This window comes from Oncorhynchus clarkii, chromosome 2 (genome assembly GCF_045791955.1).
Source record: "Oncorhynchus clarkii lewisi isolate Uvic-CL-2024 chromosome 2, UVic_Ocla_1.0, whole genome shotgun sequence".
Taxonomy (NCBI): domain Eukaryota; kingdom Metazoa; phylum Chordata; class Actinopteri; order Salmoniformes; family Salmonidae; genus Oncorhynchus; species Oncorhynchus clarkii.
In genome coordinates, this window is record NC_092148.1 from 92501 (window position 1) to 230000 (window position 137500).

At 47.9% G+C, this 137500-nt stretch overlaps 3 protein-coding genes across 4 annotated transcripts in view; 1 reads left to right on the forward strand and 2 right to left on the reverse strand.

The window, feature by feature from the left end:
- Positions 1 to 12422: 12422 nt before the first annotated feature.
- Positions 12423 to 96070, reverse strand: LOC139418893 (centrosomal protein of 192 kDa-like). Its single transcript, XM_071168677.1, has 46 exons — positions 95798 to 96070; positions 95114 to 95333; positions 94829 to 94939; positions 93969 to 94123; positions 88982 to 89043; positions 87775 to 87916; positions 84261 to 84376; positions 84005 to 84094; positions 76695 to 76847; positions 76302 to 76443; positions 75178 to 75470; positions 74726 to 74875; positions 73475 to 73727; positions 71337 to 71480; positions 65062 to 65351; positions 64478 to 64619; positions 62991 to 63353; positions 61927 to 62847; positions 60919 to 61045; positions 60621 to 60795; positions 52224 to 53133; positions 51903 to 52051; positions 51282 to 51512; positions 48246 to 48371; positions 45174 to 45314; positions 45010 to 45073; positions 44405 to 44544; positions 44139 to 44231; positions 43522 to 43640; positions 42530 to 42730; positions 42063 to 42153; positions 41455 to 41634; positions 38352 to 38612; positions 38109 to 38230; positions 37772 to 37881; positions 34085 to 34250; positions 32818 to 32999; positions 32538 to 32661; positions 27281 to 27386; positions 24607 to 24826; positions 22695 to 22867; positions 19231 to 19350; positions 18131 to 18246; positions 16770 to 16896; positions 16597 to 16655; positions 12423 to 13291 (listed from the first exon to the last, which is right to left on the reverse strand). Exons 2-46 carry the CDS (start codon positions 95278 to 95280, stop codon positions 13159 to 13161), a joined length of 8460 nt encoding a protein of 2819 aa, XP_071024778.1. The 5' UTR covers positions 95281 to 95333; positions 95798 to 96070; the 3' UTR covers positions 12423 to 13158.
- Positions 96071 to 104334: 8264 nt separating this feature from the next.
- LOC139419308 (nucleoporin SEH1-like) lies at positions 104335 to 122897 on the reverse strand. 2 transcript variants are annotated; one of them, XM_071169256.1, is made up of 11 exons: positions 122704 to 122897; positions 122312 to 122362; positions 122005 to 122151; positions 121612 to 121823; positions 120908 to 121006; positions 120055 to 120195; positions 119665 to 119819; positions 117968 to 118121; positions 106706 to 107138; positions 105871 to 106187; positions 104335 to 105504 (listed from the first exon to the last, which is right to left on the reverse strand). In XM_071169256.1, exons 1-9 carry the CDS (start codon positions 122812 to 122814, stop codon positions 106949 to 106951), a joined length of 1260 nt encoding a protein of 419 aa, XP_071025357.1. In that variant the 5' UTR covers positions 122815 to 122897; the 3' UTR covers positions 104335 to 105504; positions 105871 to 106187; positions 106706 to 106948. The 2 variants fall into 2 exon arrangements, with proteins under 2 accessions (XP_071025357.1, XP_071025363.1); XM_071169262.1 differs by lacking the exons at positions 104335 to 105504; positions 105871 to 106187; positions 106706 to 107138 and adding an exon at positions 115374 to 115638 and having other exon boundaries at positions 122704 to 122895.
- Positions 122898 to 126832: 3935 nt separating this feature from the next.
- Positions 126833 to 137500, forward strand: part of LOC139378646 (tyrosine-protein phosphatase non-receptor type 2-like) — a 10747-nt gene continuing 79 nt past the window's right edge. The window contains exons 1-10 of the mRNA XM_071121004.1: positions 126833 to 127020; positions 130415 to 130505; positions 130636 to 130736; positions 131298 to 131396; positions 133788 to 133925; positions 134015 to 134224; positions 134938 to 135099; positions 135911 to 136047; positions 136240 to 136377; positions 137290 to 137500. The exon at positions 137290 to 137500 is cut by the window's right edge and continues 79 nt beyond it. Coding sequence (XP_070977105.1) covers positions 126964 to 127020; positions 130415 to 130505; positions 130636 to 130736; positions 131298 to 131396; positions 133788 to 133925; positions 134015 to 134224; positions 134938 to 135099; positions 135911 to 136047; positions 136240 to 136377; positions 137290 to 137479 — 1323 coding nt within the window. The 5' untranslated portion in view covers positions 126833 to 126963 and the 3' untranslated portion in view covers positions 137480 to 137500. The remainder of the gene's footprint in view (positions 127021 to 130414; positions 130506 to 130635; positions 130737 to 131297; positions 131397 to 133787; positions 133926 to 134014; positions 134225 to 134937; positions 135100 to 135910; positions 136048 to 136239; positions 136378 to 137289) is intronic.

Consider the following 137500-nt stretch of genomic DNA (forward strand, 5'->3'; position numbering starts at 1 on the left):
TTGCTGTTTGGGGTTTAGGCTGGGATTCTGTATAGCAGTTTGTGACATCGGCTGATGTAAAAAGGACTTTATAAATGATTGATTGAATACCAAAATGTAAAACTAAAATGTCCTGGACGGGTGGGAGCAGGATGACAGGATGTGACTGTAGACAGGATGTGACTGTAGACAGGATGTGACTGTAGACAGGCAGGATGTGATTGTAGACAGACACACTGAATGGTTCTCAGACAGGCAGGGTGTGACTGTGGACGGGCAGGGTGTGACTGTAGACGGGCAGGGTGTGACTGTAGACGGGCAGGGTGTGACTGTAGACGGGCAGGGTGTGACTGTAGACGGGCAGGGTGTGACTGTAGACGGGCAGGGTGTGACTGTAGACGGGCAGGGTGTGACTGTAGACGGGCAGGGTGTGACTGTAGACGGGCAGGGTGTGACTGTAGACGGGCAGGGTGTGACTGTAGACGGGCAGGGTGTGACTGTAGACGGGCAGGGTGTGACTGTAGACGGGCAGGGTGTGACTGTAGACGGGCAGGGTGTGACTGTAGACGGGCAGGGTGTGACTGTAGACGGGCAGGGTGTGACTGTAGACGGGCAGGGTGTGACTGTAGACGGGCAGGGTGTGACTGTAGACGGGCAGGGTGTGACTGTAGACGGGCAGGGTGTGACTGTAGACGGGCAGGATGTGACTGTAGACGGGCAGGATGTGACTGTAGACGGGCAGGATGTGACTGTAGACGGGCAGGATGTGACTGTAGACGGGCAGGATGTGACTGTAGACGGGCAGGATGTGACTGTAGACGGGCAGGATGTGACTGTAGACGGGCAGGATGTGACTGTAGACGGGCAGGATGTGACTGTAGACGGGCAGGATGTGACTGTAGACGGGCAGGATGTGACTGTAGACGGACAGGATGTGACTGTAGACGGACAGGATGTGACTGTAGACGGACAGGATGTGACTGTAGACGGACAGGATGTGACTGTAGACGGACAGGATGTGACTGTAGACAGACAGGATGTGACTGTAGACAGACAGGATGTGACTGTAGACAGACAGGATGTGACTGTAGACAGACAGGATGTGACTGTAGACAGACAGGATGTGACTGTAGACAGACAGGATGTGACTGTAGACAGACAGGATGTGACTGTAGACAGACTGCATCATTGTTCAATGTGAGGAGGGAGACAGACCTTCCACCGGAGACTCACATTGAAGTGGAGAGTTTCACAGCCCCCGCCTCTCCTCCCACCCCACGGCTGTTTGTACATTTCTGCCTAGCGTCTCCCATGGCGATGGTGGAGTGTGAGACTGGATGTCTGAGCTCACCTTCCAACCAATCAATGAGCAGAGCAGCAGGGTAACCGTCGTTGCCTGTCTAATACAGCTCCTGAGAGTGGGGGACACCTCACCAGCCTGAGACAGGACTCACTGCAGCTGCAGAGTGGAACAGTGTCCTGCTCCGACTCCGCATAACCAGCACAGGGCCAGCTGCAGAGTGGAACAGTGTCCTGCTCCGACTCCGCATAACCAGCACAGGGCCAGCTGCAGAGTGGAACAGTGTCCTGCTCCGACTCCGCATAACCAGCACAGGGCCAGCTGCAGAGTGGAACAGTGTCCTGCTCCGACTCCGCCTAACCAGCACAGGGCCAGCTGCAGAGTGGAACAGTGTCCTGCTCTGACTCCTGATGTGGTCAGGGTGATGTGGTCAGGGTGATGTGACATGTGGTCAGGGTGACATGTGGTCAGGGTGACATGTGGTCAGGGTGACATGTGGTCAGGGTGACATGTGGTCAGGGTGACATGTGGTCAGGGTGACATGTGGTCAGGGTGACATGTGGTCAGGGTGACATGTGGTCAGGGTGATGTGACATGTGGTCAGGGTGATGTGACATGTGGTCAGGGTGATGTGGTCAGGGTGATGTGGTCAGGGTGATGTGACATGTGGTCAGGGTGATGTGGTCAGGGAGATGTGACATGTGGTCAGGGTGATGTGGCATGTGGTCAGGGTGATGTGGCATGTGGTCAGGGTGATGTGACATGTGGTCAGGTTGATGTGGTCAGGGTGATGTGACATGTGGTCAGGGTGATGCGGTCAGGGTGATGCGGTCAGGGTGATGCAGTCAGGTTGATGTGGTCAGGGTGATGTGGCATGTGGTCAGGGTGATGTGGCATGTGGTCAGGGTGATGAGGTCAGGTTGATGTGGTCAGGTTGATGTGGTCAGGGTGATGTGGCATGTGGTCAGGGTGATGTGACGTGGTCAGGGTGATGTGGTCAGGGTGATGTGACATGTGGTCAGGGTGATGCGGTCAGGGTGATGTGGCATGTGGTCAGGTTGATACGGTCAGGTTGATACGGTCAGGTTGATGCGACATGTGGTCAGGGTGATGTGGTCAGGGTGATGTGACATGTGGTCAGGGTGATGTGGTCAGGGTGATGTGACATGTGGTCAGGGTGATGTGGTCAGGGTGATGTGACATGTGGTCAGGGTGATGTGGTCAGGGTGATGTGACATGCGGTCAGGGTGATGTGGTCAGGGTGATGTGACATGTGGTCAGGGTGATGTGGTCAGGGTGATGTGACATGTGGTCAGGGTGATGTGGTCAGGGTGATGTGACATGTGGTCAGGGTGATGTGGTCAGGGTGATGTGGCATGTGGTCAGGGTGATGTGACGTGGTCAGGGTGATGTGGTCAGGGTGATGTGACATGTGGTCAGGGTGATGCGGTCAGGGTGATGTGGTCAGGGTGATGCGGTCAGGGTGATGCGGTCAGGGTGATGTGGCATGTGGTCAGGTTGATGCGGTCAGGTTGATGCGGTCAGGGTGATGTGGCATGTGGTGAGGGTGATGTGACATGTGGTCAGGGTGATGTGGTCAGGGTGATGTGACATGTGGTCAAGGTGATGTGGTCGGGGTGATGTGACATGTGGTCAGGGTGATGTGGTCGGGGTGATGTGACATGTGGTCAGGGTGATGTGGCCGGGGTGATGTGACATGTGGTCGGGGTGATGTGACATGTTGTCAGGGTGATGTGACATGTGGTCAGGGTGATGTGGTCAGGGTGATGTGACATGTGGTCAGGTTGATGTGGTCAGGGTGATGTGACATGTGGTCAGGGTGATGTGGTCAGGGTGATGTGACATGTGGTCAGGGTGATGTGGTCAGGGTGATGTGACATGTGGTCAGGGTGATGTGGTCAGGGTGATGTGACATGTGGTCAGGGTGATGTGGTCAGGTTGATGTGGTCAGGGTGATGTGACATGTGGTCAGGTTGATGTGGTCAGGGTGATGTGACATGTGGTCAGGGTGATGTGACATGCGGTCAGGGTGATGTGATGCGGTCGGGGTGATGCGGTCGGGGTGATGCGGTCGGGGTGATGTTACCGACCTTTAAACCCTCACAACGTGTTGACACCAGCTATAAAACAAGGCTTGTGATAGACAAGGAAGTCTCATGCAGATGAAGATGGCTGACTGTTGTGTTCAGTACAAGCTGAGTCCCGGTACGGGGGGCGGGGTGATGTAACAGCCCAGTCAGCCAAGCAGAGTCCTGGTACTGGGAGGGATGATGTAAAATACAGGCAGAAGAGAGACTGTTCACACTACATTTCATCTGCCAAAGCAGAGAGAACAAAACAGCACTCAAAATGGTAATGAATGTGGAGCTGCTTACAAACAGGGGAACAAGGTAGTGTAGCAGACTGGGCTGAGGGGTAGTCTAGCAGACTGGGCTGTGGGGTAGTCTAGCAGACTGGGCTGAGGGGTAGTCTAGCAGACTGGGGGTAGTCTAGCAGACTGGGCTGTGGGGTAGTCTAGCAGACTGGGCTGAGGGGTAGTGTAGCAGACTGGGCTGAGGGGTAGTCTAGCAGACTGGGCTGTGGGGTAGTCTAGCAGACTGGGCTGAGGGGTAGTCTAGCAGACTGGGCTGTGGGGTAGTCTAGCAGACTGGGCTGTGGGGTAGTCTAGCAGACTGGGCTGTGGGGTAGTCTAGCAGACTGGGCTGTGGGGTAGTCTAGCAGACTGGGCTGAGGGGTAGTCTAGCAGACTGGGCTGTGGGGTAGTCTAGCAGACTGGGCTGTGGGGTAGTCTAGCAGACTGGGCTGAGGGGTAGTCTAGCAGACTGGGCTGAGGGGTAGTCTAGCAGACTGGGCTGAGGGGTAGTCTAGCAGACTGGGCTGTGGGGTAGTCTAGCAGACTGGGCTGTGGGGTAGTCTAGCAGACTGGGCTGTGGGGTAGTCTAGCAGACTGGGCTGTGGGGTAGTCTAGCAGACTGGGCTGTGGGGTAGTCTAGCAGACTGGGCTGAGGGGTAGTCTAGCAGACTGGGCTGAGGGGTGGTCTAGCAGACTGGGCTGAGGGGTGGTCTAGCAGACTGGGCTGAGGGGTAGTCTAGCAGACTGGGCTGTGGGGTAGTCTAGCAGACTGGGCTGTGGGGTAGTCTAGCAGACTGGGCTGTGGGGTAGTCTAGCAGACTGGGCTGTGGGGTAGTCTAGCAGACTGGGCTGAGGGGTAGTCTAGCAGACTGGGCTGAGGGGTGGTCTAGCAGACTGGGTAGTCTAGCAGACTGGGCTGTGGGGTAGTCTAGCAGACTGGGCTGTGGGGTAGTCTAGCAGACTGGGCTGTGGGGTAGTCTAGCAGACTGGGCTGTGGGGTAGTCTAGCAGACTGGGCTGTGGGGTAGTCTAGCAGACTGGGCTGTGGGGTAGTCTAGCAGACTGGGCTGTGGGGTAGTCTAGCAGACTGGGCTGTGGGGTAGTCTAGCAGACTGGGCTGAGGAGTAGTCTAGCAGACTGGGCTGAGGGGTAGTCTAGCAGACTGGGCTGAGGGGTAGTCTAGCAGACTGGGCTGAGGGGTGGTCTTGGCCCCAGAGCGGGGGCTGGTCTTGGCCCCAGCCAGATCACGACAGCCAAAGGCTAGGAGCTCTGCCTGAACAGTGTTGGACCGAGTTCCCTGTCTGATATCACATGGAAACAGCCATATGGGCACAGGTCTAAAGTAGTGCACTATATAGGGAATAGGGTTCCATTTGGGCCTGGTCTAAACTAGTGCACTATATAGGGGATTGGGTGGGTTCTGGTCTATAGTAGTGCACTATATAGGGAATAGCGTGAGTCCTGGTCTAATGTAGTGCACTATATAGGGAATAGGGTGAGTCCTGGTCTATAGTAGTGCACTATATAGGGAATAGGGTTCCATTGGGTCCTGGTATAAAGTAGTGCACTAAATTGGGAATAGCGTGAGTCCTGGTCTAAAGTAGTGCACTAAATTGGGAAGAGGGTTCTGGGTTCCATTTGGGACACTACCTGTCCTCTCCCCGTAGAGGGCTCAGCGCTGGTCACGGTGCCGCCTGGCGTGGCAGTAAGTCTGGCTGTTGCATTAAATATCAGCAGCCGTCCAGCTGACTAGACTACAGGAGCAGACTGGTGATTAACTGTACTGTTCACAGCTATAGTCAGAGAGAAGACTGGCGGGATGATTGTTTGAGTCTATTGAACCAAATGTACCAATCTGAATGATGTACCAATGACAGGGCTCCTGACTGTGGTGGGTCCATAAAGAAAGGAACATTCCCACAACACAACCCTATTTAATAGCTGTGGGCCTCATGTGTGAAGGGAGGTGATGGACACAGCGCGACAAGTTCATGGTTGAATCAGACACGTCACGCAACATCCAGTGTAAGACGTCACATGACAGAGGTACTCAACTCACAAGGTCAATCAATAATAATAAATATTTAGGTTTCATAGAAATTGAATTTATATTTTCAAACTGACGCTACAGACATGGACAATGTGCATTATTATTATTCAATGGAGCGTTGCTATTTGCACGAGATCGCTGAGCTCGCTGGCTGTATATCATCACCCTCCATACTGGCCAATGGCCTGCTACAGTAGTTCCACACAATCCCACAGAGGCTATCCGGTGCATCTGGAACAGTTGTTCAAGTACTATGTGAATTTAACCAGGTTCATGTATTAATTTTTGTATTCGAAAATCATTTTGATGCACTGAGAGAGAAAGAGGCGACGATTCTCAGAACATATGTGGCTCTACAAATGTTTTATTTCCTTTTGGATGCAGAGAGTGAGTTCTGCTTGATTAAAACGACCTGATCTCCAAAGTCCACGTCTATAGTCTCTATCAACCACACACAACGCAGTTACAGCGGTGCAGTACAGCACCGGTTACAAATCAATCACATCGGCCTAGTAGCAGGATAAATTATTATAAACATATTTACAAACGTCGATTAAATCTGGCCAACCGATAGCGATGAAGAGAAAAGGCGTCTCTTAATTGACCCTGCAGCCTCCGCAGCTGAGCAGATCTAGTGCGCTGATCAGATCTAGGGCATCAGATCTAGTGCGCTGATCAGATCTAGTGCACTAGTATCCTTGGAGACGCACTTTCCAACTTTCCAACAGTGGTGAGACCACCCCCATCTAGCTATTAAACCCTAACAGTAAAAACGGTAGCTACCCGTCCCCAAAGCAACGTAAACTACAAATGTTATAGTAAAATACAGCCATCAGTCTTACCTGTAAATGTAGCCAAATAAGTACGCTCGTGCACGGCGACTGTACGCTGCTCTTCACCATCAGAGGAACACACCAAGATGAGAAACTGGAGCTGTAGCGCCCCCTGCTGAGAAGTAGCGGTAGTTGCTCTGAGTACTTTTACATGCGCAGTAATAATTAGTAGTGATGGACCGGTATGACATTTTTTGTCTGATACCATATCCAATATTTAGCTTGCCCAACAAAAAAAAAAAACGATACTGAAAACCGATATTTAACATTTCTGCGGCCTTCAGCATTCTAGTACAGTTAAATAGTTAACACGGACGCAGTGTTAACTAACGGACCCAGTGTTAATTAAGGCACGGCATCTCAGTGCAAGAGGCGTCACTGCAGTCCCTGGTTCGAATCCAGGCTGTATCACATCTGGCCGTGATTGGGAGTCCCATAGGGCGGCGTACAGTTGGCCCAGCGTCGTCCAAGTTTGGCCGGGGTAGGCCATCATTATAAATAATAATTTGTTCTTAACTGACTTGCCTAGTTACATAAAGGTTACACACAGACCAAAAAGTTATTATTTTGTTGCCATTTACGTCCCCAATACAAGTAAAAAATAATCAAAACCAATTTCCTTCATTTGCTAGACATTAGCCGATACCGATGTTGCCATTTTTAGCTAATATCGCCCGATACGTTGACCCATATATCGTACATCCCTAATAATTAGATCCTGAACTGATTATGGCAAGAGGCAGATGATGCAATAGTCATGCATATCTTAAAATCAGCCTAATGTCAAAATCTAAGTATGTTTCAAATACACCGATTAAAACACCTGGTTTTCTGAGTAAATCTGTGGAATTATAAAGGACATTTAAAACTCAAATTGGCATCCCAGCTGTGTATTTGACCTGCGCATGTGCACCAGCCAGCCAAGTTATTTATTTACTTAACTAGGCAAGTCAGTTAAGAACAAATTCTTATTTACAATGACGGCCTAAACCTGGACGACACTGGGCCAATTGTGTGCCGCCCTATGGGACTCCCAATCAGTCAGTTGTGATACAGCCTCGAGTGAAGTGAGTGTATGTGGGTTTAATCACATCGTCCTCTTTAAAGTCTACTCTGGGATAAAAACAAAGTAAGCAAAATACCCGTTCTCTGTGTTCATACCGTCCTTGAATGAGGACTCAACTCTTGCCAGTTCACTGCACCTGTTGTGGTTCGAGTCCTCGTTGCGTTCACATTGCTATGTTTAGAAAGGAACCAAGATCCTTTTCCAACATTCACTCAATGCACTGTGGGTTTTCCCCCAAGTGCAGGACTAGTCATTCTATCAGACAGCTAGATATAATACCTACTTACATTTTATATATAAACTCAGCAAAAAAAGAAAACAGCCCTTTTTTCAGGACCCTGTCTTTAAAAGATAATCTGTAAAAAATCCAAATAACTTCACAGATCTTCATTGTAAAGGGTTTTAACACTGTTTCCCATGCGTGTTCAATGAACCATAAACAATTAATGAACATGCACCTGTGGAACGGTCATTAAGACACTAACAGCTTACAGATGGTAGGCAATTAAGGTCACAGTTATGAAATCTTAGGACACTAAAGAGACCTTTCTTCTGACTCTGGAAAACATCAAAAGAAAGATGCCCAGGGTCCCTGCTCATCTGTGTGAACGTGCCTTAGGCATGCTGCAAGGAGGCATGAGGACTGCAGATGTGGCCAGGGCAATTAATCGCAATGTCCGTACTGTGAGACGCCTAAGACAGCGCTACAGGGAGACAGGACGGACAGCTGATCATACTCGCAGTGGCAGACCACGTGTAACAACACCTGCACAGGATCGGTACATCCGAACAGCACACCTGCGGGACAGGTGCTTCTACACCTGCATTGCTTGCTGTTTGGGGTTTTAGGCTGGGTATCTGTATAGCACTTTGAGACATCAGCGGATGTAAAAAGGGCTTTATAAATACATTTGATATGAGGTACAGGATGGCAACAACTGCCCGAGTTACACCAGGAACATACAATCCCTCCATCAGTGCTCAGACTGTCTGCAATAGGCTGAGAGAGGCTGGACTAAGAACTTGTAGGCCTGTTGTAAAGGGCAGGTCCTCACCAGACATCACCTACGGGCACAAACCCACCATCGCTGGACCAGACAGGACTGGCAAAAAGTGCTCTTCACTGACGAGTCGCGGTTGTGTCTCACCAGGGGTGATGGTCGGATTCGCATTTATCGTCGAAGGAATGAGCGTTACACCGAGGCCTGTACTCTGGATCGGGATCGATTTGGAGGTGAAGGGTCCGTCATGGTCTGGGGCGGCGTGTCACAGCATCATCTGACTGAGCTTGTTGTCATTGTAGGGAATCTCAACGCTGTGTGTTACAAGGAAGACATCCTCCTCCCTCATGTGGTACCCTTCCTGCAGGCTCATCCTGACATGACCCTCCAGCATGACAATGCCACCAGCCATACTGCTTGTTCTGTGCGTGATTTCCCGCAAGACTGGAATGTCAGTGTTCTGCCATGGCCAGCGAAGAGCCCGGATCTCAATCCCATTGAGCACGTCTGGGACCTGTTGGATCGGAGGGTGAGGGCTAGGGCCATTTCCCCCAGAAATGTCCAGGAACTTGCAGGTGCCTTGGTGGAAGAGCAGGGTAACATCTCACAGCAAGAACTGGCAAATCCGGTGCAGTCCCTGAGGAGGAGAGGCACTGCAGTACTTAATGCAGCTGGTGGCCACACCAGATACTGACTGTTACTTTTGATTTTGACAGGGACACATTATTCAATTTCTGTTAGTCACATGTCTGTAGAACTTGTTCAGTTTATGTCTCAGTTGTTGAATCTTGTTCATACAAATATTTACACATGTTAAGTTTGCTGAAAATAAACGCAGTTGACAGTTTCTTTTTTTTGCTGAGTTTATAATACCTACTTACATTTTGGAAGCTAATAGATTGTCTCCTCTTTGAACTAAAAAGCAATCACTAATCAGAAGATACTATTAACATGTAAATAATATTAACAGAATAAATAGCAGAATAATAACTGTATATTTGTAAAGTGTCCACCCAATGTGGGCTACTGGCCCTTTAATAAGATCTGGGACTGATGCCGTACCTCTGTGGTGTGATTCTTACCAAATATGTCTTCCCACAATGGAATAAACAGTTTACGAAGCTCTCTCTGCCTTTAGATCACAAATTACAAACATCATCTGAACCAAAAACTCCCCACATTTTTGAATTTCTGTACATCCTTGACAACCACTAATCAATATCAACACATCTCTCTATCGCGGCCGTCGGTCTCCCGCGAGGGGTGTAGTGTGTGGTGGGGGAACCTGGGGAGCTTTGTGTTCACATTGTCCTAAAAAGGGAACCTGAACGCGGAATTCAAGCAAACCAAACTCAGACCCCCTCTTGAGATGGTCTCAGTTGGGTTCACTTTTGGCGTTCGAGGGGTCGAAGTTCCTTCGGAGTGTTCAGACTGCACCAAAAAAACAAGCGAACCACAATGAGTTCACAGAAATAGTCTGAAAGGGACCAATCAGAAGCACTTGGTCCTGTAAAGAACCAATCAGAAGCACTTGGTCCTGTAAGTGGCTCTGGATAAGAGTCTGCTAACTGCCAGACATGTAGAGACCAATCAGAAGCACTTGGTCCTGTAAAGGACCAATCAGAAGCACTTGGTCCTGTAAGTGGCTCTGGATAAGAGTCTGCTAACTGCCAGACATGTAGGGACCAATCAGAAGCACTTGGTCCTGTAAGGGACCAATCAGAAGCACTTGGTCCTGTAAGGGACCAATCAGAAGCACTTGGTCCTGTAAGGGACCAATCAGAAGCACTTGGTCCTGTAAGGGACCAATCAGAAGCACTTGGTCCTGTAAGTGGCTCTGGATAAGAGTCTGCTAACTGACATGTAGGAGTCTCTGCATTTTGTTTGAAGTTTTAGCTAAAAGTCTCAGAATACATATACAATAGAAATAGGCATCTCTGTCCAGTTATTTAACATTAACATTGCAAAAACATAAAAAGCGAGCAAAATGTTTGACAAATCTTTATTTTATCAAGTTCATTTAAAATCACAATAACATAAAATTTAAACCATGTGCTTTTTTTTAAAGCGTGTGCCATTTCTAATAGAAAACCAAAGTAGGGAACAATGATTGAGTTGATGGTGGAAAACCTCCTCCTGGCCCAGCACTGAGGTTACTCTGAGTTCATCAGTAGGTCCACTGACCAAAACCCCATGTAAACCCTGTCACATGACATCAGCCATGCCAACTCTCTTCAAGTTGTACTGGGCATCAAATTCAGTCAAATGTTTCTAGTCTGCTAGCTCTACGCAGACCCCCAGAGGATAGGATATAGAGCTGTAGTCTGCTCTATGCAGACCCCCAGAGGATAGGATATAGAGCTGTATGTAGTCTGCTCTATGCAGACCCCCAGAGGATAGGATATAGAGCTGTAGTCTGCTCTATGCAGACCCCCAGAGGATAGGATAGAGAGCTGTAGTCTGCTCTATGCAGACACCCAGAGGATAGGATATAGAGCTGTAGTCTGCTCTATGCAGACCCCCAGAGGATAGGATATAGAGCTGTAGTCTGCTAGCTCCATGCAGACCCCCAGAGGATAGGCTATAGAGCTGTAGTCTGCTAGCTCCATGCAGACCCCCAGAGGATAGGCTATAGAGCTGTAGTCTGCTCTACGCAGACCTCCAGAGGATAGGCTATAGAGCTGTAGTCTGCTAGCTCTATGCAGACCCCCAGAGGATAGGTTATAGAGCTGTAGTCTGCTAGCTCTATGCAGACCTCCAGAGGATAGGATATAGAGCTGTAGTCTGCTAGCTCTTTGCAGACCTCCAGAGGATAGGATATAGAGCTGTAGTCTGCTAGCTCCATGCAGACCCCCAGAGGATAGGCTATAGAGCTGTAGTTTGCTAGCTCCATGCAGACCCCCAGAGAATAGGATATAGAGCTGTAGTCTGCTCTATGCAGACCCCCAGAGAATAGGATATAGAGCTGTAGTCTGCTCTATGCAGACCACCAGAGGATAGGCTATAGAGCTGTAGTCTGCTCTACGCAGACCTCCAGAGGATAGGCTATAGAGCTGTAGTCTGCTAGCTCTATGCAGACCCCCAGAGGATAGGATATAGAGCTGTAGTCTGCTAGCTCTATGCAGACCTCCAGAGGATAGGATATAGAGCTGTAGTCTGCTAGCTCCATGCAGACCCCCAGAGGATAGGCTATAGAGCTGTAGTCTGCTAGCTCCATGCAGACCCCCAGAGGATAGGATATAGAGCTGTAGTCTACTAGCTCTACGCAGACCTCCAGAGGATAGGATATATAGCTGTAGTCTGCTAGCTCTACGCAGACCACAAGAGGATATGATATAGAGCTGTAGTCTGCTCCATGCAGACCCCAAGAGGATATGGTATAGAGCTGTAGTCTGCTCTACGCAGATGCCCAGAGGATAGGATATAGAGCTGTAGTCTGCTCTACGCAGACCCCCAGAGGATAGGATATATGAATGAGACGTTGGGACGTTGCCAGGAGTGGAACCAATGAGACGTTGGGACGTTGCCAGGAGTGGAACCAATGAGACGTTGCCAGGAGTGGAACCAATGAGACGTTGGGACGTTGCCAGGAGTGGAACCAATGAGACGTTGGGACGTTGCCAGGAGTGGAACCAATGAGACGTTGGGACGTTGCCAGGAGTGGAACCAATGAGACGTTGGGACGTTGCCAGGAGTGGAACCAATGAGACGTTGGGACGTTGCCAGGAGTGGAACCAATGAAACGTTGGGACGTTGCCAGGAGTGGAACCAATGAGACGTTGGGACGTTGCCAGGAGTGGAACCAATGAGACGTTGAGACGTTGGGACGTTGCCAGGAGTGGAACCAATGAGACGTTGGGACGTTGCCGGGCCTGAAGCTGCCTGAAGCAGTGCACTATCTAGGGATTAGGGTGCCATATTGGACAAAGGCTTCATAGTTCATTCTTCCATATGACCTTCAGCAGTGTTCCAGTACGGGCCACACTACAGATGCAGTGCTCCAGTACGGGCCACACTACAGATGCAGTGACCCAGCAGTCCTCCATGACCCAGACCAGCAGTCCTCACTGACCCAGACCAGCAGTCCTCACTGACCCAGACCAGCAGTCCTCACTGACCCAGAACAGCAGTCCTCCCTGACCCAGACCAGCAGTCCTCACTGACCCAGACCAGCAGTCCTCACTGACCCAGAACAGCAGTCCTCCCTGACCCAGACCAGCAGTCCTCCCTGACCCAGACCAGCAGTCCTCACTGACCCAGACCAGCAGTCCTCACTGACCCAGACCAGCAGTCCTCCCTGACCCAGACCAGCAGTCCTCCTTGACCCAGACCAGCAGTCCTCACTGACCCAGACCAGCAGTCCTCCCTGACCCAGACCAGCAGTCCTCCCTGACCCAGACCAGCAGTCCTCCCTGACCCAGACCAGCAGTCCTCCCTGACCCAGAGCAGCAGTCCTCACTGACCCAGACCAGCAGTCCTCCCTGACCCAGAGCAGCAGTCCTCACTGACCCAGACCAGCAGTCCTCACTGACCCAGACCAGCAGTCCTCAGGCCAGTCAGGGCAGGGCCTCACCAGTCAGCTGGATAGCGATGTTTCCACTGGTATCCGTCTGAACCAACAGCAGGCTGGAGTGGTTGCCAGTTACAACCGGTTTGAACTGGACTGGCAGGTGGATGTAGCGTTGGGATCTGGAGGGCAGGGAGAAACGGGAAGAAATCAAAACATGGACTAAGTATGTACGAGTTCGCAGAAACACGGACAGAGAGGCAGACGACACGGACAGAGAAGCAGACGCAACGGACAGAGAAGCAGACGCAACGGACAGAGAAGCAGACGCAACGGACAGAGAAGCAGACGCAACGGACAGAGAAGCAGACGCAACGGACAGAGAGGCAGACGCAACGGACAGAGAGGCAGACGACACGGACAGAGAGGCAGACGACACGGACAGAGAGGCAGACGACACGGACAGAGAGGCAGACGACACGGACAGAGAGGCAGACGACACGGACAGAGAGGCAGACGACACGGACTGAGAGGCAGACGACACGGACTGAGAGGCAGACGACACGGACTGAGAGGCAGACAAGACGGACAGAGAGGCAGACAAGACGGACAGAGAGGCAGACAAGACGGACAGAGAGGCAGACAACACGGACTGAGAGGCAGACTTTGAACTGTGATTGTTGTTAGAATAGAACAGTGTCACTTGACAGGTGCAGTACAGGAAGCACCAAATCTCACATTGAAGAAAATACTGTGATAGAAATGTAGTAACAAACGTTAATTCCACATGGCGATGACGTGTGAATGACAACGCTATGCACCATGGGAGGAGTCCGGACATGCAGCAAGGTGCCATTCGCCACACAGCACCACCACACCTACTTCAGTAGATAACACAGTGACCTGCTGTCCAGACGCTCTCAGACCCAGAGCCTGACCAACACAGTGGCCTGCTGTCCAGACGCTCTCAGACCCAGAGCCTGACCAACACAGTGGCCTGCTGTCCAGACGCTCTCAGACCCAGAGCCTGACCAACACAGTGGCCTGCTGTCCAGACACTCACAGACCCAGAGCCTGACCAACACAGTGACCTGCTGTCCAGACACTCTCAGGCCCATAGCCTGACCAACACAGTGGCCTGCTGTCCAGACACTCACAGACCCAGAGCCTGACCAACACAGTGACCTGCTGTCCAGACGCTCTCAGAGCCTGACCAACACAGTGACCTGCTGTCCACACGCTCTCAGGCCCAGAGCCTGACCAGCACAGTGACCTGCTGTCCAGACACTCTCAGGCCCAGAGCCTGACCAACACAGTGACCTGCTGTACAGACGCTCTCAGGCCCAGAGCCTGACCAACACAGTGACCTGCTGTCCAGACGCTCTCAGGTCCAGAGCCTGACCAACACAGTGACCTGCTGTCCAGACGCTCTCAGGCCCAGAGCCTGGCCAACACAGTGACCTGCTGTCCAGACACTCTCGGGTCCAGAGCCTGACCAACACAGTGACCTGCTGTCCAGACGCTCTCAGACCCAGAGCCTGACCAACACAGTGACCTGCTGTCCAGACGCACTCAGGCCCAGAGCCTGGCCAACACAGTGACCTGCTGTCCAGACGCTCTCAGGCCCAGAGCCTGGCCAACACAGTGACCTGCTGTCCAGACACTCTCGGGTCCAGAGCCTGACCAACACAGTGACCTGCTGTCCAGACGCTCTCAGGCCCAGAGCCTGACCAAGACAGTGACCTGCTGTCCAGACACTCTCAGGCCCAGAGCCTGACCAACACAGTGACCTGCTGTCCAGACGCTCTCAGGCCCAGAGCCTGACCAACACAGTGACCTGCTGTCCAGACACTCTCGCGCCCAGAGCCTGGCCAACACAGTGGCCTGCTGTCCAGACGCTCTCAGGCCCAGAGCCTGGCCAACACAGTGACCTGCTGTCCAGACACTCTCGGGTCCAGAGCCTGACCAACACAGTGACCTGCTGTCCAGACGCTCTCAGGCCCAGAGCCTGACCAACACAGTGACCTGCTGTCCAGACACTCTCAGGCCCAGAGCCTGACCAACACAGTGACCTGCTGTCCAGACACTCTCAGGCCCAGAGCCTGACCAACACAGTGACCTGCTGTCCAGACGCTCTCAGGCCCAGAGCCTGGCCAACACAGTGACCTGCTGTCCAGACGCTCTCAGACCCAGAGCCTGACCAACACAGTGACCTGCTGTCCAGACACTCTCAGGCCCATAGCCTGACCAACACAGTGACCTGCTGTCCAGACGCTCTCAGGCCCAGAGCCTGACCAACACAGTGACCTGCTGTCCAGACGCTCTCAGGCCCAGAGCCTGACCAACACAGTGGCCTGCTGTCCAGACGCTCTCAGGCCCAGAGCCTGGCCAACACAGTGACCTGCTGTCCAGACGCTCTCAGGCCCAGAGCCTGGCCAACACAGTGACCTGCTGTCCAGACACTCTCGGGTCCAGAGCCTGACCAACACAGTGACCTGCTGTCCAGACGCTCTCAGGCCCAGAGCCTGACCAACACAGTGACCTGCTGTCCAGACACTCTCAGGCCCAGAGCCTGACCAACACAGTGACCTGCTGTCCAGACGCTCTCAGGCCCATAGCCTGACCAACACAGTGACCTGCTGTCCAGACGCTCTCAGGCCCAGAGCCTGACCAACACAGTGACCTGCTGTCCAGACACTCTCGCGCCCAGAGCCTGGCCAACACAGTGGCCTGCTGTCCAGACGCTCTCAGGCCCAGAGCCTGGCCAACACAGTGACCTGCTGTCCAGACACTCTCGGGTCCAGAGCCTGACCAACACAGTGACCTGCTGTCCAGACACTCTCAGGCCCAGAGCCTGACCAACACAGTGACCTGCTGTCCAGACGCTCTCAGGCCCAGAGCCTGGCCAACACAGTGACCTGCTGTCCAGACGCTCTCAGACCCAGAGCCTGACCAACACAGTGACCTGCTGTCCAGACACTCTCAGGCCCATAGCCTGACCAACACAGTGACCTGCTGTCCAGACGCTCTCAGGCCCAGAGCCTGACCAACACAGTGACCTGCTGTCCAGACGCTCTCAGGCCCAGAGCCTGACCAACACAGTGGCCTGCTGTCCAGACGCTCTCAGGCCCAGAGCCTGGCCAACACAGTGACCTGCTGTCCAGACGCTCTCAGGCCCAGAGCCTGACCAACACAGTGGCCTGCTGTCCAGACGCTCTCAGGCCCAGAGCATGACCAACACAGTGGCCTGCTGTCCAGACGCTCTCAGACAAACCCCTCTGAGTTTCCACAGCATTAGGAGCAGGAAGTCACACTCAGGTTACACACACAGCATCAATCACAGCCTTTCAGTACATCATAGCCTGGTCCCAGGCCTGGTTGTGCCGTCTTGGTCAACTTCTATAGTCATGGTCTAGCTCTGTGGCCAGGCTAACCAGGACACTGATTACAGAAGAGGAATGACAGTCACCAAGCGGCGTGGACTCACCTTAGGGAATATTTGGAATGCTTGATGTGGAAGGGCTCTTTAGGGGTTAGGAACATCAGCTGCAACATCAGACAAGCTCAACATCAAATCCATGCAACGCAAAGCATTCTGGGTAGTTATCACATCCATCACAGTTCATGCAATTATTCTGTGTGTGTGTGTGTGTTGCTCACCGCATGCGTTTCCAAGGAGTTGTTTCTCATGTTGACCTTCAGTGTGCTGGTCTCCCCTACCCTGGTAGGGGGGAATGAGTAGTGGTCCTGGGGGGCGTATACCCCCCTACACAGAGCCTCCTCCTGACTGGAACACACAACATCATCCACACATTTAACATCGACCTGAACCTTCCTCCTCCCTGGGGCTCTGAGCTTCCTGAACCTTCCTCCTCCATGGGGCTCTGAGCTTCCTGAACCTTCCTCCTCCATGGGGCTCTGAGCTTCCTGACCATCTACCTGAACCTTCCTCCTCCATGGGGCTCTGAGCTTCCTGACCATCTACCTGAACCTTCCTCCTCCACGGGGCTCTGAGCTTCCTGAACATCTACCTGAACCTTCCTCCACCCTGGGGCTCTGAGCTTCCTGAACCTTCCTCCTCCATGGGGCTCTGAGCTTCCTGAACATCTACCTGAACCTTCCTCCTCCACGGGGCTCTGAGCTTCCTGAACATCTACCTGAACCTTCCTCCACCCTGTGGCTCTGAGCTTCCTGAACCTTCCTCCTCCATGGGGCTCTGAGCTTCCTGAACCTTCCTCCTCCATGGGGCTCTTAGCTTCCTGAACATCTACCTGAACCTTCCTCCTACATGGGGCTCTGAGCTTCCTGACCATCTACCTAAACCTTCCTCCTCCATGGGGCTCTGAGCTTCCTGACCATCTACCTGAACCTTCCTCCTCCATGGGGCTCTGAGCTTCCTGACCATCTACCTGAACCTTCCTCCTTCATGGGGCTCTGAGCTTCCTGAACATCTACCTGAACCTTCCTCCTCCATGGGGCTCTGAGCTTCCTGAACATCGACCTGAACCTTCCTCCTCCATGGGGCTCTGAGCTTCCTGAACATCTACCTGAACCTTCCTCCTCCATGGGGCTCTGAGCTTCCTGAACATCTACCTGAACCTTCCGCCATGGGGCTCGGAGCTTCGTGACCAGTTATCCTTCAGATCAAATCAAGAGCTATATCTGAACGTTAACCAGCTAGTTAGCCAGCAGACCAACTAACTAGCTGGTTAACTAGCTGACTAACTAGTGCTCCCTGTTTTGTGAGTCATCCTCCACTGTGCTCTGGACTGTGGAGGATCGACCTTGTTTTTCTAGTCATCACTAGTGAGAGATGACTACCAGTCCTTACCCAGTCATCACTAGTGAGACCTGACTGCCAGTCCTTACCCAGTCATCACTAGTGAAACCTGACTGCCAGTCCTTACCCAGTCATCACTAGTGAGACCTGACTGCCAGTCCTTACCCAGTCATCACTAGTGAAACCTGACTGCCAGTCCTTACCCAGTCATCACTAGTGAGACCTGACTGCCAGTCCTTACCCAGTCATGCCCCCATCAGCAACCGGGTCAGGTCTTCTCCTGGTCTTAAAGGCTTCAGTCTTCACCAGAGAACAGTCTGCTTCCTGAGGAGCCACCGCTGGACCAACCTTCACACCCTGAAACACATCATCATCATCATGGCCACCATCACCCTCCACGCCACCGTCACCCTCCACGCCACCACCACCCTCCACGTTCCCCTCCACGCCATCGCCACCCTCCACCGCCACCCTCCACCTCACCCTCCACCGGTAAAGCAGAAGGGTCGTATTCATTAGGGGACACCATATCCAGAAGGGTAGTATAATGATGTCCTATAACAGTCTCCTGGCAGTATAATGATGTCCTATAACAGTCTCCTGGCAGTATAATGATGTCCTATAACAGTCTCCTGGCAGTATAATGATGTCCTATAACAGTCTCCTGGCAGTATAATGATGTCCTATAACAGTCTCCTGGCAGTATAATGATGTCCTATAACAGTCTCCTGGCAGTATAATGATGTCCTATAACAGTCTCCTGGCAGTATAATGATGTCCTATAACAGTCTCCTGGCAGTATAATGATGTCCTATAACAGTCTCCTAGCAGTATAATGATGTCCTATAACAGTCTCCTGGCAGTATAATGATGTCCTATAACAGTCTCCTGGCAGTATAATGATGTCCTATAACAGTCTCCTGGCAGTATAATGATGTCCTATAACAGTCTCCTAGCAGTATAATGATGTCCTATAACAGTCTCCTGGCAGTATAATGATGTCCTGTAACAGTCTCCTGGCAGTATAATGATGTCCTATAACAGTCTCCTGGCAGTAAAATGATGTCCTATAACAGTCTCCTGGCAGTATAATGATGTCCTATAACAGTCTCCTGGCAGTATAATGATGTCCTATAACAGTCTCCTGGCAGTATAATGATGTCCTATAACAGTCTCCTGGCAGTATAATGATGTCCTATAACAGTCTCCTAGCAGTATAATGATGTCCTATAACAGTCTCCTGGCAGTATAATGATGTCCTATAACAGTCTCCTGGCAGTATAATGATGTCCTATAACAGTCTCCTGGCAGTATAATGATGTCCTATAACAGTCTACCCACAGTGCCACAGAGCTGGAAGCGTATCCTGGTCTTGTGCTGAGGCTCAGCCACAGGGTGACACTCCAGGTCCCAGAACTGAGCATAGTCCCCTCGGTCCCTCGGCAGAAAGGTGATGGGCACCTGGAGGAGAGGAGGAGACACCAACAGGAGGAGATCAACAGGAGGAGAGGAGACATCAACAACACCATCATGGTCAAAGCCCTACAGGACATCCTATTGACCAAAGACACATTGTTCTGGGACCAGGGGTGTGACTGGGTAAAGCTGGGTGGTCAGTAACCCCCCCTAATAAAGATATGTTCTGGGGACCAGGGGTGTGACTGGGTAAAGCTGGGTGGTCAGTAACCCCCCTAATAAAGATATGTTCTGGGGACCAGGGGTGTGACTGGGTAAAGCTGGGTGGTCAGTAACCCCCCTAATAAAGATATGTTCTGGGGACCAGGGGTGTGACTGGGTAAAGCTGGGTGGTCAGTAACCCCCCTAATAAAGATATGTTCTGGGGACCAGGGGTGTGACTGGGTAAAGCTGGGTGGTCAGTAACCCCCCTAATAAAGATATGTTCTGGGGACCAGGGGTGTGACTGGGTAAAGCTGGGTGGTCAGTAACCCCCCTAATAAAGATATGTTCTGGGAACAGGGGTGTGACTGGGTAAAGCTGGGTGGTCAGTAACCCTAATAAAGATATGTTCTGGGGACCAGGGGTGTGACTGGGTAAAGCTGGGTGGTCAGTAACCCTAATAAAGATATGTTCTGGGGACCAGGGGTGTGACTGGGTAAAGCTGGGTGGTCAGTAACCCCCCTAATAAAGATATGTTCTGGGGACCAGGGGTGTGACTGGGTAAAGCTGGGTGGTCAGTAACCCTAATAAAGATATGTTCTGGGGACCAGGGGTGTGACTGGGTAAAGCTGGGTGGTCAGTAACCCCCCTAATAAAGATATGTTCTGGGACCAGGGGTGTGACTGGGTAAAGCTGGGTGGTCAGTAACCCCCCTAATAAAGATATGTTCTGGGGACCAGGGGTGTGACTGGGTAAAGCTGGGTGGTCAGTAACCCCCCCTAATAAAGATATGTTCTGGGGACCAGGGGTGTGACTGGGTAAAGCTGGGTGGTCAGTAACCCCCCCCCCCCCCTAATAAAGATATGTTCTGGGACCAGGGGTGTGACTGGGTAAAGCTGGGTGGTCAGTAACCCCCCTAATAAAGATATGTTCTGGGGACCAGGGGTGTGACTGGGTAAAGCTGGGTGGTCAGTAACCCTAATAAAGATATGTTCTGGGACCAGGGGTGTGACTGGGTAAAGCTGGGTGGTCAGTAACCCCCCCTAATAAAGATATGTTCTGGGGACCAGGGGTGTGACTGGGTAAAGCTGGGTGGTCAGTAACCCCCCTAATAAAGATATGTTCTGGGACCAGGGGTGTGACTGGGTAAAGCTGGGTGGTCAGTAACCCCCCTAATAAAGATATGTTCTGGGACCAGGGGTGTGACTGGGTAAAGCTGGGTGGTCAGTAACCCTCCTAATAAAGATATGTTCTGGGGACCAGGGGTGTGACTGGGTAAAGCTGGGTGGTCAGTAACCCTAATAAAGATATGTTCTGGGGACCAGGGGTGTGACTGGGTAAAGCTGGGTGGTCAGTAACCCCCCTAATAAAGATATGTTCTGGGGACCAGGGGTGTGACTGGGTAAAGCTGGGTGGTCAGTAACCCCCCTAATAAAGATATGTTCTGGGGACCAGGGGTGTGACTGGGTAAAGCTGGGTGGTCAGTAACCCCCCTAATAAAGATATGTTCTGGGGACCAGGGGTGTGACTGGGTAAAGCTGGGTGGTCAGTAACCCTAATAAAGATATGTTCTGGGACCAGGGGTGTGACTGGGTAAAGCTGGGTGGTCAGTAACCCCCCTAATAAAGATATGTTCTGGGACCAGGGGTGTGACTGGGTAAAGCTGGGTGGTCAGTAACCCCCCTAATAAAGATATGTTCTGGGGACCAGGGGTGTGACTGGGTAAAGCTGGGTGATCAGTAACCCTAATAAAGATATGTTCTGGGGACCAGGGGTGTGACTGGGTAAAGCTGGGTGGTCAGTAACCCTAATAAAGATATGTTCTGGGACCAGGGGTGTGACTGGGTAAAGCTGGGTGGTCAGTAACCCCCCTAATAAAGATATGTTCTGGGGACCAGGGGTGTGACTGGGTAAAGCTGGGTGATCAGTAACCCTAATAAAGATATGTTCTGGGGACCAGGGGTGTGACTGGGTAAAGCTGGGTGGTCAGTAACCCCCTCTAATAAAGATATGTTCTGGGGACCAGGGGTGTGACTGGGTAAAGCTGGGTGGTCAGTAACCCTAATAAAGATATGTTCTGGGGACCAGGGGTGTGACTGGGTAAAGCTGGGTGGTCAGTAACCCTAATAAAGATATGTTCTGGGACCAGGGGTGTGACTGGGTAAAGCTGGGTGGTCAGTAACCCCCCTAATAAAGATATGTTCTGGGGACCAGGGGTGTGACTGGGTAAAGCTGGGTGGTCAGTAACCCCCCTAATAAAGATATGTTCTGGGGACCAGGGGTGTGACTGGGTAAAGCTGGGTGGTCAGTAACCCCCCTAATAAAGATATGTTCTGGGGACCAGGGGTGTGACTGGGTAAAGCTGGGTGGTCAGTAACCCTAATAAAGATATGTTCTGGGACCAGGGGTGTGACTGGGTAAAGCTGGGTGGTCAGTAACCCCCCCTAATAAAGATATGTTCTGGGGACCAGGGGTGTGACTGGGTAAAGCTGGGTGGTCAGTAACCCCCCCTAATGAAGATATGTTCTGGGACCAGGGGTGTGACTGGGTAAAGCTGGGTGGTCAGTAACCCTCCCCCCTAATAAAGATATGTTCTGGGACCAGGGGTGTGACTGGGTAAAGCTGGGTGGTCAGTAACCCTAATAAAGATATGTTCTGGGACCAGGGGTGTGACTGGGTAAAGCTGGGTGGTCAGTAACCCCCCCTAATAAAGATATGTTCTGGGGACCAGGGGTGTGACTGGGTAAAGCTGGGTGGTCAGTAACCCCCCTAATAAAGATATGTTCTGGGACCAGGGGTGTGACTGGGTAAAGCTGGGTGGTCAGTAACCCTAATAAAGATATGTTCTGGGGACCAGGGGTGTGACTGGGTAAAGCTGGGTGGTCAGTAACCCCCCTAATAAAGATATGTTCTGGGGACCAGGGGTGTGACTGGGTAAAGCTGGGTGGTCAGTAACCCCCCCTAATAAAGATATGTTCTGGGGACCAGGGGTGTGACTGGGTAAAGCTGGGTGGTCAGTAACCCTAATAAAGATATGTTCTGGGACCAGGGGTGTGACTGGGTAAAGCTGGGTGGTCAGTAACCCCCCCTAATAAAGATATGTTCTGGGGACCAGGGGTGTGACTGGGTAAAGCTGGGTGGTCAGTAACCCTAATAAAGCCATAGGTAGGGGTAGAGAGAGTAATCACCTGCATCTTGTGGTATGCTCCCAGGGTTCCAGAGACTCTGGGACATCTGAAGGCTGTGTAGGTGGCCCGGTACACGTCCCCACTGCTGTCCACCCCCTTTACATAGGGAGGGGCGAAGGAAGACAGGTACCACCTCACCTGTTCTCCTCTGTTCTCCACCTTCACAGAGGACTCTGACGAAGGAAGAGACGGCTTTAGATCAAAACACTGGAAACAGGAACATTCTTCAAGAACATACACATCATTTTGGTATTATCTAGAGGGGAAATAGGGCTATTGACTGGCAACTGCAAACTCCAGAGGTTATAGATATGTCCCAACGCAGAGATTATAGATATCCTTATGTAATACATGTATCACTAGCCACTTTAACTATGCCACTTTGTTTACATACTCATCTCATATGTATATACTGTACTCGATACCATCTACTGTATCTTGCCTATGCTGCTCTGTACCATCACTCATTCATATATCCTTATGTACATATTCTTTATCCCCTCACACTGTGTACAAGACAGTAGTTTTGGAATTGTTAGTTAGATTACTTGTTGGTTATTACTGCATTGTCGGAACTAGAAGCACAAGCATTTCGCTACACTCGCATTAACATCTGCTAACCATGTGTATGTGACAAATAAAATTTTATTTGATTTGAAATGTCCCAACGCAGAGATTATAGATATGTCCCAACGCAGAGATTATAGATATGTCCCAACGCTGAGATTATAGATATGTCCCAACGCAGAGATTATAGATATGTCCCAACGCTGAGATTATAGATATGTCCCAATGCTGAGATTATAGATATGTCCCAATGCAGAGATTATAGTTATTTCCCAATGCTGAATAACGCTGGGAGTCAGAGATTATAGGTATGCCCCAATGCTGAGATTATAGGTATGTCCCAATGCTGAGATTATAGATATGTCCCAACGCTGAGTGTCAGATATTATAGATATGTCCCAATGCTGAGATTATAGATATGTCCCAATGCTGAGATTATAGATATGTCCCAATGCTGAGAATATAGATATGTCCCAATGCTGAGATTATAGATATGTCCCAATGCTGAGATTATAGATATGTCCCAATGCTGAGATTATAGATATGTCGCAATGCTGAGATTATAGATATGTCGCAATGCTGAGATTATAGATATGTCCCAACGCTGAGATTATAGATATGTCCCAACGCTGAGATTATAGATATGTCCCAACGCTGAGATTATAGATATGTCCCAATGCTGAGATTATAGATATGTCCCAATGCTGAGATTATAGATATGTCCCAACGCTGAGTGTCAGATATTATAGATATGTCCCAATGCTGAGATTATAGATATGTCCCAATGCTGAGATTATAGATATGTCCCAATGCTGAGAATATAGATATGTCCCAATGCTGAGATTATAGATATGTCCCAATGCTGAGATTATAGATATGTCCCAATGCTGAGATTATAGATATGTCGCAATGCTGAGATTATAGATATGTCGCAATGCTGAGATTATAGATATGTCCCAACGCTGAGATTATAGATATGTCCCAACGCTGAGATTATAGATATGTCCCAATGCTGAGATTATAGATATGTCCCAATGCTGAGATTATAGATATGTCCCAATGCTGAGATTATAGATATGTCCCAATGCTGAGATTATAGATATGTCCCAATGCTGAGATTATAGATATGTCCCAATGCTGAGATTATAGATATGTCCCAACGCTGAGATTATAGATATGTCCCAACGCTGAGATTATAGATATGTCCCAATGCTGAGATTATAGATATGTCCCAATGCTGAGATTATAGATATGTCCCAATGCTGAGATTATAGATATGTCGCAATGCTGAGATTATAGATATGTCCCAACGCTGAGTAAGGCTGGGAGCCAGAGTGTCTCCTACCTGAGGTTTCTCCTGAGGGCGTGGCAGGAAACATGATGGTACGGTTACTGATCTCTACCGTGGCTGGAGCTGTCCCGGTCAGGGGGGGTTGGCCTGCAGGGGGCAGCATGGCGGTGGGCATGGGGCTAGCAGTCTGAGGAGGAAGGGGGGCTAGGCTCCGGTCTGCTGGGGCCGTTGATACATCCAGAGCCAGGTCCTGACGGATCTGGACTTTGATGAACTGGACAGCAGGAGGAGAGAAAATAACATCATTAAGGGGGAGGGCCACCACATCAAGACAATGAGGGGGGGGGGGCCACCACATCAAGACAATGAGGGGGGGGGGGGGCACCACATCAAGACAATGAGGGGGGGGGGGGGGGCACCACATCAAGACAATGAGGGGGGGCACCACATCAAGACATTGAGGGGGGAGGGGAGGGCCACCACATCAAGACAATGAGGGGGGGGGGCACCACATCAAGACAATGAGGGGGGGGGGGGGGGGCACCACATCAAGACAATGAGGGGGGGCACCACATCAAGACATTGAGGGGGGAGGGGAGGGCCACCACATCAAGACAATGAGGGGGGGGGGGGGGGGGGGGCACCACATCAAGACATTGAGGGGCCCCACCACATCAAGACAATGAGGGGGGGGGGGGGGGGGGGCACCACATCAAGACATTGAGGGAGGGCCACCACATCAAGACAATGAGGGAGGGGGGGCACCACATCAAGACAATGAGGGGGGGGGGGGGGGGGGGGCACCACATCAAGATAGAGGGGCCCCACCACATCAAGAAAATGAGGGGGGGGGGCACCACATCAAGACATTGAGGGAGAGCCACCACATCAAGACAATGTGGGAGGGGGGGCACCACATCAAGACATTGGGGGGGGGCACCACATCAAGACATTGAGGGGGGGGGGGGGCACCACATCAAGACAATGAGGGGGGCACCACATCAAGACATTGAGGGAGGGGGGGGCACCACATCAAGACATTGAGGGGGGGGGGCACCACATCAAGACAATGAGGGGGGGGCACCACATCAAGACAATGAGGGGGGGGGCACCACATCAAGACAATGAGGGGGTGGCACCACATCAAGACAATGAGGGGGGGGGAACCACATCAAGACATTGAGGGGGGGCACCACATCAAGACAATGAGGGGGGGCACCACATCAAGACATTGAGGGGTGGCACCACATCAAGACAATGAGGGGGGGAACCACATCAAGACAATGGGGGGGGGGGGGGCACCACATCAAGACATTGAGGGGGGGCACCACATCAAGACAATGAGGGGGGGGGGGGGGGGGGTGCACCACATCAAGACATTGAGGGGGGGGCACCACATCAAGACAATGAGGGAGGGCCACCACATCAAGACATTGAGGGGGGGCACCACATCAAGACAATGAGGGGGGGGGCATCACATCAAGACATTGAGGGGGGGCACCACATCAAGACATTGAGGGGGGGGGGCACCACATCAAGACATTGAGGGGGGGGGCACCACATCAAGACATTGAGGGGGGGCACCACATCAAGACATTGAGGGGGGGCACCACATCAAGACATTGAGGGGGGGCACCACATCAAGACATTGAGGGGGGGCATCACATCAAGACATTGAGGGGGGGCATCACATCAAGACATTGAGGGGGGGGGGCACCACATCAAGACATTGAGGGAGGGGGGGCACCACATCAAGACATTGAGGGGGGGGGGGGGGGGCACCACATCAAGACAATGAGGGGGGGGGGGGGGGCACCACATCAAGAAAATGAGGGGGGGGGGGGGCACCACATCAAGACATTGAGGGGGGGCACCACATCAAGACAATGAGGGGGGGGGGGGGGGTGCACCACATCAAGACATTGAGGGGGGGGGGCACCACATCAAGACAATGAGGGGGGGGGCACCACATCAAGACATTGAGGGGGGGCCACCACATCAAGACAATGAGGGGGGGGGCACCACATCAAGACATTGAGGGGGGGGGCACCACATCAAGACATTGAGGGGGGGGGCACCACATCAAGACAATGAGGGGGGGCACCACATCAAGACAATGAGGGGGGGCACCACATCAAGACAATGAGGGGGGGGGCACCACATCAAGACATTGAGGGAGGGCCACCACATCAAGACAATGAGGGGGGGGGGGGCACCACATCAAGACATTGAGGGGGGGCACCACATCAAGACAATGAGGGGGGGGCACCACATCAAGACAATGAGGGGGGGGGGGGGGGGGGGCACCACATCAAGACATTGAGGGAGGGCCACCACATCAAGACATTGAGGGGGGGCACCACATCAAGACAATGAGGGGGGGGCACCACATCAAGACATTGAGGGGGGGGGGCACCACATCAAGACATTGAGGGGGGGGCACCACATCAAGACATTGAGGGGGGGGCATCACATCAAGACATTGAGGGGGGGCATCACATCAAGACATTGAGGGGGGGCACCACATCAAGACATTGAGGGGGGGGGGGGCACCACATCAAGACATTGAGGGGGGGGCACCACATCAAGACATTGAGGGGGGGGGGCACCACATCAAGACATTGAGGGGGGGGAACCACATCAAGACATTGAGGGGGGGGGGGCACCACATCGAGGGGCCCCACCACATCATATCAAGATATTGAGGGGCCCACAACATTATCACTACCTTCTGTTGATCGTCACACTGGACATAGATTTGGCCAATCCATGGAAACATGGATGTCCTGGTTGCTAGGGACGGATTAGGACTGATGAGGATCTGGAGGTGGCACCTGGGAACAAAAAACTATGGTGAAACACCCCTAGTACTACAGTCACCTGGTAAAACGCCCCTAGTACTACAGTCACCTGGTAAAACGCCCCTAGTAATACAGTCACCTGGTAAAACGCCCCTAGTAATACAGTCACCTGGTAAAACGCCCCTAGTAATACAGTCACCTGGTAAAACGCCCCTAGTAATACAGTCACCTGGTAAAACGCCCCTAGTAATACAGTCACCTGGTAAAACGCCCCTAGTACCATAGTCACCTGGTAAAACGCCCCTAGTACTATAGTCACCTGGTAAAACACCCCTAGTAATATAGTCACCTGGTAAAACGCCCCTAGTACTAGAGTCACCTGGTAAAACTCCCCTAGTACTACAGTCACCTGGTAAAACGCCCCTAGTACTACAGTCACCTGGTAAAACGCCCCTAGTACTACAGTCACCTGGTAAAACGCCCCTAGTACTACAGTCACCTGGTAAAACGCCCCTAGTAATACAGTCACCTGGTAAAACGCCCCTAGTAATACAGTCACCTGGTAAAACGCCCCTAGTAATACAGTCACCTGGTAAAACGCCCCTAGTAATACAGTCACCTGGTAAAACGCCCCTAGTAATACAGTCACCTGGTAAAACGCCCCTAGTAATACAGTCACCTGGTAAAACGCCCCTAGTACTACAGTCACCTGGTAAAACGCCCCTAGTAATACAGTCACCTGGTAAAACGCCCCTAGTAATACAGTCACCTGGTAAAACGCCCCTAGTAATACAGTCACCTGGTAAAACGCCCCTAGTACTACAGTCACCTGGTAAAACGCCCCTAGTAATACAGTCACCTGGTAAAACGCCCCTAGTAATACAGTCACCTGGTAAAACGCCCCTAGTAATACAGTCACCTGGTAAAACGCCCCATGTAATACAGTCACCTGGTAAAACGCCCCTAGTACTACAGTCACCTGGTAAAACGCCCCTAGTAATACAGTCACCTGGTAAAATGCCCCTAGTAATACAGTCACCTGGTAAAATGCCCCTAGTAATACAGTCACCTGGTAAAACACCCCTAGTACTATAGTCACCTGGTAAAACGCCCCTAGTAATAGAGTCACCTGGTAAAACTCCCCTAGTACTACAGTCACCTGGTAAAACGCCCCTAGTAATACAGTCACCTGGTAAAACGCCCCTAGTAATACAGTCACCTGGTAAAACGCCCCTAGTAATACAGTCACCTGGTAAAACGCCCCTAGTAATACAGTCACCTGGTAAAACGCCCCTAGTAATACAGTCACCTGGTAAAACGCCCCTAGTAATACAGTCACCTGGTAAAACGCCCCTAGTACTACAGTCACCTGGTAAAACGCCCCTAGTAATACAGTCACCTGGTAAAACGCCCCTAGTAATACAGTCACCTGGTAAAACACCCCTAGTACTATAGTCACCTGGTAAAACGCCCCTAGTAATAGAGTCACCTGGTAAAACTCCCCTAGTACTACAGTCACCTGGTAAAACGCCCCTAGTAATACAGTCACCTGGTAAAACGCCCCTAGTAATACAGTCACCTGGTAAAACGCCCCTAGTAATACAGTCACCTGGTAAAACGCCCCTAGTAATACAGTCACCTGGTAAAACGCCCCTAGTAATACAGTCACCTGGTAAAACGCCCCTAGTAATACAGTCACCTGGTAAAACGCCCCTAGTAATACAGTCACCTGGTAAAACGCCCCTAGTAATACAGTCACCTGGTAAAACGCCCCTAGTAATACAGTCACCTGGTAAAACGCCCCTAGTACTATAGTCACCTGGTAAAACGCCCCTAGTAATAGAGTCACCTGGTAAAACTCCCCTAGTACTACAGTCACCTGGTAAAACGCCCCTAGTAATACAGTCACCTGGTAAAACGCCCCTAGTAATACAGTCACCTGGTAAAACGCCCCTAGTAATACAGTCACCTGGTAAAACGCCCCTAGTAATACAGTCACCTGGTAAAACGCCCCTAGTAATACAGTCACCTGGTAAAACGCCCCTAGTAATACAGTCACCTGGTAAAACGCCCCTAGTAATACAGTCACCTGGTAAAACGCCCCTAGTAATACAGTCACCTGGTAAAACGCCCCTAGTAATACAGTCACCTGGTAAAACGCCCCTAGTACTACAGTCACCTGGTAAAACGCCCCTAGTACTACAGTCACCTGGTAAAACGCCCCTAGTAATATAGTCACCTGGTAAAACGCCCCTAGTACTACAGTCACCTGGTAAAACGCCCCTAGTACTACAGTCACCTGGTAAAACGCCCCTAGTACTAGAGTCACCTGGTAAAACTCCCCTAGTACTACAGTCACCTGGTAAAACGCCCCTAGTACTACAGTCACCTGGTAAAACGCCCCTAGTACTACAGTCACCTGGTAAAACGCCCCTAGTACTACAGTCACCTGGTAAAACGCCCCTAGTAATACAGTCACCTGGTAAAACGCCCCTAGTACTATAGTCACCTGGTAAAACGCCCCTAGTAATACAGTCACCTGGTAAAACGCCCCTAGTAATAGAGTCACCTGGTAAAACGCCCCTAGTAATACAGTCACCTGGTAAAACGCCCCTAGTAATACAGTCACCTGGTAAAACGCCCCTAGTAATACAGTCACCTGGTAAAACGCCCCTAGTAATACAGTCACCTGGTAAAACGCCCCTAGTAATACAGTCACCTGGTAAAACGCCCCTAGTAATACAGTCACCTGGTAAAACGCCCCTAGTACTACAGTCACCTGGTAAAACGCCCCTAGTACTACAGTCACCTGGTAAAACGCCCCTAGTACTACAGTCACCTGGTAAAACGCCCCTAGTAATACAGTCACCTGGTAAAACGCCCCTAGTAATACAGTCACCTGGTAAAACGCCCCTAGTATTACAGTCACCTGGTAAAACGCCCCTAGTACTACAGTCACCTGGTAAAACGCCCCTAGTAATACAGTCACCTGGTAAAACGCCCCTAGTACTACAGTCACCTGGTAAAACGCCCCTAGTAATACAGTCACCTGGTAAAACGCCCCTAGTAATACAGTCACCTGGTAAAACGCCCCTAGTAATACAGTCACCTGGTAAAACACCCCTAGTACTATAGTCACCTGGTAAAACGCCCCTAGTAATAGAGTCACCTGGTAAAACTCCACTAGTACTACAGTCACCTGGTAAAACGCCCCTAGTAATACAGTCACCTGGTAAAACGCCCCTAGTAATACAGTCACCTGGTAAAACGCCCCTAGTAATACAGTCACCTGGTAAAACGCCCCTAGTAATACAGTCACCTGGTAAAACGCCCCTAGTAATACAGTCACCTGGTAAAACGCCCCTAGTAATACAGTCACCTGGTAAAACGCCCCTAGTACTATAGTCACCTGGTAAAACACCCCTAGTACTATAGTCACCTGGTAAAACACCCCTAGTAATATAGTCACCTGGTAAAACGCCCCTAGTACTACAGTCACCTGGTAAAACGCCCCTAGTACTAGAGTCACCTGGTAAAACTCCCCTAGTACTACAGTCACCTGGTAAAACGCCCCTAGTACTACAGTCACCTGGTAAAACGCCCCTAGTACTACAGTCACCTGGTAAAACGCCCCTAGTACTACAGTCACCTGGTAAAACGCCCCTAGTACTACAGTCACCTGGTAAACGCCCCTAGTACTACAGTCACCTGGTAAAACGCCCCTAGTACTACAGTCACCTGGTAAAACGCCCCTAGTACTACAGTCACCTGGTAAAACGCCCCTAGTACTACAGTCACCTGGTAAAACACCCCTAGTACTACAGTCACCTGGTAAAACGCCCCTAGTAATACAGTCACCTGGTAAAACGCCCCTAGTACTACAGTCACCTGGTAAAACGCCCCTAGTAATACAGTCACCTGGTAAAACGCCCCTAGTAATACAGTCACCTGGTAAAACGCCCCTAGTAATACAGTCACCTGGTAAAACACCCCTAGTACTATAGTCACCTGGTAAAACACCCCTAGTAATAGAGTCACCTGGTAAAACTCCCCTAGTACTACAGTCACCTGGTAAAACGCCCCTAGTAATAGAGTCACCTGGTAAAACGCCCCTAGTAATAGAGTCACCTGGTAAAACGCCCCTAGTAATACAGTCACCTGGTAAAACGCCCCTAGTACTATAGTCACCTGGTAAAACACCCCTAGTAATATAGTCACCTGGTAAAACTAACTATGGTGAAAGAAGGCCATGTTGAGGTGTACTGGTTACCGTCCAAGGCTTCCTACTGCGGTTCTATCTAGAAGGCCATGTTGAGGTGTACTGGTTACCGTCCGAGGCTTCCTACTGCGGTTCTATCTAGAAGGCCATGTTGAGGTGTACTGGTTACCGTCCGAGGCTTCCTACTGCGGTTCTATCTAGAAGGCCATGTTGAGGTGTACTGGTTACCGTCCGAGGCTTCCTACTGCGGTTCTATCTAGAGGGCCATGTTGAGGTGTACTGGTTACCGTCCGAGGCTTCCTACTGCGGTTCTATCTAGAAGGCCATGTTGAGGTGTACTGGTTACCGTCCGAGGCTTCCTACTGCGGTTCTATCTAGAAGGCCATGTTGAGGTGTACTGGTTACCGTCCGAGGATTCCTACTGCGGTTCTATCTATCTAGAAGGCCATGTTGAGGTGTACTGGTTACCGTCCGAGGATTCCTACTGCGGTTCTATCTAGAAGGCCATGTTGAGGTGTACTGGTTGGCTGGCCAGGACAACACAAAGCTGTGTGTGTGTGTGTGTGTGTGCGTGTACATACTGTGGTTCTATAACTCCATGTTGAGGGGTAACAGTGAGACAGTGGGCTGGCCAGGACAACACAAAGCTGTGTGTGTGTGTGTGTGTGTGTGTATACTGTGGTTCTATAACTCCATGTTGAGGGGTAACAGTGAGACAGTGGGCTGGCCAGGACAACTCAAAGCTGTGTGTGTGTGTGTGTGTGTACATACTGTGGTTCTATAACTCCATGTTGAGGGGTAACAGTGAGACAGTGGGCTGGCCAGGACAACTCAAAGCTGTGTGTGTGTGTGTGTGTGTACATACTGTGGTTCTATAACTCCATGTTGAGGGGTAACAGTGAGACAGTGGGCTGGCCAGGACAACTCAAAGCTGTGTGTGTGTGTGTGTGTGTGTGTGTACATACTGTGGTTCTATAACTCCATGTTGAGGGGTAACAGTGAGACAGTGGGCTGGCCAGGACAACTCAAAGCTCAGCTCTCTGGATGAGTGGTTCTGGATCAGGACATGTCTGGTGTTGGGGGCTCCGTCTGGACAACACACATTATAAACCAAAGGAAAAGGTTTAATTATATTCTATTAAAAACTACAAAAAAAAACGTTTTATGAACAGAAAATCTGAGAGACCTTGCTCAGGCTTCAAAGAGCACAGAGTTAGTCTCAAACAGTGAGATGATAATACTGACTGATAGTGGGAGAGGTGAGGACCAGCTGCTCAGGCTGGAGGCTCCAGGAGTCCCTGTGGTCCCCTGGTTCTGTCCCTGTCCCAGAGGCCTCTGTCCTGGGTAAGGCGGGGCCTTGAGGACCCTTCACAGGCAGTACATCCAGAGACACGTTGCTGATGTGACGGTCTGAGTTCCCAAAACCACTACAACATGATAATAGAACATTATATAACCATTAACACCATAATGTTAGTATAACACCACCACTACAACGTTATATAACCATTAACACCCCTACTACAACATTATATAACCATTAACACCATAATGTTAGAATAACACCACTACAACATTACAACCATTAACACCACTACAACATTACAACCATTAACACCACTACAACAACATTATATAACCATTAACACCCCTACTACAACGTAATATAACCATTAACACCTCTACTACAATGTAATATAACCATTACCACCACCACTACAATGTTATATAACCATTAACACCACTACAACGTTACATAACCATTAACACCACTACTACAACGTTATATAACCATTAACAACCCTACTACAACGTTATATAACCATTAACACCACCACTACAACGTTATATAACCATTAACACCACCACTACAACGTAATATAACCATTAACACCACTACAACAACGTAATATAACCATTAACACCACTACTACAACGTTATATAACCATTAACACCATAATGTTAGTATAACACCACTACTACAATGTTACATAACCATTAACACCACTACTACAACGTTATATAACCATTAACACCACCACTACAACGTTATATAACCATTAACACCACCACTACAACGTAATATAACCATTAACACCACCACTACAACGTAATATAACCATTAACACCACTACAACAACGTAATATAACCATTAACACCACTACTACAACGTAATATAACAATTAACACACCACTACAACGTTATATAACCATTAACACCACTACTACAACGTTATATAACCATTAACACCACTACAACGTTATATAACCATTAACACCACCACTACAACGTTATATAACCATTAACACCACCACTACAACGTTATATAACCATTAACACCACCACTACAACGTTATATAACCATTAACACCACTACAACGTTATATAACCATTAACAGCCTGTATGTTCTAAGCAGAGAGAAACACTCTAGAAACCAAATGAGGTGTGAGATGAAAACATTCGTATGATTACGTTCTTTCCTAAAGGTATGATATTCAGTCCCAGTACCTGTCAGCCTCCGAGCCTCTCCTGGTGACAGCTAGGGGGGGCTGGACATGGGGGTCAGTCCTTCCAGACTCCAGGGTCTCTGTGCTGCCCAGCACTGACAACACCACCTTACTCAGGTTCCCATAGAACAACTGGGCCTGGTTGGGGCTCTGGGGCAGGTCGTAGGCTGGAGACAACAGCATGGGAAATCATGAGCTAAACATAGTGGGTCAAGTCAACACATACATTAAGTGCCTTGCGAAAGTATTCGGCCCCCTTGAACTTTGCGACCTTTTGCCACATTTCAGGCTTCAAACATAAAGATATAAAACTGTATTTTTTTGTGAAGAATCAACAACAAGTGGGACACAAATCATGAAGTAGAACGACATTTATTGGAGATTTCAAACTTTTTTAACAAATCAAAAACTGAAAAATTGGGAGTGCAAAATTATTCAGCCCCTTTCCTTTCAGTGCAGCATACTCTCTCCAGAAGTTCAATGAGGATCTCTGAATGATCCAATGTTGACCTAAATGACTAATGATGATAAATACAATCCACCTGTGTGTAATCAAGTCTCCGTATAAATGCACCTGCACTGTGATAGTCTCAGAGGTCCGTTAAAAGCGCAGAGAGCATCATGAAGAACAAGGAACACACCAGGCAGGTCCGAGATACTGTTGTGAAGAAGTTTAAAGCCGGATTTGGATACAAAAAGATTTCCCAAGCTTTAAACATCCCAAGGAGCACTGTGCAAGCGATAATATTGAAATGGAAGGAGTATCAGACCACTGCAAATCTACCAAGACCTGGCCGTCCCTCTAAACTTTCAGCTCATACAAGGAGAAGACTGATCAGAGATGCAGCCAAGAGGCCCATGATCACTCTGGATGAACTGCAGAGATCTACAGCTGAGGTGGGAGACTCTGTCCATAGGACAACAAACAGTCGTATATTGCACAAATCTGGCCTTTATGGAAGAGTGGCAAGAAGAAAGCCAATTCTTAAAGATATCCATAAAAAGTGTCGTTTAAAGTTTGCCACAAGCCACCTGGGAGACACACCAAACATGTGGAAGAAAGTGCTCTGGTCATATGAAACCAAAATTGAACTTTTTGGCAACAATGCAAAACGTTATATGTTTGGCGTAAAAGCAACACAGCTCATCACCCTGAACCCACCATCCCCACTGTCAAACATGGTGGTGGCAGCATCATGGTTTGGGCCTGCTTTTCTTCAGCAGGGACAGGGAAGATGGTTATAATTGATGGGAAGATGGATGGAGCCAAATACAGGACCATTCTGGAAGAAAACCTGATGGAGTCTGCAAAAGACCTGAGACTGGGACGGAGATTTGTCTTCCAACAAGACAATGATCCAAAACATAAAGCAAAATCTACAATGGAATGGTTCAAAAATAAACATATCCAGGTGTTAGAATGGCCAAGTCAAAGTCCAGACCTGAATCCAATCAAGAATCTGTGGAAAGAACTGAAAACTGCTGTTCACAAATGCTCTCCATCCAACCTCACAGAGCTCGAGCTGTTTTGCAAGGAGGAATGGGAAAAAATGTCAGTCTCTCGATGTGCAAAACTGATAGAGACATACCCCAAGCGACTTACAGCTGTAATCGCAGCAAAAGGTGGCGCTACAAAGTATTAACTTAAGGGGGCTGAATAATTTTGCACGCCCAATTTTTCAGTTTTTGATTTGTTAAAAAAGTGAAATATCCAATAAATGTCGTTCCACTTCATGATTGTGTCCCACTTGTTGATTCTTCACAAAAAAATACAGTTTTATATCTTTATGTTTGAAGCCTGAAATGTGGCAAAAGGTCGCAAAGTTCAAGGGGGCCGAATACTTTCGCAAGGCACTGTATATACACACACACATACAGTTGATGTCAGAAGTTTACATACACCTTAGCCAAATATATTTAAACTCAGTTTTTCCATAATTCCTGACATTTAATCTTAGCAAAAAAAATCCCTGTTTTAGGTCAGTTAGGATCACCACTATTTTAAGAATGTGAAATGTCAGAATAATAGTAGAGAAAATGATTTATTTCAGTTTTTATTTCTTTCATCACATTCCCAGTGGGTCAGAAGTTTACATACACTCAATTAGTATTTGGTAGCATTGCCTTAAATTGTTTAACTTGGGTCAAACGTTTCTGGTAGCCTTCCACAAGCTTCCCACAATAAGTTGGGTGATTTTTGCACATTCCTCCTGACAGAGCTGGTGTAACTGAGTCAGGTTTGTAGGCCTCCTGGCTCGCACACACTTTTTTCAGTTCTGCCAACAAATATTCTATCCGATTGAGGTCAGGACTTTGTGATGGCCACTCCAATACCTTGACTTTGTTGTCCTTAAGCCATTTTGCCACAACTTTGGAAGTATGCTTGGGGTCATTGTCCATTTGGAAGACCCATTTGTGACCAAGCTTTAACTTCCTGACTGATGTCTTGAGCTGTTGTTTCAATAAATACACATTTTACTTCTCATGATGCCATCTATTTTGTAAAGTGCATCAGTCCCTCCTGCAGAAAAGCACCCCCACACCATGATGCTGCCACCCCCATGCTTCACGGTTGGGATGGTGTTCTTCGGCTTGCAAGCCCACCACTTTTTCCAAAAACATAGCGATGGTCATTATGGCCAAACAGTTCTATTTTTGTTTCATCAGACCAGAGGACATTTCTCCAAAAAGTATGATCTTTGTCCCCATGTGCAGTTGCAAACTGTAGTCTGGCTTTTTATGGCGGTTTTGGAGCAGTGGCTTCTTCCTTGCTGAGCGGCCTCTCAGGTTATGTCGATATAGGACTAGTTTTACTGTGGATATAGATACTTTTATACCAATTTCCTCCAGCATCTTCACAAGGTCCTTTGCTGTTGTTCTGAGATCGATGTGCACTTTTCGCACCAAAGAACGTTCATCTCCACTATTGTTTGTACAGATGATCGTGGTACCTTCAGGCGTTTGGAAATTGCTCCCAAGGATGAACCAGACTTGTGTTGGTCCACATGTTTTTTCTGGTCTTGGCTGATTTCTTTTGATTTTCCCATTATGTCAAGCAAAGAGGCACTGCGTTTGAAGGTAGGCCTTGATATACATCCACAGGTGCACCTCCAATTGACTCAAATGATGTTAATTAGCCTATCAGAAGCTTCTAAAGCCATGACATCATTTTCTGGAATTTTCCAAGCTGTTTAAAGGCACAGTAATCTTAGTGTATGTAAACGTCTGACCCACTGGAATTGTGATAAGTGAAATATAAGTGAAATAATCTGTCTGTAAACAATTGATGGTGAAATTACGTGTGTCATGCACAAATGACGCTAATCTAAGTGTATGTAAACTTCCGACTTCAACTGTGTGTGTGTGTGTGTGTGCGCGCGCATGTGTATGTATATAATATATATATATATATATAAACATTTCCACAACAAACAAGTTTTTGCAGATAATTATGAATAACAAGTTGCCCAGAGTAGGACATCCTCACTGGTACAGTGTATAGAACAGGGGTCTCCAACAGGTTGATCTACCAGTAACTCACAGACCACCTCGCCAAAAAGTAGCTTGCCAAACAATTCTGACCGCAAAATGTCACTAACAAATCCTGCAAGTATCAGACACCGCAAGCTCCCATCTCATCAAAGCAACATTACCCTACCCTTGTTCTAGAAAGACCCATGACCCTTACCCTCCAGGACCTGCTCCTCCCCCAGGAACCTCTCGTTGAAGTTGAGTCCTTTCAGCAGACTGTTCTCTGACAGAATCTTCCTGCCTGCATCAGGCTTCGACAGCAGCAACCTGGGGGACAGGAGATGAGAGGGTGGTGAAATCAGTCTCCTTACAGTGTTGTAAATCAAACTAGAGGGCCTGGAGAACAGAAACAGACAGTAGTGGACCAAACGGTTCTGTCTGACAGCCCGAAACAACCTCCTCAAAGCCTCTTTAATGCTATTGCTTCACAAGATGGCTGTTTAAAAGTCAGGTTAATGACAGCCCATGTAAGAAACAGAGGGACAGGTCCTCACCTCCTGAACTGTTGTCGTGAGACCTCGTCTCCACAGAAGAGACAGACTGTGGCCAGGACGGCATTAGCTGTCTGACACAGAGTCTGCTCTCTCTGGGTCACCTTCATCAGAACCGTGATCACCTGGAGAAAGAATCAGTTCAAACCAACTATTAATGATAGAAACATCTCTCCATCTCTCTAGTCAGGAAGTCCAGATAAAACCAGAACCTCCTTTCTGACCACAACAAGTCATGTGACCTACCTCCTGTGTCCTCTCCTTCAGGACGAACTGAGACGGAGAGAGGCTGATGTCCGAGGAGTCCATGACAGAGCGTGTGTGTAGGTCAGAGTAGGGAACAGCCTTAATGAAGGCAGCCCTGCACCCAGTGTTTCTCACACAGACACACAGCTTGGAGACCTGGCCTGCTGCCACCCCCATTAGCATAGCCACGTAGCCGTCTGAACGCTTCCTGTGGTCTTCCAGAATAATGTTGCTTGTCCCTCCATAGCCTGATAGGGGGATCTGGGGGGGTGAGAGAGAGACAGAGGGCTGTTTGTATATCTCTATTTATTAAGATGTGAGGCATATAGCCAGAGCTACATAACCCATACGTCGCGTCAGACTCACAACCCATACGTCGCCACAGACTCCCAACCCATACGTCGCCACAGACTCCCAACCCATACGTCGCCACAGACTCCCAACCCATACGTCGCCACAGACTCACAACCCATACGTCGCCACAGACTCACAACCCATACGTCGCCACAGACTCACAACCCATACGTCGCCACAGACTCACAACCCATACGTCGCCACAGACTCACAACCCATACGTCGCCACAGACTCACAACCCATACGTCGCCACAGACTCACAACCCATACGTCGCCACAGACTCACAACCCATACGTCGCCACAGACTCACAACCCATACGTCGCCACAGACTCACAACCCATACGTCGCCACAGACTCACAACCCATACGTCGCCACAGACTCACAACCCATACATCATCACAGACTCATTGTGAAGTCTGAAAACATTAGACAAACTTTAAAAAGTGTAATGTCCCTTTAAGATCAGAAACCACCACTGAAAACCAGTCACTTCAATAAGTAGCTAGATCCTCGGAACCCGTAGATTTTCACGTTTCTGTTGTTGGCCTTGCACTACACACCGGACTCAAATAACCACGTCATCATCAAGCCTTTGATTCGTGGAATCAGGAGTGTAGTGCTAGGGCAACAACTACGGCCCAGGGCAACAACTACGGCCCAGGAGGAAGAAACATAGGATGGTTAGGGTAGAGTGGGCCAGACAGTAAACCAGGATGGTTAGGGTAGGGAGGACCTCACAGTAAACCAGGATGGTTAGGGTAGAGAGGACCTCACAGTAAACCAGGATGGTTAGGGTAGAGAGGACCTCACAGTAAACCAGGATGGTTAGGGTAGAGAGGACCTCACAGTAAACCAGGATGGTTAGGGTAGAGAGGACCTCACAGTAAACCAGGATGGTTAGGGTAGAGGACCTCACAGTAAACCAGGATGGTTAGGGTAGAGAGGACCTCACAGTAAACCAGGATGGTTAGGGTAGAGAGGGCCCAGGATGGTTAGGGTAGAGAAGGCCCAGGATGGTTAGGGTAGAGAGGGCCAGACAGTAAACCAGGATGGTTAGGGTAGAGAGGACCTCACAGTAAACCAGGATGGTTAGGGTAGAGAGGGCCTCACAGTAAACCAGGATGGTTAGGGTAGAGAGGACCTCACAGTAAACCAGGATGGTTAGGGTAGAGAGGACCTCACAGTAAACCAGGATGGTTAGGGTAGAGAGGGCCTCACAGTGAACCAGGATGGTTAGGGTAGAGAGGACCTCACAGTAAACCAGGATGGTTAGGGTAGAGAGGGCCTCACAGTAAACCAGGATGGTTAGGGTAGAGAGGGCCTCACAGTAAACCAGGATAGTTAGGGTAGAGAGGGCCTCACAGTAAACCAGGATGGTTAGGGTAGAGAGGGCCTCACAGTAAACCAGGATGGTTAGGGTAGAGAGGACCTCACAGTAAACCAGGATGGTTAGGGTAGAGAGGGCCCAGGATGGTTAGGGTAGAGAGGGCCCAGGATGGTTAGGGTAGAGAGGGCCAGACAGTAAACCAGGATGGTTAGGGTAGAGAGGACCTCACAGTAAACCAGGATGGTTAGGGTAGAGAGGGCCAGACAGTAAACCAGGATGGTTAGGGTAGAGAGGACCTCACAGTAAACCAGGATGGTTAGGGTAGAGAGGGCCCAGGATGGTTAGGGTAGAGAGGACCTCACAGTAAACCAGGATGGTTAGGGTAGAGGACCTCACAGTAAACCAGGATGGTTAGGGTAGAGGACCTCACAGTAAACCAGGATGGTTAGGGTAGAGAGGGCCTCACAGTAAACCAGGATAGTTAGGGTAGAGAGGGCCTCACAGTGAACCAGGATGGTTAGGGTAGAGAGGACCTCACAGTAAACCAGGATGGTTAGGGTAGAGAGGGCCCAGGATGGTTAGGGTAGAGAGGGCCTCACAGTGAACCAGGATGGTTAAGGTAGAGAGGGCCTCACAGTAAACCAGGATGGTTAGGGTAGAGAGGACCTCACAGTAAACCAGGATAGTTAGGGTAGAGAGGACCTCACAGTAAACCAGGATGGTTAGGGTAGAGAGGGCCTCACAGTAAACCAGGATGGTTAGGGTAGAGAGGGCCTCACAGTGAACCAGGATGGTTAGGGTAGAGAGGGCCTCACAGTGAACTTGATGCCAGGCTGTGAGGGCCTCACAGTGAACTTGATGCCAGGCTGTGAGGGCCTCACAGTGAACTTGATGCCAGGCTGTGAGGGCCTCACAGTGAACTTGATGCCAGGCTGTGAGGGCCTCACAGTGAACTTGATGCCAGGCTGTGAGGGCCTCACAGTGAACTTGATGCCAGGCTGTGAGGGCCTCACAGTGAACTTGATGCCAGGCTGTGAGGGCCTCACAGTGAACTTGATGCCAGGCTGTGAGGGCCTCACAGTGAACTTGATGCCAGGCTGTGAGGACCTCACAGTGAACTTGATGCCAGGCTGTGAGGGCCTCACAGTGAACTTGATGCCAGGCTGTGAGGGCCTCACAGTGAACTTGATGCCAGGCTGTGAGGGCCTCACAGTGAACTTGATGCCAGGCTGTGAGGGCCTCACAGTGAACTTGATGCCAGGCTGTGAGGGCCTCACAGTGAACCAGGATAGTTAGGGTAGAGAGGGCCTCACAGTGAACCAGGATAGTTAGGGTAGAGAGGGCCTCACAGTGAACTTGATGCCAGGCTGTGAGGGCCTCACATTAAACCAGGAAAGTTAGGGTAGAGAGGGCCTCACAGTGAACTTGATGCCAGGCTGTGAGGGCCGTACTCCAGACTGTTTGATCTCCAGCTTGGACAGGGTGCAGGCCACCCGGGTTGGGGCAAACAGCAGGTGGACAACAACATCCTCCCTGGGCCGGATAGACAGCTCTCTGTGTCGGGTCAACCTCTCCTCCTGTCCAAAACTACTCTGGAGCTGGGAGAGATATATTACATTAATAGATAGACAGGAGAGAGATATATTACATTAATAGATAGACAGGAGAGAGAGATATTACATTAATAGATAGACAGGAGAGAGAGAGAGAGAGAGAGAGAGAGAGAGAGAGAGAGGAGAGAGAGATATTACATTAATAGGTAGACAGGAGCGAGAGACAGATGGAGAGAGAGAGAGAGAGAGAGAGAGAGAGGAGAGCAGTCTGACACAGAGCTGTTGTGATTGATATCTGAAGAGTAGCTGGAGAGGGTTAAGGAGCAGTCTGACACAGAACTGTTGTGATTGATATCTGAAGAGTAGCTGGAGAGGGTTAAGGAGCAGTCTGACACAGAGCTGTTGTGATTGATATCTGAAGAGTAGCTGAAGGCCACATGGAGCTGGACAAGTCAAGGAGGTTTGGTTCTTACCTGGAAACAGCTGTGGTCTTGTCCTCGGATCAGCAGACGCAGGTGATGTGTTGTGTTGGGGGAGTTATTACGAAGAACCAGCTTCTGTTGTCTGTACAGGTAGAAGACCACATTCAGAGCTCCAACACCACACCACACCACCTCCACCACACCACCTCCACCACACCACCTCCACCACACCACACCACCTCCACCTCCAAAATATATTGAACCTTTATTTAACTAGGCAAGACAGTTAAGAACAAATTCTTATTTACAACGACGGCCAAACCCAGACAACGCTGGGCCAATTGTGCGCCGCCCTATGGGACTCCCAATCCCGGCCGGGTATGATACAGCCTGGAATCGAACCAAGGACTGTAGTGACACCTCTTGCAGTGACTTAGACCGCTGCGCCACTCGGGAGCAACTATGTATGGATGAATCATTATGACTAACATGGAAGAGTCTAGTAAAATGTTCCTTACACAGCCCTGCCCAGCGTGACCCCTCCCCAGGCCACAAACTGCTTGTTGGAGAGGATGGGGGGCACCTCACTGTGGGGCAGCATGCCCAGGGCAGAGACAGGACCAGGGGCAGCAGGGTTCACCCCCTCCTCTGGTACCACCTGTCCCTTCAGAACCACCTCATACTGAGGACCAGACGGCAGCACCAGGATGGTCAGAACACTGGAGGGACAAGCACAGAGAAACATCAGAACAGGAAGTATCATGAAAACACAAGGACACAGAACAACCACCCAGGGAGAAGTCTGAGCTGCCAGGACAAGGATCCTAGAGTAACAGATCAGATCTTACACTCTGAAGTACAACTCTGAGTAATGTAGAAGACTTTTTACAAGGCTAGATGTTCACAACATTGAGTAATGTAGAAGACTTTCTACAAGGCTAGATGTTCACAACTCTGAGTAATGTAGAAGGCTTTCTACAAGGCTAGACGTTCACAACACTGAGTAATGTAGAAGGCTTTCTACAAGGCTAGATGTTCAGAGCACTGAGTAATGTAGAAGGCTTTCTACAAGGCTAGATATGTAGAAGGCTTTCCACAAGGCTAGATGGTCAGAGCACTGAGTAATGTAGAAGGCTTTCTACAAGGCTAGATGTTCAGAACTGAGTAATGTAGAAGGCTTTCTACAAGGCTAGATGTTCACAACACTGAGTAATGTAGAAGGCTTTCTACAAGGCTAGACGTTCAGAGCATTGAGTAATGTAGAAGGCTTTCTACAAGGCTAGATGTTCAGAACTGAGTAATGTAGAAGGCTTTCTACAAGGCTAGATGTTCAGAACTGAGTAATGTAGAAGGCTTTCTACAAGGCTAGATGTTCACAACACTGAGTAATGTAGAAGGCTTTCTACAAGGCTAGATGTTCACAACACTGAGTAATGTAGAAGGCTTTCCACAAGGCTAGATGCTCAGAACTCTGAAGTGTGTAAAAAATAAATAAATAATTAAAAAGTACCTCTCTCGGTTCTTCCTGCCGCCCTGAGAGGTGAATGAGACCACAATGCCTTGCTCCTCCCCGGCACGCAGACACAGGTCAACAGGACTCACAGAGAAACAGCTATCACCACCGCTGTTCTGTAGACAAGCACCCCCCACAGGAGGTCATATCAACCAACAGTCAGCACCACCCAGGAGGTCATATCAACCACGACACATCCCCCAGGCTTATCCAAACCACGACACATCCCCTAGGCTTATCCAAACCCCGACACATCCCCCAGGCTTATCCAAACCACGACACATCCCCCAGGCTTATCCAAACCACGACACATCCCCCAGGCTTATCCAAACCACGACACATCCCCCAGGCTTATCCAAACCACAACACATCCCCCAGGCTTATCCAAACCACATCCCCCAGGCTTATCCAAACCACATCCCCCAGGCTTATCCAAACCACAACACATCCCCCAGGCTTATCCAAACCACAACACATCCCCCAGGCTTATCCAAACCACAACACATCCCCCAGGCTTATCCAAACCACAACACATCCCCCAGGCTTATCCAAACCATATCCCCCAGGCTTATCCAAACCACAGATCAAACAGGGAAGTAAAAGGGACAGAATACCTTAAGTTTCAGCTGAACATCAATGTTTCCTGCGTTCTTCAGAGGCAGAGTTTGCGTGCTGGACTCACCCAACGCTGCCGAGAGGTTAACATTCTGCCCACCCCCAAAATGATATGAGGAAAGAATTACAGAAATATCACACAAAAGGTCAACCCTAACTCTAATACGGAATGTGTTATTAAGGCAATACAACACACTGGTTTCCCAGTTAAACTCTGAATATAAAGACTAGTCTCATGTCAGCAGTGCTGTGGGTCAGTTCCTACCTGCAGGTCTTTAGGGGCGTGTACTCTGGCTGTTCCAGACCTGGCTCTGAGAGGGACGCTCCTGATCACATGACTGGGGCCTGGACAGTCCACCTCGATGTCCACCCGCGCACTGTACTCATCTGCTGGACCTAGATCACCTGTATGACATCACTGTACTCATCAGCTGGACCTAGACCACCTGTATGACATCACTGTACTCATCCGCTGGACCTAGACCACCTGTATGACATCACTGTACTCATCAGCTGGACCTAGACCACAAGTATGACATCGCTGTACTCATCCACTGGACCTAGACCACCTGTATGACATCACTGTACTCATCCGCTGGACCTAGACCACCTGTATGACATCACTGTACTCATCCACTGGACCTAGACCACCTGTATGACATCACTGTACTCATCCGCTGGACCTAGACCACCTGTATAACATCACTGTACTCATCCACTGGACCTAAATCACCTGTATGACATCACTGTACAGATCAGCTGGACCTAGACCACCTGTATGACATTAGACATGACAAACATCAGCTGTGATTGGTGTCCGATTGGCATCTTCGTGTATTAATATTCACGGAGCCAGGACAGGGGTCATACCTGAACAGGACTGGTACTTCTGTGGAGCGTGGAAGTGGACCCAAACCATGAAGCTCTCTGCATTCTGAAATACAACACAACACAACATTCCAAAACATCCCTCAAACCACTCGGCTATTGAAGTCACAACGTCACTGAGACTAGGTCACTCCAGGGTTACTCACCTCTCCGTAGCTGGCGTGCATCACGTGGTTCATGACGGACGGAGCGGCCAGTGATGTCAGAGTCCCCGCCTGCAGCAAGCCCTCCGCTGTCATGGCAACGGGACTCTTGGAGAAGGTGAAGCAGCGCCAGGCCGTGGCGTTCTAGAAATATGACATCACAAAAGACAATATCTATCAAAGAGGGCTTGTACAGTCAAATATTTTAAAATATCTAAGTGTTTTTGAGTAACAGAAAGATGACATTAGGCCTGGAATTTCCGGATTTTAAGTGGTGCCCGACAGCCTGGCATACTGAGCCTCAGGCGACAGCCTGGCATACTGAGCCAGGCATACCGAGCCTCAGGCGACAGCCTGGCATACTGAGCCTGGCATACCGAGCCTCAGGCGACAGCCTGGCATACTGAGCCTGGCATACCGAGCCTCAGGCGACAGCCTGGCATACTGAGCCTCAGGCGACAGCCTGGCATACTGAGCCTCAGGCGACAGCCTGGCATACTGAGCCAGGCATACCGAGCCTCAGGCGACAGCCTGGCATACTGAGCCAGGCATACCGAGCCTCAGGCGACAGCCTGGCATACTGAGCCAGGCATACCGAGCCTCAGGCGACAGCCTGGCATACTGAGCCTGGCATACCGAGCCTCAGGCGACAGCCTGGCATACCGAGCCTCAGGCGACAGCCTGGCATACCGAGCCTCAGGCGACAGCCTGGCATACCGAGCCTCAGGCGACAGCCTGGCATACCGAGCCTCAGGCGACAGCCTGGCATACCGAGCCTCAGGCGACAGCCTGGCATACCGAGCCTCAGGCGACAGCCTGGCATACCGAGCCTCAGGCGACAGCCTGGCATACCGAGCCTGGCATACTGAGCCTGGCATACTGAGCCTGGCATACCGAGCCTCAGGCGACAGCCTGGCATACTGAGCCTGGCATACCGAGCCTCAGGCGACAGCCTGGCATACTGAGCCTCAGGCGACAGCCTGGCATACTGAGCCTCAGGCGACAGCCTGGCATACTGAGCCAGGCATACCGAGCCTCAGGCGACAGCCTGGCATACTGAGCCAGGCATACCGAGCCTCAGGCGACAGCCTGGCATACTGAGCCAGGCATACCGAGCCTCAGGCGACAGCCTGGCATACTGAGCCTGGCATACCGAGCCTCAGGCGACAGCCTGGCATACCGAGCCTCAGGCGACAGCCTGGCATACCGAGCCTCAGGCGACAGCCTGGCATACCGAGCCTCAGGCGACAGCCTGGCATACCGAGCCTCAGGCGACAGCCTGGCATACCGAGCCTCAGGCGACAGCCTGGCATACCGAGCCTCAGGCGACAGCCTGGCATACCGAGCCTCAGGCGACAGCCTGGCATACCGAGCCTGGCATACTGAGCCTGGCATACTGAGCCTGGCATACCGTCTTCACTTGTAGCCTACTTCGATGAGTCCGTCTTCACTTGTAGCCTACTTCGATGAGTCCGTCTTCACTTGTAGCCTACTTCGATGAGTCAGTCTTTACTTGTAGCCTACTTCGACGAGTCCGTCTTCACTTGTAGCCTACTTCGACGAGTCCGTCTTCACTTGTAGCCTACTTCGACGAGTCCGTCTTCACTTGTAGCCTACTTCGACGAGTCCGTCTTCACTTGTAGCCTACTTCGATGAGTCCGTCTTCACTTGTAGCCTACTTCGACGAGTCAGTCTTCACTTGTAGCCTATGGCGATGCTGAGATGACTGTCAGAAGGACCTGATCAGGACCTCCTGAGTGGCCAAGTGGTCTAAGGTCTAAGGCACACATTGCAGTGCTAGCTGTGCCACTAGAGATTCTGGGATAGAGTCCAGGCTCTGTCGCAGCCGGCTGGGGCGGCACACACTCGGCACAGCGTTGTCCGGGTTAGGGGATGGGTTTGGCCGGCAGGGATGTCTTTGTCCCATCGCGCACTAGCGACTCCTGTGGCGGGACGGGCGCAGTGCAGGACCTGATCACATGACGAACATTGACTAATAAGAATTGAGATAACTGACAGAGCCATGTGAGTGAGGTGCTTTGAAGCACGGCGATTGGCAGCGGGGAGAAGGGAATTCTAATTATTATACTAACCCAAAGGGCACAACGGACACTTTGGCTGCAAGGAATGTACATTTAGGTAGCATTACGGCCGGCCACACAAGGGGACATCGAGGGCCATGGTTGTTGAAATTGAGGGCAGCAGGACAAAGTTCTGCACAACCCAGACAGAAGAGTACTGACCCACAAAACATTAGTTATTGTCCCGAAGCTGTACTGCATTCCATTGTACTGCATAGCATCGTACTGCACTGCACTGCACTGCATCGTACTGCACTGCACTGCACTGCACTGCATCGCACTGCACTGCACTGCATCGTACTGCACTGCATCGTACTGCACTGCATCGTACTGCACTGCACTGCATCGTACTGCACTGCATCGTACTGCATTGCACAGCATCGTACAGCACTGCATTGCACAGCATCGTACTGCACAGCATCGTACTGCACCGCACAGCATCGTACTGTACCGCACAGCAACGTACTGTACCGCACAGCAACGTACTGCACTGTATTGCATGGTAATGTAGCGCATAGCATTGTATTGTATGGTAATGTAGTGTATTGTATGGTAATGTAGTGTATTGTATTGTATGGTAATGTACTGCATAGCATTGTATTGTATGGTAATGTAGTGTATTGTATTGTATGGTAATGTACTGCATTGTATTGTATGGTAATGTACTGCATAGCATTGTATGGTAATGTAGTGCATTGTATTGTATGGTAATGTACTGCATAGCATTGTATTGTATGGTAATGTAGTGCATTGTATTGTATGGTAATGTAGTGCATTGTATTGTATGGTAATGTAGTGCATTGTATTGTATGGTAATGTAGTGCATTGTATTGTATGGTAATGTACTGCATAGCATTGTATTGTATGGTAATGTAGTGCATTGTATTGTATGGTAATGTAGTGCATTGTATTGTATGGTAATGTAGTGCATTGTATTGTATGGTAATGTAGTGCATTGTATTGTATGGTAATGTAGTGCATTGTATTGTCTTACAGCACTGATAACCAGTCTAATAGGTACGGTGGCCTGAGTCCTGTTCAGCAGCTTCAGAGGGAGAGCTTTGGCACTGCCACCTGCCAGGTCTCCGAAGTCCAGACTGCCACACTTCCCTACATCCACCTGGAGAGGAGAAACCACCCAGAACACAGTGCGTTACAGTGGAGAAACCACCCAGAACACAGTGTGTTACAGTGGAGAAACCACCCAGAACACAGTGTGTTACAGTGGAGAAACCACCCGGAACACAGTGTGTTATCTGTTATAGTGGAGAAACCACCCAGAACACAGTGTGTTACAGTGGAGAAACCACCCGGAACACAGTGTGTTACAGTGGAGAAACCACCCGGAACACAGTGTGTTACAGTGGAGAAACCACCCGGAACACAGTGTGTTACAGTGGAGAAACCACCCAGAACACAGTGTGTTACAGTGGAGAAACCACCCGGAACACAGTGTGTTACAGTGGAGAAACCACCCAGAACACAGTGTGTTACAGTGGAGAAACCGCCCAGAACACAGTGTGTTACAGTGGAGAAACCACCCAGAACACAGTGTGTTACAGTGGAGAAACCACCCAGAACACAGTGTGTTACAGTGGAGAAACCACCCAGAACACAGTGTGTTACAGTGGAGAAACCGCCCAGAACACAGTGTGTTACAGTGGAGAAACCACCCAGAACACAGTGTGTTACAGTGGAGAAACCACCCAGAACACAGTGTGTTACAGTGGAGAAACCACCCAGAACACAGTGTGTTACAGTGGAGAAACCACCCAGAACACAGTGTGTTACAGTGGAGAAACCGCCCAGAACACAGTGTGTTACAGTGGAGAAACCACCCGGAACACAGTGTGTTACAGTGGAGAAACCGCCCGGAACACAGTGTGTTACAGTGGAGAAACCGCCCGGAACACAGTGTGTTATAGTGGAGAAACCACCCAGAACACAGTGTGTTATAGTGGAGAAACCACCCAGAGCACAGTGTGTTATAGTGGAGAAACCACCCAGAACAGTATGTGTTATCTGTTACAGTGGAGAAACAACCCAGAACACAGTGTGTTACAGTGGAGAAACCGCCCAGAGCACAGTGTGTTATAGTGGAGAAACCACCCAGAGCACAGTGTGTTATAGTGGAGAAACCACCCAGAACACAGTGTGTTATAGTGGAGAAACCGCCCAGAACACAGTGTGTTATAGTGGAGAAACCGCCCAGAACACAGTGTGTTATAGTGGAGAAACCGCCCAGAACACAGTGTGTTATAGTGGAGAAACCACCCAGAACACAGTGTGTTATAGTGGAGAAACCGCCCAGAACACAGTGTGTTATAGTGGAGAAACCGCCCAGAACACAGTGTGTTATAGTGGAGAAACCGCCCAGAACACAGTGTGTTATAGTGGAGAAACCACCCAGAACACAGTGTGTTACAGTGGAGAAACCACCCAGAACACAGTGTGTTACAGTGGAGAAACCACCCAGAACACAGTGTGTTACAGTGGAGAAACCACCCAGAACACAGTGTGTTACAGTGGAGAAACCACCCAGAACACAGTGTGTTACAGTGGAGAAACCACCCAGAACACAGTGTGTTACAGTGTAGAAACCACCCAGAACACAGTGTGTTACAGTGGAGAAACCACCCAGAGCACAGTGTGTTACAGTGGAGAAACCACCCAGAACACAGTGTGTTATCGGTTATAGTGGAGAAACCACCCAGAACACAGTGTGTTACAGTGGAGAAACCACCCAGAACACAGTGTGTTACAGTGGAGAAACCACCCAGAGCACAGTGTGTTACAGTGGAGAAACCACCCAGAACACAATGTGTTATAGTGGAGAAACCACCCAGAACACAGTGTGTTACAGTGGAGAAACCACCCAGAACACAGTGTGTTATAGTGGAGAAACCACCGAGAACACAGTGTGTTATCTGTTACAGTGGAGAAACAAAATAACTGATATCAACCAACTAGAACACAGTGTGTTATCTGTTACAGTGGAGAAACAAAATAACTGATATCAACCAACTAGAACACAGTGTGTTATCTGTTATAGTGGAGAAACAACATAACTGATATGAACCAACTAGAACACAGTGTGTTATCTGTTACAGTGGAGAAACAACATAACTGATATCAACCAACTAGAACACAGTGTGTTATCTGTTATAGTGGAGAAACCACCCAGAACACAGTGTGTTATCTGTTACAGTGGAGAAACAAAATAACTGATATCAACCAACTAGAACACAGTGTGTTATCTGTTACAGTGGAGAAACAAAATAACTGATATCAACCAACTAGAACACAGTGTGTTATCTGTTACAGTGGAGAAACAACATAACTGATATCAACCAACTAGAACACAGTGTGTTATCTGTTACAGTGGAGAAACAACATAACTGATATCAACCAACTAGAACACAGTGTGTTATCTGTTATAGTGGAGAAACAACATAACTGATATGAACCACCCAGAACACAGTGTGTTATCTGTTACAGTGGAGAAACAACATAACTGATATCAACCAACTAGAACACAGTGTGTTATCTGTTACAGTGGAGAAACAACATAACTGATATCAACCAACTAGAACACAGTGTGTTATCTGTTACAGTGGAGAAACAACATAACTGATATCAACCAACTAGAACACAGTGTGTTATCTGTTATAGTGGAGAAACAACATAACTGATATCAACCACCCAGAACACAGTGTGTTATCTGTTACAGTGGAGAAACAACATAACTGATATCAACCAACTAGAACACAGTGTGTTATCTGTTATAGTGGAGAAACAACATAACTGATATCAACCAACTAGAACAGAGACCTTGAGGTTTTACACTACTGTTATTTCAAAACACTGAAATATAAGAAGTAAAACAAACCAAACAGGAAGTATGCCCACGTAGTAGGTGTCCTTCCTGTCCTGACATGGACTCAAAGCTAACTAACGATCGACAATAGTTGATCTTGGGACTCCTCACTTGGGATTCAAGCCAAAAACTGATCAGCCACACCCCCCTTACCTCCAGAGCAGGGTTCTCTGCCATGGCGACGAGGACCACCCTCTTGGCGAACACCTCGGCGCGGGCGACAGCCTGGGCCTCAGCGGAGGCAGGCCAGGAGGAGACACTGAGGACAGCTTGGTACACCCCGGCCTGAGGTGGGATGAACAACACCTTCTGCTCCTCCGTGCTCTTAGGGCCAATGATGGTCTTGTTCTTCACTATCAGCCACTGGTACGGGAATGAATCAACCTGGGTGGGACAGGAAATGGTCATTATGGTTCGACAGCAGTTCCTAGTTCTTCACTATCAGCCACTGGTACGGGAATGAATCAACCTGGGTGGGACAGGAAATGGTCATTATGGTTCGACAGCAGTTCCTAGTTCTTCACCATCAGCCACTGGTACGGGAATGAATCAACCTGGGTGGGACAGGAAATGGTCATTATGGTTCGACAGCAGTTCCTAGTTCTTCGGAGTGGTTATATTTCTGGGACAATTTATTGGCTCTCAATTTGCTTAAAATATTCTCTAGCATATTTTTTTTTTTTTTACATTTACACATGTTGACACTATTTCAGACCATACAATTCTCTCTAAATCATTGTCCTCTTTACAAATTTCTTAGAAACAAAATGACACCTTCTCTCCGTTGATGGCCAGACTGGTGACGGTGATGGAGACCTGCTGCCAGCGCTCGGAGGGGTTGAAGATGCCCAGTGAGGTCTGAGAGGAGATGCCCACACAGCAGGCATGGGGGAACCTCAGCTCCTCAGGGATCACGACCTGGGCTGGAGGATTGGAGAGGGAGAGAGGGGTCCAGGGTTATCTGAAAGCTTACAAAATTACATGTATTTAAAAATCACTCGAGTGAGATGAACCGTTTTGAACTCTTCCTACTGCAACACACCCTCTTATCGCGAGTGATTCAAGAGAACATTCCAGAACTGATTGAAGACTTACCTGTGGGTTCATGAAGGCTGCCGTCAGCCCACGAGGCTACACAGTGCTGGTTGTAGGGGTTCCCCTCCATCAGTCCTGGGTCCAAGGGTTTGAGGTGGGGGTTAGAGCAGTGGTACAGACCCCCGGGACCTCCTGGTCCACCTGGCCCAGAGACACCCAGACCCCCAGAGCTGTGGAGGTGTCTGACTGAGGGGTCAACGTTGGGTCCTAACCGTGAGGACATAGCATGACCATACAGGCCGTTCCCTGCTGCTGCCATGTGGTGGTAGGGAGCAGGCAGAGGGAGACCAGGGTGAAGAGCTCCATCTGAGCCCAGGTTCTGCTGTGCCAGCTGGGAACTGAAGAGGGAGCGCCCCGTCAGGAGGCTAGGGACCCCTGGAGGCAGGTCCACCATGGAGCCCTGGGGCTTGAAGCTGGAGATGGGCATGTAGCACAGGTCCTCGGAGGAAGGCAAGCCGAAGACCGTCCTGGCCCCAGGATAGACCTCACTCCCCTGGGCTGAGACTCCAGACCACTGCTGGTTCCCTTGGCCCCCCATACCGCTGGGCTGCTGGATGTTCAGGTTGCTGGAGTAGCCAGAATCCAACTTGGTGAGAAGGTGTGAGTTGGGTTCGGAGTGGCGTTTCTGCTGGTTGTAGTCTCTATTGTTCCCACAGTGATAGTTACACTCACTCTGGCTGCGTGTGAAGCCCAGACCTGAACCACTCCGCAGGTCTACCGAGCCACTACGAGGACCGTTCGAGTGGTGAAGAGACTCTGGGCTCTTGGACTGTCTAGGAGGACAGAGGACGTCTGTAGAGCGGTGAGGAGGTAGCTCCTGACCTGTAGGACTCTGGGTATCAGCCCCTTCTACTGGCGGGGTGGGACTGGCCCTGATGATAGTGGTGCTCAGAGACATGGTGCCATGACTCTGGGGAAGGGAGAGAGATATCACGCAGTCAGTTGGTTATTCCTTCATGTGGTAACTCCACGACATGACATAGCTGAGTATTTCCAGGCAGATGAGCGTCATTCAACTTAACATTGTGCAACAACAAGCAAGACAAGCACCCAAAACTCAAGGTTACTTCACCTCGGTTCTCTGATGAGAGATTCAGCGCCGTCAGAAAATATTCACATCCCTTTGACTTTTTCCACAAAATACTTTGGAAAATGACAAAGCGGAAGAAAAATGTGAACATTTGTAAAACATTTCTGTAAAAATGAATCACTAATATAATGTTGCCTAGACAAGTCTTCAACCCCCTGAGTCAATACATGTTGACAGTGATTACTGCTGTGAGTCTTTCTGGGTAAATCTAAGAGCGTTCCACACCTGGATTGTGCAACATTGGCCCATTCTTCTTCATGTTCTGTCAAATGGGTTGCTGATCATTGCCAGACAACCATTTTCAGGTCTTGCCATAGATTTTTAAGCAGAATTAGGTCAAAAGTGTAAACTTGGCCACTCAGAAACATTCACTGGTCTTCTTGGTAAGCAATTCCAGGGTAGATTTGGCCTTGTGTTTTAGGTTATTGTCCTGCTGAAAGGTGAATCCAAGTGTCTGGTGGAAAGCAGACTGAACCAGGGTTTCCTCTAGGATTTTGCCAGTGATTAGCTCCATTCTGTTTCTTTTTATCCTAAAAAAAAAACTCCTCAACGATGACAAGTATACCCATAACATGATGCAGTCACCACAATGCTTGAAAATATGAAGAGTGGTACTCAGTGTTGTGTTGTATTGGATTTGAACCAAACAGGACAAAAAGTGAATTGCTTTGCCACATTTGTTTTGCAGTTTAACTTTAGTGCCTTGTTGCAAACAGGATGCATGTTTTGGAATGTTTGTATTCTATACAGACCTTTTCACTATGTGAATTAGGTTAGTATTGTGGACTAACTACAACGTTGATCCATCCTCAGTTCTCCTATCACAGCAATTAAACTAACTGTTTTGAAGTCACCATTGAAATCACTGAGGGGTTTCCTTCCTCTCCGGCAACTGAGTTAAGAAGGACGCCTGTATCCTTTTAGTGACTGGGTGTATTGATACACCATCCAAAGTGTAATTAATAACTTCACCATGCTCAAAGGGTTATTCAAAGTCAGATTTTTTTATTTTGACCCATCTACCAACAGGTGCCCTTCTTTACGAGGCATTGAAAAACCTCCCTGGTCTTTGTGGTTGAATCTGTGTTTGAAATTCACTGCTTGACTGACCGCTTCACTTCCACTGGATGTCAACAGTCTTTAGAAATTGGTTGAGGTTTTTCCTTTGTGTAATGAAGAAGTAGCCCTGTTCAGAACGAGGGTCACTTGTAGTGTACTGTTAGAGACGCGTGACCAGAACGCTAGCTACAGTTTGTTTTCCTCCTGTATTGAACACAGATTATCCTGCCTTCAATTTTAGCGATTATATACGTATAAAAAAATACCTAAAGTTGTATTACAAAAGTAGTTTGAAATGTTTTGGCAAAGTTTAAAGGTAAATTAAGATATTTTGAAGTCACGTTGAGCAAGTTGGAACCAGTGTTTTTCTGCATCAAACGCGCCAAATAAATGGACATTTTGGATATATATATATACAGTGCCTTGCGAAAGTATTCGGCCCCCTTGAACTTTGCGACCTTTTGCCACATTTCAGGCTTCAAACATAAAGACATAAAACTGTATTTTTTTGTGAAGAATCAACAACAAGTGGGACACAATCATGAAGTGGAACAACATTTATTGGATATTTCAAACTTTTTTAACAAATCAAAAACTGAAAAATTGGGCGTGCAAAATTATTCAGCCCCTTTACTTTCAGTGCAGCAAACTCTCTCCAGAAGTTCAGTGAGGATCTCTGAATGATCCAATGTTGACCTAAATGACTAATGATGATAAATACAATCCACCTGTGTGTAATCAAGTCTCCGTATAAATGCACCTGCACTGTGATAGTCTCAGAGGTCCGTTAAAAGCGCAGAGAGCATCATGAAGAACAAGGAACACACCAGGCAGGTCCGAGATACTGTTGTGAAGATGTTTAAAGCCGGATTTGGATACAAAAAGATTTCCCAAGCTTTAAACATCCCAAGGAGCACGGTGCAAGCGATAATATTGAAATGAAGGAGTATCAGACCACTGCAAATCTACCAAGACCTGGCCGTCCCTCTAAACGTTCAGCTCATACAAGGAGAAGACTGATCAGGGATGCAGCCAAGAGGCCCATGATGACTCTGGATGAACTGCAGAGATCTACAGCTGAGGTGGGAGACTCTGTCCATAGGACAACAATCAGTCATATATTGCACAAATCTGGCCTTTATGGAAGAGTGGCAAGAAGAAAGCCATTTCTTAAAGATATCCATAAAAAGTGTTGTTTAAGCCACCTGGGAGACACACCAAACATGTGGAAGAAGGTGCTCTGGTCAGATGAAACCAAAACTGAACTTTTTGGCTACAATGCAAAACGTTATGTTTGGCGTAAAAGCAACACAGCTGAACACACCATCCCCACTGTCACACATGGTGGTGGCAGCATCATGGTTTGGGCCTGCTTTTCTTCAGCAGGGACAGGGAAGATGGTTCAAATTGATGGGAAGATGGATGGAGCCAAATACAGGACCATTCTGGAAGGAAACCTGATGGAGTCTGCAAAAGACCTGAGACTGGGACGGAGATTTGTCTTCCAACAAGACAATGATCCAAAACATAAAGCAAAACCTACAATGGAATGGTTCAAAAATAAACATATCCAGGTGTTAGAATGGCCAAGTCAAAGTCCAGACCTGAATCCAATCGAGAATCTGTGGAAAGAACTGAAAACTGCTGTTCACAAATGCTCTCCATCCAACCTCACTGAGCTTGAGCTGTTTTGCAAGGAGGAATGGGAAAAAAATTCAGTCTCTCGATGTGCAAAACTGATAGAGACATACCCCAAGCGACTTACAGCTGTAATCGCAGCAAAAGGTGGCGCTACAAAGTATTAACTTAAGGGGGCTGAATAATTTTGCACGCCCAATTTTTCAGTTTTTGATTTGTTAAAAAAGTTTGAAATATCCAATAAATGTCGTTCCACTTCATGATTGTGTCCCACTTGTTGTTGATTTTTCACAAAAAAATACAGTTCTATATCTTTATGTTTGAAGCCTGAAATGTGGCAAAAGGTCGCAAAGTTCAAGGGGGCCGAATACTTTCGCAAGGCACTGTATATATAGAGGGAATTAAATCGAACAAAAGGACCATTTGTGATGTGAAATATGCTTTTCTCTCTGTTTACGGAGGTGCTATCCTCAGATAATAGCATCGTTTGCTTTCGCCGAAAAGCCTTTTTGAAATCTGACATGTTGGCTGGATTCACAAGTGTATCTTTAATTTGCCATCTTACATGTGTGATTTCATGAATGTTTGATTTTTATAGTAATTTATTTGAATTTGGCGCTCTTTATTTTCCCTGGCTTTAGGCCAGGCGGGACGCTAGCGTCACACATATCCCAGAGAGGTTAACAGTGGAGGAAGCATAGAGCCACGGACAACAGAGCATGGGTAAGATTTCTGTTTTTGAGAAGTGGTGTGACCCAAAAACACACCACTTGTTGTCATACAGTGAGCGTGTAGAAGGGGCCCAGGCACTCTGGATAGTCTCAATGACGACAAGTGGCAGGCCAGTCGCATTAAGATTCAACCTCTCACGGGCCACACCCAGGGTTTCTGGGTGAGGGTGAAGAATCTCCCCGTTCACTTGGCTCAGAAGATCCTTGTGCGACGGAATCTACCAGGGCTGGTCGTGAAGCACAGCTTGTATTGGCCAATCAGGGCCTACCAGGAAGACGAATGAGCCCTGCTCCCTCACTGAGGCTAGAGATGAGAGTATCAGGGTAGAGGATGAGTCCTGTTCCCTCACTGTAGCTAGAGAGGAGAGTATCAGTGTAGAGAATGAGGGATGAGTCCTGTTCCTTCACTGTGGATAGAGGAGAGTACCAGTGTAGAGGATGAGTCCTGTTCCCTCACTGTGGATAGAGGAGAGTATCAGGGTAGAGGATGAGTCCTGTTCCCTCACTGAGGCTAGAGAGGAGAGTATCAGTGTAGAGAATGAGGGATGAGTCCTGTTCCTTCACTGTGGATAGAGGAGAGTATCAGGGTAGAGCATGAGTCCTGTTCCCTCACTGAGGCTAGAGAGGAGAGTATCAGGGTAGAGGATGAGTCCTGTTCCCTCAAAGAGGCTAGAGGAGAGTATCAGGGTAGAGGATGAGTCCTGTTCCCTCACTGAAGCTAGAAAGGAGAGTATCAGGGTAGAGGATGAGGGATGAGTCCTGTTCCCTCACTGTGGATAGAGAGGAGAGTATCAGGGTAGAGGATGAGTCCTGTTCCCTCACTGTGGCTAGAGAGGAGAGTATCAGGGTAGAGGATGAGGGATGAGTCCTGTTCCCTCACTGTGGATAGAGGAGAGTACCAGTGTAGAGGATGAGTCCTGTTCCCTCACTGAGGCTAGAGAGGAGAGTATCAGGGTAGAGGATGAGTCCTGTTCCCTCACTGAGGCTAGAGAGGAGAGTATCAGGGTAGAGGATGAGTCCTGTTCCCTCACTGTGGATAGAGAGGAGAGTATCGGGGTAGAGGATGAGTCCTGTTCCCTCACTGTGGCTAGAGGAGAGTATCAGGGTAGAGGATGAGTCCTGTTCCCTCACTAAGGCTAGAGAGGAGAGTATCAGGGTAGAGGATGAGTCCTGTTCCCTCACTGTGGATAGAGGAGAGTATCAGGGTAGATGAGTCCTGTTCCCTCACTGAAGCTAGAAAGGAGAGTATCAGGGTAGAGGATGAGGGATGAGTCCTGTTCCCTCACTGTGGATAGAGGAGAGTACCAGTGTAGAGGATGAGTCCTGTTCCCTCACTGAGGCTAGAGAGGAGAGTATCAGGGTAGAGGATGAGGGATGAGTCCTGTTCCCTCACTGAGGCTAGAGAGGAGAGTATCAGGGTAGAGGATGAGTCCTGTTCCCTCACTGTGGCTAGAGAGGAGAGTATCAGGGTAGAGGATGAGTCCTGTTCCCTCACTGAGGCTAGAGGAGAGTATCAGGGTAGAGGATGAGTCCTGTTCCCTCACTGAAGCTAGAAAGGAGAGTATCAGGGTAGAGGATGAGGGATGAGTCCTGTTCCCTCACTGTGGATAGAGGAGAGTACCAGTGTAGAGGATGAGTCCTGTTCCCTCACTGAGGCTAGAGAGGAGAGTATCAGGGTAGAGGATGAGGGATGAGTCCTGTTCCCTCACTGAGGCTAGAGAGGAGAGTATCAGGGTAGAGGATGAGTCCTGTTCCCTCACTGTGGATAGAGAGGAGAGTATCGGGGTAGAGGATGAGTCCTGTTCCCTCACTGTGGCTAGAGGAGAGTATCAGGGTAGAGGATGAGTCCTGTTCCCTCACTAAGGCTAGAGAGGAGAGTATCAGGGTAGAGGATGAGTCCTGTTCCCTCACTGTGGATAGAGGAGAGTATCAGGGTAGATGAGTCCTGTTCCCTCACTGAGGCTAGAGAGGAGAGTATCAGGGTAGAGGATGAGGGATGAGTCCTGTTCCCTCACTGAGGCTAGAGAGGAGAGTATCAGGGTAGAGGGAGTCCTGTTCCCTCACTGAGGCTAGAGAGGAGAGTATCAGGGTAGAGGATGAGTCCTGTTCCCTCACTGAGGCTAGAGAGGAGAGTATCAGGGTAGAGGATGAGTCCTGTTCCCTCACTGTGGATAGAGAGGAGAGTATCGGGGTAGAGGATGAGTCCTGTTCCCTCACTGAGGCTAGAGAGGAGAGTATCAGGGTAGAGGATGAGGGATGAGTCCTGTTCCCTCACTGAGGCTAGAGAGGAGAGTATCAGGGTAGAGGATGAGTCCTGTTCCCTCACTGAGGCTAGAGAGGAGAGTATCAGGGTAGAGGATGAGGGATGAGTCCTGTTCCCTCACTGTGGCTAGAGAGGAGAGTATCAGGGTAGAGGATGAGTCCTGTTCCCTCACTGAGGCTAGAGAGGAGAGTATCAGGGTAGAGGATGAGTCCTGTTCCCTCACTGTGGCTAGAGAGGAGTATCAGGGTAGAGGATGAGGGATGAGTCCTCACTGAGGCTAGAGAGGAGAGTATCAGGGTAGAGGATGAGGGATGAGTCCTGTTCCCTCACTGTGGCTAGAGAGGAGAGTATCAGGGTAGAGGATGAGTCCTGTTCCCTCACTGAGGCTAGAGAGGAGAGTATCAGGGTAGAGGATGAGTCCTGTTCCCTCACATGTGACATGTTGTATTTTCACTGAGTCCTCCAAGACACTGGTCTGTTAGTGGAGCCAGAGTGCCTTCTGGGATCCAAGACACTTGGATGCAACAGATACTTGTTGTTGATATGGGCAGTGTTAACACACGGTTTGGGGACAGTGCTTGGTGGCGACTGGAAATGTGTCCTCCTACCTCGGCTACTTGAACGAGAGTCGGGGGATGAGCTGTGGTACGGAGGGCACTTCGGGGTTGAGTGAACTCCCATTTTACCTGCGCATGGAAATGAGCCGCTGCACGCCAGGCAGGGTTTTAGGAGCACAGAGGTGCCTCTTGATGTTCCCTTTGCAGGGATAACAGTCTCTGTGGTTGGAGTGGCTAGCTTTGCAGCGTGGACTTGCCTAGGCAAGTCAGTTAAGAACAATGACGGCCTAGGAACAGTGGGTTAACTGCCTGTTCAGGGGCAGAACGACAGATTTGTCAGCTTGGGGATTTGAAATGGCAACCTTCCGGTTACTAGTCCAACGCTCTAACCACTAGGCTACCCTGCCGCCCCACATTACTATCCCAGTTGTAGCCATAAGCTAGCTAGCGTTAGTCTAGTTGGCTAGCACAAAGCTATGCAGAGAAAGTGTGTGCTTTCCCCTGTCTTTCAACAAGAGAAACGGTAGCGATTCCACCTCTCCAGGTATGGAAAGCTAGCCAAGGGAAACTGCGCGTTGGCAGATGAAGCTTTCCAGCGGGCTAGCCAAGGGAAACTGCGCGTTGGCAGATGAAGCTTTCCAGCAGGCTAGCCAAAGGGAACTGCGCATTGGCAGATGTAGCGTTCTAGCGGGCTAGCCAAGTTAGCTTAAGCCTCACGGCATGGGTTATCCCGGTCGGGATGGCTAGCCGTGTCACGTTAGCTACCACCGGAGACAGAAGTAGAAAACACATTTTCATTTTGCTAAGTACCGAACACTATGGACTCCATTGACCTCACGGTTTTAACTGAACTGTTAAGCAGGAAGACAGGAATTAAAGTCATACTGAGGTGAGCTTCAGGAGCCGTCCTGATCACTTCCTGATCACTTCCGGCCCTCGGTCAGACGACGTGTGATTGATCTCTTGGTCATTTGTAAACTGCCTGATGGAATCTCACTGAGACATGGAAAGGAGTATTTGAAAGAAGCCCGTACGAGGTCCAGTCCCTGCCTACTATACCTTGTGTCTGTCAGGAGTTGGGACGCCGGTTGTGTTGAGAGCCGTGCTGTCATTCAGAGAGATGTATGTCAGTCTGCTGAGGCTGGGACTGGAACAGCTCCACTCAGACTGGGGAGGAGTGAGATCACTGGGACGTCTCCTGTCCCCTACACTGGGGGAGGGGGGCGACACAGTCCTGTCGAGGCACCAGAAACCAGAGAGAAATAGAAGATTTAGGAAGTAGAGTTACACAGTAGAGGGCAACAACCTGACACATCGGATTGATTTAATAATTGATTGATTTGAAGCAGCCGTGTACCCTTCTTGGCTGGGGAAGGAGGTCTGTGAGGGGGAGGAGTGGGTGAGAGGAGAGGTGGAGGGTCTGAAGGTGCACTGGCTCTGCTCTGGTCCTCCGGCATGATGCACAGGAGTACCTGGAGACACATCTACAGAGAACAACGAATTACTATCATCACCTGATCAAGACATTAATACAATCTAACCAGAGAACAACACCTGACCAGGACATTAATACAATCTAACCAGAGAACAACACCTGACCAGGACATTAATACAATCTAACCAGAGAACAACACCTGACCAGGACATTAATACAATCTAACCAGAGAACATCACCTGACCAGGACATTAATACAATCTAACCAGAGAACAACACCTGACCAGGACATTAATACAATCTAACCAGAGAACACCACCTGACCAGGACATTAATACAATCTAACCAGAGAACAACACCTGACCAGGACATTAATACAATCTAACCAGAGAACAACACCTGACCAGGACATTAATACAATCTAACCAGAGAACACCACCTGACCAGGACATTAATACAATCTAACCAGAGAACATCACCTGACCAGGACATTAATACAATCTAACCAGAGAACAACACCTGACCAGGACATTAATACAATCTAACCAGAGAACATCACCTGACCAGGACATTAATACAATCTAACCAGAGAACAACACCTGACCAGGACATTAATACAATCTAACCAGAGAACAACACCTGACCAGGACATTAATACAATCTAACCAGAGAACATCACCTGACCAGGACATTAATACACTCCTTAGCCAATTAACTAAATCCTCCTTTATCATTATCTGCAGAACACAAGACCAGGAAATCACCTCAAATAAACTATAATCAACATTGAAAAACCAGATGTCCCAATCTGGCCGGAAGGACCAGGAAAAGAATGGGATCGAAACTAAGCTAAGCTTAACAAACATGTTAATTCCTCTCTTAAATGAGTTGAAGAGCTGAATAAGGTTGTTGACTGGACCAGAGACTGACCGTACGTCCTGTGTGCAGCAGCAGGCTGGGGGCTGTGACACGAGGAAGTAAAACCAACATGTTTGGCCACAGTGTTGGGAGGAGCTTCTCCAACACTCTTCTCCAGGCCACTGGGTTTCTCCTGCTGTGTTGTACTGCTCCCTGTAGCGTGGGTCTTCACTGTGCTCCTCCTGGTTCTCTGGGAGGGGGATGTGATGTCTCTGAGGGACAGCGGCCCTGAGGAGAACTGACCAGAGCCCACAGACTTCCTCCCTGGTTTACCAGAGGCTGTAGGGATGGAACTGGCCCTGGGACGGGGGATGGAACTCCTCCTCGCCTCCGTCTTGTTAGCTGGGCCTACTCCACTCTGACCAGAACCTGGATGTAGCCCAGCAGAGACTGGACGGGTCATAGCAGCAGGGTAACCTTGTGTCAAACCTGCCTTAGCCTCTACGCCAGAGGAGATATCTCCCTTGGTGCTAGCCTGGTATTCGGTAGCCTGGTGTTGATAACCCGAGCTCTCGTTCTCCACAGTAACAACAAGTGATGCAGCCTGGGACTTCCTGTGGGAGGAGTTGAGGCTGTCGGCCCAGCCGAGGAAGTCAAAAGTGTAGTGGGAGGAGCCTGACTGGTCGCTGTCGCTGCTGGTGGATACCTCGGTCTGCTTCAGGTACTTTTCAATGTCGAAGGCACTCAGGTCCCTGACACACTGGCTCCTCTGTAGAGTCTCCAGCAGGTCCCCGGCACACTGGCTCCTCTGTAGAGTCTCCAGCAGGTCCCCGGCACACTGGCTCCTCTGTAGAGTCTCCAGCAGGTCCCCGGCACACTGGCTCCTCTGTAGAGTCTCCAGTAGGATTCTCTGGTCCAGTTGAACCTGGTTAGGGCTGGGCTGGTCCAGTTGAACCTGATTAGGGCTGGGTGTTTGCTCTTCCAGGACAGAGGCTGGGAAACAGAATCAAATCTCCTTTACATTATTCATGACCTGGTGAAGTGGTGCATACATCACCTTCCAATAAACACAACAGACACACAGAAGTAAAGAGTAACATGTCAGATGTAGTATGAATATGGGGTACTCGACACACCTTTCTGGTGTTGCCTCTGTACCCTACTCCTCTTTGACAGCTCCATGATCATGGCAGCCAGCTGGGAGGGCTCGGAGGAGATGGAGGCATCTGCGATGGCCGAGGCAATGGTGCTGATAGACAACATGAGGTTAGATTGGTCTGTGCCGGGGCTGGGGCCCAGGCTGCCGGGGGAGGCTGGGGGAAGGGTCTGGCTGGGGGAGAGCAGGGCCTCAGGGAGGGGGGAGGCTGAGGGAAGGGTCTGGCTGGGGGAGAGCAGGGCCTGAGGGAGGGGGGAAGAGGCTGATTCACAAGGCTCTGGCTCGTCATCTCCTGTAGGTGATACCCTGTCTGGATCTGCCTCCACAGTCTTGTCCAAGTCCTCTACAAAAACAACACATTGGAAGTATCAGTCACCATGCGTGATACTCTGATTATGACTGATGAGTTTAAAATGAGGAATAAAGATGACAGTGATCAAGTAAGAAAAATTATGCCAAACCAAGTCAGAATGTACTGGACGGCCTCACAGTGGGAATCAGGAATAAGTGTCTTACTGCCTGGCCTCGCAGTGGGAACCAGGAAAAAGTGTCTTACTGCCTGGCCTCGCAGTGGGAACCAGGAAAAAGTGTCTTACTGCCTGGCCTCGCAGTGGGAACCAGGAAAAAGTGTCTTACTGCCTGGCCTCACAGTGGGAACCAGGAATAAGTGTCTTACCGGCTGGCCTGGCCGGCCTCACAGCGGGAATCAGGAATAAGTGTCTTACTGCCTGGCCTGGCCGGCCTCACAGTGGGAATCAGGAATAAGTGTCTTACTGGCTGGCCTGGCCGGCCTCACAGTGGGAATCAGGAATAAGTGTCTTACTGGCTGGCCTGGCCGGCCTCACAGTGGGAATCAGGAATAAGTGTCTTACTGGCTGGCCTGGCCGGCCTCACAATGGGAATCAGGAATAAGTGTCTTACTGGCTGGCCTGGCCGGCCTCACAGTGGGAATCAGGAATAAGTGTCTTACTGGCTGGCCTGGCCGGCCTCACAGTGGGAATCAGGAATAAGTGTCTTACTGGCTGGCCTGGCCGGCCTCACAGTGGGAATCAGGAATAAGTGTCTTACTGGCTGGCCTGGCCGGCCTCACAGTGGGAATCAGGAATAAGTGTCTTACTGGCTGGCCGGCCTCACAGTGGGAATCAGGAATAAGTGTCTTACTGGCTGGCCTGGCCGGCCTAACAGTGGGAATCAGGAATAAGTGTCTTACCGGCTGGCCAGCCTCAGTGGGAATCAGGAATAAGTGTCTTACTGCCTGGCCTGGCCGGCCTCGCAGTGGGAATCAGGAATAAGTGTCTTACTGCCTGGCCTGGCCGGCCTCGCAGTGGGAATCAGGAATAAGTGTCTTACCGGCTGGCCTGGCCGACCTCACAGTGGGAATCAGGAATAAGTGTCTTACTGCCTGGCCTGGCCGGCCTCACAGTGGGAATCAGGAATAAGTGTCTGGGACGTCCAGACGGTACGTACCCGTGTTCATGGTGCGGTCGTGGTCAGTGTGTGTGAGGGTGTCGTTGTGGACCGAGCTGTCCTGAGAGAGGAAGTCTGATGGTTGAATCAGAGGAAACGGTTCCCTCTTCTCTGGAGAGGTGATGACGTAACCAAACGACGGCTGGAGAGAAGATACAACAACAAACTGGTCAAGTCAGAAGGGTGATGGGGAAAAAAAATCACAGGCTTAAACCCTCAGTGGTAGTCTCAAACATGGCTTCCCTTCTATCCCCTACGCACCGCGGGCAGGTTTCCCGGACTGAGACGAAGCCTTGTGTTCCTGAACTAAAAGGACACCAACCCTAAGAGACTACGTGAATAGTGAAAGAGTAGAGCAGCGGCCTGCAGAGCGGGGGCCTGCAGAGCGGGGGCCTGCAGAGCGGCGGCCTGCAGAGCGGCGGCCTGCAGAGCGGCGGCCTGCAGAGCGGCGGCCTGCAGAGCGGCGGCCTGCAGAGCGGGGGCCTGCAGAGCGGGGGCCTGCAGAGCGGCGGCCTGCAGAGCGGGGGCCTGCAGAGCGGCGGCCTGCAGAGCGGCGTCAACAGGACACTGAACAAGTCCCATACCCGTTTGACTGTATCGTCCTCCCGGTCCTCCCCTAGACAGCCCAGGGCCTCAGAGCGCTGCTGGAAGAAGGTCCCTAGAGACAGACGGAGGTAGCTCTGGTTCCCTCTGTCCAGCTCCTGGGACACCTGGCTGGCCCGCATCAGGATGTGGCTGCTGGCTGGGAGTTTCCAGGAAGTGTCAGATAGGAGACCTGGACTGGTGGAGGCAGGCTCCATCACCTCCTCTTGCATGAACTGGTTCTCCTTCTCAAACTCCTTCTGGTCTTCTATGATCTTCTCTATGGCGTTACCTGGAACACAATAAAACAGGACAACTCCAGCACACTGCTGATCTGTCTATGGCGTTACCTGGAACACAAAACAGGACAACTCCAGCACACTGCTGATCTGTCTATGGCGTTACCTGGAACACAATAAAACAGGACAACTCCAGCACACTGCTGATCTGTCTATGGCGTTACCTGGAACACAATAAAACAGGACAACTCCAGCACACTGCTGATCTGGACTCTTCCCAACACTGATTGAAGCCATAAGTCACGCGAGGCATTGCTGTATGGTGAATACAGTCCCTGGTAAATGGGGTTCGGCCCGTCACAACAGCGTAGGGCCAGTCAACCCATTTACCCGGGGTTCGGCCCGTCAACCCATTTACCCGGGGTTCGGCCCATCACAACAGCGTAGGGCCAGTCAACCCATTTACCTGGGGTTCGGCCCATCAACAGCGTAGGGCCAGTCAACCCATTTACCTGGGGTTAGGCCCGTCACAACAGCGTAGGGCCAGTCAACCCATTTACCTGGGGTTCGGCCCGTCACAACAGCGTAGGGCCAGTCAACCCATTTACCTGGGGTTCGGCCCATCAACAGCGTAGGGCCAGTCAACCCATTTACCTGGGGTTCGGCCAGTCAACCCATTTACCTGGGACTGTATTTACCATACAGCACTGCCTCGGGTGACTCCTCGCGTTTTATAAGACTGTTACCGACATATTAAACAACGATAACATCTTTTCATTGAAATGTTATTTGGATTATTTCACAGGAAGAGAAAATCTGGTTGTTAGTGATTTGGGTCACGTTGCTACAGACCCGACCCAGTCGTTAATTATTTCAGCATAGTTTCTCTGGAAAAGGCCTGTTCATTCCTTCAGGCTGGATAACCTTCTGGTCGCTTGCTAGCCAGACATTTTTCAGCTGACTCAGTCACGTCAAACATTGAACCTGGAATGACAGGACAGTAGCTGCATTCGTTTGAGCGTGTTTTCTATTGGCATTTACTTGGGTAAGTCCGTGATGATGACATTGATGCGTGATTTCGCACCGTTCATGTCTGGTACTAAAGAGAGCTAAATTCCAAAGTGAAACATTGCCTTTCTGACCTCGGAAACAGACAGCTTGGCTGATACTAACGCCCCGGCTATAGCAAACCAAACGCTAGGCTGATACTAACGCCCCGGCTATAGCAAACACTAGGCTGATACTAACGCCCCGGCTATAGCAAACTAAACACTAGGCTGATACTAACGCCCCGGCTATAGCAAACTAAACGCTAGGCTGATACTAACGCCCCGGCTATACCAAACACTAGGCTGATACTAACCCCCCAGCTGTACCAAACCAAACGCTAGGCTGATATTAACGCCCCGGCTATACCAAACACTAGGCTGATACTAACCCCCCAGCTGTACCAAACCAAACACTAGGCTGATACTAACGCCCCGGCTATACCAAACGCTAGGCTGATACTAACGCCCCGGCTATAGCAAACCAAACGCTAGGCTGATACTAACGCCCCGGCTATAGCAAACCAAACACTAGGCTGATACTAACCCCCCGGCTATAGCAAACCAAACGCTAGGCTGATACTAACGCCCCGGCTATAGCAAACCAAACGCTAGGCTGATACTAACGCCCCGGCTATAGCAAACCAAACACTAGGCTGATACTAACCCCCCAGCTGTACCAAACCAAACGCTAGGCTGATACTAACGCCCCGGCTATAGCAAACGCTAGGCTGATACTAACGCCCCGGCTATAGCAAACACTAGGCTGATACTAACGCCCCAGCTGTACCAAACCAAACGCTAGACTGATACTAACCCCCCGGCTGTACCAAACCAAACGCTAGACTGATACTAACCCCCCGGCTACAGCAAACTAAACACTAGACTGATACTAACCCCCCGGCTGTACCAAACACTAGGCTGATATTGACCCCCAGCTGTACCAAACACTAGGCTGATATTGACCCCCGGCTGTACCAAACACTAGGCTGATATTGACCCCCAGCTGTACCAAACCAAACGCTAGACTGATACTAACCCCCCGGCTGTACCAAACCAAACGCTAGACTGATACTAACCCCCCGGCTGTACCAAACCAAACGCTAGGCTGATACTAACCCCCCGGCTACAGCAAACTAAACGCTAGGCTGATACTAAGCCCCCGGCTACAGCAAACTAAACGCTAGACTGATACTAACCCCCCAGCTGTACCAAACCAAACGCTAGACTGATACTAACCCCCCGGCTGTACCAAACCAAACGCTAGACTGATACTAACCCCCCGGCTGTACCAAACCAAAACTCCCCAGCTACAGCAAACTAAACGCTAGACTGATACTAACCCCCCAGCTGTACTAAACGCTAGACTGATACTAACCCCCAAGGCTGTACCAAACCAAACGCTAGACTGATACTAACCCCCCAGCTGTACTAAACGCTAGACTGATATTAACCCCCGGCTGTACCAAACGCTAGACTGATACTAACCCCCCGCTGTACCAAACGCTAGACTGATACTAACCCCCCAGCTGTACCAAAACACTAGACTGATACTAACCCCCCGGCTGTACCAAAACGCTAGGCTGATATTAACCCCCCCGGCTGTAGCAAACTAAATGCTAGGCTGATACTAACCCCCCGGCGGTTCCAAACTAAACGCTAGGCTGATATTAATCCCCGGCTGGACCAAACTAAACGCTAGGCTGATATTAAACCCCGGCTGGACCAAACTAAACACTAGGCTGGAAGAGAGGAAATCATGTGCAAGTTGAGATGATTGGGACAGCAACATGATATTCTGACGAGGCACAGCAACATGATATTCTGACTAGGCACAGCAACATGATATTCTGACTAGGCACAGCAACATGATATTCTGACGAGGGACAGCAACATGATATTCTGACGAGGCACAGTGATCATTTGGGACAGCAACATGATATTCTGACGAGGCACAGTGATCATTTGGGACAGCAACATGATATTCTGACGAGGCACCGTGATCATTTGGGACAGCAACATGATATTCTGATGAGGCACCGTGATCATTTGGGACAGCAACATGATATTCTGACGAGGGACAGCAACATGATATTCTGATGAGGCACGGTGATCATTTGGGACAGCAACATGATATTCTGAGGCCCAGTGATCATTTGGGACAGCAACATGATATTCTGATGAGGCACGGTGATCATTTGGGACAGCAACATGATATTCTGAGGCCCAGTGATCATTCGGGACAGCAACATGATATTCTGAGGCCCAGTGATCATTTGGGACAACAACATGATATTCTGACGAGGGACAGCAACATGATATTCTGACGAGGGACAGCAACATGATATTCTGACGAGGCACAGCAACATGATATTCTGATGAGGCACAGTGATCATTCGGGACAGCAACATGATATTCTGACGAGGCACAGTGATCATTTGGGACAGCAACATGATATTCTGACTAGGCACAGCAACATGATATTCTGACGAGGGACAGCAACATGATATTCTGACGAGGGACAGCAACATGATATTCTGACGAGGCACAGCAACATGATATTCTGACGAGGCACAGTGATCATTCGGGACAGCAACATGATATTCTGACGAGGCACAGCAACATGATATTCTGACGAGGGACAGCAACATGATATTCTGACGAGGGACAGCAACATGATATTCTGACGAGGCACAGCAACATGATATTCTGACGAGGGACAGCAACATGATATTCTGACGAGGCACAGCAACATGATATTCTGACTAGGCACAGCAACATGATATTCTGAGGCCCAGTGATCATTCGGGACAGCAACATGATATTCTGACGAGGCACGGTGATCATTTGGGACAGCAACATGATATTCTGACGAGGGACAGCAACATGATATTCTGACGAGGCACAGCAACATGATATTCTGACGAGGGACAGCAACATGATATTCTGACGAGGCACAGCAACATGATATTCTGACGAGGGACAGCAACATGATATTCTGACGAGGCACAGCAACATGATATTCTGACGAGGCACAGCGATCATTTGGGACAGCAACATGATATTCTGACTAGGCACAGCAACATGATATTCTGACGAGGGACAGCAACATGATATTCTGACTAGGGACAGCAACATGATATTCTGACGAGGCACAGCAACATGATATTCTGACGAGGCACAGCAACATGATATTCTGACTAGGCACAGCAACATGATATTCTGACGAGGCACAGTGATCATTTGGGACAGCAACATGATATTCTGACGAGGCACCGTGATCATTTGGGACAGCAACATGATATTCTGACGAGGCACCGTGATCATTTGGGACAGCAACATGATATTCTGAGGCCCAGTGATCATTTGGGACAGCAACATGATATTCTGATGAGGCACGGTGATCATTTGGGACAGCAACATGATATTCTGAGGCCCAGTGATCATTCGGGACAGCAACATGATATTCTGACGAGGCACAGTGATCATTCGGGACAGCAACATGATATTCTGACGAGGCACAGCAACATGATATTCTGACGAGGCACAGCAACATGATATTCTGACGAGGGACAGCAACATGATATTCTGACGAGGCACAGCAACATGATATTCTGATAAACACGGTGATCATTTGGGACAGCAACATGATATTCTGACGAGGCACAGTGATCATTCGGGACAACATGATATTCTGACGAGGCACAGCAACATGATATTCTGACTAGGCACAGCAACATGATATTCTGACGAGGGACAGCAACATGATATTCTGACGAGGGACAGCAACATGATATTCTGACGAGGGACAGCAACATGATATTCTGACGAGGGACAGCAACATGATATTCTGACGAGGCACAGCAACATGATATTCTGACGAGGCACAGCAACATGATATTCTGACGAGGCACAGCAACATGATATTCTGACGAGGCACAGCAACATGATATTCTGACGAGGGACAGCAACATGATATTCTGACGAGGCCCAGCAACATGATATTCTGATGAGGCACAGTGATCATTTGGGACAGCAACATGATATTCTGACGAGGGACAGCAACATGATATTCTGACGAGGCACAGCAACATGATATTCTGACGAGGGACAGCAACATGATATTCTGACGAGGCACAGCAACATGATATTCTGACTAGGCACAGCAACATGATATTCTGACGAGGCACAGCAACATGATATTCTGACTAGGCACAGCAACATGATATTCTGACTAGGCACAGCAACATGATATTCTGACGAGGCACAGCAACATGATATTCTGACGAGGGACAGCAACATGATATTCTGACGAGGGACAACAACATGATATTCTGACGAGGGACAGCAACATGATATTCTGACGAGGGACAGCAACATGATATTCTGACGAGGCACAGCAACATGATATTCTGACGAGGGACAACAACATGATATTCTGACGAGGGACAGCAACATGATATTCTGACGAGGGACAGCAACATGATATTCTGACTAGGCACAGCAACATGATATTCTGACGAGGGACAGTGATCATTCGGGACAGCAACATGATATTCTGACGAGGCACAGCAACATGATATTCTGACGAGGGACAACAACATGATATTCTGACGAGGGACAGCAACATGATATTCTGACTAGGCACAGCAACATGATATTCTGACGAGGGACAGTGATCATTCGGGACAGCAACATGATATTCTGACGAGGGACAGCAACATGATATTCTGACGAGGGACAGCAACATGATATTCTGACGAGGCACGGTGATCATTTTCAGATGGAACCTAACGGCCAATAGAGCACGGTTTGGAACGCTGTTCGTTCAATCAGCATTCAGGATCCAAACCAGCAGTTTTATAATGGATCTTTGGTACCAACGTTGCGGTGTGGAACACCAACCCCTAGTTAGAACCAAAATGACAATACACAAATCCCTATTTCCATGTACAGCTAAAAGAACAGTTTGACAATAGCCCCTCTACTTACTGCCTGGAACGAAGTCCTCAGCCTGGAACTGGTCTGCTACCTCCGGCAGCTGGTTTCCATCCACCTCCTTCTCAAAGGACGAGTAGTAAGCCAGATCAGTCACCCACTTCCCCTCCTCGTTCTGGTAGACCACACTGTGAGAGGCTGGACCACAGACACACACACAGGGAGGACAATGAACCACACAGACCTCGTTCTGGTAGACCACACTGTGAGAGGCTGGAACACAGACACACACACACAGGGAGGACAATGAACCACACAGACCTGATGGAGACCCTGTTCTATAAACCAGGGTACCAGTGAGGATTTACTACAGCTGGACAACTTGGTACAGCTGTTAAGTCATTAACAATAAAATCAGACAATTGTTTTCAAGTCATTAAGATGAGGTTGGATCATAGCGATATTCAATCAAATTCACCCGTTGATTTAAAACCTGTTTCACCCTGTATCGTGGTTGGTGTCTTGACGGATCGGTCCAAAATCAAGTCATAAAACATTTATTTTCTGTCCATGAATTTATAGCAGTGTAAGTTGTTACATCATATATTAACCATGACCCCTGTAAGGATCCTGGGTCTAGTTGTTACATCAGATATTAAACATGACCCCTGTAAGGATCCTGGGTCTAGTTGTTACATCAGATATTAAACATGACCCCTGTAAGGATCCTGGGTCTAGTTGTTACATCAGATATTAATCATGACCCCTGTAAGGATCCTGGGTCTAGTTGTTACATCAGATATTAAACATGACCCCTGTAAGGATCCTGGGTCTAGTTGTTACATCATATATTAAATCATGACCCCTGTAAGGATCCTGGGTCTAGTTGTTACATCAGATATTAAACATGACCCCTGTAAGGATCCTGGGTCTAGTTGTTACATCATATATTAAATCATGACCCCTGTAAGGATCCTGGGTCTAGTTGTTACATCAGATATTAACCATGACCCCTGTAAGGATCCTGGGTCTAGTTGTTACATCAGATATTAAACATGACCCCTGTAAGGATCCTGGGTCTAGTTGTTACATCAGATATTAAACATGACCCCTGTAAGGATCCTGGGTCTAGTTGTTACATCAGATATTAAACATGACCCCTGTAAGGATCCTGGGTCTAGTTGTTACATCAGATATTAAACATGACCCCTGTAAGGATCCTGGGTCTAGTTGTTACATCAGATATTAATCATGACCCCTGTAAGGATCCTGGGTCTAGTTGTTACATCAGATATTAAACATGACCCCTGTAAGGATCCTGGGTCTAGTTGTTACATCATATATTAAATCATGACCCCTGTAAGGATCCTGGGTCTAGTTGTCAGACGGTTGTTGAATAGAGAGCTCAGAAATGCAGTGTAGCATTTATTGTCTCCTTATGTTACGGGATGAAAACACTTCTCCTGGGCTCACAAATCCCCAAAATGTAACACACAAATCCCCAAAATGTAAACGATTGCAAAATCAAGTGCTTCTAACCGAAAGAGTCACCTTACGTTGATACTTAAAAACCTAAATCTATACTGCCATTAACGTGGTTCTTCAATGATTATGCATAATACTTGATGGATGCTAATCTGGTGTTAAGCTGTTTATTTACACATCATCATCATCATCATCTGATCCAGGAAGGAACTGGATGACAGTGGAGTGAGTCCCAGTGGGTCCCACCCGGGGGGGCAGCTGACGGGGTCCCACCGGGGGCACCACACAGGGAGCCGTTGGCACCGGGGACGGGGCACCACACAGGGAGCCGTTAGCACCGGGGACGGGGCACCACACAGGGAGCCGTTAGCACCGGGGACGGGGCACCACACAGGGAGCCGTTAGCACCGGGGACGGGCACCACACAGGGAGCCGTTAGCACCGGGGACGGGGCACCACACAGGGAGCCGTTAGCACCGGGGACGGGCACCACACAGGGAGCCGTTAGCACCGGGGACGGGCACCACACAGGGAGCCGTTAGCACCGGGGACGGGCACCACACAGGGAGCCGTTAGCACCGGGACACACCACACAGGGAGCCGTTAGCACCGGGACACACCACACAGGGAGCCGTTAGCACCGGGACACACCACACAGGGAGCCGTTTGTACTGGGGACACTACATGGGGAACCGTTTGGGACTTACCCGGTTGGAAGTCCAGGTTATCAGGACAGTGGTTCCAGTCGCTGTCAGAGTGAGAGGAGTCCTCCTGTTGGAAGCTCTGAGAGAGGTACTTCGCTTCCAGAGAGATGTAGAGGAGATCCTTCTCACCCTGACTCATGTCTGACAGGCCAGGAGGACCAGGAGGTGCAGAGGAGTCCCCACATGGACCTCCTCTTGGCCCCAGGGCAGCAGGCCTCCCCCTCCCCTCCTCCTCATCACTAAGCGAAGGAAGCACCTGGTACAGAAGGAGAAAACTCACTAATACCGTACAATTGTGTACCTTTACCTTAATTTAACTAGGAGATTCTTGAAATGTTTAACCCCGAGGGGCAGCATGTCCTTTAACCCCGAGGGGCAGCATGTCCTAAATGTATTGGTTAACCCCGAGGGGCAGCATGTCCTACATGTATTGGTTAACCTCGAAGGGCAGCATGTCCTACATGTATTGGTTAACCCCGAGGGGCAGCATGTCCTAAATGTAATGTTTAACCTCGAGGGGCAGCATGTCCTTTAACCCCGAGGGGCAGCATGTCCTACATGTATTGGTTAACCGCGAGGGGCAGCATGTCCTTTAACCCCGAGGGGCAGCATGTCCTAAATGTATTGGTTGACCCGAGGGGCAGCATGTCCTAAATGTATTGGTTAACCCCGAGGGGCAGCATGTCCTTTAACCCCGAGGGGCAGCATGTCCTAAATATATTGGATGACCCGAGGGGCAGCATGTCCTAAATGTATTGGTTGACCCCGAGGGGCAGCATGTCCTAAATGTATTGGTTGACCCCGAGGGGCAGCATGTCCTAAATGTATTGGTTAACCTCGAGGGGCAGCATGTCCTAAATGTATTGGTTGACCCCGAGGGGCAGCATGTCCTAAATGTATTGGTTAACCCCGAGGGGCAGCATGTCCTAAATGTATTGGTTAACCCAGAGGGGCAGCATGTCCTAAATGTATAGGTTAACCTCGAGGGGCAGCATGTCCTAAATGTATTGGTTAACCCCGAGGGGCAGCATGTCCTAAATGTATAGGTTAACCACGAGGGGCAGCATGTCCTTTAACCCCGAGGGGCAGCATGTCCTAAATGTATTGGTTAACCCCGAGGGGCAGCATGTCCTAAATGTAATGTTTAACCCCGAGGGGCAGCATGTCCTTTAACCCCGAGGGGCAGCATGTCCTACATGTATTGGTTAACCGCGAGGGGCAGCATGTCCTACATGTAATGGTTTGTCAGTGTACCTGAGAGAGGTGGAAGCTGCTCTGTGTGGTCTGGAGGTGAGAGGTCATGTCCTGGGGTCTCCAGTGTCCAGCACCAGTCCTCAGATATATAGAATCCAAGACACCTTGACCCTCCCCTGCCACCGTAGACTCTGTACTGTCCATGGCATCCTGCAGAACCAAACCCCCCCCACACACACACACACATTAATGGAGGGGACAAGATTATCCAAGTGTCTGTTGTATGTAACAATATCAGTTCAGGTATCACTGCCGGTGACCGTATCACTGCCGGTGACCGTATCACTGCCGTTAAATAGCACAGAACACGGGGTAGTGGGCGGCCAGGAGTTTTTCCTGACAGCGTGACCTGACCTGGAGGAACTCCTGGCCTCTTAGGTACAACTCCTGCCATGTACACAGTCTCAGTCCACACCGGTGTTGTAATGGAAAAAGGCCAACAGAAGACTCACCAGCGCCTCCTGTCTGTCTAAGGCCATACTCCAGTTGACAGGGGACATCCTCTGGGGCCCAGCGCTGGTCTCTCCAGTCCCCACCGGCCCCACACGGTCCCCCATCAGGCTGCCCCGGCTCAGCCCCAGTAGAGTGTGAGGGTCCCGGGCATTCTCTCCCGGCACGCTGGCCCCCAGGATCCCCAGCCCCCGCAGCACATCGTAGGTGGTCTGGGCCGAGGAGGAGAGGGGTAGAGTGGACACGCCATCGTTCCCTCCCTCCTCACTCCCACTGCTTCCGTCTCCTCCTCCTCCTGGCGAAGGACAGATGACCGGTTACCAACATCCACTCAGAGGTCGGCATGTTCATATAAGGAAATCAGTCAATTTAAATAAATTCATTAGGTGCTAATCTATCTAATCTGTTGGTCAGACACCTTAAAAATAGAAAAGGTAGGGGCGTGGACCAGGAAACCAGTCAGTATCTGGTGGGACCACCTCATGCAGCGAGACATCTCCTTCACATAGAGTCGACCAGGCTGCTGAGGCTGCTGACCGACCAGGCTGCTGAGGCTGCTGACCGACCAGGCTGATCAGGCTGCTGACCGACCAGGCTGATCAGGCTGCTGACCGACCAGGCTGCTGCTGAGGCTGCTGACCGACCAGGCTGCTGAGGCTGCTGACCGACCAGGCTGCTGACCGACCAGGCTGCTGAGGCTGCTGACCGACCAGGCTGCTGACCGACCAGGCTGCTGACCGACCAGGCTGCTGACCGACCAGGCTGCCGACCGACCAGGCTGCCGACCGACCAGGCTGCTGACCGATCAGGCTGCTGACCGATCAGTCTGCTGACTGTGGCCTGTGGAATATTGTCCCATTCATTCTTCAACGGCTGTGCGAAGTCGGTGGATATTTTGCCAGGAACTGGAACACGCTGTCGTACACGTCGATACAGAGCATCCCAAACAACAATGGGTGACATGTCTGGTGAGTATCCACACCATGGAATAACTGGGACATTTTCAGATCCTTGTTGAAACATGAGGTGATGGAGGAGGATGAATGGCACAACAGACCTCAGGACCTCATCACGGTATCTCTGTTCATTCATTATGTGTGTTTATATGTTCATCAGTGTATGTTACCTGTTACAGTGTTGATGACTTGGCCCTCCGCAGAGTATCTGTGTTCTAACCCAGGTAGAGGGTTACGACCAGAGTAAACTTCTTCGTCAGAGCTGCCTCCCTCCAGCCCAGGTCTGAAGCTGGGACGGTTGCTCTCCCCCACCTAACCCAGACAGACATAATGACCTCTGGTCTGACAGGCTAAAACAGGGCTGTGTTCAGTAGGACAATTTGGGAGAAAACATTTTGAAAACCAAACGCTACATCAACTTATCAAATACTGGTTTGGTTGAAAATGATTCGTACATTCTGTTTTGTAACGTTGTTCACCTGTGTGTTTTCTACTGAAAACCACCAAGGTCAACCAGAAGCAGTGAGATAGAGAAACAGACAGGGACAGAGACATTATCATACCAGCTGTCGGGAGGTGCTGGACAGCAGGAGTCTGTGTCTGGTAGAAGTGTGTCTTCTAGCTGCCTCCAGCTCATCCTCAGTGTCCTCCTCATCACTGCCGGGACACGAGTCCATCCCTGTAGCAGCGAGCCGTACGTCAGGCATCTGGAAACCCTCATGACAGGACAAACAATCCAATCTTAGTGAAACCAGGCTGAAATACAATACTAATATACTGTTTAGTTTGTACAGGAAAAAGAATAAAGAATACTAGTTGTGAACAAGATCCATAGGCTGACAGAGCTGCTCTTAGTCTCCATAGGCTGGACAAGTGTATGACAGAGCTGCTCTTAGTCTCCATAGGCTGGACAAGTGTATGACAGAGCTGCTCTTAGTCTCCATAGGCTGGACAAGTGTATGACAGAGCTGCTCTTAGTCTCCATAGGCTGACAAGTGTATGACAGAGCTGCTCTTAGTCTCCATAGGCTGACAGAGCTGCTCTTAGTCTCCATAGGCTGACAGAGCTGCTCTTAGTCTCCATAGGCTGACAGAGCTGCTCTTAGTCTCCATAGGCTGACAGAGCTGCTCTTAGTCTCCATAGGCTGACAGAGCTGCTCTTAGTCTCCATAGGCTGACAGAGCTGCTCTTAGTCTCCATAGGCTGACAGAGCTGCTCTTAGTCTCCATAGGCTGACAGAGCTGCTCTTAGTCTCCATAGGCTGACAGAGCTGCTCTTAGTCTCCATAGGCTGACAGAGCTGCTCTTAGTCTCCATAGGCTGACAGAGCTGCTCTTAGTCTCCATAGGCTGACAGAGCTGCTCTTAGTCTCCATAGGCTGACAGAGCTGCTCTTAGTCTCCATAGGCTGACAGAGCTGCTCTTAGTCTCCATAGGCTGACAGAGCTGCTCTTAGTCTCCATAGGCTGACAGAGCTGCTCTTAGTCTCCATAGGCTGACAGAGCTGCTCTTAGTCTCCATAGGCTGACAGAGCTGCTCTTAGTCTCCATAGGCTGACAGAGCTGCTCTTAGTCTCCATAGGCTGACAGAGCTGCTCTTAGTCTCCATAGGCTGACAGAGCTGCTCTTAGTCTCCATAGGCTGACAGAGCTGCTCTTAGTCTCCATAGGCTGACAGAGCTGCTCTTAGTCTCCATAAAAAAGGTTTCAACATCCCAGTGTTTTCCACTACATTAAAATAGCCAACCAGGCCCCGCCCGAGCCAGAGCCAACCAGGCCCCGCCCGAGCCAACCAGGCCCCGCCCGAGCCAGAGCCCGAGCCAACCAGGCCCCGCCCGAGCCAGAGACGGAGCCAACCAGGCCCCGCCCAGCCAGAGACGGAGCCAACCAGGCCCTGCCCGAGCCAGAGACGGAGCCAACCAGGCCCCGCCCAGCCAGAGACGGAGCCAACCAGGCCCCGCCCGAGCCAGAGACGGAGCCAACCAGGCCCCGCCTTGATTCCATCCAAAACACTAAATTATTCAATACTTTATTGAGTTCACCTCCCAGATTGGAAGCATTTATGTTGTTATGGTGCAGAAAGACATGACTTTACAATTTAAATTACTGAACATGAATTCAGTGTATTGTTAGTTGTTTTGAAAATATGATCAGGATTAAGAACATTAAAACTAACATTTAATCCATCTCCTTTGATATTGACCATAACCTGTTGGTGGGGGAAACTTGTGTTTTCGCTTTTCAACCCCAGCTCTGAATCCACAATATGGCTTTCTTTAATGGAAGCTTCTCTAAAGTAAAACAGTGTGGAGAGCTGCCCTTCGGTACACAAGGCCCTCTACTCTTGTCTATTTTTACCAATGACCTGCCACTGGCATTAAACAAAGCAGGCTGATGATTCAACCATAAATGCAGCTAATGAAGTCACTGAAACCCTTAACAAAAAGCTACAATCTGTTTTGGAATGGGTGGCCAGTAATAAACTGGCTAAGAGTTGAGGAAAGTGACGTTCACTTCTTGTTTTTATAATAAGCATTAATGTGTTGAAAATTCCAAATTGTTAGTATAGTCAACTTACACACAGATCTGACAAACACACATACCCCCCAGCAGACATGCCACCAGGGGTCTTTTCACAGTCCCCCCAGCAGACATGCCACCAGGGGTCTTTTCACAGTCCCCCCAGCCGACATGCCACCAGGGGTCTTTTCACAGTCCCCCCAGCAGACATGCCACCAGGGGTCTTTACACAGTCCCCCCAGCAGACATGCCACCAGGGGTCTTTTCACAGTCCCCCCAGCAGACATGCCACCAGGGGTCTTTTCACAGTCCCCCCAGCAGACATGCCACCAGGGGTCTTTTCACAGTCCCCCCAGCAGACATGCCACCAGGGGTCTTTTCACAGTCCCCCCAGCAGACATGCCACCAGGGGTCTTTTCACAGTCCCCCCAGCAGACATGCCACCAGGGGTCTTTTCACAGTCCCCCCAGCAGACATGCCACCAGGGGTCTTTTCACAGTCCCCCCAGCAGACATGCCACCAGGGGTCTTTTCACAGTCCCCCCAGCAGACATGCCACCAGGGGTCTTTTCACAGTCCCCCCAGGTCCAGAACAAATTCAAGGAAACATACAGTATTATACAGAGCCATGAGTGCCTGGAACTCCCATCTTATATCGCAAGTGAACAGCAAACCTGGTTTCACAAAAACAAATAACTCGACGACACGCGTGACGACGCCTCTCCTCCATGTGACATACATGTTGTATGTACTGACATGTAGCTGATGGATGAGCACACGCTACATGTTAATGTTTTTACATGTATGTAAATAGTCAATTAATTTGTCTGTCGTTGTGTGTCAGACCTCTAAGACCAGCTAGTGTCTGTCAGCTAACGGGGGATCCCAATAAATCAAAAATGATACGTGGGCTAATTAATACATTTTCAATACATGTAGTTAATTCAGTACTAAAGGTCAACTCATTGTTGAATTCTGTTTTAATGCCTGGATTCCGTGAGGGCCCTAATGATAAGGCTCTCCACATAGGGACCAGAATAAGGCTCTCCGCATAGGGACCAGAATAAGGCTCTCCGCATAGGGACCAGAATAAGGCTCTCCGCATAGGGACCAGAACAAGGCTCTCCGCATAGGGACCAGAACAAGGCTCTCCGCATAGGGACCAGAACAAGGCTCTCCGTATAGGGACCAGAACAAGGCTCTCCGCATAGGGACCAGAACAAGGCTCTCCGCATAGGGACCAGAATAAGGCTCTCCGCATAGGGACCAGAATAAGGCTCTCCGCATAGGGACCAGAATAAGGCTCTCCGCATAGGGACCAGAATAAGGCTCTCCGCATAGGGACCAGAATAAGGCTCTCCGCATAGGGACCAGAATAAGGCTCTCCGCATAGGGACCAGAATAAGGCTCTCCGCATAGGGACCAGAATAAGGCTCTCCGCATAGGGACCAGAATAAGGCTCTCCGCATAGGGACCAGAATAAGGCTCTCCGCATAGGGACCAGAATAAGGCTCTCCGCATAGGGACCAGAATAAGGCTCCCCGCATAGGGACCAGAATAAGGCTCCCCGCATAGGGACCAGAATAAGGCTCTCCACATAGGGACCAGAATAAGGATCTCCAAATAGGGACCAGAATAAGGCTCTCCACATAGGGACCAGAATAAGGCTCTCCACATAGGGACCAGAATAAGGCTCTCCACATAGGGACCAGAATAAGGCTCTCCACATAGGGACCAGAATAAGGCTCTCCACATAGGGACCAGAATAAGGCTCTCCACATAGGGACCAGAATAAGGCTCTCCACATAGGGACCAGAATAAGGCTCTCCACATAGGGACCAGAATAAGGCTCTCCACATAGGGACCAGAATAAGGCTCTCCACATAGGGACCAGAATAAGGCTCTCCACATAGGGACCAGAATAAGGCTCTCCACATAGGGACCAGAATAAGGCTCTCCACATAGGGACCAGAATAAGGCTCTCCATATACAGACCAGAATAAGGCTCTCCACATAGGGACCAGAATAAGGCTCTCCATATAGGGACCAGTATAAGGCTCTCGATATAGGGACCAGAATAAGGCTCTCCATATAGGGACCAGAATAAGGCTCTCCATATACAGACCAGAATAAGTCTCTCCATATAGGGACCAGAATAAGGCTCTCCACATAGGGACCAGAATAAGGCTCTCCATATAGGGACCAGAATAAGGCTCTCCATATAGGGACCAGAATAAGGCTCTCCATATAGGGACCAGAATAAGGCTCTCCATATACGGACCAGAATAAGGCTCTCCATATACAGACCAGAATAAGGCTCTCCATATAGGGACCAGAATAAGGCTCTCCACATAGGGACCAGAATAAGGCTCTCCATATAGGGACCAGAATAAGGCTCTCCATATACGGACCAGAATAAGGCTCTCCATATACGGACCAGAATAAGGCTCTCCATATACAGACCAGAATAAGGCTCTCCATATAGGGACCAGAATAAGGCTCTCCATATACAGACCAGAATAAGGCTCTCCATATAGGGACCAGAATAAGGCTCTCCATATAGGGACCAGAATAAGGCTCTCCATATACAGACCAGAATAAGGCTCTCCACATAGGGACCAGAATAAGGCTCTCCACATAGGGACCAGAATAAGGCTCTCCGTATAGGGACCAGAATAAGGCTCTCCATATAGGGACCAGAATAAGGCTCTCCACATAGGGACCAGAATAAGGCTCTCCATATAGGGACCAGAATAAGGCTCTCCATATAGGGACCAGAATAAGGCTCTCCGTATAGGGACCAGAATAAGGCTCTCCATATACAGACCAGAATAAGGCTCTCCATATAGGGACCAGAATAAGGCTCTCCATATAGGGACCAGAATAAGGCTCTCCATATAGGGACCAGAATAAGGCTCTCCATATAGGGACCAGAATAAGGCTCTCCATATAGGGACCAGAATAAGGCTCTCCATATAGGGACCAGAATAAGGCTCTCCATATAGGGACCAGAATAAGGCTCTCCATATAGGGACCAGAATAAGGCTCTCCATATACAGACCAGAATAAGGCTCTCCATATAGGGACCAGAATAAGGCTCTCCATATAGGGACCAGAATAAGGCTCTCCATATAGGGACCAGAATAAGGCTCTCCGTATAGGGACCAGAATAAGGCTCTCCATATACAGACCAGAATAAGGCTCTCCATATACAGACCAGAATAAGGCTCTCCATATAGGGACCAGAATAAGGCTCTCCATATAGGGACCAGAATAAGGCTCTCCATATAGGGACCAGAATAAGGCTCTCCATATAGGGACCAGAATAAGGCTCTCCATATAGGGACCAGAATAAGGCTCTCCATATAGGGACCAGAATAAGGCTCTCCATATAGGGACCAGAATAAGGCTCTCCACATAGGGACCAGAATAAGGCTCTCCACATAGGGACCAGAATAAGGCTCTCCATATAGGGACCAGAATAAGGCTCTCCATATAGGGACCAGAATAAGGCTCTCCACATAGGGACCAGAATAAGGTTCTCCATATAGGGACCAGAATAAGGCTCTCCATATACAGACCAGAATAAGGCTCTCCATATACAGACCAGAATAAGGCTCTCCACTACCAAATGTTATAATTTATCTGCAGATAATCGCAAAAAAAGCCAAAATGAACAGCTCTGTCAGCGATGCGATTCGGGAAGCTAGACTGACTGACATTGAGGATAAAGTGAGTGACTTTGGTCTTGTCTGACAAGCCCCAGTTATCTCAGTTAATATGAGGTGGAAAACGTTACCGGCTGAAAATAAGTCTGTAACTGGCTGATTAGTCGATGCTAAATGGGAGACACAGTCTGACTGCCTGCCCGACTGACTGCGACTGCCTGCCCGACTGACTGCCCGCCCGACTGACTGCGACTGCCTGCCCGTAAAGTAATAGTGTCATGGAGGAGTTGTATCCACCTGATCATACTCCCCTGCCTGTCCATCTGTAAAGTAATAGTGTCATGGAGGAGTTGTATCCACCTGATCATACTCCCCTGCCTGTCCATCTGTAAAGTAATAGTGTCATGGAGGAGTTGTATCCACCTGATCATACTCCCCTGCCTGTCCATCTGTAAAGTAATAACAGTAATAGTGTCATGGAGGAGTTGTATCCACCTGATCATACTCCCCTGCCTGTCCATCTGTAAAGTAATAGTGTCATGGAGGAGTTGTATCCACCTGATCATACTCCCCTGCCTGTCCATCTGTAAAGTAATAGTGTCATGGAGGAGTTGTATCCACCTGATCATACTCCCCTGCCTGTCCATCTGTAAAGTAATAACAGTAATAGTGTCATGGAGGAGTTGTATCCACCTGATCATACTCCCCTGCCTGTCCATCTGTAAAGTAATAGTGTCATGGAGGAGTTGTATCCACCTGATCATACTCCCCTGCCTGTCCATCTGTAAAGTAATAGTGTCATGGAGGAGTTGTATCCACCTGATCATACTCCCCTGCCTGTCCATCTGTAAAGTAATAACAGTAATAGTGTCATGGAGGAGTTGTATCCACCTGATCATACTCCCCTGCCTGTCCATCTGTAAAGTAATAGTGTCATGGAGGAGTTGTATCCACCTGATCATACTCCCCTGCCTGTCCATCTGTAAAGTAATAACAGTAATAGTGTCATGGAGGAGTTGTATCCCCCTGATCATACTCCCCTGCCTGTCCATCTGTAAAGTAATAGTGTCATGGAGGAGTTGTATCCACCTGATCATACTCCCCTGCCTGTCCATCTGTAAAGTAATAACAGTAATAGTGTCATGGAGGAGTTGTATCCACCTGATCATACTCCCCTGCCTGTCCGTCTGTAAAGTAATAACAGTAATAGTGTCATGGAGGAGTTGTATCCCCCTGATCATACTCCCCTGCCTGTCCATCTGTAAAGTAATAACAGTAATAGTGTCATGGAGGAGTTGTATCCACCTGATCATACTCCCCTGCCTGTCCGTCTGTAAAGTAATAACAGTAATAGTGTCATGGAGGAGTTGTATCCACCTGATCATACTCCCTGCCTGTCCATCTGTAAAGTAATAGTGTCATGGAGGAGTTGTATCCACCTGATCATACTCCCCTGCCTGTCCATCTGTAAAGTAATAGTGTCATGGAGGAGTTGTATCCACCTGATCATACTCCCCTGCCTGTCCATCTGTAAAGTAATAGTGTCATGGAGGAGTTGTATCCACCTGATCATACTCCCCTGCCTGTCCATCTGTAAAGTAATAGTGTCATGGAGGAGTTGTATCCACCTGATCATACTCCCCTGCCTGTCCATCTGTAAAGTAATAGTGTCCTGGAGGAGTTGTATCCACCTGATCATAGTCATCCAGGAACTGGTATCTGTTCTTCTGTGGTTCTGTAGAACCGGGCTGAGATGAATAGTCTTGGTTGGCTGGCTGGTTCTGAAAATCAATACAATATTATCATTAATGAAGAAACAGACAAATATAAAAATAAATAATAGATGTATCGAGACGAGAGAGGATTAGAAAGCAGGAAGAGAGAGAGGATTAGAAAGCAGGAAGAGAGAGAGGATTAGAGGGCAGGAAGAAAGAGAGGTTGCCTTACAGCATCAGGTATCTCCTGTCCCTCCACCCGTCCTCTCTGCATGGCAGGGTTCACCAGCTGGTTTAAGTACAGGTCCAGATCTTCATCCTGCAGGTCGTTCACGTCGACATCGTCATCTGGGGATCAAACAGGCAAAGATCAATAATCAATAGAACGACAAACACAACACACAACTATAATCCCCACCAGAGAGGAGTTCAGACACAATACACAGCTATAACCTCCACCAGAGAGGAGAGGTGTTCAGACACAACACACAGCTATAACCCCCACCAGAGAGGAGAGGTGTTCAGACACAACACACAGCTATAACCCCCACCAGAGAGGAGAGGAGTTCAGACACAATACACAGCTATAACCCCCACCAGAGAGGAGAGGTGTTCAGACAACACACAGCTATAACCCCCACCAGAGAGGAGAGGAGTTCAGACACAATACACAGCTATAACCCCCACCAGAGAGGAGAGGTGTTCAGACACAACACACAGCTATAACCCCCACCAGAGAGGAGAGGAGTTCAGACACAATACACAGCTATAACCCCCACCAGAGAGGAGAGGTGTTCAGACACAACACACAGCTATAACCCCCACCAGAGAGGAGAGGTGTTCAGACACAACACACAGCTATAACCCCCACCAGAGAGGAGAGGTGTTCAGACACAACACACAGCTATAACCCCGACCAGAGAGGAGAGGTGTTCAGACAACACACAGCTATAACCCCCACCAGAGAGGAGAGGTGTTCAGACAACACACAGCTATAACCCCCACCAGAGAGGAGTTCAGACACAATACACAGCTATAACCCCCAACAGAGAGGTGTACAGACAACACACAGCTATAACCCCCACCAGAGAGGAGAGGTGTTCAGACACAATACACAGCTATAACCCCCACCAGAGAGGAGAGGTGTTCAGACACAACACACAGCTATAACCCCCACCAGAGAGGTGTTCAGACACAACACACAGCTATAACCCCCACCAGAGAGGAGTTCAGAAACAACACACAGCAATAATCCCCACCAGAGAGGAGTTCAGACACAATACACAGCTATAACCCCCACCAGAGAGGAGAGGTGTTCAGACACAACACACAGCTATAATCCCCACCAGAGAGGAGTTCAGACACAATACACAGCTATAACCCCCACCAGAGAGGAGTTCAGACAACACACAGCTATAACCCCCACCAGAGAGGAGTTCAGACACAACACACAGCTATAATCCCCACCAGAGAGGAGAGGTGTTCAGACAACACACAGCTATAACCCCCACCAGAGAGGAGAGGTGTTCAGACAACACACAGCTATAACCCCCACCAGAGAGGAGAGGTGTTCAGACAACACACAGCTATAACCCCCACCAGAGAGGAGAGGTGTTCAGACAACACACAGCTATAATCCCCACCAGAGAGGAGAGGTGTTCAGACAACACACAGCTATAACCCCCACCAGAGAGGAGAGGTGTTCAGACAACACACAGCTATAACCCCCACCAGAGAGGAGAGGAGTTCAGACACAACACACAGCTATAACCCCCACCAGAGAGGAGAGGAGTTCAGACAACACACAGCTATAATCCTCACCAGAGAGGAGAGGTGTTCAGACACAACACACAGCTATAACCCCCACCAGAGAGGTGTTCAGACACAATACACAGCTATAACCCCCACCAGAGAGGAGTTCAGACACAACACACAGCTATAATCCCCACCAGAGAGGAGAGGTGTTCAGACAACACACAGCTATAACCCCCACCAGAGAGGAGAGGAGTTCAGACACAACACACAGCTATAACCCCCACCAGAGAGGAGAGGAGTTCAGACACAATACACAGCTATAACCCCCACCAGAGAGGAGTTCAGACACAACACACAGCTATAATCCCCACCAGAGAGGAGTTCAGACACAACACACAGCTATAACCCCCACCAGAGAGGAGAGGAGTTCAGACACAACACACAGCTATAACCCCCACCAGAGAGGAGAGGTGTTCAGACAACACACAGCTATAACCCCCACCAGAGAGGAGTTCAGACACAACACACAGCTATAATCCCCACCAGAGAGGAGTTCAGACACAACACACAGCTATAACCCCCACCAGAGAGGAGAGGAGTTCAGACACAACACACAGCTATAATCCCCACCAGAGAGGAGTTCAGACACAACACACAGCTATAATCCCCACCAGAGAGGAGTTCAGACACAACACACAGCTATAACCCCCACCAGAGAGGAGAGGAGTTCAGACACAACACACAGCTATAATCCCCACCAGAGAGGAGAGGAGTTCAGACACAACACACAGCTATAATCCCCACCAGAGAGGAGAGGTGTTCAGACAACACACAGCTATAACCCCCACCAGAGAGGAGTTCAGACAACACACAGCTATAACCCCCAACAGAGAGGAGAGGTGTTCAGACACAATACACAGCTATAACCCCCACCAGAGAGGAGAGGTGTTCAGACAACACACAGCTATAACCCCCAACAGAGAGGAGAGGTGTTCAGACAACACACAGCTATAACCCCCACCAGAGAGGAGTTCAGACAACACACAGCTATAACCCCCAACAGAGAGGAGAGGTGTTCAGACACAACACACAGCTATAACCCCCACCAGAGAGGAGTTCAGACACAATACACAGCTATAACCCCCACCAGAGAGGAGAGGTGTTCAGACAACACACAGCTATAATCCCCACCAGAGAGGAGAGGAGTTCAGACAACACACAGCTATAACCCCCACCAGAGAGGTGTTCAGACAACACACAGCTATAACCCCCACCAGAGAGGTGTTCAGACAATACACAGCTATAACCCCCACCAGAGAGGAGTTCAGACACAATACACAGCTATAACCCCCACCAGAGAGGAGTTCAGACACAATACACAGCTATAACCCCCACCAGAGAGGAGTTCAGACACAACACACAGCTATAACCCCCACCAGAGAGGAGAGGTGTTCAGACAACACACAGCTATAACCCCCAACAGAGAGGAGTTCAGACACAATACACAGCTATAACCCCCACCAGAGAGGAGAGGAGTTCAGACACAACACACAGCTATAATCCCCACCAGAGAGGAGTTCAGACACAATACACAGCTATAACCCCCACCAGAGAGGAGAGGAGTTCAGACAACACACAGCTATAACCCCCACCAGAGAGGAGAGGTGTTCAGACACAACACACAGCTATAACCCCCACCAGAGAGGAGAGGTGTTCAGACACAACACACAGCTATAACCCCGACCAGAGAGGAGAGGTGTTCAGACAACACACAGCTATAACCCCGACCAGAGAAGTGTTCAGAAAGGTGAACGTTCACAACGTTGTAGATAGAAATTAAATGCATAGCGCTGACCCAATTTCCTATTCCTTTTGACAACAAAACCCCCCCCATGTCTGTTCTACCCTATCCAGTTCTATGTGAATGGTCAGTAACGTTGCATCTTCCTGAATAAGCCTCATGCTGTGCTATGAAAGGGGTGGGGCCTCACCTGTGACATCACTGTTCATGCTGTCCACAGACATGAGCTTCTCATTGGCCAGGAAGCTGGAGACACTCCCACTGAAGCGGTCGCTGTCGGCTCCGTCACTGGCCAGACTCTGGTCGTCCACGGTGCCTGGGAGGGATCGGACCTGGATCACAGAGACAGAATTACAACTACATTCTGGTATCATGTGAGGCTACCACCCATACTGGACCCTAAAGGGGTGGCTACCACCCATACTGGACCCTAAAGGGGAGGCTACCACCCATACTAGACCCTAAAGGGGAGGCTACCACCCATACTAGACCCTAAAGGGGAGGCTACCACCCATGCTGGACCCTAAAGGGGAGGCTACCACCCATGTTGGACCCTAAAGGGGAGGCTACCACCCATGCTGGACCCTAAAGGGGAGGCTGCCACCCATGCTGGACCCTAAAGGGGAGGCTACCACCCATGCTGGACCCTAAAGGGGAGGCTACCACACATACTGGACCCTAAAGGGGAGGCTACCACCCATACTGGACCCTAAAGGGGAGGCTACCACCCATACTGGACCCTAAAGGGGAGGCTACCACCCATACTGGACCCTAAAGGGGAGGCTACCACCCATACTGGACCCTAAAGGGGAGGCTACCACCCATACTGGACCCTAAAGGGGAGGCTACCACCCATACTGGACCCTAAAGGTCTGGACAGGGGGAAGGAGAGGAGGCTACCACCCATACTGGACCCTAAAGGTCTGGACAGGGGGAAGGAGAGGAGGCTACCACCTATACTGGACCCTAAAGGTCTGGACAGGGGGAAGGAGAGGAAGCTACCACCCATACTGGACCCTAAAGGGGAGGCTACCACCCATACTGGACCCTAAAGGGGAGGCTACCACCCATACTGGACCCGAAAGGGGAGGCTACCACCCATACTGGACCCTAAAGGGGAGGCTACCACCCATACTGGACCCTAAAGGGGCGGCTACCACCCATACTGGACCCTAAAGGGGCGGCTACCACCCATACTGGACCCTAAAGGGGCAGCTACCACCCATACTGGACCCTAAAGGGGCGGCTACCACCCATACTGGACCCTAAAGGGGTGGCTACCACCCATACTGGACCCTAAAGGGGTGGCTACCAACCATACTGTACCCTAAAGGTCTGGACAGGGGCAAGGAGACCACTCTAAAAGCACATGAGACAACATTGAGAGAGTGTGATACCTTTAAATCCATAAAGTCCCTATTAACCAGGTTGGTGAAGGCCAGCCGCCCCGTAGAGAGATCTGATAGGGAGATGAGAAATTCAGTTAGTTGGTTTGTTAGCCAACATAGCACACCAGCCTGATGGACATAATGATATATCAACTAGTGAAGGACGGAGACCAGCCTGATGGACATCACTGATCTATCAACTAATGAAGGACGGAGACCAGCCTGATGGACATCACTGATCTATCAACTAGTGAAGGACGGAGACCAGCCTGATGGACATCACTGATCTATCAACTAGTGAAGGACGGAGACCAGCCTGATGGACATAATGATCTATCAACTAGTGAAGGACAGAGACCAGCCTGATGGACATCACTGATCTATCAACTAGTGAAGGACGGAGACCAGCCTGATGGACATCACTGATCTATCAACTAATGAAGGACAGTTAATCAAGACCACGTGGTACATCAGGTTTACCTCTCAATAATAAAACTACCACTACTAATAATACCACCACTACTAATAATACTATCACCACTACTAATAATACTACTACCACCACCACTATGGGGCGGCAGGGAAACCTAGTGGTTAGAGCATTGGGAAGGCTGCAAGTTAAAGTCCCCGAGCTGACAAGGTACAACTCTGTCGTTCTGCCCCCTGAACAGGCAGTTAACCCACTGTTCCTAGACCGTCATTGAAAATAAGAATTTGTTCTTAACTGACTTGCCCTAGTTAAATAAAGGTCAAATAAAAAATAAATAAAACTAATAAGACTAATACTAATAATACTACCACCACTACTAATACTACCACTAATAATAATAATACTACCACCACTACTAATACTACCACTAATAATAATAATAATACTACCACCACTACTAATACTACCACTAATAATAATAATACTACCACCACTACTAATACTACCACTAATAATAATAATACTACCACCACTACTAATACTACCACTAATAATAATAATACTACCACCACTAATAATAATAATACTGCCACCACTACTAATACTACCACTAATAATAATAATAATAATAATAATAATAATAATAATACTACCACCACTACTAATACCACCACTAATAATAATAATACTACCACCACTACTAATACTACCACTAATAATAATACTACCACCACTACTAATACTACCACTAATAATAATACTACCACCACTACTAATACTACCACTAATAATAATACTACTACCACCACTACTAATACTACCACTACTAATACTACCACTAATAATAATACTACTACCACCACTACTAATACTACCACTAATAATAATAATACTACCACCACTACTAATACTACCACTGATAATAATACTACCACCACTACTAATACCACCACTACTAATACTACCACTAATAATAATAATACTACCACCACTACTAATACTACCACTAATAATAATAATAATAATAATAATACTACCACCACTACTAATACTACCACTAATAATAATACTACCACCACTACTAATACTACCACTAATAATAATAATACTACCACCACTACTAATACTACCACCACTACTAATACTACCACTAATAATAATACTACCACCACTACTAATACTACCACTAATAATAATACTACCACCACTACTAATACTACCACTAATAATAATACTACTACCACCACTACTAATACTACCACTACTAATACTACCACTAATAATAATACTACTACCACCACTACTAATACTACCACTGATAATAATACTACCACCACTACTAATACCACCACTACTAATACAACCACTAATAATAATACTACCACCACTACTAATACTACCACTAATAATAATACTACCACCACTACTAATACTACCACTAATAATAATAATAATAATACTACCACCACTACTAATACTACCACTAATAATAATAATACTACCACCACTACTAATACTGCCACCACTACTAATACTACCACTAATAATAATACTACCACCACTACTAATACTACCACTACTAATAATACTACCACCACTACTAATACTACCACTAATAATAATAATAATACTACCACCACTACTAATACTACCACTGATAATAATACTACCACCACTACTAATACCACCACTACTAATACTACCACTAATAATAATAATAATACTACCACCACTACTAATACTACCACTAATAATAATAATACTACCACCACTACTAATACTACCACTAATAATAATAATACTACCACCACTACTAATACTACCACTAATAATAATAATACTACCACCACTACTAATAATAATACTACCACCACTACTAATACTACCACTAATAATAATAATAATAATAATAATACTACCACCACTACTAATACTACCACTAATAATAATAATAATAATAATAATACTACCACCACTACTAATACTACCACTGATAATAATACTACCACCACTACTAATACCACCACTACTAATACAACCACTAATAATAATACTACCACCACTACTAATACTACCACTAATAATAATACTACCACCACTACTAATACTACCACTAATAATAATAATAATAATACTACCACCACTACTAATACTACCACTAATAATAATAATACTACCACCACTACTAATACTGCCACCACTACTAATACTACCACTAATAATAATACTACCACCACTACTAATACTACCACTACTAATAATACTACCACCACTACTAATACTACCACTAATAATAATAATAATACTACCACCACTACTAATACTACCACTGATAATAATACTACCACCACTACTAATACCACCACTACTAATACTACCACTAATAATAATAATAATACTACCACCACTACTAATACTACCACTAATAATAATAATACTACCACCACTACTAATACTACCACTAATAATAATAATACTACCACCACTACTAATACTACCACTAATAATAATAATACTACCACCACTACTAATAATAATACTACCACCACTACTAATACTACCACTAATAATAATAATAATAATAATAATACTACCACCACTACTAATACCACCACTAATAATAATAATACTACCACCACTACTAATACTACCACTAATAATAATACTACCACCACTACTAATACTACCACTAATAATAATACTACCACCACTACTAATACTACCACTAATAATAATACTACTACCACCACTACTAATACTACCACTACTAATACTACCACTAATAATAATACTACTACCACCACTACTAATACTACCACTAATAATAATAATACTGCCACCACTACTAATACTACCACTGATAATAATACTACCACCACTACTAATACCACCACTACTAATACTACCACTAATAATAATAATACTACCACCACTACTAATACTACCACTAATAATAATAATAATAATAATAATACTACCACCACTACTAATACTACCACTAATAATAATACTACCACCACTACTAATACTACCACTAATAATAATAATACTACCACCACTACTAATACTACCACCACTACTAATACTACCACTAATAATAATACTACCACCACTACTAATACTACCACTAATAATAATACTACCACCACTACTAATACTACCACTAATAATAATACTACTACCACCACTACTAATACTACCACTACTAATACTACCACTAATAATAATACTACTACCACCACTACTAATACTACCACTGATAATAACACTACCACCACTACTAATACCACCACTACTAATACAACCACTAATAATAATACTACCACCACTACTAATACTACCACTAATAATAATACTACCACCACTACTAATACTACCACTAATAATAATAATAATAATAATACTACCACCACTACTAATACTACCACTAATAATAATAATACTACCACCACTACTAATACTACCACCACTACTAATACTACCACTAATAATAATAATAATACTACCACCACTACTAATACTACCACTACTAATAATACTACCACCACTACTAATACTACCACTAATAATAATAATAATACCACCACCACTACTAATACTAATAAAAATAATAATAATACTGCCACTACTACCACCACAGCTAATAATAATACTATCACTACTAATACTACTAATAATAATACTACCACCACCACTACTAATACTACCACTAATAATAATAATACTACCACCACTACTAATACTACCACTAATAATAATACTACCACCACTACTAATACTACCACTAATAATAATAATAATAATACCCCCACTACTAATACTACCACCACTACTAATACTACCACTAATAATAATACTACCACCACTACTAATACTAATAAAAATAATAATAATACTGCCACTACTACCACCACAGCTAATAATAATACTACCACTACTAATACTACCACTAATAATAATACTACCACTACTAATACTACCACCACTACTAATACTACCACCACTACTAATACTACCACTAATAATAATACTACCACCACTACTAATACTACCACTAATAATAATACTACCACCACTACTAATACTACCACTAATAATAATACTACCACCACTACTAATACTACCACTACTAATAATAATAATACCACCACTACTAATACTAATAATACCACCACTACTAATACTACCACTAATAATAATACTACCACCACTACCACTAATAATAATACTACTAATACTACCACTAATAATAATGCCACTACTACTACTACCACCACTGCTAATAATAATACTACCACTACTAATACTACTGCTAATAATACCACCACCACTACTACTAATAATAATACTACCACCAATACTAATAATACTGCCACTACTACCACCACTACTAATAATACTGCCACAACTAAAAATACTACTACTACTAATACTACTACTACTACTAAACGTGTGGATACCATTTGACTTATGGGTGGCCCCTGGAATCGAACCCACAACCCTGGCATTGGATGCACCATGCTCTACCAACTGAGCCGCAAACCAAGGTAAATGGTACAGTGTTACCGTCTCCATGGTCAGAGTGTCTTCCAGGGAGAGGTCCAGCCTGGGTGTTGGGGCCGAGGGAGGAGGCTCTAGTCCTGGGCTCTGTCTCGTCCAGATTCACCTTCACCAGCATGTCTGAGAACCGGTGGGCTGCTATGAAGTCATCTGCATCATCTCTGAGAGGTAGAGACAGAGAGGGAGAGACAGAGAGGGAGAGAGAAACAGAGGGAGAGAGAGAGACAGACAGAGGGGGGGATCCATGTGAGCAACATCATTCACTGAAGCAAACATGGGGGATATTCACATCCCAAACCGCATGCTAAAGCACTGGGGAACGGCAGGACGCCGTGAGGTAAAGCAGTATGCCGTGCGGTAAAGCAGGAGGCCGTGTGGTAAAGCAGGAGGCCGTGCGGTAAAGCAGGAGGCCGTGCGGTAAAGCAGGACGCCGTGAGGTAAAGCAGTACGCCGTGCGGTAAAGCAGGACGCCGTGCGGTAAAGCAGGACGCCGTGAGGTAAAGCAGGACGCCGTGAGGTAAAGCAGGACGCCGTGCGGTAAAGCAGGACGCCGTGCGGTAAAGCAGGACGCCGTGTGGTAAAGCAGGACGCCGTGAGGTAAAGCAGGACGCCGTGAGGTAAAGCAGGAGGCCGTGCGGTAAAGCAGGAGGCCGTGCGGTAAAGCAGGAGGCCGTGTGGTAAAGCAGGACGCCGTGCGGTAAAGCGGTAAAGCACTGGGGAACGGCAGGACGCCTTAACCCTGCATTTCTCTGGTGCTCCTACATTTTTCAACTACGAAGAACAATGTTCTCCTTGGAAAACAAGCCAGCATAGAGCCCTGCATGACATGACTTCCACGGCTGCTAAACCAAACTCCTGATACTCACAGCTCATCTTTGAAGCTGAGGGCAAATTGTCCCTGTTCCTTGTTGTTGGACTGAGAGTTAGCCAGAGAGAGCCGTCCGTCCTCCAGATATGACGCCTGGACAGCATTTACTCTGGAGAGAAAGGAGTGAGATTCATTTTTAGTAGTCAGATTATTATGAACACTGATCAGAGCTACATAACAGTAACGCTGCTTTAGAAGGTACTGAGCCAGAACCCCTATAGTTCTGCAGGGCCTTGTGTTCCAGTGACATTGCTGTTGATGTTAAGCGGTGCCGCTGACCCACCTGTTGTCGGCCCCAGCTCTAATTTTAGCCACGGTGGAGGCAGCTACGGGCAGCCCCAGGGTGGAGGCCAGGGTGATGTTCCCCAGGGTGGCACGGCTGCTGCCCACAGAGCTAGACAGGAAACTGGGGAATGCCTCATCCTCGATGTTGCTGAAACTCTCGGTCATGATGATGGGCTACGGTTAGGCCCGCTACCTCAGGTTCTACTGCAGACCATCAACTGAGTGGAGAGAAAAAACATTCATCACAATTGCTGATAAACATGTCAGTCAGACGAGCAACACCTCAGTTCATTGTGGAAAGTGTGTCGTAGTTAAAACAAACACTGACATGCAGATTCCTCCTTGTGATGTTCAAAGACTCGGAAATACCCAGTCAATTCACTCCGGTCCAAACTCAAGCAACAAGTTAACCAACAACACAAAGTAAAACAAGATCCTGTCACATTGTCCTATCTAGATGAATATTAGATGGCCAGATACATGTAGTCAATGTAGATAAATGTAGTCAAATATAGATAAAATGTAGTCAATGTCAATGTAGCCAGTCATTTTTGTCGTTGTGGCCTGACAAAACTTACCTTGACAAACTTTCCTCTGTGTCAACACAAGTGAAGTTATAGTTAACTACAAACACTTTAACCAAAGTGGATGTACACACAAATAAACCTTTTATCTAACTTACTGAATAGTTTAAGGCCAGTACTTAACCCCAAAATACCGAAAGTAAACAGCGTTACAATGTTCACAACAAATGAAGAAGCTTCTTCTCTCCCGGAGAGAAAACCGACGAGACGGAGCCGCAAGACACCGTAACCTTACTGTTTCTAAAATAACAACACGTTTAAGTGATTATTTCGCTACACAATTAACTAAAAGTTAAGAGAATTATCTATTTTCATAGCCAGTTGAAAGTGTAACGTATTTTGTCGGTAACAAACCGTAGCAGGAGCCTCGGAGAAACACTGTATTCGGTTGGACCAATCACAGGAAGCCCGCGCTAAGCGACCATCACTATGGGCGGGACAGAGACAGGAAAGAAACGTTTTGATTGGACTAACCTCTTTGACCGTGTGAAAGGATGTATCACCATTGGATTGTTATCCTGTCATTTAATTATAATTAGTTCCATTGTAGAGGCCTATTCATATATATATATATATATATATATTCACATCAGATCAATGTCCTTACCAGATATGGTCCTTACATTCTGAAAGTATAGCATTGGATTTAAGTGCTTCTCATCAACTAATTGTTGTCATGTATAGTTAAATTGTATATTATTTTTGCTCATGAAATGTATATGATATATATTCAAAATGTGTAGCACTTGTTGCAGATTCAATAGCATCCATACCATATCATACATCCTAAGTCTAAGGAGTGGTCAGGAACTTACAGGAGTATCATATGTTCCCCACAGCAGCTGCAACCATCACTTGGCTAGTTGACAGCTGCACAGTAAATACAACACACCATACCAATTCTGACCGACTCCCATCTTTCTATAGACTTCAGAGATACTTGCTGTGATTCGTGTACAGTATGAGAAGGACAAGACAGTTTCATGAGAGAAACCCAGTGGTAGAATGTAAAGTGCTCAGGGCCCTCAGTCTGATAGTTTCATGAGAGAACCCCAGTGGTAGAATGTAAAGTGCTCAGGGCCCTCAGTCTGATAGTTTCATGAGAGAACCCCAGTGTGAGAATGTAAAGTGCCCAGGGCCCTCAGTCTGATAGTTTCATGAGAGAAACCCAGTGGTAAAATGTAAAGTGCTCAGGGCTTTCAGATCAGAATCCAGGCTCAGACCATGTGATGCCTCTGGATCACTATGTATTATTGTAAAGGCAGATTCACATGGTAGTCAGTCATGGATGACATATTGTGAGTATAAAGGATGATTCACATGGTAGTCAGTCATGGATGACACATTGTGAGTGTAAAGGATGATTCACATGGTAGTCAGTCATGGATGACACATTGTGAGTGTATAGGATGATTCACATGGTAGTCAGTCATGGATGACACATTGTGAGTATAAAGGATGATGATTCACATGGTAGTCAGTCATGGATGACACATTGTGAGTGTATAGGATGATTCACATGGTAGTCAGTCATGGATGACACATTGTGAGTGTAAAGGATGATTCACATGGTAGTCAGTCATGGATGACACATTGTGAGTGTATGGGATGATGATTCACATGGTAGTCAGTAATGGATGACACATTGTGAGTGTATAGGATGATTCACATGGTAGTCAGTCATGGATGACACATTGTGAGTGTATAGGATGATGATTCACATGGTAGTCAGTCATGGATGACACATTGTGAGTGTAAAGGATGATTCACATGGTAGTCAGTCATGGATGACACATTGTGAGTGTATAGGATGATGATTCACATGGTAGTCAGTCATGGATGACACATTGTGAGTGTAAAGGATGATTCACATGGTAGTCAGTCATGGATGACACATTGTGAGTGTAAAGGATGATTCACATGGTAGTCAGTCATGGATGACACATTGTGAGTGTATAGGATGATGATTCACATGGTAGTCAGTAATGGATGACACATTGTGAGTGTATAGGATGATTCACATGGTAGTCAGTCATGGATGACACATTGTGAGTGTATAGGATGATGATTCACATGGTAGTCAGTCATGGATGACACATTGTGAGTGTAAAGGATGATTCACATGGTAGTCAGTCATGGATGACACATTGTGAGTGTATAGGATGATGATTCACATGGTAGTCAGTCATGGATGACACATTGTGAGTGTATAGGATGATTCACATGGTAGTCAGTCATGGATGGCACATTGTGAGTGTAAAGGATGATTCACATGGTAGTCAGTCATGGATGACACATTGTGAGTGTATAGGCTGATTCACGTGGTAGTCAGTAATGGATGACACATTGTGAGTGTATAGGATGATGATTCACATGGTAGTCAGTCATGGATGACACATTGTGAGTGTATAGGATGATGATTCACATGGTAGTCAGTCATGGATGACACATTGTGAGTGTAAAGGATGATTCACATGGTAGTCAGTCATGGATGACACATTGTGAGTGTATAGGATGATTCACATGGTAGTCAGTCATGGATGACACATTGTGAGTGTATAGGATGATGATTCACATGGTAGTCAGTCATGGATGACACATTGTGACTGTAAAGGATGATTCACATGGTAGTCAGTCATGGATGACACATTGTGAGTGTATAGGCTGATTCACATGGTAGTCAGTCATGGATGACACATTGTGAGTGTATAGGATGATGATTCACATGGTAGTCAGTCATGGATGACACATTGTGAGTGTAAAGGATGATTCACATGGTAGTCAGTCATGGATGACACATTGTGAGTGTATAGGATGATGATTCACATGGTAGTCAGTCATGGATGACACATTGTGAGTGTAAAGGATGATTCACATGGTAGTCAGTCATGGATGACACATTGTGAGTGCATAGGCTGATTCACATGGTAGTCAGTCATGGATGACACATTGTGAGTGTATAGGATGATGATTCACATGGTAGTCAGTCATGGATGACACATTGTGAGTGTAAAGGATGATTCACATGGTAGTCAGTCATGGATGACACATTGTGAGTGTATAGGATGATGATTCACATGGTAGTCAGTCATGGATGACACATTGTGAGTGTATAGGATGATTCACATGGTAGTCAGTCATGGATGACACATTGTGAGTGTATAGGATGATTCACATGGTAGTCAGTCATGGATGACACATTGTGAGTGTATAGGCTGATTCACATGGTAGTCAGTAATGGATGACACATTGTGAGTGTATAGGATGATGATTCACATGGTAGTCAGTCATGGATGACACATTGTGAGTGTATAGGATGATGATTCACATGGTAGTCAGTCATGGATGACACATTGTGAGTGTAAAGGATGATTCACATGGTAGTCAGTCATGGATGACACATTGTGAGTGTATAGGATGATTCACATGGTAGTCAGTCATGGATGACACATTGTGAGTGTATAGGATGATTCACATGGTAGTCAGTCATGGATGACACATTGTGAGTGTATAGGATGATGATTCACATGGTAGTCAGTCATGGATGACACATTGTGAGTGTAAAGGATGATTCACATGGTAGTCAGTCATGGATGACACATTGTGAGTGTATAGGCTGATTGACATGGTAGTCAGTCATGGATGACACATTGTGAGTGTATAGGATGATGATTCACATGGTAGTCAGTCATGGATGACACATTGTGAGTGTAAAGGATGATTCACATGGTAGTCAGTCATGGATGACACATTGTGAGTGTATAGGATGATGATTCACATGGTAGTCAGTCATGGATGACACATTGTGAGTGTAAAGAATGATTCACATGGTAGTCAGTCATGGATGACACATTGTGAGTGTATAGGCTGATTCACATGGTAGTCAGTCATGGATGACACATTGTGAGTGTATAGGATGATGAGTCACATGGTAGTCAGTCATGGATGACACATTGTGAGTGTATAGGATGATGATTCACATGGTAGTCAGTCATGGATGACACATTGTGAGTGTATAGGCTGATTCACATGGTAGTCAGTCATGGATGACACATTGTGAGTGTATAGGATGATGATTCACATGGTAGTCAGTAATTGATGACACATTGTGAGTGTATAGGATGATTCACATGGTAGTCAGTCATGGATGACACATTGTGAGTGTATAGGATGATGATTCACATGGTAGTCAGTCATGGATGACACATTGTGACTGTAAAGGATGATTCACATGGTAGTCAGTCATGGATGACACATTGTGAGTGTATAGGATGATGATTCACATGGTAGTCAGTCATGGATGACACATTGTGAGTGTAAAGGATGATTCACATGGTAGTCAGTCATGGATGACACATTGTGAGTGTATAGGATGATTCACATGGTAGTCAGTCATGGATGACACATTGTGAGTGTAAAGGATGATTCACATGGTAGTCAGTCATGGATGACACATTGTGAGTGTAAAGGATGATGATTCACATGGTAGTCAGTAATGGATGACACATTGTGAGTGTATAGGATGATTCACATGGTAGTCAGTCATGGATGACACATTGTGAGTGTATAGGATGATGATTCACATGGTAGTCAGTCATGGATGACACATTGTGAGTGTAAAGGATTATTCACATGGTAGTCAGTCATGGATGACACATTGTGAGTGTATAGGATGATGATTCACATGGTAGTCAGTCATGGATGACACATTGTGAGTGTATAGGATGATTCACATGGTAGTCAGTCATGGATGGCACATTGTGAGTGTATAGGATGATTCACATGGTAGTCAGTCATGGATGACACATTGTGAGTGTATAGGCTGATTCACATGGTAGTCAGTAATGGATGACACATTGTGAGTGTATAGGATGATGATTCACATGGTAGTCAGTCATGGATGGCACATTGTGAGTGTATAGGATGATGATTCACATGGTAGTCAGTCATGGATGACACATTGTGAGTGTAAAGGATGATTCACATGGTAGTCAGTCATGGATGACACATTGTGAGTGTATAGGATGATTCACATGGTAGTCAGTCATGGATGACACATTGTGAGTGTATAGGATGATGATTCACATGGTAGTCAGTCATGGATGACACATTGTGACTGTAAAGGATGATTCACATGGTAGTCAGTCATGGATGACACATTGTGAGTGTATAGGCTGATTCACATGGTAGTCAGTCATGGATGACACATTGTGAGTGTATAGGATGATGATTCACATGGTAGTCAGTCATGGATGACACATTGTGAGTGTAAAGGATGATTCACATGGTAGTCAGTCATGGATGACACATTGTGAGTGTATAGGATGATGATTCACATGGTAGTCAGTCATGGATGACACATTGTGAGTGTAAAGGATGATTCACATGGTAGTCAGTCATGGATGACACATTGTGAGTGCATAGGCTGATTCACATGGTAGTCAGTCATGGATGACACATTGTGAGTGTATAGGATGATGATTCACATGGTAGTCAGTCATGGATGACACATTGTGAGTGTAAAGGATGATTCACATGGTAGTCAGTCATGGATGACACATTGTGAGTGTATAGGATGATGATTCACATGGTAGTCGGTCATGGATGACACATTGTGAGTGTATAGGATGATTCACATGGTAGTCAGTCATGGATGACACATTGTGAGTGTATAGGATGATTCACATGGTAGTCAGTCATGGATGACACATTGTGAGTGTATAGGCTGATTCACATGGTAGTCAGTAATGGATGACACATTGTGAGTGTATAGGATGATGATTCACATGGTAGTCAGTCATGGATGACACATTGTGAGTGTATAGGATGATGATTCACATGGTAGTCAGTCATGGATGACACATTGTGAGTGTATAGGATGATTCACATGGTAGTCAGTCATGGATGACACATTGTGAGTGTATAGGATGATGATTCACATGGTAGTCAGTCATGCATGACACATTGTGAGTGTAAAGGATGATTCACCTGTGAAGGTGGTAAATGACATTTTAATGGCATCGGACCGAGGCTCTGCATCTGTCCTCGTGCTCCTAGACCTTAGTGCTGCTTTTGATACCATCGATCACCACATTCTTTTGGAGAGATTGGAAACCCAAATTGGTCTACACGGACAAGTTCTGGCCTGGTTTAGATCTTATCTGTCGGAAAGATATCAGTTTGTCTCTGTGAATGGTTTGTCCTCTGACAAATCAACTGTAAATTTCGGTGTTCCTCAAGGTTCCGTTTTAGGACCACTATTGTTTTCACTATATATTTTACCTCTTGGGGATGTCATTCGAAAACATAATGTTAACTTTCACTGCTATGCGGATGACACACAGCTGTACATTTCAATTAAACATGGTGAAGCCCCAAAATTGCCCTTGCTAGAAGAATGTGTTTCAGACATAAGGAAGTGGATGGCTGCAAACTTTCTACTTTTAAACTCGGACAAAACAGAGATGCTTGTTCTAGGTCCCAAGAAACAAAGAGATCTTCTGTTGAATCTGACAATTAATCTTAATGGTTGTACAGTCGTCTCAAATAAAACTGTGAAGGACCTCGGCGTTACTCTGGACCCTGATCTCTCTTTTGAAGAACATATCAAGACCATTTCAAGGACAGCTTTTTTCCATCTACGTAACATTGCAAAAATCAGAAACTTTCTGTCCAAAAATGATGCAGAAAAATTAATCCATGCTTTTGTCACTTCCAGGTTAGACTACTGCAATGCTCTACTTTCCGGCTACCCGGATAAAGCACTAAATAAACTTCAGTTAGTGCTAAATACGGCTGCTAGAATCCTGACTAGAACCAAAAAATTTGATCATATTACTCCAGTGCTAGCCTCTCTACACTGGCTTCCTGTCAAAGCAAGGGCTGATTTCAAGGTTTTACTGCTAACCTACAAAGCATTACATGGGCTTGCTCCTACCTATCTCTCTGATTTGGTCCTGCCGTACATACCTACACGTACGCTACGGTCACAAGACGCAGGCCTCCTAATTGTCCCTAGAATTTTTAAGCAAACAGCTGGAGGCAGGGCTTTCTCCTATAGAGCTCCATTTTTATGGAACGGTCTGCCTACCCATGTCAGAGACGCAAACTCGGTCTCAACCTTTAAGTCTCTACTGAAGACTCATCTCTTCAGTGGGTCATATGATTGAGTGTAGTCTGGCCCAGGAGTGGGAGGGTGAACGGAAAGGCTCTGGAGCAACGAACCGCCCTTGCTGTCTCTGCCTGGCCGGTTCCCCTCTTTCCACTGGGATTCTCTGCCTCTAACCCTATTACAGGGGCTGAGTCACTGGCTTTACTGGGGCTCTCTCATGCCGTCCCTGGAGGGGGTGCGTCACCTGAGTGGGTTGAGTCACTGATGTGGTCATCCTGTCTGGGTTGGCGCCCCCCCCCCCCTTGGGTTGTGCCGTGGCGGAGGTCTTTGTGGGCTATACTCAGCCTTGTCTCAGGATGGTAAGTTGGTGGTTGAAGATATCCCTCTAGTGTTGTGGGGGCTGTGCTTTGGCAAAGTGGGTGGGGTTATATCCTTCCTGTTTGGCCCTGTCCGGGGGTGTCCTCGGATGGGGCCACAGTGTCTCCTGACCCCTCCTGTCTCAGCCTCCAGTATTTATGCTGCAGTAGTTTATGTGTCGGGGGGCTAGGGTCAGTTTGTTATATCTGGAGTACTTCTCCTGTCCTATTCGGTGTCCTGTGTGAATCTAAGTGTGCGTTCTCTAATTCTCTCCTTCTCTCTTTCTCTCTCTCGGAGGACCTGAGCCCTAGGACCATGCCCCAGGACTACCTGACATGATGACTCCTTGCTGTCCCCAGTCCACCTGGCTGTGCTGCTGCTCCAGTTTCAACTGTTCTGCCTTATTATTATTCGACCATGCTGGTCATTTATGAACATTTGAACATCTTGGCCATGTTCTGTTATAATCTCCACCCGGCACAGCCAGAAGAGGACTGGCCATCCCACATATGCTCTCTCTAATTCTCTCTTTCTTTCTCTCTCTCGGAGGACCTGAGCCATAGGACCATGCCCCAGGAATACCTGACATGATGACTCCTTGCTGTCCCCAGTCCACCTGACTGTGCTGCTGCTCCAGTTTCAACTATTCTGCCTTATTATTATTCGACCATGCTGGTCATTTATGAACATTTGAACATCTTGACCATGTTTTGTTATAATCTCCACCCGGCACAGCCAGAAGAGGACTGGCCACCCCACATAGCCTGGTTCCTCTCTAGGTTTCTTCCTAGGTTTTGGCCTTTCTAGGGAGTTTTTCCTAGCCACCGTGCTTCTACAGCTGCATTGCTTGCTGTTTGGGGTTTTAGGCTGGGTTTCTGTACAGCACTTTGAGATATCAGCTGATGTACGAAGGGCTATATAAATAAATTTGATTTGATTTGATTTTGATTCACATGGTAGTCAGTCATGGATGACACATTGTGAGTGTATAGGCTGATTCACATGGTAGTCAGTCATGGATGACACATTGTGAGTGTATAGGATGATGATTCACATGGTAGTCAGTCATGGATGACACATTGTGAGTGTAAAGGATGATTCACATGGTAGTCAGTCATGGATGACACATTGTGAGTGCACACGTGCATGGGATACACAGCTACATTGTATAACAGCGTTGGGTTTTAATGTTACTGTGGTGATGGTATAGTCAGTTTTGACATTTAAATGAGCATTTATTCTTTCAAATCTCTCATATGCATCGACTAGCCCCCATTTCATTAATGCAACAACATTAGGCTTGAAATTAAACACACACACACACACACACACACACACACACACACACACACACACACACACACACACACACACAGGAATAACATACGCAACAATTACACCCACATGAATAACTCCCACAGAAATTACACCCACACAGGAATTACACCCGCAGGATTTACACCCACACGCGAATTACACCCGCTGGAATTGCACCCACATACATTTCACCCGCAGGATTTACACCCGTACGTGAATTACACCCACGGGAATTGCACCCACATGAATAACGCCCACGGGAATTACACCCACATGAATTACACCCACGGTCTTGTAAAGACACATTCCAACACAGTGATGTGAGTTTGAACCACAGGCACCGTAGTAAACCAGCATGCTGGTTTTTAATTAAATAAACCAAGATCAAATATATCTAGAGAATCATCACTCACAACTCTGGGAGACTACATCTGGGCCGACTGCCAGGGAGGCAGACTGCCAGCGAGGCAGACTGCCAGGGAGGCAGACTGTCAGACTGTCAGTCAGCACTAGGGCTGTTTACATATGGAGGGACTATCGTAAACAAAATGTCTAAGAAATCATTTTACATTTTTGCTCATCAAGATTCACTGGTTTTATGCACCAACCAAACTGTTCTGGGAGAGGGGAAGGTCTTCTTCTGATTAGTCACTAAGAAGAAGAGTACCCTCCCAGTCAGCCATGTTCAGGCAGGGTGTTGAGGGTCAGTCGTGTTCAGGCAGGGTGTTGAGGGGTCTGGAGGGTCAGTCGTGTTCAGGCAGGGTGTTGAGGGGTCTGGAGGGTCAGCCGTGTTCAGGCAGGGTGTTGAGGGCTCTAGAGGGTCAGCCGTGTTCAGGCAGGGTCAGTGTTGAGGGCTCTAGCGGGTCAGCCGTGTTCAGGCAGGGTCAGTGTTGAGGGGTCTGGAGGGTCAGTCATGTTCAGGCAGGGTATTGAGGGGTCTGGAGGGTCAGTCGTGTTCAGGCAGGGTGTTGAGGGATCTGGAGGGTCAGCCGTGTTCAGGCAGGGTCAGTGTTGAGGGGTCTGGAGGGTCAGTCGTGTTCAGGCAGGGTGTTGAGGGGTCTGGAGGGTCAGTCGTGTTAAGGCAGGGTGTTGAGGGCTCTAGAGGGTCAGCCGTGTTCAGGCAGGGTCAGTGTTGAGGGCTCTAGAGGGTCAGCCGTGTTCAGGCAGGGTCAGTGTTGAGGGCTCTAGAGGGTCAGCCGTGTTCAGGCAGGGTGTTGAGGGCTCTAGAGGGTCAGCCGTGTTCAGGCAGGGTCAGTGTTGAGGGCTCTAGCGGGTCAGCCGTGTTCAGGCAGGGTCAGTGTTGAGGGGTCTGGAGGGTCAGTCGTGTTCAGGCAGGGTGTTGAGGGGTCTGGAGGGTCAGTCGTGTTAAGGCAGGGTGTTGAGGGCTCTAGAGGGTCAGCCGTGTTCAGGCAGGGTCAGTGTTGAGGGGTCTGGAGGGTCAGCCGTGTTCAGGCAGGGTGTTGAGGGCTCTAGAAGGTCAGCCGTGTTCAGGCAGGGTCAGTGTTGAGGGCTCTAGAGGGTCAGTGCTGAGGGCTCTAGAGGATCAGCCGTGTTCAGGCAGTGTGTTGAGGGCTCTAGAGGGTCAGCCGTGTTCAGGCAGGGTCAGTGTTGAGGGCTCTAGAGGGTCAGCCGTGTTCAGGCAGGGTCAGTGTTGAGGGCTCTAGCGGGTCAGCCGTGTTCAGGCAGGGTCAGTGTTGAGGGGTCTGGAGGGTCAGTCATGTTCAGGCAGGGTATTGAGGGGTCTGGAGGGTCAGTCGTGTTCAGGCAGGGTGTTGAGGGATCTGGAGGGTCAGCCGTGTTCAGGCAGGGTCAGTGTTGAGGGGTCTGGAGGGTCAGTCGTGTTCAGGCAGGGTGTTGAGGGGTCTGGAGGGTCAGTCGTGTTAAGGCAGGGTGTTGAGGGCTCTAGAGGGTCAGCCGTGTTCAGGCAGGGTCAGTGTTGAGGGCTCTAGAGGGTCAGCCGTGTTCAGGCAGGGTCAGTGTTGAGGGCTCTAGAGGGTCAGCCGTGTTCAGGCAGGGTGTTGAGGGCTCTAGAGGGTCAGTGGTGTTCAGGCAGGGTGTTGAGGGCTCTAGAGGGTCAGTGGTGTTCAGGCAGGGTGTTGAGGGCTCTAGAGGGTCAGTGGTGTTCAGGCAGGGTGTTGAGGGCTCTAGAGGGTCAGTCGTGTTCAGGCAGGGTGTTGAGGGCTCTAGAGGGTCAGCCGTGTTAAGGCAGGGTGTTGAGGGCTCTAAAGGGTCAGTCGTGTTCAGGCAGGGTGTTGAGGGCTCTAGAGGGTCAGTGGTGTTCAGACAGGGTGTTGAGGGCTCTAGAGGGTCAGTGGTGTTCAGGCAGGGTGTTGAGGGCTCTAGAGGGTCAGTGGTGTTCAGGCAGGGTGTTGAGGGCTCTAGAGGGTCAGTGGTGTTCAGGCAGGGTGTTGAGGGCTCTAGAGTGTGAGTACAGTCTGTGCAGGGTGTGGAGGGCTCTAAAGGGTCAGTCGTGTTCAGGCAGGGTGTTGAGGGCTCTAGAGTGTGAGTACAGTCTGTGCAGGGACAGAGGGGATTGGGGGGGCTGGCTGTGGGGGCTGAACTGGGCATCAGAGGGCTCTATCAGAGAGGGGGGGGGCAGCAGGTGGCCGTACCTGGACCCTGCCCTGGGGGCATCCAGAGGGGGGAAGAAATACCTGAAACAACAGACAGGAACAGGGAACAGACAGGAAACAAGACAACAATGGGATACAAAGAAATAAACAAAAACAGAGAAATGAGAGGTGAATTAAAATAGGAAAAGGGGGGACGTGAACAGGCTACGGCAGCTGTACAGAACAGGCTACGGCAGCTGTACAGAACAGGCTACGGCAGCTGTACAGAACAGAAAAGGGGGAGGGTAAGGAGGTGCAGAAGACACTGTATTCAGCAGAACTAACAGGAGATACTGTATTCAGCAGAACTAACAGGAGATACTGTATTCAGCAGAACTAACAGGAGATACTGTATTCAGCAGAACTAACAGGAGATACTGTATTCAGCAGAACTAACAGGAGATACTGTATTCAGCAGAACTAACAGGATATACTGTATTCAGCAGAACTAACAGGAGATACTGTATTCAGCAGAACTAACAGGAGACACTGTATTCAGCAGAACACAGACACATTAACACATCAGAAGACACAGTATTCAGCAGAACTAACAGGAGATACTGTATTCAGCAGAACTAACAGGAGATACTGTATTCAGCAGAACTAACAGGAGACAATGTATTCAGCAGAACTAACAGGAGACACTGTATTCAGCAGAACTAACAGGAGACACTGTATTCAGCAGAACTAACAGAAGACACTGTATTCAGCAGAACACAGCCACATTAACACATCAGAAGACACAGTATTCAGCAGAACACAGACACATTAACACAACAGGAGACACTGTATTCAGCAGAACTAACAGAAGATACTGTATTCAGCAGAACACAGACACATTAACACAACAGAAGACACAGTATTCAGCAGAACTAAGAGAATATACTGTATTCAGCAGAACACAGACACATGAACACAACAGGAGACACTGTATTCAGCAGAACACAGACACATGAACACATCAGGAGACTATGTGGTAAGGTATTCAGCAGAACTAACAGGAGACGATGTGGTCAGGTATTCAGCAGAACTAACAGGAGACGATGTGGTAAGGTATTCAGCAGAACTAACAGGAGACGATGTGGTAAGGTATTCAGCAGAACTAACAGGAGACGATGTGGTAAGGTATTCAGCAGAACTAACAGGAGACGATGTGGTAAGGTACTCAGCAGAACTAACAGGAGACGATGTGGTCAGGTATTCAGCAGAACTAACAGGAGACGATGTGGTCAGGTATTCAGCAGAACTAACAGGAGACGATGTGGTAAGGTATTCAGCAGAACTAACAGGAGACGATGTGGTCAGGTATTCAGCAGAACTAACAGGAGACGATGTGGTCAGGTATTCAGCAGAACTAACAGGAGACGATGTGGTCAGGTATTCAGCAGAACTAACAGGAGACTATGTGGTAAGGTACTCAGCAGAACTAACAGGAGACGATGTGGTAAGGTACTCAGCAGAACTAACAGGAGACGATGTGGTCAGGTATTCAGCAGAACTAACAGGAGACGATGTGGTCAGGTACTCAGCAGAACTAACAGGAGACGATGTGGTCAGGTATTCAGCAGAACTAACAGGAGACGATGTGGTAAGGTACCCAGCAGAACTAACAGGAGACGATGTGGTAAGGTACTCAGCAGAACTAACAGGAGACGATGTGGTCAGGTATTCAGCAGAACTAACAGGAGACGATGTGGTAAGGTATTCAGCAGAACTAACAGGAGACGATGTGGTCAGGTATTCAGCAGAACTAACAGGAGACGATGTGGTAAGGTATTCAGCAGAACTAACAGGAGACGATGTGGTAAGGTATTCAGCAGAACTAACAGGAGACGATGTGGTAAGGTACTCAGCAGAACTAACAGGAGACGATGTGGTCAGGTATTCAGCAGAACTAACAGGAGACGATGTGGTCAGGTATTCAGCAGAACTAACAGGAGACGATGTGGTCAGGTATTCAGCAGAACTAACAGGAGACGATGTGGTAAGGTATTCAGCAGAACTAACAGGAGACGATGTGGTAAGGTATTCAGCAGAACTAACAGGAGACGATGTGGTCAGGTATTCAGCAGAACTAACAGGAGACGATGTGGTAAGGTATTCAGCAGAACTAACAGGAGACGATGTGGTAAGGTATTCAGCAGAACTAACAGGAGACGATGTGGTAAGGTACTCAGCAGAACTAACAGGAGACGATGTGGTCAGGTATTCAGCAGAACTAACAGGAGACGATGTGGTCAGGTATTCAGCAGAACTAACAGGAGACGATGTGGTCAGGTATTCAGCAGAACTAACAGGAGACGATGTGGTAAGGTATTCAGCAGAACTAACAGGAGACGATGTGGTCAGGTATTCAGCAGAACTAACAGGAGACGATGTGGTCAGGTATTCAGCAGAACTAACAGGAGACGATGTGGTCAGGTATTCAGCAGAACTAACAGGAGACTATGTGGTAAGGTACTCAGCAGAACTAACAGGAGACGATGTGGTAAGGTACTCAGCAGAACTAACAGGAGACGATGTGGTCAGGTATTCAGCAGAACTAACAGGAGACGATGTGGTCAGGTACTCAGCAGAACTAACAGGAGACGATGTGGTCAGGTATTCAGCAGAACTAACAGGAGACGATGTGGTAAGGTACCCAGCAGAACTAACAGGAGACGATGTGGTAAGGTATTCAGCAGAACTAACAGGAGACGATGTGGTCAGGTATTCAGCAGAACTAACAGGAGACGATGTGGTAAGGTATTCAGCAGAACTAACAGGAGACGATGTGGTCAGGTATTCAGCAGAACTAACAGGAGACGATGTGGTCAGGTATTCAGCAGAACTAACAGGAGACGATGTGGTCAGGTATTCAGCAGAACTAACAGGAGACAATGTGGTAAGGTACTCAGCAGAACTAACAGGAGACGATGTGGTAAGGTATTCAGCAGAACTAACAGGAGACGATGTGGTCAGGTATTCAGCAGAACTAACAGGAGACGATGTGGTAAGGTATTCAGCAGAACTAACAGGAGACGATGTGGTCAGGTATTCAGCAGAACTAACAGGAGACGATGTGGTCAGGTACTCAGCAGAACTAACAGGAGATGATGTGGTCAGGTATTCAGCAGAACTAACAGGAGACGATGTGGTAAGGTACCCAGCAGAACTAACAGGAGACGATGTGGTAAGGTATTCAGCAGAACTAACAGGAGACGATGTGGTCAGGTATTCAGCAGAACTAACAGGAGACGATGTGGTCAGGTATTCAGCAGAACTAACAGGAGACGATGTGGTAAGGTATTCAGCAGAACTAACAGGAGACGATGTGGTCAGGTATTCAGCAGAACTAACAGGAGACGATGTGGTAAGGTATTCAGCAGAACTAACAGGAGACGATGTGGTCAGGTATTCAGCAGAACTAACAGGAGACGATGTGGTCAGGTATTCAGCAGAACTAACAGGAGACTGACTATGTGGTAAGGTATTCAGCAGAACTAACAGGAGACTGACTATGTGGTAAGGTATTCAGCAGAACTAACAGGAGACGATGTGGTAAGGTATTCAGCAGAACTAACAGGAGACGATGTGGTCAGGTATTCAGCAGAACTAACAGGAGACGATGTGGTCAGGTATTCAGCAGAACTAACAGGAGACGATGTGGTAAGGTATTCAGCAGAACTAACAGGAGACGATGTGGTCAGGTATTCAGCAGAACTAACAGGAGACGATGTGGTCAGGTATTCAGCAGAACTAACAGGAGACGATGTGGTAAGGTATTCAGCAGAACTAACAGGAGACGATGTGGTAAGGTATTCAGCAGAACTAACAGGAGACGATGTGGTAAGGTATTCAGCAGAACTAACAGGAGACGATGTGGTAAGGTATTCAGCAGAACTAACAGGAGACGATGTGGTAAGGTACTCAGCAGAACTAACAGGAGACGATGTGGTCAGGTATTCAGCAGAACTAACAGGAGACGATGTGGTCAGGTATTCAGCAGAACTAACAGGAGACGATGTGGTCAGGTACCCAGCAGAACTAACAGGAGACGATGTGGTAAGGTATTCAGCAGAACTAACAGGAGACGATGTGGTCAGGTATTCAGCAGAACTAACAGGAGACGATGTGGTAAGGTATTCAGCAGAACTAACAGGAGACGATGTGGTCAGGTATTCAGCAGAACTAACAGGAGACGATGTGGTAAGGTATTCAGCAGAACTAACAGGAGACGATGTGGTAAGGTATTCAGCAGAACTAACAGGAGACGATGTGGTAAGGTACTCAGCAGAACTAACAGGAGACGATGTGGTCAGGTATTCAGCAGAACTAACAGGAGACGATGTGGTCAGGTATTCAGCAGAACTAACAGGAGACGATGTGGTCAGGTATTCAGCAGAACTAACAGGAGACGATGTGGTAAGGTATTCAGCAGAACTAACAGGAGACGATGTGGTCAGGTATTCAGCAGAACTAACAGGAGACGATGTGGTCAGGTATTCAGCAGAACTAACAGGAGACAATGTGGTCAGGTATTCAGCAGAACTAACAGGAGACTATGTGGTAAGGTACTCAGCAGAACTAACAGGAGACGATGTGGTAAGGTACTCAGCAGAACTAACAGGAGACGATGTGGTCAGGTATTCAGCAGAACTAACAGGAGACGATGTGGTCAGGTACTCAGCAGAACTAACAGGAGACGATGTGGTCAGGTATTCAGCAGAACTAACAGGAGACGATGTGGTAAGGTACCCAGCAGAACTAACAGGAGACGATGTGGTAAGGTATTCAGCAGAACTAACAGGAGACGATGTGGTCAGGTATTCAGCAGAACTAACAGGAGACGATGTGGTAAGGTATTCAGCAGAACTAACAGGAGACGATGTGGTCAGGTATTCAGCAGAACTAACAGGAGACGATGTGGTCAGGTATTCAGCAGAACTAACAGGAGACGATGTGGTCAGGTATTCAGCAGAACTAACAGGAGACAATGTGGTAAGGTACTCAGCAGAACTAACAGGAGACGATGTGGTAAGGTATTCAGCAGAACTAACAGGAGACGATGTGGTCAGGTATTCAGCAGAACTAACAGGAGACGATGTGGTAAGGTATTCAGCAGAACTAACAGGAGACGATGTGGTCAGGTATTCAGCAGAACTAACAGGAGACGATGTGGTCAGGTACTCAGCAGAACTAACAGGAGACGATGTGGTCAGGTCAGCAGAACTAACAGGAGACGATGTGGTATTCAGGTCAGCAGAACTAACAGGAGACGATGTGCAGAACTAACAGGAGACGATGTGGTCAGGTATTCAGCAGAACTAACAGGAGACGATGTGGTAAGGTACCCAGCAGAACTAACAGGAGACGATGTGGTAAGGTATTCAGCAGAACTAACAGGAGACGATGTGGTCAGGTATTCAGCAGAACTAACAGGAGACGATGTGGTAAGGTATTCAGCAGAACTAACAGGAGACGATGTGGTCAGGTATTCAGCAGAACTAACAGGAGACGATGTGGTCAGGTATTCAGCAGAACTAACAGGAGACGATGTGGTCAGGTATTCAGCAGAACTAACAGGAGACTATGTGGTAAGGTACTCAGCAGAACTAACAGGAGACGATGTGGTAAGGTATTCAGCAGCAGAACTAACAGGAGACGATGTGGTCAGGTATTCAGCAGAACTAACAGGAGACGATGTGGTAAGGTATTCAGCAGAACTAACAGGAGACGATGTGGTCAGGTATTCAGCAGAACTAACAGGAGACGATGTGGTAAGGTATTCAGCAGAACTAACAGGAGACGATGTGGTCAGGTATTCAGCAGAACTAACAGGAGACGATGTGGTCAGGTATTCAGCAGAACTAACAGGAGACTGACTATGTGGTAAGGTATTCAGCAGAACTAACAGGAGACTGACTATGTGGTAAGGTATTCAGCAGAACTAACAGGAGACGATGTGGTAAGGTATTCAGCAGAACTAACAGGAGACGATGTGGTCAGGTATTCAGCAGAACTAACAGGAGACGATGTGGTCAGGTATTCAGCAGAACTAACAGGAGACGATGTGGTAAGGTATTCAGCAGAACTAACAGGAGACGATGTGGTCAGGTATTCAGCAGAACTAACAGGAGACGATGTGGTCAGGTATTCAGCAGAACTAACAGGAGACGATGTGGTAAGGTATTCAGCAGAACTAACAGGAGATGATGTGGTCAGGTACTCAGCAGAACTAACAGGAGACGATGTGGTCAGGTATTCAGCAGAACTAACAGGAGACGATGTGGTCAGGTATTCAGCAGAACTAACAGGAGACGATGTGGTCAGGTATTCAGCAGAACTAACAGGAGACGATGTGGTCAGGTATTCAGCAGAACTAACAGGAGACGATGTGGTCAGGTATTCAGCAGAACTAACAGGAGACGATGTGGTCAGGTATTCAGCAGAACTAACAGGAGACGATGTGGTCAAGTATTCAGCAGAACTAACAGGAGACGATGTGGTAAGGTATTCAGCAGAACTAACAGGAGACGATGTGGTCAGGTACTCAGCAGAACTAACAGGAGACGATGTGGTCAGGTATTCAGCAGAACTAACAGGAGACGATGTGGTCAGGTATTCAGCAGAACTAACAGGAGACGATGTGGTCAGGTATTCAGCAGAACTAACAGGAGACGATGTGGTCAGGTATTCAGCAGAACTAACAGGAGACGATGTGGTCAGGTATTCAGCAGAACTAACAGGAGACGATGTGGTCAGGTATTCAGCAGAACTAACAGGAGACGATGTGGTCAGGTATTCAGCAGAACTAACAGGAGACGATGTGGTCAGGTATTCAGCAGAACTAACAGGAGACGATGTGGTCAGGTACTCAGCAGAACTAACAGGAGACGATGTGGTCAGGTATTCAGCAGAACTAACAGGAGACGATGTGGTCAGGTACTCAGCAGAACTAACAGGAGACGATGTGGTCAGGTATTCAGCAGAACTAACAGGAGACGATGTGGTCAGGTATTCAGCAGAACTAACAGGAGACGATGTGGTAAGGTACCCAGCAGAACTAACAGGAGACGATGTGGTCAGGTACTCAGCAGAACTAACAGGAGACGATGTGGTCAGGTATTCAGCAGAACTAACAGGAGACGATGTGGTAACAGGAGACGATGTGGTCAGGTATTCAGCAGAACTAACAGGAGACGATGTGGTAAGGTACTCAGCAGAACTAACAGGAGACGATGTGGTCAGGTATTCAGCAGAACTAACAGGAGACGATGTGGTCAGGTATTCAGCAGAACTAACAGGAGACGATGTGGTCAGGTATTCAGCAGAACTAACAGGAGACGATGTGGTCAGGTATTCAGCAGAACTAACAGGAGACGATGTGGTCAGGTACTCAGCAGAACTAACAGGAGACGATGTGGTCAGGTATTCAGCAGAACTAACAGGAGACGATGTGGTCAGGTATTCAGCAGAACTAACAGGAGACTGACTATGTGGTAAGGTACTCAGCAGAACTACAGGTATTCAGCAGAACTAACAGGAGACGATGTGGTCAGGTATTCAGCAGAACTAACAGGAGACGATGTGGTCAGGTATTCAGCAGAACTAACAGGAGACGATGTGGTCAGGTATTCAGCAGAACTAACAGGAGACGATGTGGTCAGGTATTCAGCAGAACTAACAGGAGACGATGTGGTCAGGTATTCAGCAGAACTAACAGGAGACGATGTGGTCAGGTATTCAGCAGAACTAACAGGAGACGATGTGGTCAGGTATTCAGCAGAACTAACAGGAGACTATGTGGTCAGGTATTCAGCAGAACTAACAGGAGACTGACGATGTGGTAAGGTATTCAGCAGAACTAACAGGAGACTATGTGGTCAGGTATTCAGCAGAACTAACAGGAGACTGACGATGTGGTAAGGTATTCAGCAGAACTAACAGGAGACTGACTATGTGGTAAGGTATTCAGCAGAACTAACAGGAGACTGACTATGTGGTAAGGTACTCAGCAGAACTAACAGGAGACTGACTATGTGGTAAGGTATTCAGCAGAACTAACAGGAGACTATGTGGTAAGGTATTCAGCAGAACTAACAGGAGACTGACGATGTGGTCAGGTATTCAGCAGAACTAACAGGAGACTGACTATGTGGTAAGGTATTCAGCAGAACTAACAGGAGACGATGTGGTAAGGTATTCAGCAGAACTAACAGGAGACTGACTATGTGGTAAGGTACTCAGCAGTTCTACAGATCTGTATTGTTATATACTGCTGCTCTTTGTTTTTCATAAAACTGCTTTGTTGGTTCAGGGCTTTTAAACTCAGCATTTACCTGCTGTATTCGGGCACATGTGACAAACACAACTTGATCTAAAATAAAGCAACACCTATTAGAAGTAAGTATTGCCGAAGCAGTGGCATCCTGGTCCATGCATGGTCACCAGGGTGCTCGCTGGTCAGCGGGCTTTAGGTCAACAGTACGCAGGCTGGTGGAGTGTCTTCAGGGCAGTCAGGCTCCGCAGGCGAGGGCTAAAGGGGATCCTCTGGCCGTTCCTGTGTGCATGCAACAAGCAGCATCCATCACGTCCAATAGACCACACAGGGATGAGTCCTTATTGAAAACGGGACAATAATACGCAAGCAAACTATTTCATTTTTTTTTAAATTAGATGAAATTGTACAAAACACACAGTCGTCAACAAATCACAATACGATGCATTTTTTTTTTATCAAAGATTGGACAGGAGTACAGAAAAAGGTTGTCATTAAAAACAGAGAAACGTAACACCATACAATGTAACAGGTTAGCAGAGGCCTTTCAGAACGGAGAGGATTTTAAGGCAGAATAGTCACCTCAAGTGAGGGATAATTAGGCTTTTCTTATGAACCATTATACAGTACTAGGAGTATAATGTCTGGAAACTGAATGTTGATGTACTGTACTAGGAGTATAATGTCTGGAAACTGAATGTTGATGTACTGTACCAGGAGAGAGAGTATAATGTCTGGAAACTGAATGTTGATGTACTGTACTAGGAGTATAATGTCTGGAAACTGAATGTTGATGTACTGTACTAGGAGAGAGAGTATAATGTCTGGAAACTGAATGTTGATGTACTGTACTAGGAGAGAGAGTATAATGTCTGGAAACTGAATGTTGATGTACTGTACTAGGAGTATAATGTCTGGAAACTGAATGTTGATGTACTGTACTAGGAGTATAATGTCTGGAAACTGAATGTTGATGTACTGTACCAGGAGAGAGAGTATAATGTCTGGAAACTGAATGTTGATGTACTGTACTAGGAGAGAGAGTATAATGTCTGGAAACTGAATGTTGATGTACTGTACTAGGAGAGAGAGTATAATGTCTGGAAACTGAATGTTGATGTACTGTACTAGGAGTATAATGTCTGGAAACTGAATGTTGATGTACTGTACTAGGAGAGAGAGTATAATGTCTGAAAACTGAATGTTGATGTACTGTACTAGGGTGGAATATTGAATATAAACTCAGCCTTGTGTGTGTTATTAAAGCACTAGCATGTCTTCAGCACCAGCCTTCAGTCATTATTTCATTCAGATGAATTGCAGATTACCAGCAGGTTAATAGGGATTATTATCAGATTATATCCCAGATGCTCCTACAACATGTTCACCAGCCTTCAGTCATTATTTCATTCAGATGAATTGCAGATTACCAGCAGGTTAATAGGGATTATTACCAGATTATATCCCAGACGCTCCTACAACATGTTCACCAGCCTTCAGTCATTATTTCATTCAGATGAATTGCAGATTACCAGCAGGTTAATAGGGATTATTACCAGATTATATCCCAGATGCTCCTACAACATGCAAAGATTATGGAAAACGTTTTGGTAATTATTTTATATATTGAAAATATGAACGTTTATTATTTATCAATATGCCCTCCAAACATTCTACACATGCTATTTATTATAAGATTACATCAAAAGAGTAAATTATTCAAATTAGCAAACCTGTATGTTTGGCCCTGGTATGTAAATGTATTGAAAGTATGACAATTTCCAGGGCATTGTGTGAGGACGACAGACATCTGTAATAACTCATCTCAAATGTTTAAAAAATATATCAAAATAACATTCATGTTCCAATCAACATAAAACTGTGTCAATAAACAATTACCAAAAATGATTGTACAATCCAAACGTCAGTCTGCTGTTGTACGAACATTAAAAAACTGTTGCAAATAGCCCTCCCAAACACGCCTTTTATGACGAGCAGACAGACCTGCCACGGGGAGCGGGCCTACGTGCTGGGTCTGGCCTGCTGGGCCTTGCCACAAGCCAAGCTCTTTGCATGAGCGCAACACACAGTGTCAGTCAGGCCCAGGGAGGGGGGGGGGGGGGTGTCAGCGCTGCAGTGTCATTCAGGCCCAGGGAGGGGGGGGGGGTGGGGGGGGTGTCAGCGCTGCAGTGTCAGTCAGGCCCAGAGAGAAGGGGGGGGTGTCAGCACTGCAGTGTCAGTCAGGCCCAGAGAGAAGGGGGGGGGGGGGGGGTGTCAGCGCTGCAGTGTCAGTCAGGCCCAGAGAGAAGGGGGGGGGGGGTGTCGGCGCTGCAGTGTCAGTCAGGCCCAGGGAGGGGGGGGGGGGGGGTGTCAGCGCTGCAGTGTCAGTCAGGCCCAGGGAGGGAGGGGGGGGGGGGGGGGGTGTCAGCGCTGCAGTGTCAGTCAGGCCCAGGGAGGGAGGGAGGGGGGGTGTCAGCGCTGCAGTGTCAGTCAGGCCCAGGGAGGGGGGGGGGGTGTCAGCGCTGCAGTGTCAGTCAGGCCCAGAGAGGGTAAAGCAGTGAGGCAGTCAGTCGCCAGCTCTGGCCGGCCGACAGAAGGCGAGGCCTCCTACCTTCCTGCAGCAGAGCCGTTCAGTGCATTCTGGGAGGTCTGGACAGCGGACCCCACCATGGTATTCATGGCACCGGGTTGTCCTGACGACCCGTTGACTGGACTTCCGTCTCCCTTCAGGATGCCTGTACACTTCCAGTTGTCCATATAGTTGGCTGGGGACCAGAAGATGGGAACCAATGAAACAGTGTAAATGTGTGGGGGACTTTACACGGTTCACGAGTAGACGGCCACTTCTATTTCCCTTCAGCTAAACCATTGGCTTTGAAATGACTGAATAGACTTTTAGCCCGGTCCCAAACCTGTTGGTGCTGCCGGGCCAACTAGTGGTCATTGTCAAGCTGCAGTGTAGAATGACATAATAAACTAGTGAAGTCAGTTAAAAGATGCTCTCAAACGTTTAACATTTTAGCCTGAAGGTTTGAAAGGCTGAAACAGATCCCTGCACTACGTCATCCATTCTGTTTTGTGCACTACGTCATCCATTCTGTGTTTTGCACTACGTCATCCATTCTGTGCACTACGTCATCCATTCTGTGCACTACGTCATCCATTCTGTGCACTACGTCATCCATTCTGTTTTGTGCACTACGTCATCCATTCTGTGCACTACGTCATCCATTCTGTGCACTACGTCATCCATTCTGTGCACTACGTCATCCATTCTGTGCACTACGTCATCCATTCTGTTTTTTGTGCACTACGTCATCCATTCTGTGCACTACGTCATCCATTCTGTGCACTACGTCATCCATTCTGTTTTTTGTGCACTACGTCATCCATTCTGTGCACTACGTCATCCATTCTGTGCACTACGTCATCCATTCTGTTTTTTGTGCACTACGTCATCCATTCTGTGCACTACGTCATCCATTCTGTGCAGTACGTCATCCATTCTGTTTTTTGTGCACTACGTCATCCATTCTGTTTTTTGTGCACTACGTCATCCATTCTGTGCACTACGTCATCCATTCTGTTTTTTGTGCACTACGTCATCCATTCTGTGCACTACGTCATCCATTCTGTTTTTTGTGCACTACGTCATCCATTCTGTGCACTACGTCATCCATTCTGTTTTTTGTGCACTACGTCATCCATTCTGTGCACTACGTCATCCATTCTGTTTTTTTGTGCACTACGTCATCCATTCTGTTTTTTGTGCACTATGTCATCCATTCTGTTTTTTGTGCACTATGTCATCCATTCTGTTTTTTGTGCACTATGTCATCCATTCTGTTTTTTGTGCACTACGTCATCCATTCTGTTTTTTGTGCACTACGTCATCCATTCTGTTTTTTGTGCACTATGTCATCCATTCTGTTTTTTTGTGCACTATGTCATCCATTCTGTTTTTTTGTGCACTATGTCATCCATTCTGTTTTTTGTGCAGACCTGACCAAATACACATAGAAATATAAGTTATAGATCTGTTATTTTCTATGCTACCCGGTCTTGAATGTGGTGTTTTCGTGTCTTTTACTTTTGTACACCAGCTTATGGTTAAGGACAATATTTCACCGTGATTTAGATGGTACCATTATTACATTATAGTCGCTTTGGTCACAAACAGAAAGTAATCAAACTATTAGAATTTCAGCAACCAGGAAATGGAGCGATTTCTCCATAGTACATCTTCTATGATCCCAGAGTGGATCGTTAATAGGATCTCTGTGTTTCAGTCTATACTAGATAGATCACCTTTCCAGAGTCGGACACAGCCGTCGTCTCCTGAGGAGGCTAGCAAGGTGCTAGTGATGTTCCAGGAGACTCTCCACACCTGGGAGTTGTGGTTGTCGAACTGGGCCACGATCTGAACCTCAAATTTAGTAGGGCCTGTTGAGCTGCTCTCCTTACTGTCAGACGAGAGAGAGAGGCAGAACAGGTCAGTATAGCATATGGACACGGTACAGGCTCTGAACGGCAGTGATCTGCTACTTAGACAATACAGCAAGTCTAAAAATATATATACAGCTAATATCTATAAGACAACTCAATATGTACTCCTAGAAGTCAGAAAACGTTAGTAAAAAGTGTACAAAAAATATATATAAAAAAAATATATATTTAAATTGCAATTTATACACTCACCGCAAAGGTACCAACTTAAAGATCCGAACATCTTTGGTTGCTATGGCGAGCACGTGGAAGGACCGCCCCAGGTTCGGGGAGAAGGCTATGTCGTGCACTGCATCAGTCACCGTCATCAATGTCTCGGCTTTCGCATATTTCCTGATCAAAGACAGAGAATTCCCCTCTTAAAGTAGAGGAGTCTCTGACAACATGATAACGTGAACTAAAAGACCAGACTTGAATAATACTAGAACATACAACGACTACAACATAATACAATAGAGAAGCTTTATTTCTCCCAAGGGAACTGGGGGTTCATGTAACCATCTGCTCCACCTGTATAATGTAATAGGACTGACCTTGTGTTGTCATTATACTAATAATGTAATAGGACTGACCTAGTGTTGTCATTATACTAATAATGTAATAGGACAGACCTAGTGTTTTCATTATACTAATAATGTAATAGCCTGGTAATAGGACAGACCTAGTGTTTTCATGATACTAATAATGTAATAGGACTGACCTAGTGTTTTCATTATACTAATAATGTAATAGCCAGGTAATAGGACTGACCTAGTGTTTTCATTGTACTAATAATGTAATAGACAGGTAATAGGACTGACCTAGTGTTTTCATTATACTAATACTGTAATAGGACAGACCTAGTGTTTTCATTATACTAATACTGTAATAGGACTGACCTAGTGTTTTCATTATACTAATACTGTAATAGGACAGACCTAGTGTTTTCATTATACTAATACTGTAATAGGACTGACCTAGTGTTGTCATTATACTAATAATGTAATAGGACTGACCTAGTGTTTTCATTATACTAATAATGTAATAGACAGGTAATAGGACTGACCTAGTGTTGTCATTGTACTCGTAGATCTGAACCTTCCCACCGTACATCACGTTGCTGTCATCACTTCCCACTGCTATCATGGGAGGGTGGGCGCGAGAACTAAGGAGACAATGACAGTTATTAAACTAGGTAACATGTTAATAGGCATCAATACAATAGCCCATCAGTATCTACAGCTGCTGATAAATAGACAGTTATTAAACTAGGTAACATGTTAATAGGCATCAAAACAATAGCCCATCAGTATCTACAGCTGCTGGAGAGCTCCAACTGCATTTTCACAGCAGTGGAACACTCAAGTAACATCTTGAGAAACTCTACAGCCTTCAAACTCAACTCTGGACCTCGAAGCCAGTGTCACTGCATTTTATCATTGTTCTAATTTAGACCGGGGACACCAGCAATTCATTATCAGGTAGAACAGAAAACCAGCAGGCTCTGGACCTCGTAGGGTCAGAGTTGAATACCCAATGCTATAGAGAATGTAACACAGGGGTGTAACAGCGTGTGCTGTGTACAATCAGCTACATCAATGAACACTTTAGTTCATTGGACACTGTGTACAATCAGCAACACCAATGAACACATTAGTTCATTGGACACTGTGAACAATTGACAAATAAAGTGATATTAATCTTAAAAATGACTGACTGGTTTCACCTGGAGTGAATTGGGCCTAAATCTATGGACTCCGTGAAGCTGACCTGGAGGGGTTCCAGGAGATACAGGAGCAGCTGAGTTTACAGGAGATCTCGTGCTGCAGAGACCACTGGCTGAGGTTCATCACGTCTGGAGCCTCGTAGACCCTCACCACCCCGTCTGCTGAGCACGTGGTCAGCATCAGACCCATGTGTTTAGGAGCAAACTTCACGTCCGTCACCGACGTCCTGCTGTCCACCAGAGTCGTCCTCTTTATCTAAGCAGAATGAGAGTTAGTTGCCGATACTGCACACCAAGGCACATGTCTCTTTGACCCAATAACTTGGGTCAAAGAATCACCTCACAGCAGTGGCTGGATAATAGCCTGGTACAAGATGGGCAGGAGAATACAAATATATGTGGGACCAGGCTCGTAGCTGAATGTCCAGGAGTCTTACCCAGTGGCTCTGCCCCCTCTGTTTGTCATTAGACTCCCCAACTATCTCCTCCCACACAGCGGCTGTCCGGTCAAAGGAGCAGGAGGCCAGCACCTGTCCAAACTCAGGGTGGGCCCATGTCACCCTCCATACTGACCCGCTGTGTGTCTGCAAAGACGAGTCAATAACAAACCTTCATTCTACAGACCATTTCAGGGTTGAACAAGCAAAGAAAGTCATTTCAAAAAGGGAGAGGCGCTACAATTCAAAGCAAATACTTTAAAACACACTTTTAAATCTTGGAGTGTAAGAAATAAAACCGACTTGCCTTCCAGCTGGCAGTGCAGTGCCACTCCCCACTTTCACTCTTGTCCCAAACCTGAAGGATGCAGAACATTGACAATGGTTCACTAAAGCAAGCTCTGGTTACAGTCTGGGCATTTTGTTTACATCCTAGCTAGCATAGCAAGCTAGCTGCATGGCTTGCAAACTAGCTAGTTAGCTTAGTTAACGTTAGCTAGCTAACTGTTTTAAAACTGCAAATATTATCAGTGAATTACTTTTCTCTAAAAGTGGGTAATATTAATCAAGTAAACTAGATAGCTGCAGTTAATGTGGTTACTGAATTAGCTGTTTAGTTCCATTTCATAAGGTAAAGAGTTAGCTAGCAAGCTAGCCTGCTACTAGCTAGTTAGCTTAGCTCACTCGTTTTTTTTTTACCTTGACACTTTGGTCACTTGAACACGTTGCCATTCTCCGGCCGTGAAAATCGTAGGAAACATCGTGGATTAGATCTTTGTGATCTGCTGCAATGCTACGAGCCACAAACATGTTTATTTTAGTAGTTAAGTTATTTCCCCCACTGAGCCTCTCCTTCTCAGAACGGATGCTGCTGTCATGTGGCCTCGGCTCCCAGTGTTCACACTTCACATGGTGACCACAAAGAGGCGTAAAACCCTTGTATTTGCTAGATTCAATCAAGAGAGTGTAGCTACGCTAAAGAAACTTCACTGGTTATGGGTGCCGGTCTTTAGTACTAATTTAAAACCATAAAAACCTTATCATCAATAAAAAAAAAATTACGTCCTCTCACTGTCAACTGCGTTTATTTTCAGCAAACTTAACATGTGTAAATATTTGTATGAACATAACAAGATTCAACAACTGAGACAAACTGAACAAGTTCTACAGACATGTGACTAACAGAAATGGAATAATGTGTCCCTGTCAAAATCAAAAGTAACATTCAGTATCTGGTGTGGCCACCAGCTGCATTAAGTACTGCAGTGCATCTCCTCCTCAGGGACTGCACCGGATTTGCCAGTTCTTGCTGCTCTTCCACCAAGGCACCTGCAAGTTCCCAGACATTTCTGGGGGGAATGGCCCTAGTTCTCACCCTCCGATCCAACAGGTCCCAAACGTGCTCAATGGGATTGAGATCCGGGCTCTTCGCTTGCCATGGCAGAACACTGACATTCCTGTCTTGCAGGAAATCACACACAGAACGAGCAGGTGGCATTGTCATGCTGGAGGGTCATGTCAGGATGAGCCTGCAGGAAGGGAGGCGGATGTCTTGCCTGTAACGCATAGCGTTGAGATTGCTTGTGTAACAGTATAACTTTAGACGGTCCCCTCGCCCATACTCGGGCGCGAACCAGGGACCCTCTGCACACATCAACAACAACAGTCACCCACGAAGCATCGTTACCCATCGCTCCACAAAAGCTGCGGCCCTTGCAAAGCAAGGGGAACTACTACTTCAAGGTCTCAGAGCAAGTGACGTCACCGATTAAAACGCTTTTTAGCGCGCACCGCTAACTAAGCTAGCCGTTTCACATCGGTTACACTTGCAGTGACAACAAGCTCAGTCCAATGATGCTGTGACACACCGCCCCAGACAATGACGGACCCTCCACATCGATCCCGCTCCAGAATACAGGCCTCGGTGTAACGCTCATTCCTTTGACGATAAACGTGAATCCGACCATCACTCCTGGTGAGACAGGGGGTTTGTGCCCATAGGCGACGTTGTTGCAGGCGATGTCTGGTGAGGACCTGCCTTACAACAGGCCTACAAGTTCTTAGTCCAGCCTCTCTCAGCCTATTGCAGACAGTCTGAGCACTGATGGAGGGATTGTATGTTCCTGGTGTAACTCGGGCAGTTGTTGTTGCCATTCTGTACCTGTCCCACAGGTGTGATGTTCGTTTGTATCGATCCGTTCACGCAGATGAGCAGGGACCCTGGGCATCTCTCTTTGGGTGTTTTTCAGAGTCAGTAGAAATGTCTCTTTAGTGTCCTAAGTTTTCATAACTGTGACCTTAATTGCCTACCATCTGTAAGCTGTTAGTGTCTTAACGTCTGTAAGCTGTTAGTGTCTTAAACCCTCCTTCCACATCATACGCCTTCTCCACGTAAAAAAAAATACAGCTACAACAGTCTTCTTGTTCACCTGAGCCTTCCTGACCTCTGCTTCTAAGCAGAGCAGAGAATCCACTCTGATGTAGCGATACTAACCCACTGCTCTCCAGGAAGTAAGCACTGGGTCCCCTCCCCTTCCTGAATCCACTCTGATGTAGCGATACTAACCCCCTGCTCTCCAGGAAGTTAGCACTGGGTCCATAGTTCCCCTCCCCTTCATGAATCCACTCTGATGTAGCGATACTAACCCACTGCTCTCCAGGAAGTAAGCACTGGGTCCATAGTTCCCCTCCCCTTCCTGAATCCACTCTGATGTAGCGATACTAACCCCCTGCTCTCCAGGAAGTAAGCACTGGGTCCATAGTCCCCCTCCCCTTCCTGAATCCACTCTGATGTAGCGATACTAACCCACTGCTCTCCAGGAAGTAAGCACTGGGTCCATAGTTCCCCTCCCCTTCCTGAATCCACTCTGATGTAGCGATACTAACCCCCTGCTCTCCAGGAAGTAAGCACTGGGTCCATAGTTCCCCTCCCCTTCCTGAATCCACTCTGATGTAGCGATACTAACCCCCTGCTCTCCAGGAAGTAAGCACTGGGTCCATAGTTCCCCTCCCCTTCCTGAATCCACTCTGATGTAGCAATATTAACCCCCTGCTCTCCAGGAAGTAAGCACTGGGTCCATAGTTCCCCTCCCCTTCCTGAATCCACTCTGATGTAGCGATACTAATCCCATGCTCTCCAGGAAGTAAGCACTGGGTCCATAGTTCCCCTCCCCTTCCTGAATCCACTCTGATGTAGCGATACTAACCCACTGCTCTCCAGGAAGTAAGCACTGGGTCCATAGTTCCCCTCCCCTTCCTGAATCCACTCTGATGTAGCGATATTAGCCCACTGCTCTCCAGGAAGTAAGCACTTGGTCCATAGTTCCCCTCCCCTTCCTGAATCCACTCTGATGTAGCGATACTAGCCCACTGCTCTCCAGGAAGTAAGCACTGGGTCCATAGTTCCCCTCCCCTTCCTAAATCCACTCTGATGTAGCGATACTAACCCACTGCTCTCCAGGAAGTAAGCACTGGGTCCATAGTTCCTCTCCCCTTCCTGAATCCACTCTGATGTAGCGATACTAATCCCATGCTCTCCAGGAAGTAAGCACTGGGTCCATAGTTCCCCTCCCCTTCCTGAATCCACTCTGATGTAGCGATACTAACCCACTGCTCTCCAGGAAGTAAGCACTGGGTCCATAGTTCCCCTCCCCTTCCTGAATCCACTCTGATGTAGCGATATTAACCCACTGCTCTCCAGGAAGTAAGCACTTGGTCCATAGTTCCCCTCCCCTTCCTGAATCCACTCTGATGTAGCGATACTAGCCCACTGCTCTCCAGGAAGTAAGCACTGGGTCCATAGTTCCCCTCCCCTTCCTGAATCCACTCTGATGTAGCGATACTAACCCACTGCTCTCCAGGAAGTAAGCACTGGGTCCATAGTTCCCCTCCCCTTCCTGAATCCACTCTGATGTAGCGATACTAGCCCACTGCTCTCCAGGAAGTAAGCACTGGGTCCATAGTTCCCCTCCCCTTCCTGAATCCACTCTGATGTAGCGATACTAACCCACTGCTCTCCAGTAAGTAAGTTAGCCTCTCAGTTATCATACGCTCCATAATCTTACATACATGTGATGTTAAAGCTATTGGCCGATAGCTTGTTGGCCTTGTTGGGTCCTTCCCTGGTACCACTACTGCCTCCTTCCAACTGCCTTGTAGTCCCCCCCAACCCCCCCCCCCCCCCCTCCCTCCCTCCTACACTCTGTTGTACAACACCAATACCTTATCCAGAGCCTCATCACTAACATGGGCCAACATAATATAGAACACCTCATCTTTCCCAGGTGAAGTTAACCCAGCCTTACCTATTGCCCTTTTCACCTGTCATGGCGCATTCAACACATCAGCTACATCCTCCCTCCTATCCAGCACTCCACGATGCTCCGCCTCCTCTGACAAATGTACAGAGCTATGCACTGAGACGAACACTTTGGCCATCATCTCTGCTTTCTCCTCAGCTGTTACTGCCACATCCTTCCCACTCGTCAACACTGTATAATCCCACTCCCTTCTGACCCCACTCATCCTTTTAATAATCTCCCACACTCCTCCCACAGGTGCCACCCTTCCAATGGTGTCACAGAACCGACGCCAACATGATGGATAGTTCTCCTCTTCAAGGTTCTGAGGGTTTCCCAAACTCTGTCCTGTGTGTCCGTTTTGGGCTGATTAAAATAACCAACTCATAATTAAGCTTAGATTATTTGAATCAGCTGTGTTGCGTTAGAGAGAGCAACAACCAAAACGTGCACCCAGGACCAGAGTTTGGGCAACCCCCAGACCCCTGACGAGGTGAACCATCCGTCATGCAAAGAGGTCTGGTGGAGATGACGTAGATCCCCCACACAGTCGGCTGACTATCCGCGGTAGATGGCTGTCAGTTGGGGCTAGCCAGCTAACTCACCGTTGACAACGATAACATTCAGACTATATTCACAAGACAGAAATATCAATACCAAAATGGATCAACAGTTTGAGGAAATAGATTCGTCTGGGCAGTGGCAAAACCTTTATAATGTAAGTTGGGCATTCAATGTGTTATTTTCGGTTGCTAACCTAGCTAACGTTAGTTATGTTGCTAACTAAATTGGCTAGCTATCTGCCCGGTTACTAGCTAGCAATTATGCACATTATCCATCATACTAGCTAGCACCAAACTATGTAATTTTAACGGTATATTGAATGGATAATACTAGTTAAACTGGTGTTCATCCTGAAAGATAAACTAAGCTTCACAGGAGAAGAGTCAGACTTCCGGAAAACGTGCATCAACATTAGCTGGCTCGCCTGTTTCTGAGAAGTCGCAAACACTTCCTGAAATAATATGTGCGCATGTGTTGCCATGTCTAGGAAACTGGGCAGATTTACAGCGAAGTGGATGTCTGGAGCTCAAGTTAACAACAGCCTTTATAACTACCTACTCGGCCATAAGGAACACACAGTCCTGTTTTCTAGTTGTAGTTATTATGAGCGTGTTATAGTTCATGTTTGAGTTTTATATCCCTAGAGTTGAAAAATGTGTGATAGTAGCCTTCTGTGTGTTATTACAGTTTGTTTTATTTTACTATGACCAACAATGTCAGTATACAACAAGGTATTGCTCACTTATACCCTTTAATCATAAACAATTGGAAAGACACATTTTCAGAATGTTCACGTCAACAGACCTCTAGTGTTCATATCAGAATGACTTGTATAAATGGCTTTTAAAAAGGAAACCCTATTTTACAAGTGGTTCTGAAAGGTCATGAAAATACCTTTCCAATTATATACCAACTTTGAAAGCACCAACACCAAACTATTGTTTAAAAATCGCCCATAAAGGTGTCATTGTAATGGGGCAGCTATGTTTTTGAAATGTGACTTTGGTTATAGAATCACCAAGTTACACACACACACACACACAGGGAGAACAGGGTTTTAAAGGGATTTGTATTTACAGGGCCATCACAGAATTCACACATTAACCCCATAGAAGCCTTTTCCCAATATGGCCGCCCAACAACTCTATGGGGTCTTATTGGACAATTTCACAGGACCATACCTGTGAATGCCCAAAAATGTTCACAGTGATGTAGAATTAACAACCACATGAGCCAGACGAACCAGATATATAAAGATGTTGAATTATTCAAATAATTGTAAGAATGTAGCCAACAATCTTTCTGAATCGCTGATTTCTGATGTTATAATCAATAATGGCAACATTTAATCTTCAAACATGTACAATGGATATGTACATGTGAAGAGTCATGGATGTGAGTTGATTACAATGTTATCCTAGTGGCTGTTTTCATTATGAGGACTATAATCCTCCTGCCTACATTCCATTACAATGTAGTAAAATCCAGTGTTGGGCCTGTTGAGGCCAATTACATTACTTTTAGTATTATAGTAGCAGGGTTATAGAGGTTCTAGGCTAGGAGACAGGTTTATAGAGGTTCTAGGCTAGGAGACAGGGTTATAGAGGTTCTAGGCTAGGGATAGGAGACAGGGTTATAGAGATTCTAGGCTAGGGATATGAGACAGGGTTATAGAGGTTCTAGGCTAGGTATAGGAGACAGGGTTATAGACAGGCTTATAGAGGTTCTAGGCTAGGGATAGGAGACAGGGTTATAGAGGTTCTAGGCTAGGTATAGGAGACAGGGTTATAGACAGGCTTATAGAGGTTCTAGGCTAGGTATAGGAGACAGGGTTATAGACAGGCTTATAGAGGTTCTAGGCTAGGGATAGGAGACAGGGTTATAGAGGTTCTAGGCTAGGGATAGGAGACAGGGTTATAGAGGTTCTAAGCTAGGGATAGGAGACAGGGTTATAGACAGGCTTATAGAGGTTCTAGGCTAGGGATAGGAGACAGGGTTATAGAGGTTCTAGGCTAGGTATAGGAGACAGGGTTATAGACAGGCTTATAGAGGTTCTAGGCTAGGGATAGGAGACAGGGTTATAGAGGTTCTAGGCTAGGTATAGGAGACAGGGTTATAGACAGGCTTATAGAGGTTCTAGGCTAGGGATAGGAGACAGGGTTATAGACAGGCTTATAGAGGTTCTAGGCTAGGGATAGGAGACAGGGTTATAGACAGGGTTATAGAGGTTCTAGGCTAGGGATAGGAGACAGGATTATAGAGGTTCTAGGCTAGGGATAGGATACAGGGTTATAGAGGTTCTAGGCTAAGAATAGGAGACAGGGTTATAGACAGGCTTATAGAGGTTCTAGGCTAGGGATAGGAGACAGGGTGATAGACAGGGTTCTAGGCTAGGGATAGGAGACAGGGTTATAGAGGTTCTAGGCTAGGGATATGAGACAGGGTTATAGACAGGGTTATAGAGGTTCTAGGCTAGGGATAGGAGACAGGGTTATAGAGGTTCTAGGCTAGGGATAGGAGACAGGGTTATAGAGGTTCTAGGCTAGGGATAGGAGACAGGGTTATAGACAGGCTTATAGAGGTTCTAGGCTAGGGATAGGAGACAGGGTTATAGAGGTTCTAGGCTAGGTATAGGAGACAGGGTTATAGACAGGCTTATAGAGGTTCTAGGCTAGGGATAGGAGACAGGGTTATAGACAGGCTTATAGAGGTTCTAGGCTAGGGATAGGAGACAGGGTTATAGACAGGGTTATAGAGGTTCTAGGCTAGGGATAGGAGACAGGGTTCTAGAGGTTCTAGGCTAAGAATAGGAGACAGGGTTATAGACAGGGTTCTAGGCTAGGGATAGGAGACAGGGTTATAGAGGTTCTAGGCTAGGGATAGGAGACAGGATTATAGAGGTTCTAGGCTAGGGATATGAGACAGGGTTATAGACAGGGTTATAGAGGTTCTAGGCTAGGGATAGGAGACAGGGTTATAGAGGTTCTAGGCTAGGGATAGGAGACAGGGTTATAGAGGTTCTAGGCTAGGGATAGGAGACAGGGTTATAGACAGAGTTATACCCAGTAGTAATCTGACCTAGCTAATTAGTTAGATAGTGTATACCCAGTAGTAAGCTGACCTAGGTAATTAGTTAGGTAGTGTATACCCACTAGTAAGTTAAACTAGGTAATTAGTTAGGTAGTATATATCCAGTAGTAAGCTGACCTAGGTAATTAGTTAGGTAGTGTATACCCAGTAGCTGACCTAGGTAATTAGTTAGGTAGTGTATACCCAGTAGTAAGCTGATCTAGGTAATTAGTTAGGTAGTGTATACCCAGTAGCTGACCTAGGTAATTAGTTAGGTAGTGTATACCCAGTAGTAAGCTGACCTAGGTAATTAGTTAGGTAGTGTATACCCAGTAGCCAGTAGTAAGCCCTTCTCAGAAGTTCGTTCGTGCTCTTACTGCAGATGTCTGCTGGTAGTTGCTGTAGATCAGACCTGTACACATTTCAATGAAAATCGTATTCACAGTCGCTGGCTGGTATTTGTTCTCATTCTTTCTCAGGAAATCCGAAACCAAGCCAGCGACTATTCATATAAGGTGGCAAAACTTCCAGAGAATCAGAATCGAAACCGATATAGAGATGTCAGCCCCTGTAAGTATCTTCGTCTGTGCAACTATCATTCATGAAGTACGCTTCATTGAGTCATAACTGTGATGAATGTTTACACCTTGACGATTCGCAAATAGTTTTAATTTACACATTTAAATATATCTGGTTTCAGATGATCACAGTCGCGTTAAACTTCAAAACTCTGAAAACGACTACATCAATGCAAGTCTAGTCATGGTGGAGGAAGCCCAAAGAACCTATATTCTGTCTCAGGTCAGTACATACAAGTAGTCTAGTCATGGTGGAGGAAGCCCAAAGAACCTATATTCTGTCTCAGGTCAGTACATACAAGTAGTCTAGTCATGGTGGAGGAAGCCCAAAGAACCTATATTCTGTCTCAGGTCAGTACATACAAGTAGTCTAGTCATATTGGACGAAGCCCAAAGAACCTATATTCTGTCTCAGGTCAGTACATACAAGAAGTTTAGTCATATTGGACGAAGCCCAAAGAACCTATATTCTGTCTCAGGTCAGTACATACAAGTAGTTTAGTCATATTGGACGAAGCCCAAAGAACCTATATTCTGTCTCAGGTCAGTACATACAAGTAGTCTAGTCATGGTGGAGGAAGCCCAAAGAACCTATATTCTGTCTCAGGTCAGTACATACAAGTAGTCTAGTCATGGTGGAGGAAGCCCAAAGAACCTATATTCTGTCTCAGGTCAGTACATACAAGAAGTTTAGTCAAATTGGACGAAGCCAATTATCTACATTTTAATTGTTGGTCTGTGTTTCAGTTGGTGATGAAGCAGTGTGTTGTGTTTTCTCCCAAAGGGACCCTTGAAGAACACCTGCGGTCACTTCTGGTTGATGGTCTGGGAGCAGAACTCCAAAGCTGTTATCATGCTGAACAGAATCATAGAGAAGGGGTCTGTAAGTAGCCTACATACATGTTATAATGCTGAACAGAATCATAGAGAAGGGGTCTGTAAGTAGCCTACATACATGTTATAATGCTGAACAGAATCATGGAGAAGGGGTCTGTAAGTAGCCTACATACATGTTATAATGCTGAACAGAATCCTAGAGAAGGGGAACAGACTGACTGATGTATTGCCCCCCCCCCAACAGGAGAAGTGTGCTCAGTACTACAGCTGACTGATGTATTGTCCCCCCCCCAACAGGAGAAGTGTGCTCAGTACTACAGCTGACTGATGTATTGCCCCCCCCCCAACAGGAGAAGTGTGCTCAGTACTACAGCTGACTGATGTATTGTCCCCCCCCCAACAGGAGAAGTGTGCTCAGTACTACAGCTGACTGATGTATTGTCCCCCCCCCCCCCCCAACAGGAGAAGTGTGCTCAGTACTACAGCTGACTGATGTATTGTCCCCCCCCCCAACAGGAGAAGTGTGCTCAGTACTACAGCTGACTGATGTATTGTCCCCCCCCCAACAGGAGAAGTGTGCTCAGTACTACAGCTGACTGATGTATTGCCCCCCCCCCAACAGGAGAAGTGTGCTCAGTACTACAGCTGACTGATGTATTGTCCCCCCCCCAACAGGAGAAGTGTGCTCAGTACTACAGCTGACTGATGTATTGTCCCCCCCCCAACAGGAGAAGTGTGCTCAGTACTACAGCTGACTGATGTATTGTCCCCCCCCCAACAGGAGAAGTGTGCTCAGTACTACAGCTGACTGATGTATTGTCCCCCCCCCAACAGGAGAAGTGTGCTCAGTACTACAGCTGACTGATGTATTGTCCCCCCCCCAACAGGAGAAGTGTGCTCAGTACTACAGCTGACTGATGTATTGTCCCCCCCCCCCCCCCAACAGGAGAAGTGTGCTCAGTACTACAGCTGACTGATGTATTGTCCCCCCCCCCAACAGGAGAAGTGTGCTCAGTACTACAGCTGACTGATGTATTGTCCCCCCCCCAACAGGAGAAGTGTGCTCAGTACTACAGCTGACTGATGTATTGTCCCCCCCCCCCAACAGGAGAAGTGTGCTCAGTACTACAGCTGACTGATGTATTGTCCCCCCCCCAACAGGAGAAGTGTGCTCAGTACTACAGCTGACTGAGGTATTGTCCCCCCCCCCAACAGGAGAAGTGTGCTCAGTACTACAGCTGACTGAGGTATTGTCCCCCCCCCCCCCCCCCAACAGGAGAAGTGTGCTCAGTACTACAGCTGACTGATGTATTGTCCCCCCCCCAACAGGAGAAGTGTGCTCAGTACTACAGCTGACTGATGTATTGTCCCCCCCCCCAACAGGAGAAGTGTGCTCAGTACTACAGCTGACTGATGTATTGTCCCCCCCCCAACAGGAGAAGTGTGCTCAGTACTACAGCTGACTGATGTATTGTCCCCCCCCCCCCCCCAACAGGAGAAGTGTGCTCAGTACTACAGCTGACTGATGTATTGTCCCCCCCCCCCCCCCAACAGGAGAAGTGTGCTCAGTACTACAGCTGACTGATGTATTGTCCCCCCCCCAACAGGAGAAGTGTGCTCAGTACTACAGCTGACTGATGTATTGTCCCCCCCCCCCCCCCCCCAACAGGAGAAGTGTGCTCAGTACTACAGCTGACTGATGTATTGTCCCCCCCCCAACAGGAGAAGTGTGCTCAGTACTACAGCTGACTGACGTATTGTCCCCCCCCCCCCCCCCCCCAACAGGAGAAGTGTGCTCAGTACTACAGCTGACTGATGTATTGTCCCCCCCCCCAACAGGAGAAGTGTGCTCAGTACTACAGCTGACTGATGTATTGTCCCCCCCCCCAACAGGAGAAGTGTGCTCAGTACTACAGCTGACTGATGTATTGTCCCCCCCCCCAACAGGAGAAGTGTGCTCAGTACTACAGCTGACTGATGTATTGTCCCCCCCCCAACAGGAGAAGTGTGCTCAGTACTACAGCTGACTGACGTATTGTCCCCCCCCCCCCCCCAACAGGAGAAGTGTGCTCAGTACTACAGCTGACTGATGTATTGTCCCCCCCCCCAACAGGAGAAGTGTGCTCAGTACTACAGCTGACTGATGTATTGTCCCCCCCCCCAACAGGAGAAGTGTGCTCAGTACTACAGCTGACTGATGTATTGTCCCCCCCCCAACAGGAGAAGTGTGCTCAGTACTACAGCTGACTGATGTATTGTCCCCCCCCCCAACAGGAGAAGTGTGCTCAGTACTACAGCTGACTGATGTATTGTCCCCCCCCCCCCCAACAGGAGAAGTGTGCTCAGTACTACAGCTGACTGATGTATTGTCCCCCCCCCAACAGGAGAAGTGTCCTCAGTACTACAGCTGACTGATGTATTGTCCCCCCCCCAACAGGAGAAGTGTGCTCAGTACTGGCCTACAGCTGAGGAACGGCAGCTGTCCTACACGGACACAGGGTTTGTCGTGACGCTAGTGAAGGAAGAGGACAAGTCCAACTACATCATACGAGTGTTGGAGCTGAGGAACACAGAGGTGAGCTCTTCGTCTCCGCGGACTCTGTGTCATGAGGACGTTGCTGTTAGCAACAGTCACCGTAATAAAACGACATGTCTTCTATCCAGACAGGAGGAACCACAGAGATATACCACTTTCACTACACCACCTGGCCTGACTTTGGCGTCCCAGAATCCCCGGCCTCTTTCCTCAACTTCCTGGTCAAGGTGCGGGAGTCTGGCTCATTGGGGCCGGAGCACGGGCCCTCCGTGGTCCACTGCAGCGCTGGGATTGGACGCTCGGGGACCTTCTCGTTGGTCGACACGTGTCTCATCCTGGTAACATCAATACTTCCTGTTTTTACATTGTAATTGAATCACCGAGGTTGGTATGAAAGTAGACTAGCTTCCTGTTCAGGGGTTGTCCTTGGACATAGAGCCTGTTCCAGCTACAGATACAGGAGATTCTGTCTCGGACAAGGCTCTACTACGTGGTGTTTCACATCAGCTCCTGGTCAAACTGTATTTTTATGTTTTTATTTCACCTTTATTTAACCAGGTATTTATATATATATATATATATATATATATATATAACCCTAACCCTTTATTTAACCAGGTAGGCCAGTTGAGAACAAGTTCTCATTTACAACTGCGACCTGGCCAAGATAAAGGAAAGCAGTGTAACACAAACAACACAGTTACACATAAACAAACGTACAGTCAATAACACAATAGAAAGATCTATGTACAGTGTGTGCAAATGTAGAAGAGTAGGGAGGTAAGGCAATAAACAGGCCATAGAGGTGAAAATAATTACAATTTAGCATCAATACTGGAGTGATAGATGTGCAGATGATGATGTGCCAGTAGAGATACTGGGATGCAAAAGGAGCAAAAATAAATAAATAACAATATGGGGATGAGGTAGTTGGGTGGGCTATTTACAGATGGGCTGTGTCTCCAGACTAAATGTACTGTTCAGCATTATGTAGACCAGCCGGTCTTGTCCCTGGTGTTGTGGGTGAAGTCATTCTCTCACTCCCGTCCAGATGGACAAGAGGAAGGACTCGTCGTCAGTGGACATTCTGAGAGTTCTGCTGGACATGAGGGAGTACCGGATGGGTCTGATCCAGACTCCTGACCAGCTACGTTTCTCCTACAGGGCTGTCCTGGAGGGAGCCAAGAGCATCATGGGAGACTGCTCTGCACAGGTAAACACCGCTAACCCTAACCACACACCTAGTTAGCTGGAGGGAGCCAAGAGCATCATGGGAGACTGCTCTGTACAGGTAACACCGCTAACCCTAACCACACACCTAGTTAGCTGGAGGGAGCCAAGAGCATCATGGGAGACTGCTCTGCACAGGTACACACTGTAACTAGTGTAAGGGATGAGTCCTGTGTCACCGTGAAACGATTTGGGGGGTTGTGACACTGTAGGGTCATTCTGGGGCGGCAGGTAGCCTAGTAGTTAGAGCGTTGGACTAGTAACCGAAAGGTTGCAAGATCGAATCCCAGAGCTGACAATGTAAAAATCTGCTGTTTTGCCCCTGAACAAGGCAGTTAACCCACTGTTCCTAGACCAGTTAACCCACTGTTCCTAGGCCGTCATTGAAAATAAGAATTTGTTCTTAACTGACTTGCCTAGTTAAATAAAGGTAAAATTTAAAAAATTGCCTTTGGGGGGGGTAGAGGACTGTCAATGTGAAACTAGACATGAGCAGAACTGTGTCTTCATTAACTACTGTCCTGTCTGTCTGGGGAGCTGTTGGTCATTAACGACTGTCCTGTCTGTCTGTCTGGGGAGCTGTTGGTCATTAATGACTGTCCTGTCTGTCTGTATGAGTGGCTGTTGATCATTAACTACTGTCCTGTCTGTCTGTCTGAGGAGCTGTTGGTCATTAACAACTGTCCTGTCTGTCTGTATGAGTGGCTGTTGATCATTAACTACTGTCCTGTCTGTCTGTCCTGTCTGTCTGAGGAGCTGTTGGTCATTAACTACTGTCCTGTCTGTCTGTACAGAGCCAGAAGAGAGAGCTGTCTAGAGAGGACAGAGCGACAGTATGTGATTCACCGCCTGCCCCCCCTCCCAGGTGGCTCTCTGACACCCCCGCCCCCCCTCTACCCCCACCACGGCCTTTAGACGCCCCCGCCCCCCCTCTACCCCCACCACAACCTTTAGACACCCCCGCCCCCCCTCTACCCCCACCACGACCTTTAGACACCCCCACCCCACCACAGCCGTTAGACACCCCCGCCCCCCCTCTACCCCCACCACGGCCTTTAGACACCCCCGCCCCCCCTCTACCCCCACCACGACCATTAGACACCCCTGCCCCCCCGTCCCCCAGTCGGCCCTCAGAAAAGCCCAACGGCCAGCCACTGCCCTGTGTGGAGCCTGAGCCTGTGGCGTTGTCCAGAGAGGACCGGACATCAGGAGACGGGACAGATCCAGACAGCTCAGATAAGGACCTGGCGGAGGTGCCAAGGTCAGTACACCTCGAGGTGTATTCCCCTCTACTGCTTCTATGTATTGTCTGCTTTAACTCCTCCTACTGAAGCTGGCTGTGGGCCTTCAGTGCTGGGCAGACTGTTTAGATGGCATTCAATTAGGACCCTTCCAGACTCACATGTTTAGATGGCATTCAATTAGGACCCTTCCAGACTCACATGTTTAGATGGCATTCAATTAGGAGCCTTCCAGACTCACATGTTTAGATGGCATTCAATTAGGACCCTTCCAGACTCACATGTTTAGATGGCAATCAATTAGGACCCTTCCAGACTCACATGTTTAGATGGCATTCAATTAGGACCCTTCCAGTCTCACATGTTTAGATGGCATTCAATTAGGACCCTTCCAGACTCACATGTTTAGATGGCATTCAATTAGGTCCCCCCCCCCCCCCCCAGACTCACATGTTTAGATGGCATTCAATTAGGACCCTTCCACACTCACATGTTTAGATGGCAATCAATTAGGACCCTTCCAGACTCACATGTTTAGATGGCATTCAATTAGGACCCTTCCAGACTCACATGTTTAGATGGCATTCAATTAGGACCCTTCCAGACTCACATGTTTAGATGGCATTCAATTAGGACCCTTCCAGACTTACATGTTTAGATGGCATTCAATTAGACCCCCCCAGACTTACATGTTTAGATGGCATTCAATTAGGACCCCTCCAGACTCACATGTTTAGATGGCATTCAATTAGGACCCCCTCCAGACTCACATGTTTAAATGGCATTCAATTAGGACCCCCCCAGACTCACATGTTTAGATGGCATTCAATTAGGACCCCTCCAGACTCACATGTTTAGAATGCATTCAATTAGGATCCTTCCAGACTTCTCTAACCATGTAATGAAACCCTCATCTTATTATCTTATTCCAGTCTGAGGAAGAGACACAGGGAGGAGCGTATCGCCTGCACGGCCCAGAAGCTTCACCTGATGAAACAGAGACTGACGAACACAGAGAGGCAGAGAGAACGCTGGCTGTACTGGAGGCCTGTCCTGCTCAACATGGGGGCTGGAGCTGCCGTGGCCCTGGGGCTAGTGGTGGTTTGGCTCTTCTCCCAGTGATTTCCCTCCCTTTGTCAGAGC

Bases quoted from the DNA above. Each gene is read 5' to 3' on its own strand.
- LOC139418893 (XM_071168677.1), bottom strand. From the start codon at position 95,280: ATGACCGAGAGTTTCAGCAACATCGAGGATGAGGCATTCCCCAGTTTC. The intron at 65,352-71,336 runs GTAAGTAGAGGG...ATTGTGTTCCAG, and splicing joins TGAGGACTTCGTTCCAGGCA to GTAACGCCATAGAGAAGATC. The intron at 16,656-16,769 runs GTGAGCAACACA...CTGATGTTGCAG, and splicing joins ACTCCTTGGAAACGCATGCG to CTGATGTTCCTAACCCCTAA.
- LOC139419308 (XM_071169256.1), bottom strand. From the start codon at position 122,814: ATGTTTGTGGCTCGTAGCATTGCAGCAGATCACAAAGATCTAATCCAC. The intron at 121,007-121,611 runs GTCAGCTTCACG...TTGTCTCCTTAG, and splicing joins ATCTCCTGGAACCCCTCCAG to TTCTCGCGCCCACCCTCCCA. The intron at 118,122-119,664 runs GTGATCTATCTA...TCTGGTCCCCAG, and splicing joins CTGTGTCCGACTCTGGAAAG to CCAACTATATGGACAACTGG.